The sequence below is a fragment of the Mesoplodon mirus genome (assembly GCF_964341445.2).
Source record: "Mesoplodon mirus genome assembly, chromosome: 19".
Classification (NCBI taxonomy): Eukaryota; Metazoa; Chordata; class Mammalia; order Artiodactyla; family Ziphiidae; genus Mesoplodon; species Mesoplodon mirus.
This window is the reverse complement of record NC_138995.1, coordinates 51025443-51169621: the sequence shown is the minus strand read 5'-3', so window position 1 is coordinate 51169621 and position 144179 is coordinate 51025443. Positions and strand designations below refer to the sequence as shown.

At 39.1% G+C, this 144179-nt stretch overlaps 5 protein-coding genes across 14 annotated transcripts; 3 read left to right on the top strand and 2 right to left on the bottom strand.

Moving 5' to 3' along the window:
• Positions 1–7662: 7662 nt before the first annotated feature.
• ZNF571 (zinc finger protein 571) lies at positions 7663–21084 on the top strand. 2 transcript variants are annotated; one of them, XM_082606899.1, is made up of 5 exons: positions 7663–7990; positions 11063–11151; positions 12881–13007; positions 13282–13377; positions 19086–21084. In XM_082606899.1, the coding sequence occupies exons 2-5, from the start codon at positions 11143–11145 to the stop codon at positions 20777–20779; spliced, it is 1926 nt and encodes a 641-aa protein (XP_082463025.1). In that variant the 5' UTR covers positions 7663–7990; positions 11063–11142; the 3' UTR covers positions 20780–21084. The 2 variants fall into 2 exon arrangements, with proteins under 2 accessions (XP_082463025.1, XP_082463026.1); XM_082606900.1 differs by lacking the exons at positions 7663–7990; positions 11063–11151; positions 12881–13007; positions 13282–13377 and adding an exon at positions 13464–13522.
• A 9814-nt stretch (positions 21085–30898) lies between these two features.
• LOC309794947 (small ribosomal subunit protein eS4-like) lies at positions 30899–31690 on the bottom strand (the record flags this gene model as incomplete). Its single annotated transcript, XM_082606898.1, has 1 exon — positions 30899–31690. The coding sequence occupies one exon, from the start codon at positions 31688–31690 to the stop codon at positions 30899–30901; it is 792 nt and encodes a 263-aa protein (XP_082463024.1).
• A 6642-nt stretch (positions 31691–38332) lies between these two features.
• LOC309795046 (uncharacterized protein) lies at positions 38333–69314 on the bottom strand. Of its 3 annotated transcripts, XM_082607060.1 has the most exons (6): positions 69176–69314; positions 66800–66932; positions 54590–54669; positions 53451–53577; positions 53098–53193; positions 38333–42625 (listed from the first exon to the last, which is right to left on the bottom strand). In XM_082607060.1, the coding sequence occupies exons 3-6, from the start codon at positions 54596–54598 to the stop codon at positions 40947–40949; spliced, it is 1911 nt and encodes a 636-aa protein (XP_082463186.1). In that variant the 5' UTR covers positions 54599–54669; positions 66800–66932; positions 69176–69314; the 3' UTR covers positions 38333–40946. The 3 variants fall into 3 exon arrangements, with proteins under 3 accessions (XP_082463186.1, XP_082463185.1, XP_082463187.1); XM_082607059.1 differs by lacking the exons at positions 66800–66932; positions 69176–69314 and adding an exon at positions 63354–63682; XM_082607061.1 differs by lacking the exons at positions 66800–66932; positions 69176–69314 and adding an exon at positions 63354–63682 and having other exon boundaries at positions 53451–53574.
• An 81-nt stretch (positions 69315–69395) lies between these two features.
• On the top strand, positions 69396–86138 carry ZNF345 (zinc finger protein 345). 3 transcript variants are annotated; one of them, XM_082607067.1, is made up of 3 exons: positions 69396–69483; positions 70782–70854; positions 84185–86138. In XM_082607067.1, exon 3 carries the CDS (start codon positions 84263–84265, stop codon positions 85712–85714), a length of 1452 nt encoding a protein of 483 aa, XP_082463193.1. In that variant the 5' UTR covers positions 69396–69483; positions 70782–70854; positions 84185–84262; the 3' UTR covers positions 85715–86138. The 3 variants fall into 3 exon arrangements, with proteins under 3 accessions (XP_082463193.1, XP_082463192.1, XP_082463194.1); XM_082607066.1 differs by lacking the exon at positions 69396–69483 and adding an exon at positions 69832–69936; XM_082607068.1 differs by lacking the exons at positions 69396–69483; positions 70782–70854 and adding an exon at positions 78349–78497.
• Positions 86139–114162: 28024 nt separating this feature from the next.
• LOC309794324 (uncharacterized protein) lies at positions 114163–129896 on the top strand. 5 transcript variants are annotated; one of them, XM_082605651.1, is made up of 9 exons: positions 114164–114244; positions 114351–114464; positions 114799–114874; positions 115046–115100; positions 119241–119566; positions 121506–121562; positions 122967–123093; positions 123374–123472; positions 126428–129896. In XM_082605651.1, the coding sequence occupies exons 6-9, from the start codon at positions 121554–121556 to the stop codon at positions 128173–128175; spliced, it is 1983 nt and encodes a 660-aa protein (XP_082461777.1). In that variant the 5' UTR covers positions 114164–114244; positions 114351–114464; positions 114799–114874; positions 115046–115100; positions 119241–119566; positions 121506–121553; the 3' UTR covers positions 128176–129896. The 5 variants fall into 5 exon arrangements, with proteins under 5 accessions (XP_082461776.1, XP_082461778.1, XP_082461777.1 ...); XM_082605650.1 differs by having other exon boundaries at positions 114163–114464; XM_082605654.1 differs by having other exon boundaries at positions 114164–114464; positions 123377–123472; positions 126428–129895.
• The last annotated feature ends 14283 nt before the right edge of the window (positions 129897–144179 follow it).

The following is a 144179-nucleotide window of genomic DNA, read 5'->3' as shown; positions in this document are numbered from 1 at the left end:
TTAAAAGCAGCAAGGGAAAAACAACAAATAACATACAAGGGAATCCCCATAAGCTTAACAGCTGATCTATCAGAAGAAACTCTGCAAGCCAGAAGGGAGTGGCATGACATATTTAAAGTGATGAAAGGGAAAAACCTACCACCAAGATTACTCTACCCAGCAAGGATCTCATTCAGATTTGATGGAGAAATTAAAAACTTTACAGACAAGCAAAAGTTAAGAGAATTCAGCAGCACGGAACCAGCTTTACAACAAATACTAAAGGAACTTCTCTAGGCAGCAAGGATCTCATTCAGATTTGATGGAGAAATTAAAAACTTTACAGACAAGCAAAAGTTAAGAGAATTCAGCAGCACGGAACCAGCTTTACAACAAATACTAAAGGAACTTCTCTAGGCAGGAAACACAAGAGAAGGAAAAGACCTACAATAACAAACCCAAAACAATTAAGAAAATGGTAATAGGAACATATATATAGATAATTACCTTAAATGTAAATGGATTAAATGCTCCAACCAAAAGACATAGACTGGCTGAATGCATACAAAAACAAGACCCATATATATGCTGTCTACAAGAGACCCATTTCAGACCTAGGGACACATATAGACTGAAAGTGAGGGGATGGAAAAAGATATTCCATGCAAATGGAAACCAAAAGAAAGCTGGAGTAACAATTCTCATATCAGACAAAATAGACTTTAAAATAAAGACTATTACAAGAGACAAAGAGGACACTACATAATGATCATGGGATCAATCCAAGAAGAAGATATAACAATTGTAAATATTTATGCACCCAACATAGGAGCACCTCAATACATAAGGCAAATACTAACAGCCATAAATGGGGAAATCGACAGGAACAAAATTATACTAGGGGACTTTAACTCCCCACTTTTACCAATGGACAAATCATCCAAAATGAAAATAAATAAGGAAACACAAGCTTTAAATGATACATTAAACAAGATGGGCTTAATTAATAGTTATAGGACATTCCATCCAAAAACAACAGAATACACTATCTTCTCAAGTGCTCATGGAACATTCTCCAGGATAGATCATATCTTGGGTCACAAATCAAGCCTTGGTAAATTTAAGAAAATTGAAATCATATCAAGTATCTTTTCTGACCACAACACTATGAGACTAGATATCAATTACAGGAAAAAATCATTAAAAAATAGAAACACATGGAGACTGAACAATACACTACTTAATAATCAAGAGATCACTGAAGAAATCAAAGAGGAAATCAAAAAATACCTAGAAACAATGACAATGAAAACACAATGACCCAAAACCTGTAGGATGCAGCAAAAGCAGTTCTAAGAGGGAAGTTTATAGCAATACAATCCTACCTCAAGAAACAAGAAACATCTCAAATAAACAACCAAAACTTACACCTAAAGCAATTAGAGAAAGAAGAACAAAAAACCTCCAAACTTAGCAGAAGGAAAGAAATCATAAAGATCAGATCAGAAATAAATGAAAAAGAAATGAAGGAAGCAATAGCAAAGATCAATAAAACTAAAAGTTGGTTCTTTGAGAAGATAAACTAAATTGATAAACCATTAGCCAGACTCATCCAGAAAAAAAGGGGGAAGACTCAGATCAATAGAATTAGAAATGAAAAATGAGAAGTAACAACTGACACTGCAGAAATACAAAGGATCATGAGAGATTACTACAAGCAATTATATGCCAATAAAATGGACAATGTGGAAGAAATGGACAAATTCTTAGAAAAGCACAACCTTCTGAGACTGAACAAGGAAGAAATAGAAAATATAAACAGACCAATCACAAGCACTGAAATTGAAACTCTGATTAAAAATCTTCCAACAAACAAAAGCTCAGGACCAGATGGCTTCACAGCCGAATTCTATCAAACATTTAGAGAAGAGCTAACACATATCCTTCTCAAACACTTCCAAAATATAGCAGAGGGAGGAACACTCCCAAACTCATTCTACGAGGCCAGCATCACCCTGATACCAAAACCAGACAAAGATGTCACAAAGAAAGAAAAATACAGGCCATTAAAATGGATGAACATAGATGCAAAAATCCTAAACAAAATACTAGCATACAGAATCCAACAGCATATTAAAAGGAGCATACACCATGATCAAGTGGGGTTTATCCCAGGAATGCAAGGATTCTTCAATATATGCAAATCAATCAGTGTGATAAACCATATTAACAAATTGAAGGAGAAAAACCATATGATCAGCTCAATAGATGCAGAGAAAGCTTTCGACAAAATTCAACACCATTTATGATAAAAACCCTCCAGAAAGTAGCCATAGAGGGAAGTTACCTCAACATAATAAATGCCATATATGACAAACCCACAGCCAACATCGTTCTCAATGGTGAAAAACTGAAACCATTTCCACTAATATCAGGAACAAGACAAGGTTGTCCACTCTCACCACTATTAGTCAACATAGTTTTGGAAGTTTTAGCCACAGCAATCAGAGAAGAAAAAGAAATAAAAGGAATCCAAATCAGAAAAGAAGAAATAAAGTTGTCACTGTTTGCAGATAACATGATACTATACATAGAGAATCCTAAAGATGCTACAAGAAAACTACTAGAGCTAATCAACGAACTTGGTAAAGTAGCAGAATACAAAATTAATGCACAGAAATCTCTTGCATTCCTATACACTAATGATGAAAAATCTGAGAAAGAAATTAAGGAAACACTCCCATTTACCACTGCAACAAAAAGAATAAAATACCTAGGAATAAACCTACCTAAGGAGACAAAAGACCTGTATGAAGCAAACTATAAGACAGTGATGAAAGAAATTAAAGATGATACAAACAGATGGAGAGAAATACCATGTTCTTGGATTGGAAGAATCAACACTGTGAAAATGACTATACTACCCGAAGCAATCTACAGATTCAATGCAATCCCTATCAAACTACCAATGGCATTTTTCACAGATCTAGAACAAAATATTTCACAATTTGTATGGAAACACAAAAGACCCCGAATGGCCAAAGCAATCTTGAGAAAGAAAAATGGAGCTGGAGGGATCAGGGTCCTGGACTTCAGACTATATTACAAAGCTACAGTAATCAAGACAGTATGGTACTGGCACAAAAACAAATATAAATCAATGGAACAGGATAGAAAGCCCAGAGATAAATGCACACACATATGGTCATCTTATTTTTGATAAATGAGGCAATAATATAACAATGGAGAAAAGACAGCCTCTTCAATAAGTGGTACTGGGAAAACTGGACAGCTACATGTAAAAGAATGAAATTAGAAAACTCCCTAACACCATACACAAAAGTAAACTCAAAATGGATTAAAGACCTAAATGTAAGGTCAGACACTATAAAACTCTTAGAGGAAAACATAGGCAGAACACTTTATGACATAAATCACAGCAAGATCCTTTTTGATCCACCTCCTAGAGAAATGGAAATAAAAACAAAAATAAACAACTGGGACCTAATGAAACTTAAAAGCTTTTGCACAACAAAGGCAACCATAAACAAGATGAAACACTCAGAATGGGAGAAAATATTTGCAAATGAAGCAACTGACAAAGGATCAACCTCCAAAATTTACAAGCAGCTCATGCAACTCAATATGAAAAAAAGAAACAACCCAATCCAAAAATGGGCAGAAGACCTAAATAGACATCTCTCCAAAGAAGGTATACAGATTACCAGCAAACACATGAAAGGATGCTCAACATCACTAATCACTAGAGAAACGCAAATCAAAACTACAATGAGGTATCCCCTCACACCAGTCAGAATGGCCATCATCAAAAAATCTAGAAACAATAAATGCTGGAGAGGGTGTGGAGAAAAGGGAACACTCTTGCCCTGCTGGTGGGAATGTGAATTGGTACAGCCACTATGGAGAACTGTATGGAGGTTCCTTAAAAAACTAATAATAGAACTACCATATGACCCAGCAATCCCACTACTGGACATACACCCTGAGCGAACCATAATTCAAAAAGAGTCATGTACCCCAATGTTCATTGCAGCACTATTTAAAATAGCCAGGACATGGAAGCAACCTAAGTGTCCACCAACAGATGAATGGATAAAGAAGATGTGGCACATATATGCAATGGAATATTAGTCATCCATAAAAAGAAACGAAATTGAGTTATTTGTAGTGAGGTGGATGGACCTAGAGTCTGTCATACAGATTGAAGTAAGTCAGAAAGAGAAAAACAAATACCATATGCTAACACATATATGTGGAATCTAAAAAAAAAAAAAAAGGTTCTCATGAACCTAGGGGCAGGACAGGAATAAAGGCACAGATGTAGAGAATGGACTTGAGGACACAGGGAGGGGGAAGGGTAAGCTGGGATGAAGTGAGAGAGTGGCATAGACTTATAAATACTACCAAATGTAAAATACATAGCTAGTGGGAAGCAGCCGCATAGCACAGGAAGATCAGCTCGGTGCTTTGTGACCACCTAGAGGGGTGGGATAGGTAGGGTGAGAGGGAGATGCAAGAGTGAGGACATATGGGGATATATGTATATGTATAGCTGATTTATTTTGTTATAAAGCAGAAACTAACACACCATTGTAAAGCAATTATACTCCAATAAAGATGTTAAAAAAAAAGACTTCACTATCAGAGTGAAAGGCAAGCCATATCCTGGGAAAGATATCTACAATAAATATATCCTACAAAAGGCCTCATATCCCAGCATATACAAATAGCTATAAATAAATAGGAAAAAAAACCCCACAAACTGACTTTAATGAAATGGTCAAGAGTTAAACAGGCAGTTCAACAGAGAGGTTATCCAAATGGTTGATATATGAAAGGATGACAAAGTGAGTATTAATCAGGGAAATGCAGATTAAAATCACACTGAGATACTACTACCCACTTACTAGTATTGTAAAAATTTTAAAAGACTAACAATACCAAGTGTTCAAGAGGATATGGAGCAACTGGAATCCTTTACATTGCTGACATATGTGTAGACTGACACAAAGACTTTGGGAAATGGTTTGACAGTACCTACACATATAAATGTAGACCTACTTTATGATCCAGCTATTCCACTCTTGGATTCCTAATAGAAATGATTGCTATGTCTACCAAAAAATATTTTAAGATTGATCATGGCAGATTTATTCATAGTAAGAAAAAACTGGAAATCACACAAATGTTTGTCAATACAGAATGAATGAATCATAGTAAGAATTGAAAAACTGCAGCCTACGGACAAAATATGGCCTTTCACCTATTTTTGTATGGCCAATGACCTAAGAAAGGTTTTACATTTTTAAATGATGTAAAAAAAAATAAAAATAAGAATAGCATTTTGCAACATGTAAGAATTATATGAAATTCAAATTTCAGTGTCTATAAAGTTTTACCAGAATATAGCCACACTCATTTGTTTACATGTTGTCTATGGTTGCTTTCATGCTACACTGGCAGAGTTGAGCAGTTGTGACAGAGAACATCTGGCACACAAAACCCAAAATATTTACTAGCTGGCTACAGGAATTATTCCTATACTCCATAACAAGGACTCATCTCAGAGCTGTAATGTTGATTAAAAACATGCCAGACACAGGACTTCCCTGGTGGTCCAGTGGGTAAGACTCTGAGCTCCCAATGCAGGGGGCCCGGGTTCATCCCCTGGTCAGGGAACTAGAGCCTGCATGCATGCTGCAACTAAGATTTGCATGCTGCAACTAAAGATTCCGCATGCTGCAACTAAGACCCGGCGCAGCATGCATAAATAAATATTTTTTTAAAAAAACATGCGAGACACATATCATTACACTGATTGTATTTAAATGAAGTTCAAGAATTCACAAAACTAATCTATAGTGCTGTAAGTCCAAAAAATGGTCACTTCTAGGTGGAGTCAGAGCTGACCAGGATGGGGCACAAGGGAACATTCTGGCATCCTTGAAATGTTCTTTACCTTTTATTTTATTTATTTCTTTTAATCAATTTATTTATTTATTTATTTTTGGCTGAGTTGGGTCTTTGTTGCTGCGCGCGGGCTTTCTCTAATTGCAGAGAGCCGCGGCTACTCTTTGTTGCAGTGTGCGGGCTTCTCGTTGCAGTCGCTTCTCTTTGTTGCGGAGCATGGGCTCTAGGCGCCCGGGCTTTAGTAGTTGCAGCACTGCGGGCTCAGTAGGTGTGGCACACGGGCTTAGTTGCTCCGTGGCATGTGGCATCATCCCCGTGTTCCCTGCATTGGCAGGCGGGTTCTTAACCGCTGCGCCACCAGGGAATTCCCGAAATGTTCTTTATCTTGATCTGTGTGTGGTATGTAAAAAAAAAATCATTGCGGTATATAGTAATATTTGTGGACTCTATGCAAATTATTCCCCCCCCAAATAAAGACTAAAGCTGAATTTGCATTTTTCATCTCTCTTCATTTCAATGTAAACTCATTTTTCAAATTATTTGCTAGATGAAATTACTTAAGTTTCTCCCCTCCAAATCTTGAAGGCAAATTGATACTTCAGACTGGGCTGTCAAATTTAGCTAGCCACATATAGCTATTTAAATATAAATTTATTAAAATTAAACAAAATAAAAAATTTAGTTCCTCTGTCAAACTAGTCTCATTTCAGGTGCTCAATAGCTAAATGTGGCCAGGGCTATGGTATTGGACAGCACAGACATCGGACATGGAATCCAGTTCTGCAGAAACATCTATTGGACAGCACTGCTCCAAATGTTACACGAATGTTAACCTCATTTTACAGGTGAGGAAACTGAAGCTTAAAGATACCACTATTATACAGAGCTGCATCATGAGACAATCATACCCACTCTCACAATACTATGCTCACACATTTCTTTTCCCACATTCACTACTACAGGTGAACTCTCAACGTATCTTTCACTTAACATTTCTATAATTCCATGGAATCTATTCTAAATTCACAACCATGCAAAGAAAAAGCATTTTCTTACAAGTTATAAAATACTTAATCATAGACTGTCTGATTAATCCCATACATCATCCTGAAAGCTATAGTTACAACCATCCCCAGACATTTAACACAATCCCGAATGGATCACATACCTATCCACTAACATTCCTCACAGTCTCAAGCACAATCTGACACACATCACGCACCCCACAGTCTTCCCTTTCCCTGTAGAGAACACTTGCCCTTGCGCGGGCGCGCGCGCGCGCGCGCGCGCACACACACACACACACACACACACACACACAAGACCATGAAGTAAGCATCACACCCCTGAACCCCTTTGAGCAGCAACCCGGTAGTCACCGTCACCTCGTCCGGGCCAGAGCTCTAAGAAATCTGGACCCTGCTTCCTAGACTTCTGCAGGTTTTTCAGCCCTGGACTACATTTTTCTGAAGGCATCACTGCAAGACTCAAGCTCTGGTAACCTCTTTGGGATTTTCTAGAACCTCTGGGAAGTCACTTGAGTAAAATGAAATAGTTCGGCTCACACCGCAGCAGCGTGAGTTCCCGGGTTCAAGCAAGGGAGCCCCGAGGCGCGCCCGATTCCGGACCACAGGACGTGGCCAACTGCCTCTGGAATCTGTTGGATCGGGCCGGGTTCATGTTTAAGACTACATTTCCCGGAGGCCACCGCGTCCCTGCGCCATTTCGTACACTTACTCCGTTACTCCTTGGTTTAAGGATCCAGTCTGCAGCGGTAGGTGAGTGCACTACCTCGCTGGGACCCGCACGCTGCCTTTGGGTTGGAGCATCCAGAAGGAAGTTCCTGTAAGGTGCTGGGAATACCGGTGTGCCGGCTGGGGCTCGGTGCTGACAGGAATCGAGACGATCCTGGCTCTGGACTACATATCTCCAACTTCGTAGCACTCAGGTTAATTCCTTACGGAAGTCGGCCTTGCCAGTGCGGAGTGGCTGTGCCCTTCTTCGCTGGTCGTCGGCCCCGTCACTTCGGTTCCTAGCGGCGGAGGCGTGGTGCTATCAGCTGTGGTCCTCTGCGCCGCAGGTATGAGTGTGCACTTGGCGTCGCTCTCCGCCGGCAAAAGCGGCGCTGTGACTTTGGTTCCCGGCCAACGGGAGCAGGGAGATGTTATCATGAACGTTCCACAGTGCTGGGTGTGTGAGTGTGCGCGCGCTTTTGTGGCCGCGTGACGGGCTCACCTGCCGCCTTCTGACGCACTTGGCTGCTGTGCCCCTTTAGTGACTGTGTACTCTCCCGCCGTGAGACAGGGACAGAGTCTCGCCAGTTAAGAATCGCGCGGTTCCAGGTGCCGCAGTTCCTTCACTTTACAGAGAACGAGGCTATTCTGAAGATGCCCCTACAATGAGAGTTTATGCCCCAGGAAGGCAGAAGACCACCCTAACAGGATGCCCCATTCTACTTTGAGAGCCCTATGGGGAAAAACTGATCCCTCTCTCAGCCTGAAGTTGTTGTGGGAATTGGTCCTAAACTGTTTGGTCGGCTCTGGGAAAGGCTTGATATCCTTTGATTCTTTTTTCTCTGTTCTACTTTTTCCAACAGAAGCATACAGAGGAAAGGAAAAAAATATTGCACAGCTAAAAGTCTCTTCTAAAATATGTTGCCATTTTCTTTCTTCTCTCGAGTTTCTTCTTTTCAAGATGCTGCTACCTCCTGCAACATCTTCCTAAGGAGAAACCTTAGGAGAAACCAGTGACTGTCCTTCGGCATTGCTATCCCTGTGAATCATGGCGCTCCAGGGATGGCCTCACCAGTCTACTACTCTACTCACCAACCACACCTGCACCTCTCCTTTTCCACCTGATGACAAATCAGCCCTTTCTGGTCTAAGATTTTTGATGAAAGATAACTATACTTTCTGGAGGAAATGTGGACTTTTGTTTTAACTTTGTACGGAAATTTTCAAGCAGGGTAGAAAATAATACGATCCCAGTGTGTCCAACGCTCAGCCGTAATTTAACACATTTGCAAAGATCCTTATACCTATCCATCCCCCTTTTTCCTTTAGTATCTCAAAGTGTTATTTTAATCACATGTATGCTTATGTAACCAAAAGGACATATTTTAAAATAATAACCATGATACTATCTCAACTTGAAAAACTAAGTCATTCCATAATATCATATACCCAGGATATATTCAAACTTCCCCAATTCTTTGGAAGATAGATTTTTTTACAATTGGTTTGTTCAAATCATGATTCAGATAGGTCCACACATTACATTTGGTTGTCAAATCTCTTTTCTTATTAATTTTTTTTTTTTTTAATTCTGGACGACCAGCATGTGGGATCTTAGTTCCCCAACCAGGGATCAAACCCTGGGCCCCCTGCACTGGAAGTGTGGAGTGTTAATCACTGGACCGCCAGGGAAGTCCCTGTCAAATCTCTTAAGTTTCTTTAATCCATAACAGTTTTCTCTATTTTCTGTTTTTACTTTAATTGTTGCCATTGATTTGTAGAAAAACTAGGTTATTTGTTTACAGAATATTGTGCATTCTCCTTCTGGCTAATTTCTTCCTTGTGGTGTCATATAATTAGTTCCCCTATGCTACATATTTCTGTTAAGGGGTAGTTAGATCTAGAGCCTTGATCAGATTCAGATCATATTTTGCCTAAATCACATTTTCAGGCAAAAATAATTCATAGGTTATGTTGTGTACTTCCTGTGACATCACATCCTGAGGTTTTTTAAAGTCTGGTGTCCCACTTCTGGTGATGCCATGTTGATTGGTGTTCAAGTGCTGTCCACTTAATTCTTCCTTTATAAAATGCCCTCTTCCTCTTTCACCTAAAGCATGCATTCTCAATGGCAGAAGGAGGGGTATTGCCCCCACGGGGGTGAAACTTGGTTCTTGGCAGGGAGGGGGACAAAACTCTTAGTAAATATTATAATGGTTTGTGGACACAGTACATAAACACATATACAGTATATCTGTGGTATTAAAATTTCATAGGTAAGTGGTATCAAGAGAAAAGTTGTCTTAAAAGGCTTTGGGGGAACTAATAATGAAAAAAAAAGGTAAGAAACACTGACGTAGAGGTTATAACATCCATTTATGATTGATGCTGAGATCTATTATTTTATTAAGTGTTACATATAGTGATTTTTAAAACTAATTCTCTCAATTCCTTCTGCATTTCTTAGCTGGAGTTCTACAAATAAGAACTTTTCTTCATCGACTATGTGGTTTTCCTAACTTAGCAAATTTCTGAGTGATAGGAGTGTGTTTTGTTATTCATAATGAACCCCTTTTGATCACACCCGAATTTATGCTAATGAGGTGGCTTGGAGTGTGACCCCTAGATAGCTTCAGGATGGAGCTAATCACCAGAAAGACCAAATGATTAGAGGGTTGGAACTTTCCAACCCACCCACTGACCTGACCTCCAGGAAAGGGGAGGGTGGGACTGGAGGTTAAGCCCTATAAAAACTCTCGAACTAGATTTGATGAGCTTCTGGATTAGTGAACACCTTGAGGTGCTTTGAAGGTGGCAATCCCAAAGAGAGCATTGGAAACTCCAAGCTCCCCCTCCGCCATACCTTGCCCTATGCATCTTTTCCATTTGGCTGCTCCTAAATTGTAACCATTATAATTAATTGGTAAACATAAGTGAAGTGTTTTCCTAAGTTCTGTGAGCCATCCTAGCAAAGTATAGAACCTTAGGAGGGGATTGTAGGAGCCCACAATTTATAGCTGGTTGGTCAGAAGTACAGTGGCGTGGGATTTGCGATTGGCTTCTGAAGTCAGGAGCAGTCTTGTGGGCCTGAGCCTTTAAGCATGGGAGCGAAGCATCTCATTTAGCATGTGGGCCCTGGGGAAGCGCTGCTCCCCAGGGCTCCCTGGGTACTCCCCTATCCTACAGATGTAAGATGCCCATGGAAACTGGCACCCTCTGGGGTCCTGTTCAGCATCATGGGGATTAAGGAAAAGTCTGGCCTGAATTCCCTCTGCTCTATCTGGATTCTACTGGATTTGTAAGAGGGCTGAGATTTTCCCAAACTTCCCTCAAAGAGGGGAAATAAAGGTAGTTCCAAGGTGCTCATTTTGTGGGCTCTGAGGCAAGCTTGTTCTCATGGCTTTGTTTTCCTTCTCCAGCCCTGCTCTCCTCTTAGGACTCTGCACATCTCCAGGAGAGGAGCCCAGAAAGTTGATCAGTTCTGACAGTTCTCAAAACCATGCCTCACGTGAGTTGCTGTTTCTTCTTTCCTCCCTGAAGTGCAATCATTTTGTTGGGTTATATGAACACCAGATATATTTTCTGCCTTGCTTAGTCCTGTAAAGGAACTGCTCCCAAATTTCTCCCATTCCAGTGAGTGATCGTAGCAAAGAGCTTCATTCTTCTCTAAATGTTTTTCCCTGCACCAGATGGTATTCTGCCAGGAGCCCTGAGGAAGCAGAAATAACTCCCCTTAAGAGTAGTATTAGCACAGTGGTTTAGTGAGGTAGTTAAATGAGACACATGACAGACTTTGATCTCTACAGACCTAGGTTTTCCACTTGGAAGTGACAGCATTTCTACTGGTTGTTCCCAATCTCAGTGTGTGGTGAGATTTTTTTGTGAGGCCTTTGAAATTGGTTGGGGAACTGAGTCCTGAGAAGAAAGAGATCTTGCCTCTTGTACAGTTTCATGTTGCTACTGTAACAAATTACTACAAACTTCGTGACTAAAACACAAACTTACTGTCATACTTCTGGAGGTTGGAATCTGAAATCAGTCCTATAGGGGCTAAAATCAAGGTGTTGGTAGGTCTGTGTTCCTTCTGGAGGTTCCAGAGGAAAATCTATTTTCTTGCATTTCCAGCTGCTAGAGGCTGCTCACGTTCCTTGGCTCAAGGGTCCCCTCCATTTTCAGAGCCAGCAATCATATCATTCTGATCTCTGCTTTCATTATCACATCTCCTTCTTTGATTCTTCTGCCTCCCTCTGTCACTTAAAGGACCCTTGTGATCCCATTGGGCCCAGTCAGAAAATCCAGGATAATGTCCCCAAGATTCTTAATTTAATCACATCTACAAAGTCCCATTTGCCATGTAAGGTAACATACTCACAGGTTCCAGGGGTTAAGACATGGACATCTTTGCGGGGTCATTAGTCTACCTACCACATCCCTCTTGCCAAGAAACCAATGAGAGGCAAGGCTTACCTTGGAGTTGGCCAGAATGTGTCAGAGTGATGCCTGTGTGCACCTAGACTGGCATCCATCAGCCTGCTGTAGCCTAGGAACACAGAAAGTAGGAGCAAATAAAATCTGCCAGATGTATAATCTTTTGAGAATTTTAGATTCCTAGAGCTAAAGACATTAAAGAATTTGTTTTAAATACTCCCAAATAAGCAGATCATTACATCCATAAAATGAAAATACTGTATGTCCATTATATTTGGTGACATAATATAGTGACTTAATGAACTTGAATCTTCAAAAAGATTCGAAGTTATATCCAAATTCTATGTTCCAGTCCAGAGATTTGTTAAAAAATTGTTTGGAAAGATTTCATCAATTTCATTTACCCTTTTCTTTAAAGAGAGAAGGTAATTTCAGAAAGAACCCATTAGTTGAGAATTTATTTATTATTTATTGAGAATTAGAAAGCTTAAAGTGCTGTGTGATTGCATACAATATTTCATTTAATTGGGAAACTGCAATCATCTGGCCTTTTGTATTCCCAGACCTTTCTGGATAATGGAATTGTCCTAGTATATGTAGGAAGTTTTGTCTGTGGCAATAGCAGTGATCAAGGATCATGTTGACACTACAGTTCAGGCACCCAATTTCCTTCAATGTTACAGGTGTTCAGCCATGGCATATTATTTATTATATCACCCCCTTCCTTCAATGCCCTCCTCCTTCTTATCTCATTTCACCTCAAAATCATCACCATATTTCACAAATAATAAATGGATTTGTTGTTTCAGTGGTTGGTAACCTTCAGGGATGTGGCCATCAACTTCTCTCAGGAGGAATGGGAATGCCTTGACCCCATTCAGCGCGATTTGTACAGGGAGGTCATGGTGGAGAACTACAGCCACCTGATCTCACTGGGTAAGATCATTTTACACAGTTTTCAGAATTTGTCTCCCATACTTTCTGCCTCCTTCATTGTGAATTTCTGATTTCTATTCCCTAAGGAAAGGTTTGAGTTTTTTAAAAGTAGAAGTAGACAGCCCCACTGTGTACCTTTTTATTTCTCACCCTTCAGACCTTCACATCTTCCTCCATCACTTCCTGTCAGTTTCTCTTCTTTGATGACCAATGGACTGGATTTGAATCTGGGACTCTTCATCCCATGACCATGTCTCATTTCTTTTCTTTTAAGCTGGATGTTCAATCCCTAAGCCAGATGTGTTTTCCTTATTGGAGCGAGGGAAGGAGCCCTGGATGGTGGTGAGAGCCATGACAAGATGGAGCTCAGGTGAATAAGAGCTGGCCACACAGGATCAGCTATTGCTGATAATAATACAGCTGCTTTATGAAGTGACAACACTTTGCGATGTTTGTGTGAAGCTCCCTTCAAAGGCCTGTGGAAAGAAGACCTGAGACCTAGGGAGAGCAGGAAGGTGATATCAACATGAGTTCCCAAAGGAACTTCCTTTCCAACTCCTATTTACCGCTCTTCCTCCTACATTCACCCCACCCTTTTAAAAAAATTAAGTTATTTATTTATCACTTTTGGCTATGTTGGGTGTTCGTTGCTGCACGCGGGCTTTCTCTAGTTGCGGTGAGCGGGGGCTACTCTTCATTGTGGTGTGCAGGCTTCTCATTGTGGCTTCTCTTGTTGCAGAGCACGTGCTCTAGGCGCCCAGGCTTCTGTAGTTGTGGCGTCCTGGCTTAGTTGCTCTGCGGCATGTGGGATCTTCCTGGACCAGGGCTCGAACCCGTGTACCCTACATTGGCAGGCTGATTCTTAACCACTGTGCCACCATGGATGTCCGCCCCCCCCCTTTTGCTTTAATGAGGAAACTACCTTTGGTTTCTTCCAAGACAATCCTTTTTTCTATTTCTTGATTGAGTTTTTTCCCAGTTGTTCTTTTTTATTTAGCTAGATATCTCCAACCAGCAAACGTTTGTTGAGAGCTTACTGTGTTCTTAGATTAGGATGGACAGGGATGATCTCTCAGAGGAGGTAACGTTTGAACTGAGACCGGAAAGAAGTTAGCTGTGTAAAAATAAGGCAAGTGTGTGTTCAGGCAGAGAGAACAGAAGTGCCAAGGCCCTGAGGAGAGGCTGAGCTTCCTTTATTTGAGGATCAGCAGGAAGGTCAGTGTGGCTAGAACAGAGTGAGTGAAAGTGGAAATTAGAGATGAGGTCAGAGAAATAGGCAGAGATCAGATCATATGAGGCCTTGTAGGCTATTTCAAGGAGTGAGGCTTTATCCTAGGTATAATAGGGAGCCCTTGGAGACTTTTGTGCAGATGAGTAGGGGATTATTGTTTAAAGATCACTCTGGGTGCTATGTGTAGGAAGACACATAGCTGTAGAAAGGCCCCCATAGCTTTTGGTGCTGGTAAGAATGGAAGCAAAAGACCAGTTAGAGGACTGGTTCAAGAGTCTATATTAAAGATAATAGTGGCTTGGAATGGGGTTTAATATGTGGTGATGAGAATGGGTTATATTCTGGTTGTATTTTGATGGTAGGATTAATAGGACTTGCTGAGGATTGGAAATAGAAAGAGGCATCAGCGTTTGGAAGCCTGCAGATGGAAGTCAAGAGTTACGCATTTGAGATGCCCATTAGATATCTCCATAGAGAAGTTAGACACACATTTGAAAGTCTGCAGGAGGGTAGTCAGGACTGAAGAGATAAATATAGGATTAATCTCTGTATGATGGGACGAGATGAGATTATGGAGGGATTGGTTTAGATGGAAAGCAAGGTAAATAAAGTCCAAGGGCTAAACCATGGGGCATTGCAACATTTAGTTGGGAAGAGGAAAATGATCCAGCAAAGGAAATTCAGGAGCTTCCTGATTAACCTGTGATCTAGGAAGTAATTGGGAATTCAGTGTACTGGAAGCCATGACAAACACAAGGAGAGAGTGGTTAACTGTGAAAGATACTGCTAAGAGCTCAAGTAAGATGAAGGCTAAGAATTGACTATTGGATTTGGCAAGATGAAGGATATTGGTGACCCTGACAAAGTAGGTTTGGAAATGAGAGGAGCAAAAACCTGATTTTAGAGGATTAAAAAGAGAATGAAGAAGAAAAAAGTCAACAGTAAAAACTACAGTGGGATAGTGAGTTAACTCACCAGGCAGTGTGGAAGGCCCATTTGAGGAGCTCTCAAAGGTACAAACAGAGTTTTTAAATGCTTTAGAAGTTTTAAATAACAGTATTATAATAGTGAGGAAAAAGAAGTATGATATAATAATGAGGAAAAAGAAGTTTGATTCAAGTTTGTATATGTAACTACATAAAAGTTCAGGGAAAAAACCTGGAAGTAAATACAGCAAAATGTTAGTTATGAGGGTGGGAGTAAAGGGGAATAAAAAGTATAGACAGGAAGTACAGACAACTCTTTTGAGAAGTTTTGCCAGGAAGGAGTACAGTAAATGGATAGGAGCTGCAAAATGAACCAAAGAATCAAAGGAGAGGTTGTTTTTTTTTCTTTTTTTTTTTTTTTTTGCGGTATGCGGGCCTCTCACTGTTGTGGCCTCTCCCGTTGCGGAGCACAGGCTCCGGATGCGCAGGCCCAGCGGCCATGGCTCATGGGCCCAGCCGCTCCGTGGCATATGGGATCCTCCCAGACCGGGGCACGAACCCGTATCCCCTGCATCGGCAGGCGGACTCTCAACCACTGCGCCACCAGGGAGGCCCGAGAGGTTGTTTTGTTTTGATTTCAAAGGAGAGTCTTTAAGATGGAGATAAATAATAGAGAGATGGTATAAGAGTAAATGAAATATGGGTGGTAGTGGTCAAAAAGATGATTGCTCAAAACTGAACTTTTAGAGGTGTTGTGATTATTGGTAACAACAAGGTCTATTATATCTACTGTGGGAGAGGGTAGGTGGAAAGAAGTGAAGGAAAACAGTGTTTCAGGGGAAGCAGTGTGCTCAAGGTTTCAATCAGAGCAAGAAGATGAAGAGAATAATCAGAAGGGAGGCTGAGGTTAGAGTACTTCTGGAAAGTACACTGTGAGTTCCAGAAGGTCTGTTGGTTAGCATGCAATAGAACATTGGGTCATAAAAGAGGATGTCCAGACCTGGATTGGGATGAGAGTCCTAGTGATGACCAAGGACCCAGGAAGCCAGAGCTTTTCAGAGGTAATTGGATACCCAGAGATGTCAAGCATTACAGGATTGGTCCTGAGTGGTCTCTTTGGGGAAGGTGGGTGCTTATTTCTGTTACAAACTAAGAGTGATGGGACTGTCACACTAAGAGTTTATGGAAATCAAGACCTCCCAGGAGAAACCAGCCTTAATAGCAGGATGTGGAGGTCTTACCAGCACCAAAAGCTATGGGGGCCTTTCTTTTAGGCTGCAGTGAGTGGAGTGGTTGTCTTAATAGAAGAAAGAATTGTAGGTGCAGTGTTGCTCGAAGTCTGGGTTTGGGGAAGGCTTTTCAGGAATTGCAAAGGTCTGTAAGATTTCAGATGAGCCCTGAAAGGATGGAAAGCCAGTAGGGAGGCTGAGGGTATAGGGAAGAGCATTCCTAGCAAAGGGAACAATGTACTAAAGGCTATAAGAGGATAGAGCCCGGTGTATATGAGATATTCAAAGAAGACCCTTGTAGTTGGAGCCTAGTAAGGGAGAGGTACCAGGTGTGAGTTTGGAGAAGCTGGCAGAAGCCAGGCCAGGCAGCACCTTCTAGGGGTTATGAAATGACCTGGTAGGCTGTGAGCAGCATTTGTTTTTTTGTTTGTTTGTTTTTTAGCATCTTTATTGAATGTGAGCAGCATTTGTTTTTATTTTTTGGTTTGGTTTTGTTTCATAAATAAAATAACACAGAAGAGAAAATAAAATAAAATATCAGAATGCATCACATGTAAAAAGGAAAATTTCATGACCTATTTGTCTTGTTTATGTTTGTGCATGTGTACTCACAATATAACATGCATAATAATGTAACATGCATTTCTTATTGTAAGGTTGCAGTCAAAAGCAGTTTGAAAGATGCTACTAACAAGTTTGAATTTTATCCCCAAAGCATTTGCAAGCTTATGAAGGATCTTATATAGGACAGTGACATAATGTGATTTACACATTTAATATATTACTCTGACTGCCAGATGGAAATTAGAAGGAAGGGTCTCATGACGTTACTGAGTAGGTTATTGTCGTGGCTCAAATGAGAGTTGCTTTGGGCATCCTCGGAGTGTTGGCAGTGGTGTTGGGGATAAGGAAGCAGATTCAAGAGCTATTTAGGAGATAGACTCAGTAGGACTCAAGGGGGTAAGAGTCAAAGGGGCCTTTCAATATGCCTTCTGCTTTTCAGACTCCATTTTGTTGTCTTCAGTCATCGCCCCTTTTGCCGTTTTCCCAGTTATTCTTGCATTGATTTAATGACAATAAAAAGAACTACTTATTTTAGTACATTTCATACATATTCCTCACCCTCAGCAAGGTTTTAAGACTTGGGTATTCTTATCTTTACTTTCTTTATCCCACTAGGTTGCCATTTAGCACCTTACCCTGTGTGGTCTCACAGTGCTTCCCACCCCAGAATCATTAGATTTATATTTCTTCCCATTTTTATTATCATGTTACTATAACATGGAGAGCAGTTTGGAATCTAAATTGGATTTATCTGGTCCCTTACACTGTTCCGTTAATCACCATATTCCAGTTGGTTTCTTTCCTACTGTCTTGTAAACCATATTGTGCTTCTCTGACAGAAAGTAGAAGCCAGATACTCTCATCCCAGTACATTTTGCTGACGAGTTGGTGTTAAATTGAGCCATGTGGGGGTTTTTGTTTACAGTTTGCAGTTTCATTGTACTTTACAGTTTACAGTTTCATTGTATTTTACAGTTTACAGTTTCATTGTACTTTTTAGCAAAAGCACGTTTTCCCAGATTTCTGACTCTTATTTCTAAAAGACCATTTGAAGTTGAATTTACCGATATATGTTTATTTTCTTTCCCACTACCATCCTCTGTTACACTCTACAGCCTATATACAGTGTTGCCAGAGTGTGCCTGGGGCTCCAGTCACAGTGGATAGTGTTCTTCTACATTTGAAAATTACATCCATCTCCCAACTTTGTTCAGAATAACATAAAAGTTTCTTTAGTGTATAAAGTTGTCAATATTTCTAGAACATTATAGAACCTTATGCTTTTCTGGAAAATATGAGAACATTTGGCCTTGAGTAGAAGGTACTGGAAAGAAGGACCTGAAAAAATACATGAAGGGAAAAGAAAACACTGTGTTTGCTTTCTATGTTCTGGGGAATAGCTATAAAGAGGCATATTTTTCCTATGCTTGTGAAGCTTGAGGAATAGGAGGATCAACATAAATAAAGAAAATGTAATTCTAGAATTGCAAAGATTGAAACAAGAATGAAGAAGAAGGTGCAGATATAGAGAATAAAGACATGGCATGGGCCCAATTAGAGTTTTCAGTGATAGTCTTTCTGAGCAGCTGGCATTTAAGTTAGTATGTTTTAGACGAAAAGGAACTGGCCTTGCAGAGATTATTCCTGGCAGATGGAACAGCATGTGAGGGAGTCTAAAATGCATAAGAATTTGATAAGAGGCTATTATAGTGAGAGATGGGTGGCTTGGCCTAATGTGGTTGTAGTGGATGTGGTCAGATATTTGATAAATTTTGACGGGAGAGCTAATAGGATTTGTTGATAGATTGGCTATCCACCCAGGCATTTGTTTGTTTATTTCCAGGGGTGTTTTGTTGTAATTTTATAAGCTTCCTTGGTGATTCTAATCCACTCCAAAGTTTGAGAACCACTGACTTAATCTGTTTTCTTAATTAATTTTCCCCTATAAATTCCCCTCATTCTATGTTCTCTCCTTGTGCCTTTTTTAAAATTGCACAAAACTTTTAGCAATGTTTAAGCCATTCTGTTCCTATGAGAATTATCATTTTATCTACCATTTTTACCTTAGACAGTTCATTTTTTCTTACAAACAAAAACAGCAGGAATTTGCTTTCTTGTTATTTTACAGACTTGGAATACAGCTGTGAGACCAAAAAGTCATGTCCAGAAAAGGGAACTTATGAAATGGAATCACTGCAATGGGAGAATATGAGGAAACCTATCAGCCATAACCTTGAGTGCAATGATCTTGGAGAAAATACAGAGTGCAAAGGCAAGTTTGAGGATCAACAGAGAAGTCAGGAAAGACCATACATGCGCATGAAAATTACCTGTAAAGAAGAGGCCACTCAAAGCCATTCCATGTCCCCTATTCTTCATCAGATAAATCCTACCAAGGAAAAATTGTACAAATGTAAGGAATGTAAACAAGCTTTCAGCTACTTGTCATGCCTTATTCAACATGAGAAAAGTCATAATAAAGAGAAACACTCTGACGTTAAGAAATGTAGGAAGATATTCAGCAAAAAGCCAAACTATATTCAACATCAGAGGATTCAGAATGGTGAGAAACCTTATGAGTGTATGGAATGTGGAAAGGCCTTTGGTCGTAGTTCTGATCTGATTCAACATCAGAAAATTCACACTAATGAAAAACCTTATCAATGTAAAGCATGTGGGAAGGCCTTTATTCGTGGTTCGCAACTCACTGAACATCAGAGAGTTCATACAGGAGAGAAACCATATGAATGTAAGAAATGTGGAAAAGCCTTTAGTTATTGTTCACAATATACACTCCATCAGAGAATTCATAGTGGTGAAAAACCTTATGAATGTAAGGAATGTGGGAAGGCCTTTATTCTTGGCTCTCAGCTTACTTACCATCAGAGAATTCATAGTGGTGAGAAACCCTATGAGTGTAAGGAATGTGGAAAGGCTTTTATTCTTGGTTCACACCTTACTTATCATCAAAGAGTTCATACTGGTGAAAAGCCTTACAGATGTAAAGAATGTGGGAAGGCCTTTTTATGTGCCTCCCAACTTAATGAACATCAGAGAATTCACACAGGTGAGAAACCCTATGAATGTAAAGAATGTGGAAAGGCCTTTTCTCGTGGCTCACAACTTACTTATCATCTGAGAGTTCATACAGGTGAGAGACCCTATATATGCAAAGAATGTGGGAAAGCCTTTATTTCTAATTCTAATCTTACTCAACATCAGAGAATTCATACAGGTGAGAAACCTTACAAATGTAAGGAATGTGGAAAGGCCTTTATTTGTGGCAAACAACTTAGTGAGCATCAGAGAATTCATACAGGTGAGAAACCCTTTGAATGTAAGGAATGTGGAAAGACCTTTATTTGTGGTGCATATCTTATGCAACATGAGAAAATTCATGGTGAGAAGCATTATGAATGTAAGGAATGTGGGAAGACCTTTTTTCGTAACACACAACTTACATATCATCAGAGAATTCATACAGGTGAAAAACCCTACAAATGTAAGGAATGTGACAAAGCTTTTATTTATGGCTCACAACTTAGTGAACACCAGAGAATTCATAGAGATGAAAAACCCTATGAATGTAAGCAATGTGGGAAGCCCTTTATTTGTGGCTCACACCTTACTGAACATCTAAGAACTCATAATGGTGAGAAACCCTATGAATGTAAGGAATATGGGAAGGCCTTCAGTCGTGGCTCAGAACTTACTCTACATCAAAGGATCCATACTGGTGAGCAACCCTATGCATGCATACAGTGTGGTAAAGACTTTAGACGTCATTCACAACTTACTCAACATATGAGGCTTCATAATTGAGAAAGCTTTATATATGATTTAATATAAGAAAGCCTTCACCCATCTTCAGCAGCTCTGGAATATTAGAGAACTCATATTATGTATGTAATGAAATAGGACATCCTTTTGATTGTGTTCAAAATCAACTCATTTTTAGAAAGCTTATATTAACTTCATGAATGCAGAAATAAATGACTTCTGGAACCCATTAAACATTTTTTAAAATCTCTATAACCCTGGAAAGTAATGCTGAATTATATCCTTTATTGAGCACCATCTCTATTTTAATATTTCCTAACTGTGAAATTGGATAGGTTAAGTAACTTCTCTGTGCCTCCATTTATTTATGTGTAAAATACTATAATGGTATAATAATGATCAAATTGTAAGTGATTAAACACATGTAACTCCCTTTGGACAGTATCTGATATCTGATACTCAGTGTTATTATCATTATTATTATCATCATCATTATCAATGCTATTAGAGAAGTCAAATGGTAGGAATATTTTATAAGTACCGTAGAAAGATGTAAACATTCTATTACCATCTATCCCCTTTTGAACCCAAATAATTTATTCTATGACAAGAGCTTTAGAACATAATAAGAGTATGAAGGCCTCTATTTTAGAGCTCATAAGTTTTGCTGCACCAGAAAATTCATACTGGCAAGAAACTCTATGGAAGAAATTTCTTTACCATTGTAGAGCTTTTTTATAAAATCAAGGAGAGGAGATTTTCCTACAACAAATTACAAAAGCAGAAGTCTTTATTCCACATTTTCTAATTACTACTTTAAGGATAAAAGAAGTTACCAACAAAATGATAGCCAAGTTAACGCCATTAAAAAAAACCCTACAAAATATTGTCTTAAATGAGAAATCAAAGCAAAATTTACCAACTACAGTTTTTCCTCATTATCTGAACCTAATCTATTCCTGATAACAGGTTGAACAGTACATTTTCAGATGCCCAAACTTCAGAGCCTACCTACATCCCATTACTTCAAATGGGAAAAATAATGTTTCCAACGCATTCAAGTACCCTAACCAATTTTCCCAAACATAATTTAAATTCAAGTTAAACCACTTACATGAATTCTCTCAGGGATTTCTGAATAATATAAAACATTAAAAACCCAGTTAACAAGTAATTAATTAGCAGACATGTTTGTGCATGCAATTATTTTGAACATTATAAAGTATGAATTATGTTTTTCTTCTACACTTCAAGGAAAAGATACTATGATGATATATAATGAAATGTATTAGTACATAATGGAAATAAATAATTAGTAAAATAAAAGCAAATAATAATAAAAGTAAGGGCTTCCCTGGTGGTGCAGTGGTTGGGAGTCTGCCTGCCAATGCAGGGGACACGGGTTTGAGCCCTGGTCTGGGAGGATCCCACATGCCGCGGAGCAACTAGGCCCGTGAGCCACAACTACTGAGCCTGTGCGTCTGGAGCTTGTGCTCCGCAACAAGAGAGGCCGCGATAGTGAGAGGCCCGCGCACCATGATGAAGAGTGGTCCCCGCTTGCCACAACTAGGGGAAGCCCTCACACAGAAACGAAAAAACCCAACACAGAAAAAATAAATTAATTAATTAATAAACTCCTACCCCCAACATCTAAAAAAAATAAATAAAATAATAATAATAATAAAAGTAAAATAAAAGACACTGATAGAAGAATTGATACAAAATTTCCCAAGACAATACTTTCCCGTATGCTGTTTTCTATTACATAGTCTGTAATGAACACTGCAGCCCACTTAGTTGCTTCACAACTTAATATTCACTATCCCCACTCTAAAAAACACTGGTTTTACCAATATATTACAAAATTATAATCTAAATGTTAATACACCATTTTTTAAACAACAATAACAAAAAAGATAAGTGTGATTGAGAACCATTAGAACACTCTGAATCATTAGTGTAACCACGGTGATGCCAATGCAATCATGCATTCTCCACTCAGATTAGACAAACTATGCCATCATTGGTCAGTTGTTTACAATTCAGGGACTACCATTATTGCCCAACTAAATTTAAAGAAAATGTAAATAATGGAATGTAAGTAGAATGTTATGTGCTACAATGATAATAGGTTATTGATAATACCTCTGACAAGTAATATATATGCATGTTAGCAGCCTTTTGCAGAAAATACCCAGAACCAGATTTTCCTAAGATACATTCAAGAAATAATAATCTCCAAAATACCTTTGGAGAAGAAGTGTTCTGCCTCATTGCATATAAGGCCATGCATAACCAAATTTTCTTATTGGTTTAATGAATTCCACTTTGAACAAGCCAAATTAAAAAACTGTAAGAAGTCCCGCAATAAAGAAAATATTACCTTTGTTTAACCCACTGTTTCCCATTCCTGACCATGAATCCCTTCTATTCCATAATACTTAATATTTTGTGTTGTGAACACACTTCGAGAAATCTATTCTTGACCAAAAGGAATAATTATAAGAGGAAATTTAAGGCATAATTGCAGTTATTTAAATTTAGTGGGTGGCATAATGCTTTTCTGTTCTACAATCAGTCACTAAACTATACAGGGACAATCCTTCTAGCTTAAATTTTCACAATCGTTTCCCTACTCTGTCATCTAGATCAATTTAGTAAGGTTTTTATTTATTTATTTATTTATTTTGCGGTACGCGGGCCTCTCACTGCTGTGGCCTCTCCCGTTGTGGAGCACAGGCTCCGGACGCACAGGCTCAGCGGCCATGGCTCACAGGCCCAGCCGCTCCGCGGCATGTGGGATCCTCCTGGACCGGGGCACGAACCCACGTCCCCTGCATCAGTAGGCGGACCCTCAACCACTGCGCCACCAGGGAAGCCCAGGTTTTTATTCTTGATGCTGTTGTTACAAGATTGTTTAACAGGAGAAACTTGAATGAATGCTAATTATCTCAGCACTGTTTATTTCATAAATCAAATTTTAAAACTTAGGGTTTACCTTTTAAGGTAGTGGGAGGGGATAGGAATGTACACTAATCAAAGGATTATTAAAGACAAACGGAAGTCATGGCTGCAATACTGGTTTAGTTGCTACTTTAAGATATATTGATACCATCATAACTGTTCAAAATTAAGCTTTATTTCCCTTACATGCATATAATTCTTTTCAAAAATCATTACATTCCTCTTACAACATTCCATATTAAAGTTTATGCCATACCAAAGAAATAGTGCAAAAAATTAAAAAATAAATCACCTTCACTATCTCCCAACCATCTACTGTTAAAACTTTGGTTTTTATTTTTTGTTGTTTCCTTCTGTTTTCAAATATGGCCCACACCTGAATGTAATAAGAGTATGTTTTAACGGGATAAGTACCCATTTATCTGTAACTTGCTTTATTTTGTTTAAACTTAAAAAAAATATTTATTTGGTTGCACCAGGTCTTAGTTGCAGCAGGCGGGCACCTTAGTTGCGGCTCACTGGCTCCTTAGTTGCGGCATGCAAACTCTTAGTTGTAGCATGCATGTGGGATCTAGTTCCCTGACCAGGGATTGAACCCGGGCCCCTGCATTAGGAGCGCAGAGTCTTATCCACTGCACCACCAGGGAAGTTCCTCTCTTAACTTTTTATTGTAGAAAATTTCAAATGTATACAAAAATAGAACAGTAAAATGAACAGCCATGAACTTACCACATATTTTTAATATGTGCCTTTTTTGCCTTTCTTGTTTCATCTTCCAAATACTTTTGGCTAGGATATTTTAAAGCCAAGCCAGTATATTATGTCATTTGCCCTCTACATATTTCAGTGTGTATCTTGAACAGCTGACTTATTTTACAAATTTTATTAATTATAGTTGGTTTATTTGAGTAGGATTTAAATGAGGTCTGCACATTGCATTTGATTGGTATGTCTGTTGTGCACCTTGCTTTTCTTATTTAAAATGCCTACAATAAAACAGGAACATTGTAACAGCAATGCCATGATATATCCTACCCATTCCCCCCAAGCTGGGTATTCAGGTTATTTCTTTCTTTTTCTTTTTTGTTTGTTTGTTTGCAGTGTACAACAAGGAGATTTTTAAATTCATGGTCATTTGTGGGGCTTTTTGTTTGTTTTTTGTTTTATGGTATGTGTGTGTGTGTGTGTGTGTGTGTGTTTATTGGAGTATAGTTGCTTTACACTGCTGTGTCAGTTTCTGCTATACAGCAAGGTGAATCAGCCATGCATATACATACATCCCCTCTTTTTTGGATTTCCTTCCCATTTCTAGGTCACCACAGAGCACCGGGTAGTATTCCCTGTGCTATACGGTAGGTTCTCATTAGTTATCTATTTTATACATAGTAGTGTATATATATCAATCCCAATCTCCCAATTCATCCCACCCGCACTTCCCCCTTGGTATCCATACATTTGTTCTCTAGGTCTGTGTCTCTGTTTCTGCTTTGCAAATAAGATAATCTTTACCATCTTTCTAGATTCCACATATATGCATTAATATACCAAATTTGTTTTTCTGACTTAACTTCACTCAGTATGACAGTCTCTAGGTCCATTCCCATCTCTGCAAATGACACAATTTTGTTCTTTGTTATGGCTGAGTAATATTCCACTGTATATATGTACCACATCTTCTTTATCCATTCCTTTCAGGTTATTACTTCGTTGCTGAAAAGCAGTGCAATAAATATCCTTATATGCTTATTTTTGCATGTTGGTTTTTTATTTCCATAGAATATATTCCTACAGATTAGACTGCTAAATCAAATTATGTGTACTTTTTTATATTAACAGCTTATGCCAAATTTTGAAAAAGTAAATTTACATTCTCATCATTAATGTATGACAGTATTCCTTCCCCATAACATCAGCAGGGGCAAAAAATATGGAATTCCTTTGGAGTCATGATGGAATAACAGGTTTGGACAGGACCTGATCCCTGACAGAGAGAAACAAATGAAGTCAGCAACATGATCACACCAACTTTCCACCTAGAGACACATTCTGGATAATGAGAAAGGTGGCCCCAAATAGAGAGAGCATCCTGCTGTTACGGTGTTGAGAAGATGAGGATCATGAGACTGACATGCCTGCAAGTTGCAGGGTAGTTATGTTGAGGAGGGAGCTATATAGAGAAGAGTTTCAGAAATGTACAAAAGAGTACTTTTTAATCTTTCCTAAAAGAAGTAGGGTGTGATCCTACAAGACCAGGCAAAGAGTAATTAAGGAGCCACTGGTTGGAAAATGCCCAGAGCTGATACAGAGCAAAGATATGTTCTAATTCTGACCCTGATGGGATGGTCACCCATACTATTTATTAGGTAGCCCAGAAGAGTTATGTATTAGCAGTAGAGCTAAACTATCTGTAAAGCAAACACTTCAGACCTATCCTAAACTGCTTTTTAAAAGCTTCAAAAGAATCAAGCCAACTTGCAAGTAATGTAACTGCCTGCAGAGCAAAGCTCAACACTTTAAAAGAATAACAATAAGCACCATTTAACAATGTAAATTTCACAATGTCCAGTGTCTATATGATGAAGTAGAAAAATGTAACAAAAGACCAGGAAAAATCAACACGTTGGCCCAGACTGAAATGGCAGGGAAAATGGTATTAGTATAACATTATTAAAGAAGCTGTTATACTCGATATACTGAAGACTTTTAAAACCATAAACATAACGAGAACAGAAATGGAAGATATATAAGAGAACAAGATGGAACTTCTAGAAAAGAAAACTATCCAAGAAGAAAATTTTATTGGAGATTAAACACAATAGAAGAAAAAAAAATCAGGGCCTCCCTGGTGGCGCAGTGGTTGAGAGTCTGCCTGCCGATGCAGGGGATACGGGTTCGTGCCCCGGTCTGGGAGGATCCCATGTGCCGCGGAGCGGCTGGGCCCGTGAGCCATGGCCGCTGAGCCTGCGCGTCCGGAGCCTGTGCTCCGCAACGGGAGAGGCCACAACAGTGAGAGGCCCGCGTACCGCAAAAAAAAAAAAAAAAAAAAAAAGAAAAAAATCAGTGAACTTAAAAACATGCCAGGAAAAATGAAGCACAGACAGAAAAAAACTGAAAGAAGAGATCCCCAGTGACCTTTGGGAAAATATAAAGAAGTTTAAGATACATAAAAATGGGGCTTCCCTGGTGGCGCAGTGGTTGAGAGTCTGCCTGCCAATGCAGGGGACATGGGTTCATGCCCCGGTCTGGGAAGATCCCACATGCTGCGAAGCGGCTGGGCCTGTGAGCCATGGCTGCTGAGCCTGTGCGTCCAGAGCCTGTGCTTCACAACAAGAGAGGCCACAACAGTGAGAGGCCCGCGTACCGCAAAAAAAAAAAAAAAAACCAAGATACATATAAATGGAATGTCAGCAATATGCTGGAACAGGATGTCCTGGACCCTTTTTTCCCCAACAAACCCAATGATTCTGCAATTCATGGAAAAATTCTCTTTGTGAGAAATATAGAAACTAATTGACAGGCTTCTGCACACCAAGAAAATGCAAAACCCGACTGACCAAAACTTGTAGGGAGATATGGGACACCCTCCTGCCAAAGTCTCAGTCCCTGGTGCAATACCAAATGATCAGTGAGAAACCCCCTAGCTACCAGCCTCACACAGGGGAGGAAAGCAGATAGTTCATACATCCTGCACTCTAGGGACCTCCCCCAAAATACTGGCTACTGTCTTGCCAGTCATGGAGCTCCGACAGTCCAGCAAAGTCTAGTCACCCAGTGGAAAATGGAGATGGTGGCTTTGGCTGGTAGACACCATAGATCCTTGCCTCTGTTCAGCAAAGTGAGCAGATGAGAAATCCCAGCCCTCAACTTCACTGTGGGGAAGGAAAGAGTTGATCCATGCATTCAATACTCCAACTTTGCTGGGGCTACCCAAAGAACTGACATTTTACATAACAGTCTTAGAGGTCTGACAGGTACGACACAATCTATCCAACTGGGGGAAAACAGACAATGGTTTGTTTTGGTAGACACCATAACTCCCCACCCTCAGCTCAAGAAGAGTGAGTGGGCAAAAATCACAGTTGTCTACTTCTTCCTTGGGAAGGAAAGAGTATGGAGAGCCTCCCCCAGAATATCTGGACAGGCTGATTGATAGGGGTCTTCTTTTCCAAAGGAGACATAAAAATGGCCACAGGCACATGAAAAGAGGTTCAACATCATTAATTATTAGGGAAATGCAAATCAAAACCACAATGAAAGTTTATCTTGCACCTGTTATTATGGTTATTATCAAAAACAAAAAGTAACGTGTTGGAAAGATGTGAAGAAAACGGAACTCTTGCACACTGCTGGTGGGACTGTAAATTGGTGCAGCTGCTATGGGAAACAGTATAGAGGTTCCTCAAAAAATTAAGAATAGAACTGTCGTATGATACAGGTATTCCACTTCTGGGTATTTATCTGAAGGATACAAAAGCATTAACTTGAAAATATATGTGCATGCTATGTTTACTGCAGCATTATATACAAGTCAAGATATAGAAATTACCTGTCTCCGTTGATGGATGAATGAATAAAGAAGATATGGGGTATATATATTTATAGGAATACTACTCAGTCATAAAAAAGAATGAAATTCTGCCATTTCTGACAACATGGATAGACCACGGTGGCTATTGTGCTAAGTGAAATAAGTCAGAAGGAAAAAGACAAATGCCATATAATTGTTACTCATATGTGGAAACTCAAAAACAAAAAGCAAAACAAAAAATGAACAAAACAAAATAAAAACACAGATACAGAGAATAGATTGGTGATTACCAGAGGAGAAGTGGGCTGGAGGGTGGGCCAATGGGTGAAGGCAGTCAATTGTAAGGTGATGGATTGCAGCTACATTTTTGGAAGTGACCACTTTTTAGTGTATGGAGATGTTGAATTATAATGTATACCTGAAACTTACATAATAATTTTAAAAAAGAAGATGATGCAAGAGAACAGGGCAGAAAGAGTATTTCAAGAAATAATGTTTGAAAATTCCCAAATTCAGTGAAAAACAAATCTACACATTCATTAAAGAGATCCACATTCAGAGACACCATAAACTGTCAAAAGCTAAGACATAAAGAGAGAATCATGAAAGCAGCAAGGAAGAAGAAATTCAACATGTACGAGGGATCCTCAGCAAGACTAACAGCTGTTTTCTTATCACAAACAATAACTGCCAGAAGGCAGTGTGACGATATATTAAAAGTGCCGAAGGAAAAATAGTGCCAACCAAGAATTCTATATCCAGTGAAAGGTAACTACATAGGCAAATATAAAAGACAATATAAACGTACATTTTGTTTGTAACTCTTTTTTCCCTCCTATTTCATGTAGAAGACAACTGCATAAAGCAAGAGTTACAAATACATTTTTGATCAGTGTGCTATATATAAAGATGTAATTTGTATGACAATAACAGCATGAGAGAAGAAAATGGAACTATAGAGAAGCAAGTTTTTAGATAAAATTGTAATTAAATTGCCATTAATTTGAAACAGACCATTATAAATAAAGATATTTATTGCAATCCCCACAAAAAATAGCTGAATAAAGTACTAAAAAATGACAATGGAATTACAATGACACGATAGAAAAATGTCTAACACAAAGGAAGGCTGTAATGGAGGAATAGAGGGATAAAAATGATGTAAGACATAGAAAACAAATAACAAAATGGAAGTTCTTTCTCATGACTATAGTAAAAGTAAATAGATTAAGCACTCCAATTAAAAGTAGAGGTTAGCAGAGAATTAAAAAATATGATTCAACTATATGCTGAATACAAGAGACATTTAAGATTCAAAGATAAAATTTCAGAACTGAAGGACAGAAAAGAAGATATACCATGCAAACAGCAGAAAAACAAAACTGGAGGGGCTATACTACTACCAGATAAAACATACATTAAGACAAAATTATCAGAGACAAAAAGGTACATTCTATAATTAAAAAGCATCAATCCAATCAAGAAAACATACAATTAGAAGCATATATGCAGGGACTTCCCTGGTGGTCCAATGGTAAAGAAACCACCTTCCAATGCAGGGGATGTGGGTTCGATCCCTAGTCAGGGAACTAAGATCCCACATGTCACAGGGCAATGGGGCAACTAAGCCCACGTGCCACGACTACTAAGCTCACGCACCTCAACTAGAGAGGCTGTGTGCTGCGAACTATAGAGCCCTTGGGCTCTGGAACCCGCGTGCCATAGTTACAGAGCCCACATGCCTTGGCGCCTGTGCTCCACAACTAGAAAGAAGCCCACATGCCAAAACAAAGAGCCCCCATGCCTCAATGAAGATCCTGCATGCTGCAACTAAGACCTGACACAGCCAAAAACAAAACAAAAAAAAACATATATGCACGTAACCCAGCAACCCAAGTGTCCAGCACTAGATGAATGAATAAACAAAATGTGGCAGATACATAGAATGTAATATTATTCCGACTTTAAAATGAAGGAAATTCTGACACCTGCAGCAATATGGATAAACTTAAAGACAAAATGTCAAAATATATGAAGCAAAATTAAAGGGAGAAATAGATAATTCAACAATAATACTTGGGGATATCAACAGTTCACTTTCAATAATGGATAAAACAACTGGGCAGAAGACCATCAAGGAAACAGAGGATTTAAACAACATAACCAACTAGACTTAACAGACATATATAGAATCTAAACTCCAACCAATAAGAGCAAAATACACATTTTCCTCAAGTATATATGCAATTTTTGCTAGGATAAACCATATTTTAGGCTAGAAAACGAGTCTCAATAAATTTAAAAGGATTTAAATCATACAAAGAATATTCTCGTCATAATGGAATTTAAGTTAGAAATGAGTAACAGAAGGAAATGTGGGGAATTGACAAATATGTGGAAATTAAACAATAGTCTTAAACAACCAATGGGTCAAAGAAGAAATCACAAGAAAAATGAGAAAATACTTTGAAATAAATGAAAATGTAAACCCAACACAACAAAACTGGGAAGCAGCTAAAGCACCATAAAGAAGGAAACTTACAGCTGGTAAATGCTCATGTAAAAAAAGAATAAAAACCATATGATCCAGCAATTTCACTTTTTTTAAAAAATGTGGTATCTTTAATTAAGTACGAAGACTTTTCCAATCATGTCACCTAGAGATCATTTTATCCACTGCTCTGTTTGGCCACCAGTCTCTTGTCTCTCTCCTCAGCAGTGATAAGGTGGATACCCTTTCCACGGGGAAGAGAGATCCATGGTTTGTTGCCTTTGCCAATAACGAAAACTTTGCAGAGCCGGGTGGCAAAGCTGTTGCCATTGGCGTCTTTCACATGAATTACATCAAAAGAACCAGGATGTCTCTCTTGGTTAGTGATCACACCAATTCTTCCCAGGTTAGCACCTCCAGTCACCATGCACAGGTTACCAGTGTCAAATTTGATGAAGTCAGTAATCTTGCCAGTCTCCAAATCAATTTGAATGGTGTCATTCACCTTGATGAAGGGATCAGTGTAGGACATGGTGCAAGTATCATGGGGCACCAGATGAGGGATTCCTTTTGTCCCCACAAAGATCTTTCTCACTTTGCACAACTTATACTTGGCCTCCTTAGGTGTAATATGATGAATAGCAAAGCGACCCTTGGTGTCATAGATCAGACGAAAATTCTCTCCAGTCTTGTCAATGCTGATGACATCCATAAAATCAGTGGGGTAGGTTATATCAGTGCGGACCTTGCCATCAATCTTAATAAAACACCGCATGCATATCTTCTTTACTTCATCTCCCATTAGGGCATACTTAAGTCTGTTCCTTAGGAAAATGATTAGGGGGAGACATTCCCTCAGCCTGTGGGGACTCGTAGATGGATGAGGAGCAAACACACCAGTCAGTTTATCCAGCATCCAATGCTTTGGAGCTGATATGCGCTTCAGGTGCTTCTTGGGACCATGAGCCATGGCTATGCTAGGCACGAAAAGAGCCAGCAATTTCACTTCTGAGTGAAATTATAAGTGATGGTTAGGCCATTTATTTATTTAGGAAATGTTTTCAACAAAGAACACTTTTTAAAAATTAATTTTATTATTATTTTTTTGGCTGCATTGCATCTTCATTGCTGTGCACAGGCTTCCTCTAGTTGCGGCGAGTGGGGCCTACTCTTTGTTGTGGTGTGTGGGCTTCTCATTGTGGTGGCTTCCCTTGTTGCAGAGCACAACAGGCTGTAGGTGCACAGGCTTCAGTAGTTGTGGCATGGGGGCTCAGTAGTCGTGGCTCGTGGGCTCTAGAGCACAGGCTCAGTAGTTGTGGCACACAGGCTTAGTTGCTCTGTGGCATGTGGGATCTTCCCAGACCAGGGCTCGAACCTGTGTCCCCTGCATTGGCAGGCGGGTTCTTAACCACTGCACCACCAGGGTAGCCCAGGTCATTTATATTTAATGTAACTAACTACATGTTAGGATTTAAAGTCTGACATTTTATCATTTGTTTTCTGTTTGTACCCTTTGTTTTCTGTGCCTCGGTTTCCCTGTGTTGTCTGCCTATGGATTATTTGAACATTTTCTTTGGACTTGTATCTTTTGAGTATATCCCTTCGTGTAATTTCTAATTATATATATATAGGATATTATATTATTAGTAATATTATACTACTAATATCAACTTTTACCAGTTCAAGTGGACTGTAGAAACATTACTGTTAGGTTACTTTATACTCTCCCCTTTATAATACAGTTGTCTTAAAACTCACCTTTACATATTTCAAGAACCATATGAGGCAATATTTTCAGACAAACATGATTTAAAAATGTTAAAAGAGGATAGTCTATTATGTGTGCCCATATATTTACCATTTTCTTGTTCTTTCTTCATTGTTAATGTTCCAAGTTTTCTTCTGTTATAATTTTCTTTTTGGATAAATTTCTTTATGCATTTTTTAGAGCAGATCTGGTGATATATTCTGATTTTCCTTCATCTGAGAATGTCAGATATATTACTTTCCTTCCTGAAGGATATTTTTACTGGATTTTTACTGGTTGTAGAATATTGGGTTGAAAGTTCCTTCCTTTTATCATTTTTCTTTTAGATCAAAAAATTTGGGCTACTTCCCTGGCCTTCATGATTTCTGATGAGAAACGCACTGGCATTTGAATGACTGTTGTTCTACAGCAATGGTTCTCAACTGAGAACAGTTTTTCACCCAAGGGAATATCTGGAAATGCCTGGAGACATTTTGGGCTGTCACAACTAAGAGTTGCGACTGGTTTCTAGTGGATGGAGGCTAGGGATGTTGCAAAATAGCCTACAATAATAATATAGTAGCCCCCCACAATAATAATTATTTGACAGAGTTGAGAAACCTTGTTATATAGGTTTCATTTCTCTCTGGGTGCTTTCAAGATCTTTTTTTTTGTCTTTAGCTTTCAGAAATTTGAATATGGTGTATCTAGATGTGAATTTCATTGGATTTAGTCATATAATATTTACTCATCTTCTTGAATCTGTAGGTTTATGTCTTTTGTCAATCTTGAGAAGTTTTTTTTAAAGTATTTTAAATTTATTTATTTTAATTTATTTTGACTGTGTTGCATCTTTGTTGCTGCATGCGGGCTTTCTCTAGTTGTGGTGAGTGAGGGATACTCTTCATTGTGGTGCCCAGGCTTCTCATTGCGGTGGCTTCTCTTGTGGAGCACAGGCTCTAGGTGTGCGGGCTTCAGAAGTTGTGGCACATGGGCTCAGTAGTTGTGGCTTGTGGGCTCTAAAGCACAGGCTCAGTAGTTGTGGTGCATGGGCTTAGTTGCTCCGCAGCATGTGGGATCTTCCCGGGCCAGGGCTCGAACCCGTGTCCCCTGCATTGGCAGGCAGATTCTTAACCGCTGTGCCACCAGGGAAGTCCCAAACTTGAGAAGTTTTTAAACCCTCTTTCTTCAAATGTATTTTCAGCTATGCTTTTTCTCCTCTCCTTCTGGGATTCTGATACGAATGTTAGATCTTTCATTGTTGTCCCTAAGGTCTAAGAGCTTCCACATTTTTTTTTCAATCATCTGTTTTCTCTCTGTTGTTCAGAATGGATAATTCCTTTTGGTATATCTTCAAGTTAATTGATTACTTTCTTTGTCATCTCCATTCTGCTACTGTGCCCATCCCAGTGATTTTTAAAATTTAGTTATTGTATTTTTCAGTTCTAATATTTATATTTGGTTATTTCTTGTATCTTTTCTTTCTTTCCTGATATTCCCTCTCAATCTTTCTCTCTCATTTGATTCAAGTGTTTTCAAATGCTTGTTGCATTTTTACGACAGCAGCTTTAACTCATTATCAGACAATTACATCTGTTGTTTGTTCCCACTCACATTTAGATTTTCCTGGTTCTCAGTATAAGAATTTTTAATTGTTTCCTTGACATTTGAAGTATTAGGTTATGAGACTCTGGTTCCTATTTTTGTGTGTTTAACTGTTTAATTAAAACTGTCAGGGCCTCCCTGGTGGCGCAGTGGTTGAGAGTCCGCCTGCCGATGCAGGGGATACGGGTTCGTGCCCCGGTCTGGGAGGATCCCATATGCCGCGGAGCGGCTGGGCCCGTGAGCCATGGCCGCTGGGCCTGCGCATCCGGAGCCTGTGCTCCGCAACGGGAGAGGCCACAACAGTGAGAGGCCCGCATACCGCAAAAAAAAAAAAAAAAAAAAAAAAAAAAACTGTCAAAATGCTTTCCAAAGTGTTTGTATTATTTAAATTCCCATTAGCAATGTATGAGATTCAGTGTTTCCTCATCCTTTGCAACATGTGGTATATTCAGCTTTTTAAATGCTAACTATTCTAATAGGTGGAATAATATTTACTTATGTTTTAATTTGCATTTCTCTAATAACTAATGACGTTGAATATCTTTAGATGCATTTATTTGACATCTATGTCATTTATGTTCTTTGGTTATATATTTGTTCAAATCTTTTGCTCATTTTTAAATTGGAGTATATTATTGGGTTTTGAAAATTCTTTTCATATTAAAATCCTTTATCAAGTATGACTGGAAAATATTTTTCCCAGTTGGTGGCTAACCTTTTCATTTTCTTAAGTGTCTGTTGAAGAACAGAAATTTTCAATTTTCATGAATTATCATATTGTTCTTTAAATTTCAGTATAATGCCCAAGAAATTTTTGCCTAACCCAAAGTTCTATAAGTTTTATGGTTTTAGGTTTTACATTTTATATCTATGATAAATTTTAGTTATTTTTAATATGGTGTGAGGTATAAACCAAAGCTTTTTTGCATATGCATATTCATTTCTTCTAGCACTATTTGTTGAAAAGACCTTTATCCATTAAGCCACCTTTGCACCTTTGCCACAAATCAGTTGTCCATATACATGTTTGAGTCTATTTCTGAACTCTTGTCTGTTCCATTGACCTATTTGTCTATCTTGATTACAATAACACACAATCTTGAATTAGTTTAGCTTTATAATAAGTCTCAAAGTCAGGTAGTCCATGCCCTTCAACTTTGTTATTATTTTTCAAAGTTGTTTTTCCTGTTTCATGTCCTTTGCATGTCCACGTGTATTTTAGAATCAGTTTCCACACACATACACAAAAAGCTAAAAGCTTCCTGATATTCTGGTTGGAATTCCATTTCATCTACAAGTCAATTTGGAAAGAACTGACACCTTAATAGTATGAAGTCTTCCAATCTCTTAACATAGTCTCTCTCCCCCCCCCCCACTTATTTAGGTCTTCTTTAAGTTCTCTTGGCAGTATTCTTTAATTTTCGTGGTATATACCTTGCACTTTTTCTAGATTTGTCACTAAGTATCTAAGGATCTTGAAGGTGTTCTAAGTGCTATTTTTAAAATTCAAGTTTTAGGTTGTTCATTGCTAGTACATAGAAAATAATTTATGTATACCAATCCTTATCCTGCAACCTCACTAAACTCACTTATTAGTTCTAGTAGCTTTTTTTGTAGATGCCATCGGATTTTTTTCATATATTCACATGTTAATGTAGTTTTATTTCTTCCCTTTCAATCTGGATACTTCCCCCTCCCCCTGCACTGGCCAGAGCCTCTAATACAATGCTTAGTATAAATGTTGAGACCAGACATCTTTCTGTTGTTCCTGGTAGTAGGTCTTTCACCATTAAGTATGATGTTAGCTGTTGGCTTTTCAGATACTCTTTATTGATTGAGGAAATTCCTTCTTTTCCTCTTAGCTGAGTTCTTCTCATTAATGGATGTTGGATGCCTAATACTTTTTTATTGGATACCAGACATAAATTTTTCCATTAGGTGCTGCATATTTTTGTATACCTATAAATATTTTTTCTTTGTTTGAGATGCCATTATTTGGAAAGTTTGATCCTTTTGAGGTACACTTTTAAGCTTTGTCAGGTGGCCTCAGAGTAGGGCTTAGTCTATGGCAAAATTTCCCCACAACTTAAGTAAAATCCTCTGAGTACTCTACTTGATCCTATGTGAAGTCTCAGGTTTTCCACTTTGGCTTTTGAGAGCAGGAATTATTTATTTATTTATTTATTTATTTTTATTATTATTTTTTTGCGGTATGTGGGCCTCTCACTGTTGTGGCCTCTCCCGTTGCGGAGCACAGGCTCCGGATGCACAGGCCCAGCGGCCATGGCTCACGGGCCCAGCCGCTCCGCGGCATGTGGGATCCTCCCAGACCAGGGCACGAACCCGCTTCCCCTGCATCGGCAGGTGGACTCTCAATCACTGCGCCACCAGGGAAGCCCTATTTATTTTTATAATAAGATCATGGACCAAAAAAGGGACGGGGGGAACATAATCTGCGATGCTGTTAGCAAAGGGAACATGAAATAAGTATCTGAAGGAAATATTAAACATCAATTATAGTCTCAAGACTTGAAAAAAGGAAAACTATAGTAGCTCTATATTCTTTCTTCACTGATTTGTAGTGTGCGTGTGTGTAAAAATTATAAATGTTTACCTTTGTTCCTTTACTTATCAAATTTTCAGAATAAGCTGGTACTCTGGAAAGCTCCATAAAAGGTTCTATCAAAAATTTTTTCATTTTGAATTTGGAAGCAAGCATAGATTTCTCTGTATTTCTCTGTCCTTGAGATATAGCTCTCCTACTACTATGTCAAAATATTTTAACATCGTTTGAAATTATTCTTCTTTACATTGTTATGTAATAAGCTGATGGTGAATCAAATTCACTGGTTTTGATATTAGGATTGCTATTTTCCCTTTGCCTTCTTTTTAAAAATAAAAGTCAACATGTGAAGTATCTCCATGGATCCAAAGTAAAAATATAAAACAAGGTTCAACTAAAGATAACTACCTTCCATCCTTGCTCTCTCCCAACTGTTGTTTCACTTTCTTTTTGAAATTATAGGTATATATAGTATTCCTCTCTTCCTTTCACAAATGTTAGCATAATATACATATTATTTTCCACTTACCTATTTTTTCATTTAACCTATCATGAAGATCACTCTATAGAAGTATACAGCTGCACAATATTCCAGTTACATAAATATGCTAATTAAACCAGTTTATGCTGGACATCTGGATTGTTTCCAGTCTGCTGCACTTATAGTATTTTAAAAATTTTTGTGCATACCACATTTTATAATTTTACCAATGTATCTTTAGGATAGAAGTAAGGGTCTGGGTCTTATGGGATATGCAGACATTACACATGGACATTGCTCAGTCCCCTCCTATAAGAGTTGTACTGTTTCACATTTTCAGCAGCAATGTGAGAGTCCTTGTTTTTCCAGTCTTGCCAATAGAATATTTTAATATCTTGTTGGATTTCTGTCCGATTGGTATGAAGTGGTATCTCAATGTAGTGTTACTTATATTCTCATCTCAACTTTTAGGCTCTTTATGGTTATTAGTTTGTGATATAGTTGCAAATATCTCCAGTTTGTAATTTTCCTGTATCTTTGTGAATACTACCTTAGTCCTACAGAAAATTGACTTCTTCCTCCTTATTTCTACTGAATTTTTGATTCAGTTATTGATATCTCAATTCCAAGGTTATAAAGGAATTCACTCATGTTTTCTCATAGTACTTGTTAAGTTTCTCTTTTTTCCCCCTTTTTGATATTTAGATCTCTTGATTTGCTGGGAGTTTACCCTGCTTTATACTGCCAGGAATTAATCTACTTCTACCCCCTACATTTTATCCAGATGCACTAAGACTAATTATAACAAGTTCTTTTCCAAAATGGTTGTAGTAAAATGGCTCCTGAGAAGAAAGGTGGTTAGGGAAAAACTAAGGGCTTTCTGTCATCTATAAGATAGGCTAGAGAAGACATTACCAATATTCACAAACATATCAGTGGAGTGGAGCTCAAGAAGCATGTACCTCAGGCATTCAAGGAGATCCAGAAATTCACCATGAAGGAGATCGGAGCAGTAGATAATACACTCAACAAGGCAGTCCAGGCCAAAGGAAAACAGAATGGCTCATACTTATCTTTATATGGATGTCCAGAAAGTTCTAAATGTTATTTTTCTCAGTGTACTGGTCACCTTAAAAAAAATTTAGTCAGCATGAATGAAATAGCTTGTTTATTAATAATAAAGCAATATAACAAAAAAATTTTCACTTTCCCCATGAGTTGTGAAATTCCATAGAAGACAATAATTCAGATGGAAGTACTGTTCCCTAATACTGTTTCTTTTTTAAAATAAATTTATTTATTTTATTTATTTACTTTTGGCTGTGTTGGGTCTTCGTTGCTGTGCACGGGCTTTCTCTAGTTGCATTGAGTGGGGGCTGCTCTTCATTCCAGTGCGTGGACTTCTCACTGCAGTGGCTTCTCTTGTTGCAGAGCACGGGCTCGAGGCTTGTAGGCTTCAGTAGTTGTGCCTCGCGGGCTCTAGAGCGCAGGCTCAGTAGTTGCAGTGCATGGGCTTAGTTGATTCGTGGCATGTGGGATCTTCCTGGACCAGGGCTCGAACCTGTGTCCCCTGCATTGGCAGGCAGATTCTTAACCACTGTGCCACCAGGGAAGTCCCCCTAATACTGTTTAAGTACTGTTAAATAACTGAATTATAAACATGCTAAATATATGTACATATACTCACTATTCCTTAATTCATGTAATACTAAAAGGTACGAAGAAAATGCACATAGAATAAACTTATTAAGTACTAAACTGAGAAGGTTACATTTTCATCATATTTTGCTGTTGTTTAAACTGTAGAATTACCACCCATCCAGATCAGAGGTTAAACATTCTGAGTAAATATCATTTGACTCTCATTTTTTTTCATGTATGTTCATGAATGAAATTATTCTGGAATATGTTGTTCAAGGGCTACATCTAATTTTATTATCAGAATTATGTTAGTCTTTTAGCATGAGTGAATAACTTTTCCATAGGATTTTCTGTTCCTTCAGGGTGTACCCTATACAATTATCTGATCCTCCATTAAAAAAAAAAAAGTTTTCTTCCAATTAGCCCTTTTTATTTACTCTCAAATTTTAATCATTTAAGATAATGTTTTCCTAGAAAATAAACTTTACTTTCTTTTTTTTTTTTTTTTTTTTTTTTCTGTACGCGGGCCTCTCACTGCTGTGGCCTCTCCCGTTGCGGAGCACAGGCTCCGGACACACAGGCTCCGCGGCCATGGCTCGCGGGCCCAGCCGCTCCGCGGCATGTGGGATCTTCCGGGATCGGGGCACGAACCCGTGTCCCCTGCATTGGCAGGCGGACTCTCAACCACTGCGCCACCAGGGAAGCCCAAAACTTTACTTTCTATATTTAAAAATTTGTGTCTAATAGTTTATATATATTTACGTGACCTTTAAAAATTCCTCTAAACATGTGGTTTTATCACATTTCTCCTTTCTTATAATGTGGAGGCATTGCCAAAGTCTAGTAAATAATAGTTTTCTTCAAAAAAACATTTTGATTTAAAATAAAAATCCTTCAGTATTGTTCTTTATTCCATGATTTTTGCATTATTTTCATTAAACCTTTCCAGCAGTTCACTTGGAGGCATTTGCTCTTATTCTAGCTTGTTTGAGTAATCATTATTTAACTTGATAAATATTTGGACCCCACAATATGACAGGCACTGTTCTAAAAGCTGGAGATACAGTGGTGACAAGAAATAAACTGCCTTCAGTCTTCTTGGTTTTATACACAGAGCAATTTCCATTGAGAAGTGCTATGGCCACATTCATAGGATTTGATTTATAGGCGTCCCATTATCATTCACATCCAAATTGCCTGTAATTTCACTTTTGATTTACTCATTAATCTGAGAATTGTTTATATATGTAGCACTAAACTTCCAAGAGGTCAGAATTCATTTGGCTATTTTCTAATTTCCAAAATTTAATTGTGGTGAAAAAATGGATTATGCCATTTGGCTTTAGAAATTTGTTAGAAACAAATCTCTTCCAAATGCCTTAAAAAATGCTGAGCACTCAACAACCCCACTTTCATGAAAACCATAAGGCTTTCTTTATGAGTTTTTTTATGTAGCAAATGAAATTAATACTGAATCAAAGCTTTCTTTGCTTCATTCGATTTTACCAGTTTTTCTTCAGAATTAACATTCTGCTGTTCAATAAGATATACATACAGATGGCATATTCGTCTATAATCTCTTAAGGTCTTCCTCTCATAGAAATGGTCTAATACTATTATTAATGATGGTCATTAAGTCATTTAAATCCTCAAATTAATTTAACCCTTACAATCTAATAAGTAAGCAAACACAGAATTAAGTTACTTTCCAAAAAATTAGGAGGTAAGAGGTACTGAAACTAAGACATACCAAATAAGTTGTATGACACAGCTTAAGGCTTTTCCAGATTAATTACAAAACACAAATTCACCTTCGGTGTGATTTTGTGGAAATGCAACAAGATTTAAGTAATGATGGAAAGTTTCCCTAGATGAGTTAGACTTCAGTTCAATGTGCATAATATCAATGACGTGGAGAATCTTTTCAGAATGATTCAGAAGAGATTCACACTATCATCTTACTTGTAGGACTTTACCCAATATTCTATAATTGATAAGCAATCAATAAAGCTTTCCTCCATTAATATAGATTGCATTAGGAATTCTTTGCTGTTGAGTGTGTTGCGTGCTCTGTCGAAAGGTCTTCCAATATTATTTACACTATGGGCTTTCTCAAAAGAAGGAATGAACTGAGATCAATTAACAAGTCATGAATAAAGACTTTTCCTACATTTTTATATCACAAGATTTCACAAGAGTGAAATAAAGTGAGAGTCTGGAGAAAATGCCCTCTCAAAATCTTTACGTTCATAGGATTTCTCAAAAGTGTAAATACTCTGGTGTTGAGCAAAGGATGAGTCATGACTAATGGTGTTCCCATAATATTTCCATTGATAAAGATTCTCACCACTGTGAATTTTCTGTTCAGCAAAATAAGAATGATGACTAAAGATCTGGCCACTTTCCTTACATTTATAGGGTTCTGCATCAGTATGAATTTTCCTATGTCGTGTTAGTTGTGAACCCCAGATAAAAGATTTCCCACATTCTTTACATACGTAAGGTTCCTCACCAGTATGTATTCTCTGATGTCGTGTAAGTTGTGAACCCCAGAGAAAGGCTTTTCCACACTCTTCACATTCATATGATCTCTTTCCAGTATGGATTTTCTGATGTCGATTAAGTTCTGAACCACGAAAAAAGGCCTTTCCACATTCCTTACATTCATAGTTTCTCTCACCAGTATGAATTTTCTGATGTCGATTAAACTCTGAACCATGAATAAAGGTCTTTCCACATACCTTACATTCATACGGTTTTCTCTCATTATGAATTTTCTCATGTTGAGCAAGGTATGAGGCCCATATAAATGTCTTCCCACATTGCTTACATTCAAAAGGTTTCTTACCAGTATGAATTCGCTGATGTCGAGCAAGGTGTGAACTCCAGACATAGGCTTTCCCACATTTCTCACATTCATAGGGTTTCTTACCAACATGAACATTCTGATGTCGAGCAAGATTTGAACCACGAATAAAGGCTTTTCCACATTCTTTACATTCATGAGATTTCTCACCAGTGTGAATTCTCTGATGTTGAGTTAGGTGTGAGCCACGAGTAAAAGTTTTCCCACACTCCTTACATTCATAAGGTTTTTCACCAGTGTGAATTCTCTGATGTTTAGTAAGATGTGATCGCTGACTAAAGGCCTTCCTACAGTCATTACATTCATAGGGTTTTTCACCAGTATGAATTCTCTGATGTCGAGTAAGGTCTGAGCCACAACTAAAGGCCTTGCCACATTCCTTACATTCATAAGATTTCTCACCAGTATGAATACGCTTATGGACACTAAGTTGTGAATGAAATCTAAAGGCCTTCCCACATTCCTTACATTTAAAAGGTTTTTCACCAGTATGAATTCTCCTATGACCAGTAAGACTTGAACGCAAACTAAAAGCCTTCCCACATTCTTTACATTCATATGTTTTCTTAGCAGTGTAAACTGTCTGATATTGAGTAAGTTCTGAATCAGGAAAAAAGGTCTTCTCACATTCCTTATCATCACAAAATTTTCCACCAGTGTGAATTAACTGATGTTGAATACAGTCTGTGTCAGAACAAAATGCTTTCCTACACCCTTTAAATTCATTCAGTTTCTTTACTGTATTAAGTCTCTGAAGTAGATTAAAAGTTGTTTGCTGGTTAAATGTGGGAATTTTTTCACAGGTGAGTATAATCTGCTTAAAACATTCTTCCTGGTTTTCCTGTTGTGTTTCAAACTGACCTTTGCTTTCCCAATCACCTTTAAAACATAAACATTCAAGGCTATGTTTTTTACAAATTTCCATTATTTCCCACTGAGGTAATCCTCTGTCAAAAATGCCATTTTTTGGTGATGTCTTGGTCTTACACCTGGATTGCATGTCTGAAAAATAAGAAAACAAATTCATACTGTTTTACTGTTCAAAAAGAACTAAAATTCCCAATGTAGATATAAGAAATAAATCCTGAAATAAATAGAGCAGGGACTTCTCTGGTGGCACGGTGGTTAAGAATCCACCTGCCAATGCAGGGGACATGGGTTTGATCCCTGGTCGGGGAAGATCCCACATGCTGAGGAGCAACTAAGCCCATGCACCACAACTAATCAGCCTGCGCTCTAGAGCCCACGAGCCACAACTACTGAGCCCACGCGCCATAACTACTGAAGCCCATGCGCTCTAGGGCCCGCATGCTGCAACTACTGAGCCCATGTGCTGCAACTACTGAAGCCCGTAAGCCTAAAGCCCGTGCTCCGCAACAAGAGAAGCCACCACAATAAGAAGCCATGCACCGCGATGAAGAGTAGCCCCCGCTCACCACAACTACAGAAAGCCCACGCACAGCAACAAAGCCCCAACGCAGCCACAAAACATAAATAAGATAAAATAAAATAAAATAAAATAAAATAAATAGGGCATATGAAATGTGAATGGTTTAACAAATTCTGGGCAATATGAAAAAAGGGAAAGAAATAAACAGAAATTTAAATGAACTAAAAAAGCTGAGGCAGGTGAGTAAATATATAAAGTTTTGCTCAGGGACTTCCCTCGTGGTGCAGTGGTTAAGAATCCACCTGCCAATGCAGGGGACATGGGTTTGAGCCCTGTTCCGGGAAGATCCCACATGCTGTGGTGCAATTAAGCCCATGCATCACAACTACTGAGCCCACATGCCATGACTACTGAAGCTCATGAGGCTAGAGCCCCTGCTCCACAACAAGAGAAACCAATGCAATGAGAAGCCCGTGCACCGCAACAAAGGGTAGCCCCCGCTCGCCACAACTAGAGAAAGCCCATGTGCAGCAACGAAGACCCAACACAGCCAAAAAATATATATATATATACATATATATATATAAAGTTTTGTTCAGGTCAATTTCATCTGAGGAGTTCAACAACAACAAAAAAATAAGTGCAGGTACTACCCCAATCATGGGATATCAATTTAAAGACTTAAGACTGTTTTACCCAGTATGGTAAATCAACACTTAGCACATGTTAGGTATTAAAAAAAATTTTTTTTTAATTCTGTAAAAAAACAATACACTACACGTCAAAAAAAAAAAGCCTTCCATCTCTACTGAAATGAGTACACATAATTCTACATTACTTTCTGTACAGATAAGAGGAAACAAAAGCATATCCATGGGGCTTCCCTGGTGGCGCAGTGGTTGAGAGTCCGCCTGCCGATGCAGGGGACACGGGTTCGTGCCCCGATCCCGGAAGATCCCACATGCCGTGGAGCGGCTGGGTCCGCGAGCCATGGCCGCGGAGCCTGTGTGTCCGGAGCCTGTGCTCCGCAACGGGAGAGGCCACAGCAGTGAGAGGCCCGCGTACAGCAAAAAAAAAAAAAAAAAAAAAAAAAAGCATATCCATGCTAGCTCAGAGAAATGGAATCATATCTACTTACTTATTCTTCCATTTGCTTATGCACATTTAAATACTTTGCCCTGCTCATTTTCTCCACTGTGCCTATTAGTCAAGTCATATTTTGTCAGATGATCCCAACCAAGGTGTTTTTGTTTTATTTCTTGAGTTTACAGTATTGCTCATCCATTCGATTTTATGCTTTCAAGCCCTTTCTCAAGTGACCTTTACCAAATCTCCATGGGATATCACATTTATTGGTAAAACATTTTAGAAGAACAAAGCAAGAAAATACTACAACTGCTACTATTTGAATATGCTGAAGGGCTTATCCAATTTCTACTACTGAAATTGTACTGGGGGGTTGGGAGGGAGGCTCAAGAGGGAGGGGATATATGTATACACATAGCTGATTCACTTTGTTCTACAGCAGAAACTAACAGAACATTGTAAAGCAATTATACTCCAATAAAATAAAAAAAGAGTTTGTACTGGTATTAGCATTTGGCTTAGAGACTGATAGAACATATGACATGTTCTCAAGGTTAAAGTAACAAGAGATTGGTATCTAGGGTCTGTCTACAGGGGGTGTCCTAAACATCTCTCATGTTGAGTTATAACTGAAGGACCATAACCTAGGAATGTGGGTAAAACAGAGGTAGACCTACACAGGAACTATAGCTCAGTTTCAATTTATCCCAGTGACCAAGGAGGGCAACGGATTGAGATAACAACAAAAATGCTTCAGAGGGCCTCCCTGGTGGCGCAGTGGTTGAGAGTCTGCCTGCCGATGCAGGGGATACGGGTTCGTGCCCCGGTCTGGGAGGATCCCATATGCCGCGGAGCGGCTGGGCCCGTGAGCCATGGCCGCTGGGCCTGCGCATCCGGAGCCTGTGCTCCACAACGGGAGAGGCCACAACAGTGAGAGGCCCGCATACCGCAAAAAGAAAAAAAAAAAAATGCTTCAGAACTTGGTAAAAGCGAACAGAAATTCTCTATAAAGGAAGATATCCTAGTGATTAGTTTCACATTTTGCAAACAGTGTCTGGCACGAAATTAAAGAAATAACCAGACAACATGAATATAGACACTATAGAAACAATAGATAGCAGAAATGCATCTATAAGGATTCTAGATATTGCAGTTACAAGACAGAGTTTAAAAATAACTATGCTCAAGTAGCTAAAACATAAAATTAATCATTTTATCAGAGAACAAGAAACCAATATAGGTCAAAAGAAAAATTCTATGAGAAAAAGACTGGAAAAGTCATAAGAGAAGCATTATGACATAGAAGATTCAGTTAGGAGATTAAACACAAGTGTAAATGGAAACTTACACAGAGAAGAATGGGAAGCAGCAATATTTGAAAAGATAATGGCTGAGAATCTTAAAAACAATGTCCATGAACAGGTGTATGAATAAATAAATTACAGCATACCCATGAATGGAATACTACAGAGAAATAAAAATAAACTATTGATAAACACAACAACATAGATGAATCTGAAAATTATGCTAGCAAAAGAAACAAGGCCAAAAAAGTATACACTGTATAAGTCAATTTATATAAAATTCTAGAACATATAAACTAATCTAGAGTTGCAGAGAGCAAGTTAGTGATTTCTTTGGGATGGAGGTGGAAGAAGGGATGGATAACAAAGGGACACAAGGAAATTTGGCAATGACTGAAGTGTTTGTTGTCTTGATTATAGTGATAATTTCATGGATACACACACATGTCAAAAAAGATCAAATTGTACCTTCAAATACATGGAGTTTATTATTCTACAATTATACTTCGATTAAGTTGTAAAATAAAAATTTTAGGAAACTAAATAAATAAATAAAAGAAAAGAAAACTAAAATCCTAAAGAAAACAAATATAATTTTAGTCACTCTAATTAGGTACTAGTGTATTAGTGTTTTCTTTATGTTAATGCCCATTCACACTAAAAATAAAAAGTATTAAGCCAACAAGTGATACGGATAAGTCAAGCACAGAGCAGACAGTTATCGAATAAATATGAGTAGCAAATCAGTAAACAACTCAGGGGAAATATTTGTCCCCACTAGAAATCAATAGCCTTTATCCTATTAAATTATTAAAGGTTTTAATTAAAAATGACCCATTTTTAGTGAGGTTACACTGAAACTTATTTTGTTCCTGACTTCCATATGAACCAACGTCCTCCAATCCTTAAGAAAACACAAGGATTAATGTCCACAATATACAAAAGCATTCAAGTAGTAGCTACCTCTAGGATGCCATGCACTTACCATGAATCAGCTGTTTGCTTCCAAACCTGTTTATACCAACTGTTCCTGATATTTTATTTATATTTTTTAATAACATTATGTAAAGAAATATGAGAGAAAGGTTGTCTGTTTTTATGAAAACTAAGCTGAATGCTCTACAAAAACTCATTCAAGAAGGCTACAAATTTTATGTTAGTAGTTTAGAGACTCAATCATAAAGACTGGAAAAAAATAGGCGGGAAGCTCAAAATGAAAACATAGGAAGATCCTGAACTCACCTCCTCCCACAGACACATCAAATCTAATTAAATACAGATACCCTCTGAAAAAGACCTGACACTTAACTGAAAAGCTCTTGCACAGCAAAGGATCAAAGGGCCACACTGAGACAGGCAGGAGAGGTAGAGAAGTAGTCTTTCCAAAAACCCCACCCCTGGTGTGGCAACTCACAATTGGGAGGGATCTCACAAATACAGAGTTCCCTAGGAGGAGCAAAGGGTTCAAGCCCCACATTAGACACCCCAAACCTTGGGACCTACACTAGAGAGATGAGCCTTCAAAATGCTTGGCTTTGAAAACCAATGGGCTTATGTCCAGGAAAACCAAAGGGCTATAGGAAATGGGGATTCTGCTTTTAAAGGGCTTGTGCACAGACTTACTCACCCCAAGACCCAGGAAAAAAGCAGAAGTTTGCAAAGTGCCTAGACCATATATGGAGATCCTTTTGCTAATATTAAAGTATCTGCTGGGACCTGTTGTAACTGTCTCCAGGGATGGAGGTGCTGGCGAGTGCCACTTTACACTCTTCCTCTACTTTGCTAGCACCAGTGGGATGTGCTCCCCACAGTTCCACCCAAGCTGGTGACTGGGCTTGCCCCAGCCTGGTGTGTCCCCACAGCCATACCCAACCCATTGGGCAGTCTTGCCCCAGCCTGGTGCCCTCTGCAGCCCCACCCAACACAAGTCGAGTCAACATGGGGGACGTCCACATACCCAAGCCCACATCCAAGGGGACATCCCTTGAATATCTGGCTCTGAGGGCCAGGGGTGGGTTGTGTTTCTGGGTTCCATGGGACTGAAACAATCAGAGAGCTCTTGGCAGGCTATTACCCCCAGGGTACTGCACAGACAGCAGACTGAAACACAGCCCCAGTCTTCCTATAACCACTCTTCAAGACTGGGAGAGGTAGCTGGTTCACCTAATACATAGAAACAAAAATAAAGAGTCAAGCAAAATGAGGGAAAAATAAATATGTTCCAAATAAAAAAGCAAAATAAAATCCCAGGAAAAATATCTGAATGAAATGAAGATAAGTAATTTATCTGATAAAGAGTTCAAAGTAATGGTCATAAAAATGCTGAGGAGCATCTGACCTTGGGAGAAGAATGAACACTGAGAGAACTTCAACAAAGATGGAAATATAAAAAGGTACCAAACAGAAGTAACAGAGTTGAAGAATACTGAACTAAAAAATACACTAGAGGTGTTCAACAGCAGACTAGATAAAATAGAAGAAAGGACTGGTGATTAGAAGACAGGGTAGTGAAACTCACCCCAACAGAGAGCAAAAAAAAAAGAAGTTTTTAAAACTGAAGATAGCTTGACAGAGCTATGGGACAACATCAAGCAGAACAACATTCACATTATAGGAGCCCCAGGAGAAGAGAGAGAGAGAAAGGAAACTTATTTTGAAAAATAAGGTTGAAAACTTCCATTACCTGGGGAAGGAAACAGTCATCTAGATCCAGGAATCCCAGAGAACTCCAAACAAGATAAACCAAAAGACATCCACACCAAGATGCAATATAATTGAAATGTCAAAAATTAAAGATAACAAGAGAACTTTAAAAGCAGCAAGAGAAAACAACTTGTTACACACAAGGGAACCCCATAAGACAATGAGCAGATTTTTCAGCAGAAACTTTGCAGGCCAGAAGGGAGTGGCATGATATATTCAAAGTGCTAAAAGCAAAAAACTTACAGTCAAGAATACTCTACCTGGCAATGTTATTATTCAGAATTGAAGGAGAGATAAAGAGTTTACCAGACAAGCAAAGGCTAAAGGAGATCACTACAACTACACCAGCCTTACGAGAAATATTAAAAGGGCTTTTTTAAGCTGGGAAAAGGGCACTAATTAGGACACTATAACATATGAAAAAAAACCTTACTGGTGAAGGTAATATCTAGTAAAGGTAGTAGACTAATCACTTATAAAGCTAACATAAAAGTTAAAAGACGAAAGTAATAAAAATAACTATAACTACAATAATTAGTAAAGGGATACACAAAATGAAAAGATGTAAAATATGAAATCAGAAACAAAATGTGGGAAGAGAGGAGTAAAAATGTAGAGTCTTAGAATGCATTCAATTTAACCTATCAACTTAAAGTAGAGTGTACATATACATATACACACACACACACGCACACACATATATGCTGATATTTGTGAGCCTCATGGTAACCACAAAGCAAAAATCTATAATACAGAAAAGATGATGAGAATGGAATCTGGAAAAAAAAAAACCCACTAAAGAAATTCATCAAATCACAAGGGAAGAGAGCAAGAGAAGAGGAACCACAAAACAGCCAGACAACAATTAACAAAATGGCAGTAAGTATATCCTATCTATAATTATTTTAAATGTAAATGAATTAAATTCATCATTCAAAAGACGTATAGTGGCTGAATGGATAAAAAAGAAGACCCATCTATATGCTGCCTACGAGAGACTCACTTCAGGTGTAAGAATACACACACACTAAAAGTGAGGGGATAGAAAGAGTGTTCATGCAAAAGGAAACAACAACAACAAAAAAGCTGGGGGAGCTATACTTATTTCAGACATGAAAGATTTTAAAACAAAGACTATAATATAACACAAAGATGGGCATTGCATAATGATAAAGAGGTCAATACAACAAGAAGATATAACACTTGCAGATATCTATGCAACCAACACTGGAGCACCAAAATATATAAAGCAAATATTATCAGACCTAAAGGGAGAAATTGACAGCAATACAATAATAGTAGGGGACTGTAATATTCCACTTTCATCAATGGATAAATCATCCAGACAGAAAATCAATACGGAAATATGTGCCTTAAATGACACATTAGACCATATTAACTTAATAGATATATACAGAACATTCCTTCCAAAAGCAGCAGAGTATCCATTTTTTTCAAGTGCACATGGAACATTCTCCAGGATAGATCATATAGTATGCCACAAGTCTCAATAAATTTAAGAAGACTGAAATCGTATCAGCCATCTTTTCTGACCACAACAGTATAAAATGGGAAACAAATCACAAAAAGAAAACTGGAAAAATCACAAATATTTGGAGATTAAATAACATGCTCCTGAACAAGCAATAGGTCAATGAAGAAATCAAAGGAGAAAACAAAAGATACCTTGAGACAAATGAAAATGGAAATACAACATACCAAAATCGATGTCTTGCAGCAAAAGCAGTTCTAAGAAGGAAGTTCAGAGTGATACAGGCCTACCTCAAGAAACAAAAATATCTCAAATGAACGATCTGACCTTACACCTAAAGGAACTAGAAAAAGAAGAACAACAAACTAAGCCCAAAGGTAGTAGAAGGAAGGAAATAAAAGATCACTAAAGAGACTAATAGAGACTAATAACTAATAGAGACTAAGAGACTAATAGTGAGATTAGTCTCACTAATAGAGACTAAAGAGATATTAGAGGGAGTTCCTTGGTGACCTAGTGGTTAGGATTCTGGGCTTTCACTGCTGTGGTCCAGGTTCAAATCCTGGTTGGGGAACTGAGATCCCGCAAGCCATGTAGTGCAGCCAAAAAAAAAAAAAAAAAAAAAAGATACTAGAAAAGATCAATGAAACTGAGAGCTGGTTCTTTAAAAAAATAAAATTGACAAACCTTTAGCTAGATTCACTAAGAAAAAAGGAGATAGGGCTCAAATAAATCAGAAATGAAAGAGAAGTTAAAACTGATGACAAAGAAATACAGACGACCATAAGGAACTATTATGAACAATTACTCACCAACAAATTGGACAACCTAGAAGAAATGGATAAATTCCTAGAAACATACAATCTTCCAAGACTGAATCATGAAGAAATACAAATCAGAATAGACTGCTTACTAGTAGTAAGGAAATTGAATCAGTAATCAAAAACCTACCAGCAAAACAAATCTCATAGACACAGAGAACACAATGGTGGTTGCCAAAGGGGTGGAGGGTTGGGCAAAATGGGTGAAGAGGGTCAAGAAGTACAAACCAGCAGTCATAACATAAAGTAGTCATGAGGATATAATGCAAAGCATGGTGGTTATAGTCAATAATATTATATGGCATATTTTGTAACTTTGTATGGGGATAGAGGATCTCTAGACTTATCGTAGTGGTCATTTCACAGCGTATACAAATATCAAATCATTATGTTGTATACCTGAAACCAATATAATGTTATATGTCAATTACAGCTCAATAAAAAAATTTTTTTAAAGATTGGGAAAAATAAAGCATCTACAGTTAGACTGCCTAAATTACCACTCCCTTTAATAAAACAGAACCAAGAAATTAGGAGAATGAATTATTGGAATGGTTGATATAAGAAAGAATAGGCAGAACTGCAATTAGGGAGAACATGTCATGGCCCTCTACGGAAACATGGATGAAACAGTTATGGGTTATAAATAAATAGCACAGGTTATATAAAGTATTCATATAATTTTGTATGATTTAAAATAACTTTTTTCAATGGGCTTCCCTGGTGGCGCAGTGGTTGGGAGTCCGCCTGCTGATGCAGGGGACACAGGTTCGTGCCCTGGTCCGGGAAGATCCCACATGCTGCAGAGTGGCTGGGCCCGTGAGCCATGGCTGCTGAGCCTGCGCGTCCGGAGCCTGTGCTCCACAACGGGAGAGGCCACAACAGCGAGAGGCCCGTGTACCACCAAAAAATAAATAAATAAATAAAATAAGATAAAATAAAATAACTTTTTTCAATGAAGTATCTTAAATTAGTTGGGCATATGATTTTCTAACTTTGAACCCTTTGGCTAAGGAATCTCATATCTGAAATGTAAGTATCATCTAATGCAGAAAAATCCCAGGAATAACTGACGTGTACCAAGAGTGGTAACTTCAGTAACAAGAAATGCAGAACAACCTTAATATATAATAGTATAATCATAATATGTGAAAATAAACTAAAATTAAAAACATACGTGGTAGTGTTCAGGGAATAAAAATATGAGAGAAAACTGTATATACCTTATAGAACAAAGTAAGTTTTAAAAGCATTTATTTTGAAATAATTATACATTCACAAGAATTTGCAAAGATACTCCAGAGAGTCTTGTGTACCCTCTGCCCAGTTTTGCCCAATGAATACATCTTACATAATTATACTACGATATAAAAATCATGAAATAAACATTGGCACAATATATGTGTACAGTTTTATGTCATTTCATCACATATGTGGATTCCTGTAATCACCACAAGAATCAAGATACAGAAATAGTCCATCACCACAAAGATGTTCTCTCTCATGCTATCTCTTTATAGTCATAACCACCACCACCACTGCTCCCTGCCCATGCCTAACACCTGGCAACCACTAATATGTTCTCAATCTCTAACTTTGTGATTTCCAGAATTTTGTATAAATGAATTCATATAGTATGTGAATGTTATATGTCAATTACACTTTTGAGATTGGTATTTTTCATTCAGCATAACATCCTTGAGATTCATTCAAGTTTTTCCATGTATCAATAGCTCGGAAAAAGAACAATTTTAAAACATCAATATAGGTTCTGGAATTTAGAAACATGATTTCAATAAGGAAATAAAATTTATTTTCTTTCCTTGACATTTCCAATAAAAAAGAAGCTCCCAGAGTAAGTTATTTCAACCTGACTCCTGCCCATAACAGAAAATTCATCAATTACCATCTAGTTGCCAAATGTACCCCTCGCTTCCTTTTGACAGCCAGGACTTGTCTTTTATGACACTGTACTCTCTCCTCATTGTCTTCCAATAGCCCTAACCACTCTCCTGCCACTTCCTCTTCACTGTAGCAAGAAACCATAAAAAAGCAGCCTATTAGGCCTACTCTTAACGTAAAGCCTACTCTGCAGAAATTTATGAAAATGTTCCAGTCATAGGAAAGAATACCAAATTTCTTAATTGATTACAGACTCTTTGTTAACCCTTCTTAACCTAAAATGAAATTATAAAATCAATAAATGTTGCTTAAAAGAGTTAATTAATGAAGAAAATGCAGAAGCAAGGAGAAACTAGGCAAAACAAGAAAAATTTAAGAAATAGCAGGTAAAATGAAAAACAGGGTCAAAAAAATTTTTTTAGAGAGTGATGAAATTTACAAATATAGAAATGGAAAAAAAGAAATGGGAAGAAACTTAACCCAAACCATAGATAAACTGACCACTGGAGAAAAAAAACGGCATTTACATTTTCGTAACATGAAGGAAAAATGAGAGCACTGAAATGGAGTAGTATTTGGAGTTGAAGAGAAGGTTCAGTTGGAAATTCATGTTGAAAAGGTTACTTTTATTTCTAGGTCTCAGGCCTTTATCCACAGGCTTTTGGCCTCTGAGGAGGAAATTCTAGACCAATATTACAGAGATGTTACTGACTCACTAAACAGCTGGGTGTTACCTGCAATGATGGCCTCCTTGTGCCTGCTCAGCCCTCACTCACCTGGGCAAGGTCCTCTTGTCTCATCCTTCAAAACCATCCAGGGCTCTTTCCCCTTCTCCAGTAAAGAGAACACATCTGGCTGATAAAGGCAAAGTCCTGATCAGAAAATAAGAAATAGGAAATTACCACGTGGTAAGGATTCCGTAAGTCCCTTAGTTATTAGAAAGGGCAAGAAAAATGCATAAAGGATGGGGAAGATGGAGTTCCCCAATGATGATAATTATTGCCAAATTTATAAAGCACAAACCATTTTCCCAGAAATAGGTCAGAAATCCCCCTAGACACTTGAAAGGCAATCCAAAAGTTCACAATGTAGGAATCAGGAATTTCTGGGGTCAAATTCTGTATCTTACCCAGTGAGACCACGTTGCTGTAGTTCTCCAACATCACGTCTCGGTACAGAGCTCTCTGTTCCAAGTCCAGGCACTCCCACTCCTCTTGAGAGAAGTCTACAGCTACATCCCTGAACATCATCAACTGCTGAATGACAAACCCAAACATCAACAGTGAAGTTAAAAGAAATCTTTTAGATGGATGATGGGGAAAAGATGGAAAAGGGAACTGCAGGAAGAGGTCCATACATTCAGCAAAAAACTGGAGTTGGCTGCCTGTTGTGTGGGGGGAAATGATATGGAAATTAGTGTCCCTGAAGCCAAGCGCTTATATGCTCTTAAAATCTCCTGTTGCTCAGTCACAACATTGTTATGGCCTTCCTGTAACAAACATCAAGACAACAGGATGGCAGCCCAGAAGAACAGATATCATATGAGTTCTTTGTTGATACCACCAAGAGGCTATAACAGCCTGGAATAATCAACTCCAGATTTACTATGTGAGAATAGTTTTCTTTTTTTCTTTCAGCTTCTTTTACTTGAATTTTCTATTAGTTGAAGTTGAAAGGATTCTTAAGAGATACACTCTCTAACTGAATACCATTTTCTGTGGAGAACGTATAAAATCTCTAGGCTGTCAGCTGACTATCAGCGCATGTCTTGTTAATGATATTATTCTCTCATTGATTTCCTGGCAAAATCCCAGATCTCTCTGAACTCAACCTCCTCTTATATTCTCTATCTAAAAGCATGACAAAGTGCCACTACTAAAATGAATACCAACTAACACCAACTCCCATCTTTCTTAATTGAAACACCCCATTATATAGAGTAAATAAAAGCTTTCATGCAGTGGGTCCCTTTTAGTCACACAATTCCACCTTGTTGAGCCACAGTTTTGATTTTTAAAAGTTTCTACTATTTCCTTTAAACAATATCTTTTCCTTCAGTGCTCTGTCAAAGTATTAGGTCACAGGAGGTATTGAACGCCATGTTGGAGAGAAGAGGGACATCTAGGGAAGGCACCGGACTGTTTCACAACTATCACTTACCACGCTGAATAGTGGACTCAGGTAAGGAGTTTAAGGATAAGGAATAAAAATATTGACATGATGTGATATAAATGGTTATATTTTTGGAGAGAAGAAATTCCAACTCACATGGGCCATAACTTAAAATTCCAAGAGTCGCTCAGTCTTCTAGATTCCTCTCCCGGTGAAGCAGTCTTGAGAAAGCAGAGCTAGAGGGAAGGAATAATGAGAGGTCAGGCTTTCCTCAGAGCTTTCAAATGGAGTAAGAATACCACTTTATTCCTTGAAGGAAGGTCAGCGGGAATCTGCATAAATCCTGGCCCTATCCAAAACCCAAGAGACTCAAATACATCAGGATGAAGTTTCAGTCCAATCAGTAATGCTAAATCATGACACGGATCAGGATATTCGGGATATGAGATAAGGCCATTCTAACTTGCTCTGAATAACCCCCTTTTTTTTAATTTTTGCGGTACGCGGGCCTCTCACCGTTGTGGCCTCTCCCGCTGCAGAGCACAGGCTCCGGACGCGCAGGCTCAGCGGCCACGGCTCACGGGCCCAGCCGCTCCGCGGCATGTGAGATCCTCCCAGACTGGGGCATGAACCCGCGTCCCCTGCATCGGCAGGCAGACTCCCAACCACTGCGCCACCAGGGAAGCCCCTGAATAACCCCTTTAACAATAAGGACCCAAAGTTAGACATCCCCAGGGAAACTCTCCAATCTGGGAGCCCAGTGCATTTGCCCAGGGCCCTCTTGTGTACTGCCCTGTACGACAGTGGCCTTTCATCTATCTCCTCTATGTCCCACAAAGTGTATAATACTTACTGACTCATTTTTATCTAAAGCACTCATACCACAAAACTAAGGGCAACCATAAACAAAATGAAAAGATAACCTACAGAATGGGAAAAAATATTTGCAAACAATGCAACCGACAAGAGATTAATCTCCAAAATACACGAACAACTCATACAGCTCAATATAAAAAAAACAAACAACCCAATCAAAAAATGGGCAGAAGCTCTAAATAGACACTTCTCCAAAGACATAAGAAACATTCATTCCTATGAGGTGCAGACTACACCCTCAATGAGTGTATGTGAGCAGGAATGCTATGAAAAGGTTATTGATGGTGGAGGTGGTAAAAGGAGGCATAGAGATGTCAGGGGGATTTAAGGTGGCAAACACATAGGCTGTATTCTTTTTTATTTTTTAAGCAGTTTTACTGATATATAATTCATATACTCTACAATTAATGCATTTAAAGTAAGCAATTTTTTTAGCAAATTAACATGTGCAACCACCACAAGTTAATTTTAGAATATTTTCATCACCTCAAAAAGAAATCCTGTATCCTTTAGCTATTACTCCTTGTCGCCTCAATACCCTACACTCTCCCTCCACCTCTCTCTCAACCCTAAGTAACCACTAATCTACTTTCTGTCTCTACAGATTTCCTGTTCTGGATTTTCATAGGAATGGAATAATATAGTATGTGAACTTATTGTGACTGGTTGTCAAAATTGTGAAAACATTTAGTATAAAGTTTTCAAGGTTCATCCAAATTGTAGCATGTATCAGTATTTCACTCCTGAAATACTGGCTGAATAATATTCCACTGTTTGGACAGACAACATTTTGTTTACCCATTCATCTGTTAATGGACATTTGGATTGTTTCCACTTTTTGGCTATTATAAATAACGCTACTATGATTATTTATGTACAAGTGTTTGCTTAATACCTGTTTTGTCATTTTCAGAGTATAAGTTTCACCTTCAGTTGTTAAATTTATTCCTAAACATTTAATTTGTTCTGGTGCTGTCAATGGAAATGTTTTCTTAATTTCATTTTTGGATTGTTCATTCCAAGTGTATAATATACAATTGATTTTATTTATTTATCTGGTATCCTAAAACTTTGTTAAACTTATTAGTTCTAACAGTGTTTTGTGATATGTATTCCTTAGGATTTTCTATATAAAAGAGCATGTTATGGGCCTCCCTGGTGGCGCAGTGGTTGAGAGTCCGCCTGCCGATGCAGGGGATACGGGTTCGTGCCCCGGTCCGGGAGGATCCCATATGCCGCGGAGCGGCTGGGCCCGTGAGCCATGGCCGCTGAGCCTGCGCATCCGGAGCCTGTGCTCCGCAACGGGAGAGGCCACAACAGTGAGAGGCCCGCATACCACAAAAAAATAAATAAATAAATAAATAAATAAATAAAAGAGCATGTTATCTGCAGATAGAGATGGTTTTCCTTCTTTTCCAACCCAGATGCTTTTTCTTTTTCTTGTCTAATTGCCCTGGCTAAAAGTTCCAGTACAATATTGAATAAAAGTGGCAAAGGCAGACCTTCTTGTCTTATTACTGATCTTAGGGGAAAAGCATTCAGACATTCACCATTAATAGTTGTAGGATTTTTATAGATAACCTATATGAGATTGAGGAAATTCCCTTTTATTTCTAGTTTATAGTGTTTTTATAATGAAAGGGTATTGGCTTTTGTCAAATACTTTTTTGGTGTCTATTAAAATGATCATGTAATTTTTGTTTTTCATTCTATTGATATGATGCATTACATTAATTAATTAATTTTTTTTTTTTTTTGCGGTACGTGGGCCTCTCACTGTTGTGGCCTCTCCCGTTGCAGAGCACAGGCTCCGGACGCACAGGCTCAGTGGCCATGGCTCACGGGACCAGCCGCTCCGCGGCATGTGGGATCTTCCCGGACTGGGGCACGAACCGGTGTCCCCTGCATCGGCAGGCGGATTCTCAACCACTGCGCCACCAGGGAAGCCCTGTTGAGGATTTTTGTATCATATTTTTATGAGATAAGCTTTGTTTGGTTTTGGTATCAGGGTAATACTAGCCTCATTGAATAAATTGGGAGCTTGACTGTATTCTTTAATTGCAGAAAAGAAGACACTGTGGCTCTCAGAGCTGATAGTAGGGGTCTTCCTGAACCAGGTTAGGTTCTGAACAACAAAGAAGGCCTGGATATTCAGAGTGGTTATCTTTAAAAGAGACTGTCTTCTATTGTAGTAACAGAGGAAGGAACTCTTGAGCAGAAGAACCTAAAAAACTAACTTTGCCCGGTTCACCTTTTCATAGGAAAGTGCCAGTGACAGGTATACCAAAAAAAAAAAAAAAAATCACACTCCAAAAACAAAATTAGAAACACCGTGTCCAAAGATAATGTTAGATAAAAGTTTGAAAAGAGTGTCCAAATTCCCCATGTATAATGAAAACTCACTAAAAATTTCAGAGAAGATTAAAATTATTACCCAACATTCCAATATGAATTTTTAAAAGTTATGATACAATCACAGCTCAGAAGCAAGACTACATGCACAAATCGTACAATGATCTCAGGAAAGGGGAGGAAGTGACAGGCAGACCACATATGAAAGCTAGTGCAATTCAAGAATGAAAGAGAACCACTTCATAGGCAAAACCACTTTAGAAATGAAGAATAATTACAAACAGCACAACATACGAGAAATACTACAGAAAGTATAGCATGGAACAAAAAATATAAAAGTTAGAAAATGGGGCTTCCCTGGTGGCGCAGTGGTTAAGAATCCGCCTTCTAATGCAGGGGACACGGATTCGAGCCCTGGTCCGGGAAGATCCCACGTGCCGTGGAGCAACTAAGCCCGTGTGCCACAACTACTGAGCCTGCGCTCTAGAGCCCATAAACCACGACTACTGAGTCCATGTGCCACAACTACTGAGCTTGCACTCTAGAGCCCGTGCTTTACAACAAGAGAAGCCACCGCAATGAGAAGCCCACACACTGCAACAAAGCGTAGCCCCGCTCTCCGCAACTAGGGAAAGCCTGCGCACAGCAACGAGGACCCAATGCAGCCAAAAATAAATAAATAAAATAAATAAAATTTTCAAAAAAAGTTAGCAAATGGAACAAAATGAAACAAAAAGATGATAATTATTATAAGAAAAAAATGAAAGTCAGAAGTGGTCCAACTTGCTGGACAGCCACATGTAAATCAATGAAGTTAGAACACACCATCACGTCATACACAAAAGTAAATCCAAAATGGCTTAAAGACTTAAATATAAGACAAGACACCATAAAACTCCTAGAAGAGAACATAGGAAAAACATTCTGTGACATAAATCATACCAGTGTTTTCTTAGGTCAGTCTCCCAAGTCAGTAGAAATAAAAGCAAAAATAAACAAACAGGACCCAATCAAACTTATAAGCTTTTGCACAGCAAAGGAAACCATACACAAAATGAAAAGACAACCTACAGATTGGAAGAAAATATTTGCAAATGATGCAACCAACAACGGCTTAATTTCCAAAATATACAAACTGCTCATACAATTCAATAACAACAACCAACCCAATCAAAAAATGGGCAGAAGACCTAAATAGACATTTCTCCAGAGAAGACATACAGATGGCCAATAGGCACATGAAAAGATGCTCATCATTGCTAATTATTAGAGAAATGCAAATCAAAACTACAATGAGGTATCACCTCACACCAGTCAGAATGGCCATCATTAAAATCCATAAATCATAAATGCTGGAGAGGGTGTGGAGAAAAGGGAACCCTCTTACACTGTTGGTGGGAACATAACTTGGTGCAGCCACTAAGGAAAATAGAATGGAGGTTCCTCAAAAAACTAAAAATAGAGTTGCCATATGATCCTGCAACCCCCACTCCTGGGCATATGCCCAGACAAAACTATAATTTGAAAAGATACATGCACCCCTATGTTCACAGCAACACTATTTACAATAGCCAAGACATGAAAACAACCTAAATGTCCATCAACAGATGAATGGATAAAGAAGATGTGGTAAATATATACAATGGAATACTACTCAGCCATTAAAAAGAATGAAATAATGCCATTTGCAGCAACATGGATGGACCTAGAGATTATCACACCAAGTGAAGTAAGTCAGAAAGAGAAAGACAAATACCACATGATATCACTTATATGTGAGATCTAAAATACGACACAAATGAACATATCTACAAAACAGAAACAGACTCACAGACATAGAGAGCAGACTTGTGGTTGCCAATGGGGGGCGGTGAGAGAAGATAGAATTGGGAGTTTGAGATTAGCAGATGCAAACTATTATATATCGGATGGATAAACAAGGACCTACTGCATCACACAGGGAACTACATTCAATATCCCTTGATACTACCAAATGTAAAATAGATAGCTAGTGGGAAGCAGCTGCATAGCACAGGGAGATCAGCTCAGTGCTCTGTGACCACCTAGAGGGGTGGGATAGGGAGGATGGGTGGGAGATGCAAGAAGGAGGGGATATGGGGATATATGTATACTTACAGCTGATTCACTTTGTTATACAGCAGAAACTAACACAACATTGTAAAACAATTATACTCAATAAAGATGTTAAAAAATATCCTGTGATAAACCATAATGGAAAAGAATAAGTATATATATATTATAACTGAGTCACTTTGCTGTACAGCAGAAATTAACACAACATTGTAAATCAACTATACTTCAATAAAATTAATTAAAAAAAAAGAAGTGATCCAACTTGCAACTAAGCAGAGCCTCTATAGATGAAATCCAAATCAAGAGAGAATATTAAAAACTACATTTTTAACATTCAAGAATAATTTTCTGAAACAATGCATGAATATGCATAATGAAAATACACACTATACTGCTAGAGAAAATGCCTCAAATTGTCTGTACCAAAACATTTCCTAATAAAATTATTAGACTAAAATCCATGGGGAATCAAGATAAAAACATCAAGTCACCTATAAGAAAAAGGAAATTCAGTTGTCATTAGACTGCTAAATTCAGTGCCCCAAATAGTGAGGTAGCTCCTACAATATACTTGTGGAAAAACAAATGAGAGAGTCAAAGATTTGACATGCAGCCAAGCTGTCCTTCAGGTACAAGGGACATAAAGAGTTCTCAATGTATATCAACTGTATGACAACTGTTGAATGGACAAATATAGTTGGTATATTCATGCACTGGAATACTAGTGCATTTAGCAATGCAAACAGTAAGCTATATTTACATACAATACGGATGAATCTCACATAATGTTGCACAAAAGAAGCCAAAAGGTTATATACTATATGACTCCACTTACACATAAGTTCAAAAACAGATGAAACTGATGTATGGTGGTTACTTTGGGGAAGCTACTGACTGAACAGGAGCACAAGAGGGACTTCTGGAATGCAGGCAATGGTTTATTTCTTGATCTGGGTGCTTATTACATGGGTGTTCCCTTTGTGGTAACTCAAGGTGTACAATTTTGATTGTATTGGTTGTTTGTATCATCATGTATACACTTGTCTGTATATATGATAAACTTCAAAAAAGGTTTATTTTATGGGCTTCCCTGGTGGCGCAGTGGTTGAGAGTCCGCCTGCCGATGCAGGGGACGCAGGTTCGTGCCCCGGTCCGGGAAGATCCCACATGCCGCTCAGAGCGGCTGGGCCCGTGAGCCATGGCCGCTGAGCCTGCGCGTCCAGAGCCTGTGCTCCGCGACGGGAGAGGCCACAACAGTGAGGGCCCGCGTACCACAAACCACCCCCCGACAAAAAGGTTTATTTTACAAATTATGGAGAAATCATGGAGAAATATATACAAGGCAAAATGCAAACATACAAATAAGCAAGGGCCATGATCTTGAGGATGCTAAAATACTAAAGTCTACCATTCACAATAAACATATAACAATTATGAATAGCAGGACGTTTCATGAAGCAGAAATTACAGGTTGTACAAGATAAAATTTCATTAATAATAGAGAATTTTAACACATTTCTCTCAATCCAAGATAAACCAAGTGCAAAACAAATAACTATAGACTGACCATATGTTAGATCACAAAGAAAAATTCATTAAATTCCAATGTTAAAAAATATCACAATGCAGCAAAACTGTAAATTACAAGAGGGGGCCTATGTGCTTTACCTAAAGTTCTAAATTTTATCAATAGGGATTGAGTTCCCCTCATGTCACACGGTTCAAAACCCTTCCACAGAGCTGAGGCTAAGAAACTATACCACTATATTAGTTTTCTACTACTGAGTAACAAATTATAAATGCAGCGGCTTAAAACAATACAACTTTATTATCTTACTGTTAGGTAAAAGTCTGACATGGTTCTCACTGGGCTAAGAGCAAGGTGTCGGCAGGGCTGTGTTCCTTTCTGCAGGCTCTAGGGGAGAATTAATTTCCTTACATTAACCAGTTCCTAGAGGTCACCAACACTCCTTGGCTCAAGGCTACCTTCCTTTATCTAACCAGCAACTTTGTATCTCTCTGACCACTGTTCTGTGATCACATCTCCCTCAGACTCTAAACTCAGCTGGAAAAGATTTACTGACTTTAAGGACCCAGGTGATTAGTTTGGGCCCAACTGGATAATCCAGGATAATCTCCTCACTTCGAGGTCCTTAATCCCATTTGCAAAGTTCCTTTTGCCTTGTAAGGTAACACATTCACAGGTGTCCAGACATCCTTGCAGGGGCATTATTCTGCCTACCCCAACCACTCTTAAAGGTTCCATCCTCAGCTTCCCTCTTTTGGAGGGAATTCTTAAAAGTCCACCTTTCTAGCCCACCACTACCTCTCCAACACTGCCGTGAATCCAACCAGAATAAGCATCAGTATCCCCTGCATCCATGTTTATGTGCATCATAAAAAGCCCTAGGCTCCTTGATTATCTCTCGTTTCAGACATTCTACTCCCCATCAGTTGGATGTCCCATTTTCTCACCCCTCCTCAACTCCTGACACTTTCCAGTATGCCCTCTGGAATGCAGAGTCATAAACCCCTCTTTTATCCTCAACCACCTCCCTGAACACTCCCTTCACCTTTGGATCTAACAGAAACCTGGCTCTCTCCAGAGGACTCTTGCAGCCCTCTCTACGTTTCCGCCTCCCCCCCGCCCCAGCCTCTTGCCACTGGGTCTGGAAGTGGGGCAGGTGTCCTCCCTGCTCTTATTACTCTCAGACCTTTCTCCCTTCGTCCTCCACAAAAGCTCTACCTTTGAATTTCATGCCAAGAGATCATATATATCTCACCACACCTCACTGTTGCTGACATCTACCAAACACTGTATATTTCCTTCCCCTTGTTTTTTCAAAACTTGAGCTCCTGGCTCACTCGCTGCAACGCTACTACCCTTCTTTTATTCTTGCAGTTTCAGTACACACCACACAGATGAGCCTGGCTTACTCACACTTACCTGAACTTCTTTCCCTTCTCTCATGGCTCATTCCCACCAGCATACCGATAGGTTACTTCTCCCACACCAGCTGCTGTTCCATTTTCATATTTACAGAAAAACTCTTCGAATATGTGGTCTACACTGTCTCCCATTCCTCTCCCCTCATTCTACGTTACCCTACTCCAATCCAAGTAATAGCCCCACAGAAACTGCTCTCCACACATTCACGAATGACTGTGAATGTTACTAAACGTAACGCTCAATTCTTTGTCTCTGGCCCCACAGTTGCTGCTACCATATTTACACACACGGTCACGCACATGGTGACGCAGTCACAATCATATACATGCACAGTCACACCTAAATTACAATCACATACTGCTCCCGTCACCATCGCACCGTCCACACACACACACCTCTACGGTTCCCGTGCGATCACTCCTACACCTTGCTTCTGTATCAATTTCACACAAGCACCCAAGGTTCCCTGTCGCGATCGCTAGCGCGCGCGGACACGCATACTCAACTCCCCACCGTCTTCCTTCTCACACCTGCTGGCTGGTAAAGCCTCAGACTCCGAAAATGTTAGCCCCTCACTGCCCTCCCCCGCGGCCGCGGCCTCGGCCTCGGCCTCTCAGGGGTCATTCCCCTTCCGGGTCTTAGACTCACTCGACTTTGCGGTTCTCTCAAGCTGTGGATGTTCCTCAGGGACTCGCGCACGACCCCTGCTATGGTCCTGAAAGGGCCGGTGTGCGGACAGAACTTTGCCTCGGATACGGCGGACACTGGGAAATGTAGTCTGGAGCCGGGACAACCTTTAAGAGCCGAGAGCCCAGTGGTCTCAATTCACAGGCCTCGGTCTTGGACCCTATCACTTCGCTCGGCAAAGACCATTGTCCTCACACCGCTCTATCTTTGGCAAGCGTCAACGAATTCCAGGCCGCGTTTAGAACGCAAGTCTCAATGGAGGAGTCCACGCTGCTCTTCCTCCGCAAACAAATGGCCCTCTCTGGGAACTTGGACCAGAAGCCAACTCGGTCTTTCGACGGGAAGTAGCCGTGAACGCGATGGCCCCTGGGAAATGTAGTCCAGAGACGTGGAAACTACCTCTGGAAGGAGCGTGTAATTCTTTTCTTTGCAAGCTCGCCGCCTGGGCATGTGGCACATATGATGTGGCAGAAAGGTCTTGAGCCTCGGCCTGGCCGGGTGGATACCTCTTATCCCATAAGCCCTGGCTTGAGGGTAGGATAAAGGGGAGGATCTATGGGGCACCCCTCGGGAGAGGGAGAGGGGTGTCCCCTGTCTGTGAAGCCATTGGAGCTCCTCCTTGAACCCAGGTGTAATATCCTTCACATCAGCAGACAAATACCTTATTCCAATTACCCTTAAAGTGGTTTAAATTAATGTTCATGGTTACATTAGTATTGTGTAAATGTTATTCATGTCTGAGCCATTCTTTTTTCTGAAGCTAATACTTGCCAGCTTTTCTCATTTGCGTCCTTTCCTATGTGCTTGTCATTTAGACATATATCTAAGCTTTCTGATGGAGGAGTAATTTTTTCAATATTTTCAAAATCATCAGGTAACCTTTAAATATTTTTTCTTTAAAATTTTTTTATTGTGAAATAGAAAACACCTGAAGAAAACTGCATAGAATGTGTAAGTTCCGTGTAACGCCATACAAGTGAAGAAACAGTACATTGTTGTGGTGCTCCAAGGACAAAGAACAAGATAAACTCAAAGGGCCAACATTGCCGGAACAAAGAGTTACAGGACTCTTATCACTCTGTCACACTGCGACCATTACAATGTCCCAGAGCCCTCCCAAGCAGCAGGCCCTGTCCCTTTCCCGTCCCATATAAGGAAAGATATTTGTCCCATTCTTCTCATGCTCTGCACACTGAAAGTATACATACCCTGCCCAATCAGCAGATGACTCGCAGGTTCCTTTGTTCCCTGGCTATAAAAACAGACCAGTAACCCTTGCTCAGGGTCTCCCTGGCTATCAGGAAGTCGGCCCGCTGTTCTGGCAGACCCTTCCCTCTAATAAATTCTATCTTCTTTTCATTCTGCCTTATGTCTGGAAATTCTTTTCCAACCCGCATTCGTACCATGACAATTGTGGGTACCTTAAGAAGAAATGCCCACCCCATATGATCATTTCTGACCCCTCAGACCCCAGCTGATGACTATCCTGATTGTTAATGTAATAATATCTTGGTTTGTCACTTATCTATCTTTGAAATTTACATAAATGCAATCAAATTGTATGACTCTCTTACCTTGCTGAGTTGTTAAAACTCCTAACTGGATTAACTCAAAACTCCACACTAAAGGCTTTGCAGAAGTAAATGTATGCCCCCATTCAGGCATAAAAACTGTTTTCCTCAGTTATTATGGTGTTGCAGGACCCCAAGATCAACCCTCCCTCCAAGGTTCAATGATTCACTGGGAGAACTCACAGCAAAACATACAAAGCAAAATCAGCAAAAAAGAAAAGGTACATTGGGCAAAGTCCAGGAAAAACCAGCCACATGCTTCCAAGGATCCTTTCCCAGTAGAGTTACCCAGGCCATTAATTCCCCCAGCAACGAGTTGTGACAATACATGTGAAATAGTACCAACCAGGGAAGCTCATTAGAAATTCAGTACCTAGGGTTTTTATTGGGGCCTGGTCACATAGGCAGTCTCTGCCTGGCACATACCAGAATTTCAGACTCTCAGAAGGAAAGCAGGTATTTGGTATAAATTATATTGTTTGCCCAAACACTTTAGGCACAATAAGCCATTCTTATCAGTGAGGATAATGGGAATCTTCTCAAAATCCAAGTTCTAGTTGCAAGCCAAGGGCCAAACTTCAAGCAGGCCTTTCTAAGGATAAGAAGTCTCAGGTCTGCTATGTTAATCCTTTTCTGCACACTACTGTCCTAAACAAAATGTCTGGCTTTCAACAACAACAAAAAATTTCAAGGCATATGAAAAGTCAAGAAAAATCAAGACACTCCCAAAACACAAAGCAACAATCAGAACTAGACTCAGGTGTTCTCAGCTTGTTGCTGCATAACTTCAATCTCTGCCTCTGCCCTCACACAGCCTTCTTCTATATCTTCTCATCTTCTGTCTATTGTAAGTGGATTTAGGTCACATCCAGATAATTGTGATAATCTCAGCTAGTGATCCTTAACTTACTTACATCTGTAAAGACCCTTTTTTCCAAATAAGGTCACATTCACAGGTCCTGGGGGTTAGGATGTGGACATATCTCTATGGTGTCACCATTCAACCTAAAACAACCTGTTACTATATTTAGTTTTATCTGAATAGATTTCCTTAGAATTCTCCTCTTATGTCACTGATCTCAGTGGTTTAGCAGAGCAAAGACCAAACTCTTGATCTACCCACTAAAACTTGCTCATTCTATAGTTTTATCTTAGTAAATGACAATTCTGGTCTTCTAGTTTCTTGGGCTGCAGTATTTGGGTTGGCCTAGGTTCCTCTCTTTCTCTCATATCCCACATCAAATTCATTTAGCTCTATCTTCAAAATATATCTAGAATCCAACTATTTCTCCTAACTACCACTGCTATCACCCTAGACCGAGTCACCATTATCTCTTACCTGGATTATTCCAACAGCCCATTGGCTAGTTTCCCTGCTTCCTTTTTTGTCCCCCTACACCCTACTCTCTACTCAGCACCCCAAATGATGTCTTTTAAATATAAGATCATGTCACTCTTCTGTTCAAAACACACTATTGCTTTTACATCTTGCTAAGACTAACCAAACTTCTTAAAATATTCTCCAAGGCCTTACATAATTTGTCCTCTCATTAGCTCTTTCACCTCATCTACTACTCTCTACTTTGTCAGGCTGGCCTACTTGCTGCTCCTTGGATACACCAGGCTTGTATCTAACATGGCATTTATGTTCAGCTGTTTTCTCTGCTTATAATGCTCTTTATCCAAATATCTTCAAATGTCACTGCTTCTTCCTTTTGTTTTTGCTCAAATATTTTCTTCTTAGGAAGGCTTTTCCTAACCATTCTATTTAAAATCATAACTCCCTTGTCACTCACTATCTTATTTCCAAGCTTAATTTTTCTCTACAGATCTTACCTTTATCTGGAACACTATATACTTCATTTACACGTTCACTGGTCACTTTCCCAGACTAGAATGTAAACTCCTCGAGAACAGGAAATTTGGACCGTTTTTTTCACTGATGCTTTCCTAGGGCTTAGAACAGCACCTGGCACAGATAAAGGGCTCCATAAATATCTGCTGGATGAAGAAATACATTTTGACAGCAACAGGAAATAGGCACTTTCATAAATTTTTTGGTGGAAATGGAAAGTGATTCATCTTTTGTGGACTGCAAATACTTATACATAACCTCTGACCCAGCACTTCTTAGAAGAAATCGAAAGATGCACATGCACATCTGTGCAAAGCTGAATACATAAGAATTTCATTCCAAAATTGCATAAACCTGAAAACATCCTAATAATTCACTAACATGGTATTAGTTAAAGTATGACATTTCCCCAACCATAAAGCATTATACCACCATAAGAAAGAATAAGGAATATATATTAATATGGAGTGTCTTCTAAGAAATAATAGTGAGTAAAAAACAAGGTGCTTTATACTATACTAACATTTGTGAAAAATAAAGATGTTATATATACAGATAGGTTGGTATAATCATAGAATAACTCAAAGTAGTTAACATAAGAAACTAGTCACTGTAGATACATGTGGAGAAGAGAAATACTGAAAGGGAGACTTCTTTTTTCACTATAACCTTATTTAAATTTTTAAAATCGATGAGATGATTCCTTTAAAAACAATCATGAAATAAAAAACTTGGCAGAGAGGGGAGCTAAGAGGAAAGTAGCAATGATTTCTAAGCTAGCCGCTTCTCATGGTAATGGAGATTGCTGAAATATGAGTGTGGGAAGTCAATGACAATGGTAAACTATAACCCTGACGCTTTTAGCAATGGAAAGATAGAAAATGGAATGTAATAAGAAGAAACAGCAGCGTGAAACAATAAGAGTTTTAAAAGACTGCAGATGTATGAAGGACTGACTGCATATGTAGGCTATGAAAATGAAGAGAATATGGTCCTCTAGGATCTGCTTAAATAAAGAGGGCACTGATAGAGGAAGAATGATGAGTGAAGGATTCACATCAACTAAAACTCAAGAAGAGTAGGGTCTATATAGCAAAACCTGGAAAACATTTTATGGTGTAAATTGCCTCACTGAACATCTGTCTGTGCTCTCCCTAGTCCCAGGCACATCTGCCTGGCTCCCATTCACTCACTTGTACAGAAAAGGCTCCCACTCCTTTTCATTTCTTCTACTCACCACCCATGGCCTATTTTCTTGTCCTAACTTGAAGATTTCATGCAGTTTGGTGATGTGAGAGCCTGTATATAGGAAAATCACAAAAGGCTTGAATTCAAGCACCATCTCCAAACTCAGACTGACCTTGGGCCTTTAAGGAAGTTACCATATAAAGAGGAACAAAGTAAATAACCTTTTGCCTTAAAGGTTGAGCATATACAATCATGTCACAGAGGGCTTGAGAATATCTGAAGCCTACATCTCAAAGCTGAAATCATTATGCCATGTAAAGATTCTAAATATATCAGAGATGTCACTTTACTTTCAAAAGTTGGATTATACGGAGAAGTTAGCCATACCTCATGTGGCTATGTTGCTCTAGTTCTCCAGCATCATATACCTATACAACTTCCTCTAAACATATTTTAATTGTGGCTGAGCCTCCTGGTTGAACTGAACAATCACATCTCTGGATATTTACCTCATCAATGTCTCCCAAGGAACAGAGAAGAGAAAAACGTCTGGGGATAAGTTTGTGGACGTAACCCAAAATAGGCACCCCCATAATAAAATACACCCTGTTTAAAAAGCCATACTGATTCAGTATTCTATTCCAGAACAAAATGTTTGGAATCTTAAGTGTAAGTTATTTATTAAATATAAGTTATTTATTATATCAACAGGGAGCTTTTTCTCCTTAAAATTGAATCTACGGGAAGACATATCCTATTATCTCAGTTTGAAGAGGAAATGAGGCTGAGAGGATTCAGATTCCTCTACTATCTCAGCCACCCAGGCAGTGGCCCACAATCACGTGATGACACACATACTTTCATACACACACAATCTTGCCCTACCACGCGCACACACACACAATTACTCCCAACCACACAAGCCCACAATATGACCCTCCATCCTCACAAAGCCACTTATAATCTTGATCCCACCTCTCTCTCACACTCATCAATTTTACCTGCATGCAGTCTCTCTTCCATTCAGCTAACCCCTAAATGTAGTCACACACGCAATCTCATCACGGTCTCACACTCGGGCCCTCCTTCACCCACTCTCGCATACGTGACTGGGCTTGTGGATTTCTCCCCTTCAAACTCCCTAGGCTGCTTTGGTCCCAGACACTCACGTCCCGCATTCGGGTTCGCTCTTCTGGCTCCCCAACACTTTCCTCAGCAGCTTGCCTCTAGGCATCTGCGCGCTCCCAGGGCAAAGCGTAATTCTTAGCAGCCTCCTGGGCATTTAACTGCGGCCACGGCCCGCCTCAGCGCCTAGGGAACGCAGTCTATCTTGGCCGGGTCCGCTCCGCCGCCGGCAAAGTCTTGGACTACATTTCCCAGGAGGCCGTGAGGCCCAGGATGTTGCAGGGTGAGCGCCAAAACCTGAAAGAACCGCAACTTGAGGCTGGGATGTGTCAAAGAAGTTGCACCAGACAAGGTAAACAGATAAGGAAGGCTTATTATAAAGACTATCGCAATAGGGAAGAAAGATTGAACTCAGCTGGGTATGTAACAGTAGCTGGGGATTTATAGCCACTGGGCAGGGTGATGGAGTCAGTGCAGTCGATTTGACTAAAGTTTGGTCGAGGGAGTTCTTGTCAGCTGAGACTCGCGGAAGCCTCAGGTGCGCTGCGGAATCCAGGCTTCCGCGGCCAGGGGGAATCAGGATGAAGAGGAGACAGCTTTTAGCAGCCTGTCGCTTTCTGGACTACAACTCCCAGAGGCCTCTAGGCCTAGTGCTCCTTCCCGCGAGAACTAGGCCTTCTCCTGAGGAGTGGACGGGATTTTCTGAAGAGTTGGGGCAAACGGTCTCAGGGTGCTGTGCGAGGTGCTGGGCTCTATTTGTTTCAAGTAGAGTGGAGCGGTGCTGACCACACCGGAGGAGTCGTAGGTGAGATGGCCTGGAGCCCGGGGTTGGAGCCGGGAGTGTCTAGAACCTTCGGCCTCTACGGGACCCAGCTGGGAAGGGGAGATCGTGAGGAGTGTGTGTCTGATTGTGGTTGTGTCTCTGTGTCTGTGTGACCTTGTACCAAACTGTGAGGGCGGGAGACGGGCTTGATTGTGGATTTGATTGTGCAAGTGTGATGGGGGTTTAATTATGTGACCGGGTGTGGCACTGTTTGCGAGTGTGAGGTTCCTTGACCGCGGTTGTAAAACTGTGTATACACTTGGGATGTGTGTGTGTGTATTTATGATCATTTGCTGAGCCGTGGGTGTGGGATGGCTTAACTGAGATTTGTGACTGTTTCTCCTTGGTGTGTGTGTGTGTGGGGGGTGATATTGTTGGTGGTAGGGTGCGTGTGAATTTGTCATTGTGTCCCCATGATGTATGTCACTGGGAATGTGAGTACGTGGGGGTACCTATGACTGCGATTGTGACTGACTGTCCCCGGGGTGTGTATGATTGCGTGGCCGTCTGCAGCCCATTTTGTTGAGGTTTGGGGTGCCTGTGTGCCCGTGGTGTGAGTTCCTATGATTATGTATCCATATAGCACTGTAGATGTGGGGCGCCTTTGTCTGTGCCTTTGTGACTCCAGCGCTCTGTTACCAGGAGACCTCTGTGAGCTCAGGGACACATTCTGCCCAGAACTGCAGATGACCGTGCTTGTCTGTAATGCTGGTATTGAGCAGGACGCCCAAGACTTGTCTGACCTAATATCTGTAGGTGGTGGGTGGTAGGTTGACTTGGGATCCCAGAAGAGCCTGGTTTTTCCTGACTCCTTTCTCTCTCTCCAGCTCTTCTCTGCTTGCAGAGTCTTCCAGAGTGGAGTAAAAAATGGCTCTTGAACATCCACAAGGCACCTGCAAGGTAGCTTGTCGTTTCCCCTTGTTTCCTGAAATCCTCTTTTCTGTGTCAGGATATGACTTACTTTCCTTCTCTTGAAAATTCTTGCCTGTCAGGTGACCTGATCTATGGAATTTTTCCTTTGAGAAATGTGATTTGCTCCAAAACCCAACCCACACATGTGACTTTCTCTTCCTAATTTGACAAATGGTTTAATTTTTCTTTATGCTCTCTTAAAAATATATATTTCTTTTTTATTATAAAATGAAATTATCTTAAATAATTTCAAAAATGCAATTCCCAATGAAGAAAATTTAAATTCCCAGTTAAAACCAACGCTAAATTTTTGATAATTTCTTCCCAGTATGTTTTATGTACATATATAAAGTGTGATATTTAAAAATTGATTTTATTCAGCATTTACCATTTTACAGACAACATTTTCACATAAAATTATATTTAACTATTTCCCCACATAATTTAATATTGGAAACATTTTTAGAGGTGCGTATTTATTTGAATGCCTGTCTTTTTTTTTCTTTCAAATTAGATAAAGAAATGGCATTTAACACCCATTTGTGCAAATAATTATAAAGACCGATGTAAGGAATACCCAGGTCAAGAAAAAGAATACAGCCATCTCTAAAGCAGCCTCTGATGTACCCCTCCACAATCACAAACAATTATGCTCTTCTGGTGATAACCACTGTGATCATTTCTTTGTCTTTCATTAGAGCTTTGATATGAATTCCAAAACCACATAGATTTAGTTTTTGTTATCTATCTTTGTATGAATAGACATTGTTTTGTGTCTTTTTTCATGAAAAACGTTTGTGAACTTCATTCATATTTCCTATAACTACAGTTTATTTTTTCCATTGCTCTCTATATACTATCTTGTATAATAGTATCAGTTTACTACTTATCTATTCTACTTTTCATGGACATTTGACTTGCTTCTAGTTTTTGGCTGCTATAAGCAATGTGACTACAAATGTTTTGTGCACATATTTTGGTACACATGTGCTTGTATTTCTTTAATACATATACTAAAATTGTAATTAAATTGTTGAGGGATAGGGTTTGCACATCTTCAATTTTACTAGACAGTGCTGGACTGTTCTCTAAATATACTATGCAAGTTTTTTACTTGAATCAGCAGTTTAAAAAGGCTCCTTTTGTTTCACAGTCATGCCAGCTCTTGGCATTGTCACACTTTAAAATTTTTGCCAATTTTGTAGATATCTAGTATTATCACATTTAATTGATATGCCTGTATTATCAATGAAATTGAAAACTAATTCTTGCCAGCCTGGATATCCTCTTTTGTGAAATGCTTGTTCAAATATTTTGCCAATTTTTAACTGGGTTGTTTTTCTCGAACTGATTTATAGCAGTTGAATATATATATAAAATATATATACATAATATGTATCTTCTATATTTTAGTTTACTGTCAGTTGCACATGTGACAAATATTATCTTCTACTCTGACTTGGTTTTTCACTCTGGTGTCTTTGGGTGAATAGAGGTTTTGGATTTCAATGTGATGAAATCTTTTTCAATAGTTAGTGCTTGTTTAAGAAATTTTCTGCTACCTCAAGGTAATGAAGATTTTCTTGTGTTCTCTTCTAAAAGCTTCCAAGTTTTTAGCTTTAACATGTATGTTTTTACACTACCTGGAATTGATTTGTGTAGGGTAGGGATTCAATTTCATTTTATCCCCCGTGTGAGTGAGTATCCAGTTGCTCCAGTATCATTTATTGAAAAGTTCATCTTTTCTACACTGAGCTGCAGTGCCATTGTAGCCAAAAATCAAGTGACCATTATGGCTACATCTGTTTCTGGACTTTATGTTTTGTTCCATTGTTCTGTTTGTCTCCCCTTGCAGCAATACTCTGCTATCATATTCACTGTGACTTTATAATATTTGGAACAAGTCCTCTTACCTTCTTGTTCCTCAAGAATGTCTTGGCTGTTTGTGTTTCTTTGCATTCCATATACATTTTTGAAATAGTTTGGTTCCACTCAAACATCTTTTGGGATTTTGATCGAATTGCATTGTGTCTATAATTATGTGAGTAGAAATTTGGGGAATCTTCTAATAACATGAATCTCTCAATTGATATTACATTTTCTGCATGTTTCTCATCAAGGTCTTGATTATCTCCTGTAAATAGTCTTTGGCAGGGACTTCCCTGGCGGTCCAGTGGTTAAGACTCCGAGCTCCCGATGCAGGGGACACAGGTTCGATCCCTGGTCAGGGAAGTAAGATCCCACATACCGCAAGGCGCTGCCAGAAAAAAAAAATAGTCCTTGGCAAATAGGAATAATTTAATCCATCGTATATAGTATTTCCCTTCTGCGTTGACTGCCAGGAATTTGAGCTCTTCAGAAATGATCAGTTGTAGTAATAATCTTAGCCTGGGTTTTTGACATTGAATACCTATGATGTATGACCTTTGTGTATGATTTAAAATTTTTAATTTATTCTTAGCCTCCTCAAATACATTTTTGGAAGTGGGGGATATAAAAATGAGATATAGACTTAGATACAGATGTAGATATTTATTGTCTAATATTTTTATTTTAATAACATTCTTGTCTAATCAAGTCAGTTTTGTATGGTACCTTTTGCTGTCCTCCCTATATTATATTTCTTTTTTAACTAGTCTTTCCACTTCTCTTCCCCAGCCCCCTCAACCCCCTCCCCCACACTATCCTCCATCAGGCAGTTTCTGCCTCTGCCTCTTTGCCATCTATTCTCACTAACACTTTAGTTTAAATATTGGCTCCCTCAGAAAAAAAGGAAACAAATCATCCCTCGGGTTATTTTACCTACACTACTAGTCTCTGTAACATTGTATAAAAATTAGGGATTCTAGTATCAAATGTGACATCTGATCTCAGCTACACCACCTACGAGCTGTTTAACCTGTAAACAAGAGGTTCTCATTCTCAATGTTGTTGAGAATGAAATAAGATATGTAGAACACTTGGTACACATCAGAAATTCAATAAATGTTAGCTCCCCTCTCCTTTATTTCCCATTCTTGGGACCTCTAAATCAATTATGGTATAAAGTGGTTGCCTAAAAGTCTTTTGGTGGGTCCCAAAGTCTTTTGGTGCGTCCCAAAAGATCTTTTTTTTTTAATTCCTGAGGTATAATTGACATATAACATTATATTTGTTTCAGGTGTACAATGTAATGATTCAGTATTTGTACATACAGTTGACCCTTAGTGTGGAGGTTAGGAGCGCTGACTTTGCACAATCAAAAATCTTCATATCACTTATAGTCGGTCCTCCACATCCATAGTTCCTTTGTATCTGCATTCTCGGATTTAACCAACCACAGATCCTGTAGTACTATAGTATTTACTACTGAAATAAATCTGCTTATAAGTAAAACTACTCAGTTCAAACCTATGTTGTTCAAGGGTCAACTGTATTGCAAAATGATCACCACAGTAAGTCTAGTTAACATCCATCACCATACATAGTTACAATTTTTTTCTTATGAATTTTAAGATTTACTCTCTTAGCAACTTTCAAATGCAATACAGTATTATTAACTCTACACTATGCTGTACATTATATCCCCAAGCTTTATTTATTTTATAACTGGAAGTTTGTACCTTTTGACCCCCTTTACCCATTTCACCCAACCCCACCCCCTCACCCCCTGTCTCTGGCAACCAACAATCTGTTCTCTGTGTCTGTGAGTTTGTTTTTTGTTTGCTTATTTGTTTAAATTCCACATATAAGTGAGATCATAGGGTATTTTTCTTTCTCTGTCTTACTTCACTTAGCATAATACCCTCATGGTCTATCCACACAGTTGCAAATGGCAAGATTTCATTATTTTTCATGGCTGACTAGTATTCCATTGTGCATTGCCTACCTGTTGTTGTATTTGAATAGTTTGTATTATGTATTTGAATTTTTAAATTTTATGTCTCTGTGCTTGTACCTGTGCCATGTTTAGATCATTTAGATCATTTCTTTTTTAAAATCTTTGAATACTTGGTCAAATATGTCACTTTTCTGAAGATAGCTGTATTCTCTCTTTCATTACAAAAAAAATATTTATTACAACAAATTTGTAAAACACAGAGAAGCACAAATAAGTAACAAAAGTTATCTGTAATCCTGTCAGTTAAAGACAGCTGCTGTCGGGCTTCCCTGGTGGCGCAGTGGTTGAGAGTCCGCCTGCCGATGCAGGGGACGCGGGTTTGTGCCCCGGTCCGGGAAGATCCCACATGCCACGGAGCGGCTGGGCCTGTGAGCCATGGCCGCTGAGCCTGCGCGTCCGGAGCCTGCGCTCCGCGGCGGGAGAGGCCCGCGCACCACAAAAAAAAAGACAACTGCTGTCAATACTGAGAATTTGTTTCTAAATATGATCATACTGTGGCTACTGACCTGTAACCCGCCTTTATCATGCCAAAATATCAATACATTGTGAACAACTGTCCATGTCTTTACACATTTATCTTTACCATGAGTTGTAATGGCCTTATCATGTTACCATTTTACCAAGCCCCCTTTTTTGAACATGGTTTGCTTACAAATTATTGCCATTATAAACAATGAGCATCTCCTTAGGCCAAATGCTAGTGCTTTCCTTTTTAAATTTTATTTTATTTTATTTTATTATTATTATTATTTTTTGCAGTACGTGGGCCTCTCACTGCCGTGGCCTCTCCTGTTGCGGAGCACAGGCTCCGGACGCGCAGGCTCAGCGGCCATGGCTCACGGGCCCAGCCGCTCCGCAGCATGTGGGATCCTCCCGGACCGGGGCACGAACCCGTGTCCCCTGCATCGGCAGGCGGACTCTCAACCACTGCGCCACCAGGGAAGCCCCTAAATTTTATTTTTAGTTAAATTATATTTAGTTAATAATTATAATTTTGTTATAAAAATAATTTGTATGTTATGAAGGGGTTCAGGTCTGATGTAACTACAATCTCCAATCCAAGGTATCTACCCAAAGTACCCAAAGGTAGCCACTGTTATCAGTTAATTATTTATCCTTTTTAAATATCCTTTTACGTGCATACACATGTAAATGTGTATGTGGTACTGTTTTGTCACTTAAAAATATTTCTATATAAAAAGGATTATAATTGTATCCTGCAAAATGTGGAAAGTAACTGAATTATAGAGTGGGTCCAAGGATTGAGTTGGTTCACATAAAACACTTAAAAGAGGACCTGCCCATTTACTTAGTGTCAGTTAGTAGTCACTCTGTAGTTATTGTTACTGTTTTTGCTTTTTATTCTGTGTGGAGAATTGTTCACTTAAGTATAGAGCTCATTTTAATTGCTTCATGTAAGGCCATATTTTATAATATGAAATCATGGAGATAATAGAGTATACATATTCTAAACTTCAGTAAACACTTCCAGTACACCCAGCTCTCTCTGCTAGAACCTGTGTTTCCACTGCCATTAGGTTACTTTTGGCTGCATAAGGCAGAAAAACACAACTGGAACAAATAGAACAGAGTTAATTATCTCATTTAATTTAAGCTGGTTATTCTTAACCTTGGTTACTGATGTCTGGGTCCCACTCCCAGCGATTCTGATTTAATTGGTCTGGGATACAACCCGGACATCATCATGTTTAAAAGATCACCAGGTAATTCTAGTGTGCTGCCACATTTGAGAATTAATGACTTAAAGTCATACAAGATGACAAGAAAAACATTAAGAGTTAATTGGTCTGGAGTGGGATTCAAGCTTTAGAATTTTTTAAAAAGCTACCCAATTGATTCTGATAGCAATCAATTCAGAACCACTGGCCTAGGCAAATCATGGTTCATTTTCTGGAGCTGATGAAAAAAAACTATGGAAAAAAATTCTTGTAGCAAGGAAGTAGGGGAGGGATGATTTTGAGGGGGGCAGTCAGTAGTATCTGTCATACCTGTGCCCTTACCAGCAATTAACAATAGGAAAATATCACCGTTTGGTCATTTTAGTGGTGTTTTGGGATAAAACCTAAAGGCGATGGTATACATACATGTTTAATCAGCAGTCTTCATTTTTTTTCAAAAGCAAAGTTTGACTTTTGTGAATCTTACATATTTTAAATCTTCATTAATTTTTTTCTGCTTTTTTTGAGATTCTTTTGTTGCAGTATTGAATTCAAATCAGTTTTATTTTTTAAAAGGAGTTTAATGTTATTAAATTTTCTTTTGGGGGGGGGTAATTTTCTTACCTGTGTCCAGGTGTTTTTTACATGTATTGTATAATAGAATAGTACCAAGTATTCTTGGGTACTCTTTGCTCAGATTCACCAATTGTTTACATTTTGCTCCATTTGTATTATCATTCCTGTGTGCACTTGCAATTGTTCTGCATCTCTATATATGCATGTGAGGACACACACATACACAATACACACATTTTATCTGAACCATTTAAGAATAAGTTGCAGACATTTGCGTCTTTACCCTTAAACACTTCAGTGTGTTATTTCCTAAGAGCAAGAGTATTCTCTTACATAACCACAGTACAGTCACTAAAATAAGAAATTTAAACAACAGTGCAATACTGTTATGTAACAGTCCATATACAAAAGTTTTTGCTAGTCTCAATAATATTCTTTGTAGCAATTCATCCTACTTACATCACACCCTCTCTCCCTGACTTGCTATCCAGGATACAGTCTAGGATCACACATTGAATTTAGTTATCATGTCTCTTTTTAGTCTTCTTTTTTTTTAAGATTTAACTTTATTTATTTTTGGTTACCTTGGGTCTTCGTTGCTGCAGGCTCAGTAGTTGTGGCGCGTGTGCTTAATTGCACCGCAGCATATGGGATCTTCCCGGACCAGGGCTCGAACCCGTGTCCCGTGCATTGACAGGTGGATTCTTAACCACTGCACCACCAGGGAAGCCCCTTGGATTCTTTTTTTTTTTTTTTTTTTTGCGGTACGCGGGCCTGTCACTGCTGTGGCCTCTCCCGCCACGGAGCACAGGCCCTGGACGCGCAGGCTCAGTGGCCATGGCTCACGGGCCCAGCCGCTCCACAGCACGTGGGATCCCCTGGAGCAGGGCACGAACCCGTGTCCCCTGCATCGACAGGCAGACTCTCAACCACTGCACCACCAGGGAAGCCCTGGATTCATTTTTTAATCTGCTCCTTCATTGTGGTTATGTTATTCATTTCAAATACTTTTAGGTTCATTTATTCCCTTTGTATTGTTTGATTTTTTAATTAATATTAATCCATTCTTGTTTATTTGATTGTATGAACATGGTTCCAAACATTAAAACTATACAAAAAGATACAGTTAGAGTAGTGTCACTGTGCTCCCATAACCTTCGTTTTAGTGAATATTGTGCACTGAATTGTGTCCCCCCACCAAATTCATATGTTGAAGCTCTAAACCCCCAGTACTTTACAATGTGCCTAAATTTGGAGACAGGGTTTTAAAAGAGATGATTAAAACGAGGCTGTTAGGGTGGATCCTAAACCAATCTGACTGGTATCCTTATATGAGAGGAAATTTAGACACACAAAGAGACACCAGGGATGCCACACAGAGGAAAGACCATGTGAGAACACAGTGAGAAAGTAACCATCTGCAAGCCAAGGAGAGAGGCCTCAAAAGAAACCAAACCTGCTGACACCTTGATCTTGGACTTCTAATCTCCAGAACTGTGAGCAAATAAGTTTCTGTTGTTTATATCACCCAGTCTGTGGTATTTTGGTTTGGCAGCCCTTGCAAACTAATAGTAAGTTATTTCCTCCTGGCTCATAGTATCTACTTGTTCCTCTGGAACATGATGAGGTTGGACCCTTGTTACAGGTCTAGTGGCAACAGAATGGTTCTGGTGGGTCATGAGGAGAATTAGCATGCCTTTTCAGGTACTGCTCCAGGTGATGTTATTATAGGGTTTTCAGTCAGAGGAAAGCTAGTCTCCCAGACACTGGATTGCAAGCTTCTTCCACTGGTAAGAGAGGCCCAAAGCAAGTTGGAGGTTCAAGATTGTCAGTTTCATCTGGGTCCCAACCAGATGTCCCAGTTCCATATTTAAGTATCTCATTCTTTCCCAATCAAGTCTCTACCTTTCACATGGAAATCATGGCAAGACTATGAATTCCTATTTATTTCCTTCCTGTTTCTTGGTTTACTCCAAGAAAACTCCAGATATCAAAATGGGTTTTCGACGTAGATAGCATGTAAGAAGAGATAAATGTGTTAAATTTGTTGTGAGTTCTAGCATATCTGAAAGGGCTGTTTCAACCAGTGCACTGGTTCTTTGGCAGGGCATGGGATTCTAATTATTATTTTCTCTCAGAAATTTGAACTTAGGACTTCTGGCTTAGAATATTTTTGGGAACTCCAAAGCTATTTTCTTTCCTGGGCTTTTATTTATGCGCTGTGTTTTTACCGTTTGGATTCTTTTAGGGTATTTTCTTTGTTCCTACTGTCCTGGAACCTAATGAAATTATATCTTAGTGTGAATAATTTTTATTCTTTATACTAGGTATCAAGCGAGCCCATTTAATGTGGAGATTTGTGTCCTTCAGTTCTGGAAAATCTTCTTAAATGCTACTTTTAAAAACAATCTGGGGCCTCCCTGGTGGCGCAGTGGTTGAGAGTCCGCCTGCCGATGCAGGGGATACGGGTTCGTGCCCCGGTCTGGGAGGATCCCATATGCCGCGGAGCGGCTGGGCCCGTGAGCCATGGCCGCTGAGCCTGCGCGTCCGGAGCCTGTGCTCCGCAACGGGAGAGGCCACAACAGTGAGAGGCCCGCGTACAGCAAAAAAAAAAAAAAAGCCATCAGCTAAAATCACCAATTGTTAACATCTTAACACATTTGCTTTATTTTTCTAAATACACACACACGCGTGTGTGTGCATGCGTGTGCATTTTTTTCCCCTGAATCATTTGAAAATAAGTTGGGGACATCCTGACATTTTACCCTTAATACTTTTAGTGTGCATCTCCTAAGTATAAGGACATTTTCCAAACAATAACAATGACATATCAAATCTATGAAAATTAATATAAACTCACTAGTACCACCTCAAACATTTTATGTTCAAATCTCTCCAGTGGTTCCCCCAAATGTCTTTTTTTAGCTGATGTTGTGTTTTTGTTTATTTACGTGGTTGTTTGTTTGCTTGATCTCAGATCCAATCAGGATTCATGTATTATTTTGGTTGTTGGGCTTCATTGTTCTCTTTTAATCTAGAACAGCCTCTCATTTTTTTTTTTTTTTTTTTTTTTTTTTTTGCCATATGCAGGCCTCTCACTGCTGTGGCCTCTCCCATTGTGGAGTGCAGGCTCAGCGGCCATGGCTCACGGGCCCAGCCACTCCGCGGCATGTGGGATCCTCCCAGACCGGGGCACGAACCCGTGTCCCCTGCATCGGCAGGCGGACTCTCAACCACTGTGCCACCAGGGAAGCCCTCTCATTTTTGTTTGTTTTATATGACACTGAATTCAAGACAGTTGCCTTATAGAATGTCTCACAACCTCCATTTGTCTGATGGTTTTCTTATGGAAATAGGAGGCTTAGATTCAGCTTACCTATTTTGACAAAGGTGGTAAGGTGTATTCTATTGCATTACATCAGAAGGCAGAGTGTCAGGTTGTTCCACTGTTGATGATACCAAGTTTCATCATTTAAGGTTAAAGGTACTGAGTACCAAACCTTTCCAGTATAAAGGTACATGTTTCCCTTTTTAATTAGTAAATCATATGTGGATTGATGCTAAGAGACTAAGTGAATATCCGTTATCTTGACCATTCACTTTCTGATTTTAGAACCCATTGAGGATTCTTGCCTGAATCAATTATTAGATTGGTGATTTCAAAATGGCAATTTTCAGATTCCTTCATTCCTTCTAACATCCTGCCTGATACTTGGCAGATGCTTAGCACAGTTTCAAGAATGGTCTCCTCCCATTAGATGTTGACCTGGCTTGCATGACCTTCCAATGTCTTTCCTATTTTCTGTTCTTTTTTTAATTGAAGTATAGATGATTTACAATATTGTGATAGTTTCAGGTGTACAGCAAAGTAATTCAGTTATATATATATATATATATATATATATATATATATATATATATATATATACACATATGTATATATTTCAGATTATTTTCCATTATAGGTTATTACAGGATATTGAATATAGTTCCCTGTGTTATACATTTCCTATTTTCTACTTTCATATTTTTGTACTTTTTAAAGAGATTTTTCACTTATCCTTTAACTCTTCTAACGATATGTTTTTATTCCCACTTTATATTTTCATTTTCTAAGTATTCTTTTTTGCCTCTTATTCCTTTTATGTTATCCTATTCTTCTATCATGTGAAATGGCTTCTCATATCCCTCTGAAGATATTAGTGGTGGCTTCTGGAATTTTGTTTTCCTATGTGGTTTCTCTTCTAAGTTCCTTTGGTGTTAGTTTAATCTCTTTTATGTTACAGGATTTCCTCAAATGATGGTATTTGTATCAGTATTATAGAGTATCAGTATTATAGAGTGGACACTGAGAAGCTGATTTAACTTATTGTATGCCAGTTAGTAGACTTTCTTAAGTATGTAATGCTCCCATTTCTTAAGCCTTTCTGGGGTTTGCAGCATAAATCATCCCCTTCTGTGTTTTCCTTACTTTTGGGTTAGGTTTCATCTTTCTTTGTTAAGTTGTTTGTCATTTCTCTTCACGCTTTCCAGCTTCAAAAGTTGTGTTGCTGCTACTTCCTCTTCAATTTTCTTTGACTTTGTGGGTTCCTTTTGTTAAAAAACCAGTTCATTCCTTTTAGTGAGATTTTTTTAAAGGACAGGAATAACCACATGTGATTCACTTTCACTGTTTGAGAGAAAGTATATCCTTTTCTAGAGAAATATTGTTTTTAGAAGTTTATTTTTAAGAATAATGAATTTTGAGACTAATTTATTATATTAGCCATTCAGTAAATGTATTTTGATCTTTTTGTGTGTGCCAGGGTTCAAGCTGACTAAAGTAACAGACATTACCCTTGCCTTCCTCAATCTTGGCTCTATGGCAGCAGACAGACATTAAGCAAACATTCAAAAAAAAAAGAAATTTGCTGGGGACTTCCTGGCGGTCCAGTGGTTAAGACTTTGCCTTCCCATGCAGGGGTTGCGGGTTTGATCCCTGGTCAGGGAGTTAAGATCCCACGTGCCTTGGGGCCAAAAAACCAAAACTAAAACAGAAGCAATATTGTAACAAATTCAATAAAGCCTTTAAAAAATATAGGAAATTTGCGGGCCTCCCTGGTGGCGCAGTGGTTGAGAGTCCGCCTGCCGATGCAGGGGATACGGGTTCGTGCCCCGGTCTGGGAGGATCCCATATGCCGCGGAGCGGCTGGGCCCGTGAGCCATGGCCGCTGGGCCTGCGCATCCGGAGCCTGTGCTCCGCAACGGGAGAGGCCACAACAGTGAGAGGCCCGCATACCGCAAAAAGAAAAAAAATATATATATATATATAGGAAATTTGCAATTGTAGGGGATAAATGTGTAATCATTCATTACCAAACACTAAACACAAAGAAAGGAAGAAAAAAAGAAAAGTAAAAAAGTGCTTTGAGAAATAATGGCGAGATGTGCAAAAATTAAGACTGAGTATTCAGAAAAGATCTTTATTAGGGTATGCCAGTTAGCAGAGATCTGAACAATGACCAGGAACTTGCAGGTGAAGAGTGGGGGCAGTGGGAAGGGAGGTATGGAAGAATTATTTCAAGCAGATTAAATTGTTGAGGAGGGGCATGTTACAGTTTAGTGCATTTGAAGAACGAAGTAAGGCCAGTGTAACTATGGCTTATTGCTGACAGGAGAGAGGTATCATCTTGAAGAGGCAGGCAGTAGGCAGGTCTCTGAGGAATTTTAAAGACCAAGCTAAGGAGTGAGGGTCTTATCCGAGGGACAGTGGGAAACCATTGAAGCATTCTGAGCAGAACAGTGCCAGACTGAATATCACTCTGGCTGTTAAGGGTGCAAAACTGGAAATGCAAGCAGCTAGATAAAATACTGCTTTCATATCCAAGTAAAAGATAATTTTGGCTAGAATTATCTACTGACAGTGGGAATGGAAAGAACAATTTCAAGACATTTTTAGGCCGAGCCTAAACAAGCTTGCTGTTTGAGTATTGTAGGAAGAGAATGGAGCTGAAATGTTTTCACCTTTTGTGGCTTGAGTTATTTACTTGTTCAGGGTCTTAATTGATGTCTCTGAATCCTCTTATTTTCCTGGTCACTTTTATGGCATATAAGTCTTCCAAAATAATAGCTACCAAACACTGTGGCATTACTTTATACAACTGTGTAAATATCAATACATTAATGTGATTTCAGAATTATTTCAATAATCATCAGAGCTGGGGTTCAGAGTACTCATCTATCTGCATCCTCCTTGTAATTTTCCAGAAGTATCACATTACCTCCTATCTTCTTGTCCCCTTTCTCTGATTTTAAAACTACATTCTCAATTACTCCGCTTTTGGCCTTTGCTAAGTCCCCTTTTTTGTTCTCCCAAGTTTAGCCTCAAGACTTCGGATTTTACCAAATGGCATAAACAAACTATATTCTAACCACAACAGAATCTTCACTCTCTATTGCTCATTCCAGACTTACTCAGTTCAATAATCTTTTTTTTTTTTTTTTTTTTTTGCGGTACGCGGGCTTCTTACTGTTGTGGCCTCTCCCGTTGCGGAGCACAGGCTCCGGATGCGCAGGCTCAGCAGCCATGGCTCACGGGCCCATCTGCTCCGCGGCATGTGGGATCTTCCCAGACTGGGGCACAAACCCATGTCCGCTGCATCGGCAGGCGGACTCTCAACCACTGCGCCACCAGGGAAGCCCCTCATTAATCTTTCATAAAGATACTACTACATCTGAAGTAACTTTCTCTTCTATCTCCATCAGATTATATGCAATTTATGACCATCTAGCCTAGATTTTTCCTTCCTGGTGTAGTTACTTAAAGCTCCAAACAACCCCAAGAAATGGGTTAAATGATAATAATACTCATTTTTAAATGTATATGACACTAGTTAACAAAATTGAGTTGGGGCCTGGACATCTTTATATTTATTGAGCTCCCCATATCTTTAGGGTATTTTTATCTAAATCACTATCTAGGAACAATTGACTTAATCTATTTTCCTAAATAACTCCTTCACCTTCTAGTGCTTCTTCTCATTCTGTTTCCTTATCTGTTTGTCAAAATGCCCAATCATATATGAGAACTGTATAAGCCACTCTATATGAAAATGAGTTTCAGTTAAGTCTTTTCCTATCTATTATAAAAGTTTCATTTCTCCCAGAACACAAAAAAAGTGAATGTTTTTATATTTTCTTTCAGACTGTGAATCAAGGTTGAGACCAAGAATTATTTCTGAAAAAGGATATTTATGGAATAGAATCATCCTGATGGGAGATAATGGAAAGACTTATAAAAAACAGCATTGAGTGTTCAAGTTTCAGAGGTGATTGGGAATGTAAAAGCCAGTTTGAGAGAAAACAGGAATCTCAGGAAGGACATTTCAGTCAAATGATATTTACTCCTGAAGACATACCCACTTTCAATATCCAGCATCAGAGAATTCATACTGATGAGAAACTCCTTGAATGTAAGGAATGTGGGAAGGATTTTAGTTTTGTATCAGTCCTTATTCGACATCAGCGAATTCATACTGGTGAGAAACCTTATGAATGTAAAGAATGTGGCAAGGCCTTTGGTAGTGGTGCAAACCTTGCTTACCATCAAAGAATTCATACTGGTGAAAAACCTTATGAATGTAATGAATGTGGGAAGGCCTTTGGTAGTGGCTCAAACCTTACTCACCATCAGCGAATTCACACTGGTGAGAAACCATATGAATGTAAGGAGTGCGGGAAAGCCTTTAGTTTTGGATCAGGCCTTATTCGACATCAGATAATTCACAGTGGTGAAAAGCCTTATGAGTGTAAGGAATGTGGGAAGTCCTTTAGTTTTGAATCAGCCCTTACTCGGCATCACAGAATTCACACAGGTGAGAAACCTTATGAATGTAAGGATTGTGGGAAAGCCTTTGGCAGTGGTTCAAACCTTACTCAGCATCGAAGAATTCATACTGGTGAGAAACCTTATGAATGTAAAGCATGTGGAATGGCCTTTAGTAGTGGTTCAGCTCTTACGCGGCATCAAAGAATTCATACTGGTGAGAAACCATATATATGTAACGAATGTGGGAAGGCTTTTAGTTTTGGATCAGCCCTTACTCGACATCAAAGAATTCACACCGGTGAGAAACCTTATGTATGTAAGGAATGTGGGAAGGCTTTCAATAGTGGCTCGGATCTCACTCAACATCAGAGAATTCACACTGGTGAGAAACCCTATGAGTGTAAGGAATGTGAGAAAGCCTTTAGAAGTGGTTCAAAACTTATTCAGCATCAAAGAATGCACACTGGTGAGAAACCCTATGAGTGTAAGGAATGTGGGAAGGCCTTTAGTAGTGGTTCAGACCTCACTCAACATCAGAGAATTCATACTGGTGAGAAACCCTATGAATGTAAGGAATGTGGGAAGGCTTTTGGTAGTGGCTCAAAACTCATTCAACACCAGCTAATTCACACAGGTGAAAAACCCTATGAATGTAAAGAATGTAGAAAGTCCTTTAGTAGTGGTTCAGCCCTTAATCGGCACCAGAGGATACACACTGGTCAGAAACCCTATGAATGTAAGGAATGTGGGAAGACTTTTGGTACTGGCTTGAGCCATACTCAACATCAGAGAATACATACTGGTGAGAAACTTTATGAATGTAAGGGCTGTGGGAAGGCTTTGGAGAGGGGTTCAGAAATTCAGCAACATAAGAAAAGTCATGCTGGTAAGAAGCTCTGTGAATGAGAAACTCTATAAATTGGAATTAGGTAGTTAAGGAACCATACAATAAGGAGAATTCATACTAGTGAGAGTCCCTACAAATGTAATTAAGGTACATATACTTACACTTTACCAGTTAGTCAGTCTGAGAAAATTCATACAGAAAATAAACACTCTGAATAAAATATTTGAATATTTTAATCTAAATTCATTCCTTCATTACTTTCAGAAAATTCATACTTGTAAATATTATAAGTTGAAAAACCTTTTTATTGTATATTGTGCTTATTTTAAGCATCGAAATTTATTTGGGGGCTAACCCTGCTACTTTCTTTTTAATGTTCTTAATTTTTTGTGAAGTATACAGAATTACTGATGCATTTTAAAATTATTTTAAATTATTGAGGGTCTAATTTACCCTTTTTCTCCCTCCCCCATTTCTCATACTAACACCATTTATTTAATAACCATATCTATTTTTATATATTTTTATTGCATGTTTGATGGTAAGTTTATTTTTATACATATAAAGATTTGATATCAGGTCAGTCTTTGTTTTTAAAATTTGCATATCTGTCTATGTATCTGTGTGTCACCCTGTTTGTGTTAAGTTACTGTTACTTTTACATATCCTTTAGTATCTTGTGGATATGTACCTTTTGGAAGGTTGTTTTATTTTCCTTTTAGAAACTTATACTATTCTTTTTGCAGAACAATTTTCCTCCATAAAAATGTAGATATGAGTAAAAAAAAATAGCTACAGTTATCTGTAATCTTACCAGTCATAGACAATCACTGTCAGATTTTTGGAGCAAATCCTGTAAGATTACATCTGGCATTGCTTTTGAGAGAAAGTGTGATTATGCTATAACCAGCCTTTAATATTCTTTGTCTGTGAATAACCAGCCTTTAATATTCTTTGTCTGTGAATATATTGTTACTATTCCATTGGCTTAAAAGTATTTACCTGTTTTTATCAAACCCCCATTTTGTCAAATAATGAAAATTTTGCCATTATAAAGAGTTACCTTGTTGGCCCCTTTTGAATGTGTCTGCTTTATTTATTTGTTGTTCATTTTAGAGATAATATGTGGCTCTCTTCTGCTTTTACTGATTTATACATTATAGGTAAAATTGTACTTCCCTTTGACTAACATCCCGACCTTAGTTACTTCCCCAACATAACCAACTTACTTATTCCTCCAGATCCTTTTGTATGCATGTATGTTGTGTTTATGGCAATGTGGGCCTAATTAGTGTACTTCAGAGGCTGGTTATGGGGATTCTACAGCTGTGCCCATCACATAATAAATACTTGGTTAGTTTAGCCATCATCATTGTTATCTCCTCAGTCTTTGTTATTTATGGAAAAACTTTTAACTGTGATCTCTACCTTACTCAACATCAAAGACATTATCATGGAAAAAAGACATCTATGTAAGTGAATATAGGAAAAGTTTGATTAACATTTATTCCTTATTGAACAAGGAATAATTCTTCTTAAAGAAAAATAAAGACTGTAAAGTGTAAGAAGGAAAAATACCTCATGAAACTTATGCTTCTAAAACTTAAAAAATGGGATAGATCCTTCATAAAAATCTGAACACTGAAGAATAACATCAGCCTCATGGTGGCATAAGATGCCCATCAATTTTGTACACACATCCCCTTTTAACAACTAAAACTTGGCATACATCCACAACTTGCCTCTGTGGGTGTTGTGGGATCCAACACTGTATACCAACGGACCTGGGAGGAGTCTCAACCACCTGTGTATCAAGTAATAGGTGGACAGTCCTTGGTATGGGCTGTTGAACCAGCAGGAGTCTGTGAACCAGCCCTAGTCCCTCTTGGCTGCAATTAAGGTAAACTTGGAGACTGCTGATTTGAGCAGACACCCACAGATGGGAGAGCCTTTTAGAAGTCCAGGTTTCCTGAGGAGAGATTCCAGCACTCGGTTGAAGCAGTAGAAAAAAAAGAAAGTTTGAATGCATTGGAAAGAGTAAGATAAACTTTGCCAGCACTCAGGGCTGCATCTGAACAGAGCAAGGGAAGCAACTGCTGGTGTCTGCCTGGGCAGCACATTGGAGACAGCTCAGACCTCTGTCTATAGCTGACACGGGCTGAGCGCCCATGCAGGCCCCCCACTCTTGCTTCAGCGCCCCCGACCTGGGGCAAGGGGCCTGGTGCTGGGAGAGGGGAAAGCACACACCTAAAGAAAACAGAGCCAGCTTGGGCCTGACCCTCAGGATTTCTGCTCTAACAACTTGGAATCAGACCCTGCCCCCAATAGGGCAGTGACAGCTACTGAGCAGAGAAGTCCCACCTCTCCTAGCTCCAGCTCTAGCCCCTCCATCTCCAGCCCCACCTCCTACCAAAGTGATAGCTGCCAGCAGACCCTGAGGAAGAATGTGATTGTGTCCACAACAAATCCAACTCTCCCACCAAAGGCACTGGGCACCTGCAGTCTGTATAGGGACACTCCCACATAAGAACATCCCTTCAGGACTGCAATAGGTAACTTTTATCTAAGTTTATAGAGGCAGAGAAAGTTAAGCAAAATGAAAAGTCAGACTTCCCTGGCAGTCCAGTGGTTAAGACTCCATGCTTCCACTGCAGGGGTCATGGGTTAGATCCCTGGTCAGGGAACTAAGATCCCACATGCCATGTGGCGCAGCCAAAAAAAGAAAAAGAAAAAGAGGGATTGGTCTCAACTGAAAGAGCAAAAGAAAGCTCCTGAAAAAATAATGAAACAAATAATTAACCAGATAAAGAATTCAAAGCACTGGAAATAAGAATGTTAACTGAATTAGGGAAAAGAATAGATGAACACAGTGAGAATTTTAACAAGGAACTGAAAATATTTTAAAAAACAGAATTGAAGAATTAAGTAGCTGAAATAAACACACTAGAAGGAAGAAATAGCGACTAAATGACAAAGAAGAATGCATAAGGGATCTGGAAGATAGACTAATGAAAATCACCCAATCAGAACAGCAAAAGTGTCTACAGCTATACCACCCTGAATGTGCCTGATCTCGGAAGCTAAGCAGGGCCAGGCCTGGTTAGTACTTGGATGAGAGACTGCCTGGAAATACTGGGTGCTGTAGGCTTAAAAAAATACACACACAGCAAAAGAAAAAGAAAAATTTAAAAATGATAACCTTTATGTGATCTTTTAAAAAATATATTTATTTATTTATTTATGGCTGCATTGTGTCTTCGTTGCTGGGCACAGGCTTTCTCTAGTTGCAGCAAGAGGGGGCTACTCTTCATTATGGTGTGCAGGCTTCTCATCGCAGTGGCTTCTCCTGTGGAGCACGGGCTCTAGGCACGCGGGCTTCAGTAGTTGTGGCATGCAGGCTTCAGTAGTTGTGGCACACAGGCTCTAGAGCGCAGGCTCAGTAGTTGTGGCGCACGGGCTTAGTTGCTCCGTGGCATATGGGACCTTCCCGGACCAGGGCTCAAACCCGTGTCCCCTGCATTGGCATGCGGATTCTTAACCACCGCGCCACCAGGGAAGTCCCCATTTATGTGATTTTTGGGATAACATTAAGCATACCAACATTTGAATTATACATGTCCCAGAAGAAGGGAGAGAGATGGGGATTTAACATGGTGGTGCTTCCCTGCACCATCAGGGAAGCCCTATGATCATTACTGAAAAATAAATTAATTAAAAATTTCCAGAGCAAATAGAAGATGAAAAAATGAAAGGGTGTAACATGTTCTGTGATTGCAGTACTAACATCATTAAGATCTCACAAATCCTTAGGTTATAAATGTGATGCACTCAATTAAAAACACCCAAGAGTTCTTCTTAAACATACAAGCTAATTCTAAAGTCTATATAGAAAAATAAAGAGACCAGAATAACCAGTAAAATTCAGAAAAATAATAATAAAAATTGGATAATTAGAACTATCAGATATTAAGATATATTACAACTCTACACTAATTAAGAGTGTGGCTCGTCACTAGAACTAAAACTCCAGCTATAGATCCAAACACATAGGAAAGGTAGTATGTGATAATGGAGGCATTTTGGATCATTTAATACCCTTTTGAACTGTTATAAATCTTGAGGATTTGGATGTATTATTTCATATGTATATCATATGTTAGATATAGATTTTTCAACAAATGTTTTAAGTAGCCATATGACAAAGATAAGACAAATTTGTATCCATGTTTATTCAGAAGGTCTGAAAACATCACCCCATAGTTTATGCAATAATAAAAAGGGGAAAAGATAGCTTTACAGTGGATAGGGCTGTTGACCACAAGCTTAAGGCACTAAATTAACATAAGAAATAGGAGAAAGTGACATTATGTGGCTCCTGATGTGACACATTAAGGACACTATCACCCATGGAGTATTCTGGTCAAAAATATTTAGCCTGAAGTTAGACATGGGGACATTTAAAAAAAATGCTTAGAAGGACATTTCGAGAGAGAAAAGCAGTCTGGACACCAAAAATATGATTCTGAAGTACAAGAAAGCTGTGAACTATTCTAAATCAAAGAAGACTAATGAGATATGACAACTAAAATAGTTCATGATCTTTGTATCTTGGATTAAAAATCTTTAAAATTGTTGGGATCATTGGGAGAAATTTGAATATGTACTATATATTAGATCATAACATTGTGTGATTGTTAAATTTTCTGAGTATTTATTGTGGTTATATTAGAGAATATCAGTTCATAGGACCTGTGTAAAATATGGGCATGTCTGTAAAATAAAGGGCATTCGCTAAATGGCCTTATGTAATTGGGCAGGCATATGGGACAGATTTTAAAACAAATAGGGGGACTTCCCTGGTGGTGCAGTGGTTAAGAATCTGCCTGCCAATGCAGGAGACACGGGTTCAAGCCCTGGTCTGGGAAGATCCCACATGCCCCGGAGCAACTAACCCCCTGCCCCACAACTACTGAGACCGCATTCTGGAGCTTGCGAGCAGCCACAACTACTGACCTGCATGCCAAGAGCCCGTGCTCCGCTTCAAGAGAATCCACCGCAATGAGAAGCCGACGCACCAGAGCGAAGAGTAGCCCCCGCTCGCTGCAACTAGAGAAAGCCCAAGTGCAACATGGAAGACCCAATGCAGCCATAAAAAAATAAATATATAAATAAATTTATTTTAAAAAATGGATCCCTAATGCACAGCTCAAAACAAATTTAAATGCAAATGGATCAAAAATGTAGATTAAGAATTGTAAGATTAAAGGTTAAACCGTAAAATCTTAGAGAAAAACATGGAAGAAAATAATAATGTAAAATTAACACAAAACCATGAAGCCATTGTAGGAAAAAATACATTTGTTTACTTTTACATGAAAAAGTATTTGAAACTATTGAAAGTCAAAATGTAAATCCCAAACTGGAAGTTTTTTAAACAGAAAACATTCTTAATAACAAAACAAGGCAATACAAATCATTAAGAGAAAATATAAGCAATGACCTAACAAAAAATGGGTGAGTATGAAAAAATATATCAGGGAAACTGCAAAGAAATGTTTACTCCTTTGGAAAGTTTTTCTCCTATCTCAATAAGATATGTGAAACTTATAAATGCAATTTCCACTCATCAGATTGACAGAATAAGGAAATTACATATCTAATTTATACATGTTGGTGGTGGACAGCTGAACTGATATAACCTAAAGAAGGGCAGTAGCAAAATACTTATCAAAACTTGAAATGCAGGTCCCATGTCTCCAGAATTTGTGGAGGAATTTGTGTAACAGATGTTACTAGACATATCCACAGAATATAACTTATGGCTCCAATATAATAGCAAAAGACTGGAGGAGTAGGGCGGTCAATTACAGTAACAAATTGGTTAAATTATCATATATCTATTTAATGGAAATATATAGCAAATTAAATGAGATATCTATACATTAATATGAAAACTCAGAATAATATTTAAGTGTGTATAACAATCTAATATTTAAAATGTATCATATGTACCTGTATAAATGGACTCAGGCACACGCATATAAACAAACTGACACGCACATAAACAAACTGACGCACACATGTTGTCGTGGTAAGAAAGTGGTGAATGCATTGGTTGCTTGGAGAATACTGGGTGTCTGGAGACTAGGATGCAAGGTGCTCATTTTTTCTCCTTGTATAGCTTTTCATTTTTTATTTTATTTAGCATAGGCAAAAATTAGTCAACCAATACCCTGGACAAAAATTTAAAATCAATAAAAAATCAATCTTGGGTTGTAATCCATTTCTAGTTTTGGCTGTCACTAAACTTTTCTGAGCCTGGGTTCCAAAGTCTTTTGAATAGAGGAATGACTTCCCAGATGGGATGGAGTGAGCCAAGGGCATTGGCTGACTTCTACCACACAGGCACTAAATAATATTAGCTCTTGAGTAGCAACAGGGGAGTCTGGATATCCACCCACCACTCAGTGCCGGTCCACCAAAGAGGTCAAGTGTGACTTCGGCACAGGCGGTACAGGCAGGACTGTGCGGCTGGTGATGAATGGGCTCAAAGGGTTCTGGGGATTGTAGTTCCTGCATCGCAAAAAACCTTCAAGTGCGCAGGCGCAGATGCAATTTTGTCGGCTCTGCTTTGTAGATGGCCAAGTTAGCATAGCTCCTGAGGCGTCGGCCGGTTCCAGTGGCTACTTCGCACCGACGAGCGGCTCTTAGGGCTGCAAGGCTCACAGTGCGGGAGTGCCTTCCAGCCAAGCCCGAATGGGCGTAAGCACTGCCTTGTGACTGGGAGACCTTATACCCGGTAAACTTTCTGTGTATTTGTCGCCGCGGCCTTAGCGAGTGGGGCTCGGTTATCAGCGAGCCGCGCCTTTAACATCTGGAGGGTGATTTACATGTGGCGACGTCCAGGGTTGACTGATCAGTTGTGCTCCGAGGAGAGATGGCTTCCTTGAGGACAGCGGCGCCCCGTAGACTTTGATCTGGGGCCGGAATTTGGGCGCATCTCCGGCTCAGGGTCTTGACTGAGGCGTCTTTCTGCTGTAGGTCTAGTCTCGCCGGAGTCCTGCTCCCCAGGTGTAGCGAAGACACTGGTTTGCTCAGAAATAGGGTGGCGCTGGGAAGAGGACGTTGCGTCCGTGTCTCCAGACACGGCCAGCTGTCCAGAGATTATTTTGTTGCAGCTGGAGCCTGGAGCCCCCGGGTTAGGGAAGGGGCAGGATTTGTCCAGTCTCCCTCCCATTCCTATCAATGTGTCTGTGAAGTGGAGAGAGTGGACAGTGGGACAACAAGGTAAAGGACTGCCTTTTGAACTGGGTTTTTCTGGGAACTGGGAGGCTGGCGTGGCCCTGCCAGCCCTGCAGTCTCCCAGGACTCTGCCCTTTTTCAGAAGAGGAGCCCTGAGGTCTGCACATTTCCTGAAAGACTGAAAGCCATGACCCAGGTGAGGTGCTGCTTCCTCTCTGCTTCCTGAAACACACGGGCATTTGCCTTCTTTATCCCGACCTTTCCTGGGCAGGAGCATCTTTTCCAGGGCCTACTAACCATTTCCTTTCATTCCATCCATTCAGCTCTGTTGCCTAGATGCCCCTGATTGTCACGTATTCACGCTTTTTTCTGTGAATCATTACCTTTTGCCCTTTGGGGTCAGGAATGTTGGTGGGGCAGAAGTGCACAGGGAGGAAAATGTGGACATTCTCTGCTAAATAGACCTGTTTTACACAGACAGTGATGTGATGAGGTCAAGCTGAGCACTTGAGTGGAAGCTCACATCTGGTCATGATCATTTCCACAGACTGGGGCTTCCTAGTAAAGCGAAATGGGTGGTGTTGATGGTCCAATCTTCATTTGACCTAAGTCTTTTTGTGAATCTTCATCCTCCAGGAGATTCTGGCAACTCAGGAACCAGGAACATTTATTACAGTTTAGTGATGGCTGGCTACAGGTTGGATCATCCCAGAACATAAGTTGATTGAGAACCTTACTGTTAGAGCCCATACAGACAGACAGATCTTAAAGGTCTTATTAATGCCAAAGATCAAAATGAGAAGAAAGATTAAGTCAGTTGATTCCATATGCTGGATAATAATGCTTCCAATAAAAATGGTATTTATTAAAGAATTTTCACAAAAAGAATAAATCCCTTTATGTTACCACGTGGTATAAGAATGAACCTGCATCTTGAAAAAATTCTTAACTTATATGCAGAGTCTATTTATTTAAAAAGGGATTTTTGAACTCATACCAAAATTTAAGTATGAATGATTCAAATAGAAATATGATGCTTCTAATTAAAGTAGCATGGTCTTGCCATATCACCTAGTTCCTGTCCAAAGACTTGGCTAACTGCCTTTGGTATTTATCCCTGTAGTGTTTCCAGTTATTCTTATTTTACTCTTTGTGGAATAATCAAGTTTAGTAGTCATCCCTTGGCTTCCCTGTGTGTTAGAATTGACACACAGGGAGAGGGGAGTAACACTGGCATCTAGTAGAGGTCAGAGTTGGTGCTGTATATCAACAAACAATGCATAGAACAGCCCCAACCCTACAACAAGGAATTATCCAGCCCCAAATGTCGACATTGCCAAGGTTGAGAAACTCCCCTCTAGACATATCTTTATGTTTTCTTGATTCCAACAGTGATGTTTAGAAGTCCATTGCATTTCTGCTTCCTGATACTTTATATATGACCTGTTTTTTCTGTCTTAACTTTTTTTAAGGATCTTCTCTTTATCACTTTTATTCTCAAATTTTATTCTTAGATATTTTGTAGAGTTGGTCACTTTTTCTCCTTAGAGCTAAATGAGTAAAGAGTAGGTGGAGGGAACTACTGTTTATTGACAATTGATTATATACCAGGCATTACTAGACTAGATGATAACTTTACTATTTCACATAATAGAGAAACTCCACTTAGCTAGACTTTGTACGTCCCAAACGTGGTTGGATACTGGAAACATCCTACTGTGAACAGATAGTTTGATCTATCTTCAGGAAATGGGATTTTTTGAGGACATAAATTAAATCATACTGACTTCCAGGCCTCCAGACCCAGCCTATTTGTTCTATGTGTCACTTCCTATAAACACTTTCTTTATCACCTGTATTTTACCTTTTACTTCTCTCCTCCCATCTTAAAAGCATTTGCTTTTATTATATCCTTCATACATGGATCTATTGTTTCAGGGATTGGTGTTATTCAAGGATGTGTCTATAGACTTTTCTCAGGAGTGGGAATGCCTGGATTCTGATCAGAGGGATTTGTACAGAAATGTGATTTTGGAAAACTATAACAACCTGGTCTCAGTTGGTAAGCATACCTGTATCTAAAAATTCAGTCTTCCCTCTGGAATATTTCCTTCTCCAATTGAGAATTTCTCTGCTCCTTTCAAGTATCCTGTACATTTCGTTTCCCTGTTCCCAAGGAAAAGGCTTGAGCTTTGTAGAGTTGAAAATGTGTAGCTCCGTTGGGGTTGAGGCTCCATCTTCTCTAAATAGTGACCTCTCTTCTTTGATTTTGAATTCTAAGCCTCCCATAGCAAAACTGTGTACCATTTCTTTTGGGAGCAGGACTCTCCATTCCTAAGCCAGATGTGGTATCCTTATTGGAGCAAGGGGAAGAGCCCTGGATGGTTGGCAGAGAGGTGGCAAGGGACTTGCTTCCAGGGAAGTGAGGGATGGTCAGGCAAGGAGAGGGCATTGAAGGATGTAACCTAGCTGCTCATGGAGGAAACAACTCTGAGATGTTTTCTGGGAAGTTTCCATTAATAGTCCAAACCTGTAGAGAAAAGTAAGACCTCTACACCAAACTGTCAAACTTCCTTACCTCTACCTCTACCTCTCACTGTCCATACTTCTCTTCTCTTGCTTCCTTCCCATTTCAAAGTGGGAAGTACAACCCTTGTTCCTCTTCAGTAACAAATTTCTACCTTTACTTTGAAGACCATTCTTACACAGTTACTTTTCTTGTGCATTTAGATTTGTGTAAGTGTCACTTTCTTAAAATTTCTGAGATGTTTCTTCCCTGAACCGGTTTTCCTGTTCATTATTTTACTCATTTATTCATTTATTCTTCCAATCATTACTGATTTTATAATTGGTGAAAGATATTTACTAGATGATGAAAAGATGATAAGATTTTTAAGCTATTAAGAAACTTATAGGACTTCCCTGTTGGCACAGTGGTTAGGAATCCACCTGCCAACGCAGGATACATGGGTTCAAGCCCTGGTCTGGGAAGATCCCACATGCCACGGAGCAACTAAGCCCATGCACCACAACTACTGAGCCCGAATGCCACAACTACTGAAGCCCACGTGCCTAGAGCCCACGCTCCACAACAAAGAGAAGCCACTGTAATGAGAAGCCCACGCACCGCAACGAAGAGTAGCCCCCGCTCGCCGCAACTAGAGAAAGCCCACAAGCAGCAACGAAGACCTGGTGCAGCCAAAAATAAATAAATTTATATGTGTATATATATATATATATATATATATATATATATATATATACATATAAATTTATATGGAATAAGAGGTACAAACTAGTGGGTATAAAATATATATATATATATATACATATATATATATATAAAGAAATTTATATGGAATGAGAGGTACAAACTAGTAGGTATAAAATAAGCTACAAGGATATATTGTACAGCATGGGGAATATAGCCAATATATTATAATAAATATAAATGGAGTATAACCTTTAAAAATTATGGGGCTTCCCTGGTGGTGCAGTGGTTAAGAATCCACCTGCCAATGCAAGGGACACAGGTTCGAGCCCTGGTCTGGGAAGATCCCACATGCCGCAGAGCAACAAAGCCCATGTGCCACAACTACTGAGCCTGCGCTCTAGAGCCCATGAGCCACAACTACTGAGCCTGTGCACCACAACTACTGAAGCCTGCATGCCTAGAGCCTGTGCTCCGCAACAAGAGAAGCCACTGCAATGAGAAGTGCACGCACCGCAACAAGAAATAGCCCCCGCTCGCCGCAATTAGAGAAAGCCTGCATGCAGCAACGAAGACCCAACGCAGCCAAGAGTAAATAAAATTTAAAAAAATTATGAGTCATCATATTGTACACCTGTAACTTATATAATTTTGTACAGCAACTATACATCAATAAAAAAAACCCTTAAAAATTAAAATAAAAAAAGAAATTTATAGACTAGGGAACCTAGGAACAAGTCCATAAATATATTTTTTTTAAGTAGAATCAACTACAGGAGGAGTTCAGTAGGGTACCCAAAAGAAAGAGCTAAAGATGGAAGAGTGGAAAGCCCCTGTCTTAATCCATCTGGGTGGCTGTAACAAAATACCAGAGACTTGGTGGCTTATAAACAACAAAAATTGATTTCTCTTAGTTCTGGAGGCTGGGAAGTTCAAGATCAAAGCACCAGAAGGTTCAGTATCTGATGGACTTCCTCACATTCTATCATATCCTCATTGTAATCTCACATGGAAGAAGGGGGAATCTCTCTGGGGTCTTTTATATAAGGGCACTAATCTCATTCATGAAGGCTCTGCCCTCATGACCTGATCACCTCCTGAAAGCCACACCTCCTAATACTATCACCTTAGGGGTTAGAATTTCAAAATATATATTTTGGAGGGACACAAAAGTTCAGTCCATTGTAGCCCACAGAAATGTAATGGTTGGAGCATTGGGATGATTATAGTCACCTCTGTATAGAGAACTGGGGTTAAAGGGCATGTGTAGGCAGGGGGAGATTGGAGTGAAGGAGGAGAACCAGACAGGTATGTTCGTTCATTCAACTAACATGTATTACATAGTGCAATCCATGTGGTTATCTGGGAAGAGGGAATTTCAGGCAAAAAAGGCATAGTAGGTACAAACGTCATGAAGCAGGAACAGAATTACTATGTTTGAGGAACAGCAAGGTGGCCAGTATGGCTCAGAGAGGGAAGGGAAAAAATATATGAAATGTGATCAGAGCTGTGGATTTTGGAATGGGTCAGATTATGTAATGGCTTTTGAATCATGATGATGTTCTTACTGTGACTAAAATGTGACACATATAAAAGGTCTTAATTACTGACTCATACTTTAAAAGGCTTACCCTAGCTGCTGGGTAACGAAAATATTGGAGATGCAAGGTGGAAGCAGGGAGGCCAAAGAATCAGCGTCCAGGTGAGCAGTGTATTAACAATTTAAGTGATGAAAAGTGGTTGGATAGTGGAGACAGAAATTTGCTGATTTTGCTGATACTTTGGTTGTTGGTTGTAAGAGAAAGAGAAGAGTTGAGAATGACTCCAAGTTTTCTGGCTTGACTAGTTGAAGAATTGAGTTAACTTAAAGATACGGTTAAATTAAGAGTTTGGTTTTGGACATGCTAGGTTTGAGGTGATTGTTAGACACACAAATATAAAAGTTAATGAGTTGTTTGGATTTATGTTTCTGGTTTTTCAAACGAGTACAGGCTGGAGAGAAAATATGAAAGGCATGGATGTATGGATAGTATTTAAAGCTGTATGATAGAATGGAATCATAAACAGTGAATACAATTAGCATAAATAAGAGAGCAATTTTACTACATCCTCATGAGGAATGTGTACTCTTACTTAAAAAACATCTTTTGATCTATATTTGGATAAAAGTATACTTTTATGGTTTGTTTTCCAAGTTTTATCTTTTGAATATTTCAAACCTCCAGAAAAGTTCAAAAAATGGTAAAATGACAAGTATACATATTTTTTTAAAAACAGCTTTATATTTAAAAATAGCTTTATTAGAGCTATAATTTATATATAATAAAGTATACCCTTTTAAGGTATACAGTTAGATGGCTATTAATTGTATGTACAGAGTTGTGCTACCATCACCATAATCTAATTTTAGAACATTTTCTTCCTCCCCCAAAGAAACCTTGTACCCATTAGTAGTCACTCCCCTTTTTTCACCCTCTCTCCCCAACCCTGGGCAGCCAGTAGTCTACTTTCTGTATCTATAGGCTGCCAATGTAAATGGCATAATGCAATATGTGGTCTTTGTAACTGGCTCTTTCACATAATGTCTTGAGGTTCACATACTGTAGCATGTATCACTACTTCCTTTTTATGGCTAAATAAATTCCATCATGGTTTATCCATTCATCAGTTGACAGACACTGGATTATTTCCACACTTGGGCTATTACAAATAATGATGCTGTGAACATTCATGAACAAGTTTCTGTATGATTACAGTTGCCCCCTGAACAAAGTGGGGGTTAATCCACGTATAATTTATAGTCAGCCATCCCTACCCTCAGTTCCTCAGCATCCATGGGTTCAACCAACCACGGACTGTGTACTACTGTAGTAATTTACTATTGGAAAAAACTGACATATAAGTGGACCTGTGCAATTCAAACATATGTTGAAGGGTCAATTGTACATGTTTTCAATTCCCTTGAGTATATACCTAGGAGTGAAATTGCTGAGTCATATGGTAACTCAATGTTTAACTTTTTGAGGAACTGCCAAAATATTCTCAGGTCCTTTGCACATTTTAAAGTTGAGCTGTTTGGGCTTTTGTTGTGGAGTTGTAAGAGTGCTTTATATTCTCTGGATATTAATCCCTTATCAGATATACATGACTCGCAAATATTTTCTTCCATTCTATGTGTTACCCTTTCACTTTATTGATATATCAGATTAAATTCCAGATGAGTCTTAGATTTGAATGTGAAAAAACAAATGCAGATCCACAAAAGCACATAAGGAGATGTTCAGCCTTGCTCATTACAGAAAAAAAGCTAATTAAAACCACACAGAGAGACCTATCAAACTGGCAAATATCCCAGAGTTTGCTGATGTACTGTAGTGGAGAAGCTGTGGGGAAATAGGCACTAAAATTAAAATGTTACTTGAGTGAATGTACAACTTTATATGAGAGGAATTTGGCCATATCTAGGAAATGACAAATGAATTTTACTCATTAATCAGTTATCTCACACCTAGTCGTTCATTCCAAAAATAAGCAGGCAAACTTTCAAAAGATAAATGCAATTAAAACTTCTTTTCTCTTTTATATGTCTGTCGATTTTTGATCTTATTAACTTTTAGAAAACTTCCATAATTTGTTTCCCTGCAGATAACTGTCTTGTCAGTTTTTTCTTGCTTTTAAATGGTTAGACCTTTTGCTTCTTTTTCTTTTTCTTTTAGTTTTTGTCACAGTCTCACTTCAGTGTCTATAATTTCCAGTAAACGTTAAAGAAAACTGGGGATAGTAGGTCCATCTTTTTTTGTTGGTTTCTTTACAGCATCATTTTAACATTTCATAGTTATGCGTTTTTGTCATATGTATCTGGAGATCTCATTAAAATTTCCTAATCACCTCATCATCCAGTATGACTTCCCATCAATATATGTACTTTGTCAATTTATCAGATTCTACAAGTATATTTGATCACCATATAAGTCATTCACATTTATATACGTTAACTGAAATAATTTTAAACATCTTTATTGGAGTATAATTGCTTTACAGTGTTGTGTTAGTTTCTGCTGTATAACAAAGTGAATTGGCTATATGCATACATATATTCCCACATCCCCTCCCTCTTGTGTCTCCCTCCCACCCTACATATCCCTCCCCTCTAGGTGGTCGCAAAGCACAGAGCTGATCTCCCTGTGCTATGAAGCTGCTTCCCACTAGCTATCTATTTTACATTAGGTAGTGTATATATGTCAGTGCTACTCTCTTCCTTCATCCCAGCTTACCCTTCCCCCTCCCCTGGTCCTCAAGTCCATTCTCTACATCTGTGGCTTTATTCCTGTCCTGCCCCTAGGTTCATCAAAACCATTTGTTTTAGATGCCATATATATGTGTTAGCATATGGTATTTGTTTTTATATTTCTGACTTACTTCACTCTGTGTGACAGACTCTAGGTCCATCCACCTCACTACAAATAACTCAATTTCGTTTCTTTTTATGGATGACTAATATTCCATTATATATATGTGCCACATCTTCTTTATCCATTCATCTGTCGATGGACACTTAGGTTGCTTCCATGTCCTGGCTATTGTAAATAGTGCTGCAGTGAACACTGTGGTACATGTCCCTTTTTGAATTATGGTTTTCTCAGGTTATATGCCCAGTAGTGGGATTGCTGGGTCATATGGTCGTTCTATTTTTAGTTTTTTAAGGAACCTCCATACTGTTCTCCATAGTGGCTGTACCAGTTTACATTCCCACCAACAGTGCAAGAGGGTTCCCTTATCTCCAGCCCTCTCCAGCATTTATTGTTTGCAGATTTTTTGATGATGGCCATTCTGACCGGTGTGAGGTGATATCTCATAGTTTTGATTTGCATTTCTCTAATGATTAGTGACATTGAGCATCTTTTCATGTGTTTGTTGGCAATCTGTATATCTTCTTTGGAGAAATGTCTATTTATGTCTTCTGCCCATTTTTGGATTGGGTTGTTTCTTTTTTTGATATTGAGCTACATGAGCTGCTTATATATTTTGGAGATTAATCCTTTGTCAGTTGCTTCGTTTGCAAGTATTTTCTCCCATTCTGAGTGTTGTCATTTTGTTTTGATTATGGTTTCCTTTGCTATGCAAAAGCTTTGAAGTTTCATTAGGTCCCATTTGTTTATTTTTGTTTTTATTTCCATTCCTCTAGGAGGCGGGTCAAAAAGGATCTTGCTGTGATTTATGTCATAGAGTGTTCTGCCTATGTTTTCCTCTAAGAGTTTTATAGTGTCTGCCCTTACATTTAGGTCTTTAACCCATTTTGAGTTTATTTTTGTGTATGGTGTTAGGAAGTGTTCTAATTTCATTCTTTTACATGTAGCTGTCCAGTTTTACCAGCACCACTTATTGAAGAGGCTGTCTTTTCTCCATGTATACTCTTGCCTCCTTTATCAAAGATACGGTGACCATATGTGTGTGGGTTTATCTCTGGGCTTTCTAGCCTGTTCCATTGATCTACATTTCTATTTTTGTGCCAGTACCATACTGTCTTGATTACTGTAGCTTTGTAGTATAGTCTGAAGTCCAGGAACCTGATTCCTCCAGCTCTGTTTTTCTTTCTCAAGATTGTTTTGGCTATTCGGGGTCTTTTGTGTTTCCATACAAATTGTGCAATTTTTTGTTCTAGTTCTGTGAAAAACGCTATTGGTAGTTTGACAGGGATTGCATTGAATCTGTAGATTGCTTTGGGTAGTATAGTCATTTTCACAATACTGATTCTTCCAATCCAAGAACATGGTATATCTCTCCATCTGTTTGTGTCATCTTTAATTTCTTTCATCAATGTCTTATAATTTTCTGCATACAGGTCTTTTGTCTCCTTAGGTAGGTTTATTCCTAGATATTTTATTCTTTTTGTTGCAATGGTAAATGGGAGTGTTTTCTTGATTTCATTTTCAGATTTTTCATCATTAGTGTACAGGAATACCAGAGATTTCTGTGCATTAATTTTGTATCCTGCTACTTTACCAAATTCATTGATTAGCTCTAGTAGTTTTCTGGTAGCATCTTTAGGAGTCTCTATGTATAGTATCATGTCATCTGCAAACAGTGACAGCTTTACTTCTTCTTTTCCAATTTGGATTCCTTTTATTTCCTTTTCTTCTCTGATTGCTGTGGCTAAAACTTCCAAAACTATGTTGAATAATAGTGGTGAGAGTGGACAACCTTGTCTTGTTCCTGATCTTAGTGGAAATGGTTTCAGTTTTTCACCATTGAGGACAATGTTGGCTGTGGGTTTGTCATATATGGCCTTTATTATGTTGAGGAAAGTTCCCTCTATGCCTACTTTCTGCAGGGTTTTTATCATAAATGGGTGTTGAATTTTGTCAAAAGCTTTCTCTGCATCTATTGAGATGATCATATGGTTTTTCTCCTTCAATTTGTTAATATGGTGTATCACATTGATTGATTTGTGTATATTGAAGAATCCTTGCATTCCTGGGATAAACCCCACTTGATCATGGTGTATGATCCTTTTAATGTGCTGTTGGATTCTCTATGCTAGTACTTCGTTGAGGATTTTTGCATCTATGTTCATCACAGATATTGGCCTGTAGTTTTCTTTTTTTTCCTGACATGTTTGTCTGGTTTTGGTATCAGGGTGATGGTGGCCTCGTAGAATGAGTTTGAGAAGGATAGGTGTTAGCTCTTCACTAAATGTTTGATAGAATTGAACTGTGAAGGCATTTGGTTCTGGGCTTTTGTTTGTTGGAAGATTTTTAATCACAGTTTCAATTTCAGCGCTTGTGATTGGTCTGTTTATATTTTCTCTTTTTTCCTGGTTCAGTCGCAGATGGTTGTGCCTTTCTAAGAATTAGTCCATTTCTTCCAGGTTGTCCATTTTATTGGCATATAGTTGCTTGTAGTAATCTCTCATGATCCTTTGTATTTCTGCAGTGTCAGTTGTTACTTCTCCTTTTCCGTTTCTAATTCTGTGGATTTGAGTCTTCTCCCTTTTTTCTTCATGAGTCTGGCTAAGGGTTTATCAATGTTGTTTATCTTCTCAAAGAACTAGCTTTTAGTTTTATTGATCTTTGCTATTGTTTCCTTCATTTCTTTTTCATTTATTTCTGATCTGCTCTTTATGATTTCTTTCCTTCTGCTAACTTTGGGGGTTTTTTGTTCTTCTTTCTCTAATTGCTTTAGGTGTAAGGTTAGGGTGTTTATTTGAGATTTTTCTTAATTCTTGAGGTAGGATTGTATTGCTATAAACTTCCCTCTTAGAACTGCTTTTGCTGCATTCCATAGGTTTTGGGTCATTTTGTTTTCATTGTCATTTGTTTCTAGGTATTTTTTGATTTCCTCTTTGATTTCTTCAGTGATCTCTTGGTTATTTAGTAGCATATTGTTTAGCCTCCATGTGTTTGTATTTTTTACAGCTTTTTTCCTATAATTGATATCTAGTCTCATAGCGTGTGGTCAGAAAAGATACTTGATACAATTTCAATTTTCTTAAATTTACCAAGGCTTGATTTGTGACCCAAGATATGATCTATCCTGGAGAATATTCCATGAGCATTTGAGAAGTGTATTCTGTTGTTTTTGGATGGAATGTCCTATAAATATCACTTAAGTACATCTTGTTTAATGTGTCATTTAAAGCTGTGTTTCCTTATTTATTTTCATTTTGGATGATCTGTCCATTGGTGAAAGTGGGGTGTTAGGGTCCCCTACTATGATTGTTTTACTGTCGATTTCCCCTTTTATGGCTGTTAGCATTTGCCTGATGTATTGAGGTGCTCCTATGTTGCATGCATAAATATTTACAATTGTTATATCTTCTTCTTGGATTGAACCCTTGATCATCATGTAGTGTCCTTCTTTGTCTCTTGTAATAGTCTTTATTTTAAAGTCTATTTTGTCTGATACGAGAATTGCTACTCCAGCTTTCTTTTGATTTCCATTTGCATGGAATATCTTTTCCCATCACTTCACTTTCAGTCTGTATGTGTCCCTAGGTCTGAAGTGTGCCTCTTGTAGACAGCATATGTTCAGGTCTTCTTTTTGTATCCATTCAGCCAGTCTATGTCTTTTGGTTGGAGCATTTAATCCATTTACATTTAAGGTAGTTATCGACATGTATATTCCTATTACCATATTCTTAATTGTTTTGGGTTTGTTATTGTAGGTCTTTTTCTTCTCTTGTGTGTCCTGCCTAGAGGAGTTCCTTTAGCATTTGTTGTAAAGCTGGTTTGATGGTGCTGAATTCTCTTAACTTTTGCTTATCTGTAAAGGTTTTAATTTCTCCTTCGAATCTGAATGAGACCTTTGCTGGTAGAGTATTCTTGATTGTACGTTTTTCCCTTTCATCACTTTAATTATGTCCTGCCACTGCCTTCTGGCTTGTAGAGTCTGCTGAAAAATTTGCTGTTAACCTATGGGGATTCCCTTGTATGTTATTTGTTGCTTTTCCCTTGCTGCTTTCAATATTTTTTCTTTGTATTTAATTTTTAATAGTTTGATTAATATGTGTCTCAGTGTGTTTCTCTTTGGGTTTATCCTGTATGGTATTCTCTGTGCTTCCTGGACTTGATTGAGTATTTCCATTCCCATGTTAGGGAATTTTTCTACTATAATCTCTTCAAATATTTTCACAGACCCTTTCTTTTTCTCTTCTTCTTCTGGGACCCCTATACTTCGAATGTTGGTGCATTTAATGTTGTCCCTGAGACTGTCTCTGAGACTGTCCTCAATTCTTTTCATTCTTTTTTCTTTATTCTGCTCCCTGGCAGCTATTTCCACCATTTTATCTTCCAGCTCACTTATCCATTCTCTGCCTCAGTTATTCTGTTATTGATTCCTTCTAGAGTATTTTTAATTTCAGTAAATGTGTTGTTCATCACTGTTTGCTCTTTAGTTCTTCTATATCCTTGTTAAATGTTTCTTGTATTTTCTCCATTCTGTTTCTGAGATTTTGGATCATCTTTCTATCATTATTCTGAATTGTTTTTCAGGTAGGTTGTCTATTTTGTCTTCATTTATTTGGTCTTGTAGGTTTTTACCTTACTCCTTCGTCTGTAACAAATTTTTTTGTCGTTTCATTTTTTTTTTTTTGATGTGTGGTGCTGTGTTCCTGTCTTACTTGTTGTTTGGCCTGACACGTCCAGCACTGGAGTTTGCAGGCAGTTGGATGGAGCTGGGTCTTGGTGCTCAGGGGAGGACCTCCAGGAGGCCTCACTCTGACTGATATTCCCTGAGGTCTGAGGTTGTCTGTTAGTCCAGTGGTTTGGACTTGGAGCTTCCACCACAGGAGCCAGGCCTGAGCTCTGGCCTGGGAACCAAGATCCCGCAAGGTTCGTGGCACGGTAAAAAAAAAAAAAAAAAAAAAAAAGGAAGAAAGAAGGAAAAAAGAAGGAAGAAGGAAAAAAAGCAGTACAATATCAAAGAATGAAAAACAATAAAATTAGAAAGATAAAAAATATATTAGGAAAAATAAAACTATAATTGAAAGAACTGCAGCTAGGTAAAATAAATCCACAACAGAAAAAAGAATAAAAAACAGTGGGGTGGAACAAGCCAAAATGAGAGATCACTAACAAAGTATAAAGAATAAAATAAAAGTAGAAAAATAAAAGATTAGGAAAAATCAAAATATAAAGGAATCAACAACAATGAATCAACAAGGTAAAACAGAACCCCAATCTAAAAGAGGAAAAAAGAAAAGAAAAAAGCCTTGACTATGGGGCGGAGTTTAAGCTGGGGTGGAACTTAGGCAGAGGAGGGGTTTAGGGTAGGGTGGGACCTAAGTGGGTGGGCTGGTGATGTTTGAGCATGGGGCTGGACCTAGGCAGGGTGACGTTCAAGCGTGGGGCGGGGCCTATGCTTAGGACCTGTACAGAGGGGGACAGGCAGCACATGGAAAGGAGGGCCTCTGGAGTGTGGCGTTCCAGAGTTTGGAGGTGGGGTCCTGAGTGAGGGTGTGTGGGTGGTGTTTAGGCCCAGCACATCGAAGGGTGTCTCCAAGTGTAGAGGTGGGGCCCTGGGTGGGGGTGTAGGGGCAGAGCTTGAGCTCGGCATGGCAGGAGGGAGGCTCCAAGGGCAGAGGATTAGGCCTGGGAGCCCAACAGGCTCCCCGGTGCCTATGTGGACGGGGAAAGCACTGGCCCCGTTCCCTTCAGTTCCTTCACACCCCTCCCCCACCATCTCCCCCAGGGTCTCCCCCATCCCTGCTGGACCCCTAACCAATGGGTGGGTCCCGCAGGGTGCAGAAACTCCTTCCCTCCCCCAGCCACCCCTTAGGGGTGCTGGTCCCGGAGGTCTGGCCTTTACTTTTGCTCCCCTTTCCCTCCCTCCCACTCCCTCAGGACCCACACAGCTGGAGGGGGCCTAGGTGGGCAGAGGATTGGGCCTGATGTCTCAACAGGTTCCTGGGGGCCCAAGTTGGCAGGGATTACCTGGCCATGCTCCCTTTTTATCCTCTGCCCTCCCAATGGTTCCCCAATTTCCCCCTTTGGGCATGGGATTCCTTCCCCTCCCCCAGCCACCCCTCAGGGGTGCCAGTCCCATCCCGCCTCCACTTCTCCTCCCCCCAAGCCCCACGTCCTACCTAGTCACTGGGGGTTCCTCCCATCCCCTTAGGTGTCTGTGGTCCCCCACCGGTGCCTGGTAGGTGCCCTAGTTGTGAGGAGACGCGAATTCTGCGTCCTCCTAGTACACCATCTTGACTCCTAATTACAGTTTAATTCCCCTTTTATACCATAAAAGTTTCATTTCTTCCAGGAAAAAAAACCAGTGAATGAAAAACAAAAAGTGAATGTTTTCTATTGTGCTTTCTTTCAGACTGTGGATCTAGGCCTGAAACCAAGAAAAAGGAAATTTATGAAATAGAATAACCCCAGTGGTTTATACTGGGACATCTTACAAAACATGGACTTGAGTGTTCCAGTTACAGAGATGATTGGGAATGTGAAAGAAAGACTGAGAAAAAACAAAGATCTCATGAAAAAAAATTTAATCAAGTTATTTTCAACTATGAAAATGTACACACTTTCAGTCAGCACACATCTTTTACTCTATATCAAAAACTTTATATTGAAGAGAAAGCCTGTGAATGCAGGGACTATGAGAAAGGTTTGGTGCATGACTTTCAACTAACTGCACATCAGAGAATTGATATTGGCAAGAAATTCAGTAACTATAAGGAATATGGGAAGGCCATTAGTAGAGGTTCAGAACATACTCAGCATCAGAGCATACTTCCTGGTGAAACCTATGAATATAAGGAATGTGGTAGGGCCTTAGACAGTGTACAACATCAGAGCATCCATACTGAGGAGAAAATCTATGAGTGTAAAGAATGTGGAAAAGCCTTTAGTACTGGTTCAATATTTAAATCGCATCAGAGAATTCACACGTGAGAAACCCTGTCTAGCTAAAGAAGGTGGGAAGGTTTTTCATCATTCCTCAGACCCGTATATTCACCAGAGACTTCACAGCAGTGAGAAACCTTATCAATGTAAGTTATGTGGAAAAGCCTTTAGTAGTAAATCAGCCATTATTCTACATCAGAGAATTCACACTGGTGAGAAACCTTATCTATGTAAAGAATGTGGTAAAGCTCTTCATTATTCCTCAGATCTTAAAAGACATCAAAGAATCCATACTGGTGAAAAACCCTATGAATGTAAGGAGTGTGGCAAGGCCTTTAAGAGTGCATCATATTTTTTAATACATCATAGAATTCAAACTGATGAGAAGCCCTATGAATGTAAAAATTGTCCTAAGGCATTTAGAAGTAGTTCAGCCCTTAATCGACATCAGAAAGTTCATACTGGTGAAAAACCCTGGGTATGTAAGGATTGTGGAAAAGCCTTTTGTAGCAGTTCAAAACTTATAGAACATCAGAGAATTCTCACAGGTGAGAAGCCCTATGTTTGTATGGCATGCGGAAAGACCTTTTGTAACATTTCTATACTTACAGAACAGAGAATTCACACTGGTGAGAAACCATGTGTGTGTAAAGAATGTGGAAAGGCTTTTTATCACCCTTCAGGCCTTAGCCAACATTGGGGAATTCATATAGATGAGAAACCCTATGAATGCAAGGAATGTGGGAAAGCCTTTAGCAGTAGCTCAGCCGTTATCCGGCATCAGAGAATTCATACCGGTGAGAAACCCTTTGAATGTAAGGAACGTAGAAAGGCCTTTCATCGTTCCTCAGATCTTTCTCAACAGAGAATTCATATGGTGAGAAACTCTATGAATGCAATGAATGTGGAAAGGTTTTTGTACGTAGTTCAAATCTTAATCAACATCAGAAAGGTCATGCTGGTAAGAAACTGAAAGGTATCTGTGGGGAAAGGCATTCAAGTATGGATATTTACCTAATTTGAGATAGGACTTCATGCTGATGAGATATCCCATAATTAATACAAAGAGACTTTTATTTGCTTTTCACAACCTAAATGCATAAGAATACAGTAAATGTCAGAAGACCATCAACAGTTCATTCCTTACTTAATATCAGAATTTATAACTGTGAATGAGAAAAATAAAAACTTATTTTGTGCCAGATCAACCCTAAACAACAGAGAACTTATTAAGGAATAACCGTGGGATTTCATTTTATTTTTCCTAATTTAATTCTAAGGTATTTTGTCCTATGTATATTTACTGATCATTAAAATTAATTATTTACCAGCCAATATTAATTAAGTTAATTTTTAGTTGTGCATTACAGTTCTGAGTTGACTTCTTTTTCTCCAAGATTCTGAACCCATCACTACTTATTCTTTCTAGCTGCTTTCTTACTGGTTTGGTGGTTTATTCTTATTTATATAAACTTAAGTTTCAGGGCAACAATTTAAGTACTCATATGTATATATGTGTGTATGTATATGTATATACATATATATATATCTGTAATTGTACCTGTACCTTTTTGTCTTATTTTTACTTTTTATATATCTTAATATAAATAGAACTATACCACTATTTTTGAAGAGAGTTCCTTTTAATATTAATATTTTATTGTAATTTTTTCAGAGGAATTCAGAAGGTACAAAAGAAACCTTTAATCCTATCAACCATTATAATAACCACTCTCAAATTGTCAAAACAAGTCTTTTCAGAAAATTTTTAAAGAAAATATATTTCATTAACTACGTTTTCTATGACAGAATACATCATGAACAGTTTTCCAAGTCAGTAAATATCATATCATTATCCTTACTTGAATGGAGTTAGTGTTTATCTGTGTGGCTCTACTATTATTTTACTAATCTGTTGATAAAATATATTTACCTTCTAAATTTTGCCTTTATAAACAATTCTTTAAATATCCTGTTTGCACATTTTGTATACTTGTCTGCTTTATTTTTTATTTCTGAAATTATCCATGGGTGCCTTGTACCTAAAAAAAATTTTAAACATTACAGATAAGCTAAACTCCCTTTTGTCTAGTTCCCTTACTCTGGTTTCTTCCCTAAATTTACCACTGTTGGCAGTTTCATTCAAGATCCTTTTTATTTTACTTTATTTTCAAGAGCCTTTTTACGCAACGGCACACACACATATATAAGTATATATGTACGTTGGTGTGTGTGTGTATATATATATATATACACATAATGTTTATAATCTGTAGAAATGTAATATTGCTTTCAATCTTATGTATTATACTTCAAGTATGGAAAAATGGAGGTGACTATAATAACTGTCAAAGAGTGTAATGAGGATTACATGAGTTAATGAACCCATGTATGTAACTGGTGGCTTGTTCAGTAAATGTTAGCAACTATAATCTTCATCTCTTTCAATTATGGAATGGTGTTTCACCACAATATATACCTTATGCAATAACAAGACACTTCATATCAGAAAAAAACTTAAAACCAAAATTAAATAAAGATGTTAAAATGTAGTAAAGCCTTCCTGTAGAACTCAGTCTTTATGCTGAATCATGACATACCAGAGTAAAAATGTCCATAAATGTGTATGGGGTGGTTGAGACCACAGCTATCAGAATAATGAGAAGTGTACAAAAAAATAGTAATATTATAGAACACATTATCTAACTTAGAACACATTGGGTAGCCAAAATATCCAAATACTAATTCAATTCTCATCTAAATTGCCCTTTGATTAAGGATGAAATCAACACAAATTACAATTTCACTAGGAATAAATAATAGTGGGTATTCTACATAGAAAATGGTGCCTGACGAAACTACATGGAAGAAAATTTACAGCTCTACATTCATGGATGTATTAGAATAATAGAAAAAATTTTAAATAAGTATATAGTTTTGAGAAACTAAGAAAAATCGCAGAAATATCTAAAGACAATGGAATGCATTTGTAAAAATGAAGGTAAAAATAACTGAAATAGAAAAATGAAAAGTCTAAATGGATGAAAAGCACAAATGGTGTTTCTTTTTTTTTTTTTTTTTTTTCTTGCAGTACGCAGGCCTCTCACTGTTGTGGCCTCTCCCGCTGCGGAGCACAGGCTCCGGACGCGCAGGCTCAGCGGCCATGGCTCACGGGCCCAGCCGCTCCGCAGCATGTGGGATCTTCCCGGACCAGGGCACGAACCCGTGTCCCCTGCATCGGCAGGCGTACTCTCAACCACTGCACCACCAGGGAAGCCCCAAATGGTGCTTCTTGAAGAAAACAATTGTAGAAGTACTGGTGAAAAAAAGGGAGATAAGCATTATGACTAAGAAACTGACATTACTACAAATTAGAGATTTTATGGGTAGCATATATACCCCTTTTGCCAGTAATTTTGAAAAAGTAAAATGCTTATTTTTCAAAAATAGAAATCTCCAGAATTGAGTCAAGAGAGATAGGAACACTCAGTCCAATAAAAACTGAATAAACATCTAGCCATTTCTAAAGAAATTGCCTGATCCTTTTTATAGGCAAAATTCCCAAAACTTTAAGGATCTCCTCATAGAGTATTTGAACATGAAAGTTTGATATTTAATTCTATGACTCTTGCATAACCTTAATTTTAAACTAAAACGGGAAAACAACACTTATGGTACCAATTATGAATATTTGTGTAACATCCCAAATAAATCAGTAATTTAAATTCCCAAGTGTATTCAGTTAAATCTAGAGTATTGTTCACTCCAAAAAAGCTGAGCAATATTTCTATAGTTTACACAAAGTCCAAAGATTTCTTTGAAAAAATGTTGATCCATCTGGCATAATTTTCCTTCTACATCAAAAATTTCCTTTAGCATTTATTTTAGTGCAGGTACACTGCCATTAAATATCTCAGCTTTTGTTTGTCAGAATATGTATATTATTTTAATTTTTCTGGATATATTTAGAATTCCAGGTTGACACAATATATATATGTTCTGTTTTCCTGGAGAACCCTAATATATCCAGACTATGAATATCATTGGGGGACCTTATCCTGCCAACTACCTGCTGCCAGTTTTGCAAAAGTGGCTATGCCATTTTGCATTCCCAGTAGCAATGTATGAGATTTCTATTTGGTCCACATCCTCATCAACAACTGATATGGTGAGTCTTTTCAATTTTAACTATTTTACTGAGCATGTAGCAGAATTACATTGTGGTTTTAATTTGCATTTCTCTGAGAAGTACTGACTTCTGGCATCTTTTCCTACGTCATTTGTTAGCCATTTAAATGTACTCTTTTGTGAAGTGTCTGTTCAAGCCTATTGCCTATTTTTATTGGGTTGTCTGTCACTTTTTCTCACCAAATGAGAACTCAGGCCAGTTAACACCTTGTTTAAGCCTTATGAAACCCTGAGCAGAAAACCAGTCATGTCATACAGGACTTCTGACCTACAGAACTGTGAGCTAATAAATGGGTGTGTTTTTTTTATAACAAAAATATTGAATTTATTACCAAATGCCATGTACAAAAAACAGTGGCGTGATGTCTAATTTAATCATGATTTACATCAAGAGAAAAAAAGGCCAAAAATACTCAAATGCAAATGATCAAAAAACACCAGCTATTAAAACTTAGAGAATGGGACTTCCCTGGTGGCGCAGTGGTTAAGAATCCACCTGCCGGGGCTTCCCTGGTGGCGCAGTGGTTGAGAGTCCGCCTGCCGATGCAGGGGACATGGGTTCGTGCCCTGGTCCGGGAAGATCCCACATGCCGCGGAGTGGCTGGGCCCGTGAGCCATGGCCGCTGAGCCTGCACGTCTGGAGCCTGTGCTCCACAACGGGAGAGGTCCGCGTACCACAAAAAAAAAAGGAAACACATAAAGTGTGTGTTAGGATACAGAGCAACTGGAACTATAATACATAGCTGCAATCGGAAAACCACTTTGGAAAACCGTTTGGCAATGTATTACTATAGTTAAACATATGCATAACCTATGACCCAGCAATTCCCCTCAAAGATGCACACATATACACAGCAAAATACACAAGTGAGACTGTTCAAAAGCACTATTCCTAGTAGCCCCAAGCTAAAAACAAACCAAATACCATCAACAATGAGAGTAAGCGAACTTTATCAATTAATCTCACAAACTGAATATTTGGCAAAAGAAGTCAGACCAAAGGGGTTAGAAAGTGTGCATACAATATGATTGCATTTATGTTAAGTTCAAAATCAGGCAAAACTAATCTGTATTGTTGTAAGTCATGTGATGGATATCTTTACAGGAGACCAGTAGGGGACTTCTGGGGTGCTAGTTATGAAACTGATCAGAACCCTGTGGGGGCCTCCTGGGCACAAAAACCTTTCTGTGTCCCCAGTTTCGTATTTGCAGGATAAAGGCTTCAGCCTCCTAGACCTTCCTGAATACCGAACAGCAGATTCAAACAGTTACTAATCAAGGAAGTAAGGGAATGCAGAAACCAAGAATGAGCAGTCAAGAAACTATAGTGCATGGGACTTCCCTGGTGGTCCAGTGGTTAAGGCTCCATGCTCCCAATGCAGGGGGCATGGGTTCAATCCCTGGTCCGGGAACTAAGATCCCACATGCCGAGTGGCATGGCCAAAAAAAAAAAAAAAAAAGAAAGAAACCATAATGTAACCATTAAAGCAAAATCCTGGTTCCTCCTCAAGGGATATACATAATCATATCTTTGCGTTCTTCTGCAGGAACTAAGGCTCCCACCTAGGTGGAGGATGGTAACTTCAGGCTGAGCACAAGAGTCCTGGAACACTGCCCTAGTACCTCACCACCAGTCAGAAGAAAGTCACACACCCTGCAGCCCTCACCCCAAATTTTGCCTGTTAAAACCAGCAGGGAGTTTGGGGGTTTTGAGCACAACCCACCTGTTCTCCTTACTTGGACCTGCAATAAACCTTTCTCTGCTCCAAACTCCAACACCTCAGTTTGTGCCTGTGCTTCAGGCACACGAACTTGTATTCAGTAACAGTTACTCTAAGTTCGAGCAATTTATGAAAAGTCACCCATCTTTAACGATTTGGGCACTTTTTGGCATGTTACATTCAGAAAGTGGACTTTAGACACTTTATTATTATATTTTTTAATCATAAAAACGGTATCAGGGGGCTTCCCTGGTGGCGCAGTGGTTGAGAGTCCGCCTGCTGATGCAGGGGACACGGGTTCGTGCCCCGGTCCGGGAAGATCCCACATGCCGCGGAGCGGCTGGGCCCGTGAGCCATGGCCGCTGAGCCTGCGCGTCCGGAGCCTGTGCTCCGCAACGAGAGAGGCCACAACAGTGAGAGGCCCGCGTACCGCAAGGAAAAAAAAAACAAAAACTGTATCAGGAACAGCTGCACAACCATACCCCCAAGGTCACATACTGAAGCAAATGCACTCACCAGCAGTAAAGGGTCACTCTCCTTACGTCCTCCTCCACAGGCGAGGCTGCGGTAACGGCCTGGAGATTCATCTCCTTTAGCCTCCTCGGAAACCGCTCTATCTTCCCCTCCACCTGCCAGAGCCTTCGGACTCTGGCGGCATCCAGCGCCAACCCGTGGTAAGCTGAGGCTGAGAGAACAGGACTACCCCTTTTGGCTCTTTGGGGCTCCTAGTCCACACTACACGTCCCAGAAGTCCCCGCGGCCGGAAATAAGCTTCCCGCCAGAGCGACCGGAGGTGCCACATCACAGCTGGGACGGTAGAAGCGCGGAGTGATTCGCGGAGTCGGCGGAGGACCCGCTGCTTGTACTCTTGGGAGGAGTACGGTACTGAGAGGAGCTCGGAAGGCTTGGGTTGCTGGCTCTCTCGGATCTTTTGGGTACTGGACTACATTTTCCAGAAGCCTGCGGGTGTAACGTCACTTTCTACCAGGTTGTCAGCGCTGTTAATGCTGGAATGAGCTGAGCCGCGCAGCGGCTTAGGGAGCGCGGACTGTTGATGTGGACCGGACCGCTGGGACCCGGCAGGACGCCGGAGAAGCAGAAGGTGAGGCGTTGTCTGAGCCCCGGGACAAAGACCGGCCGTGTCTAGAGCCTCAGAGCTTAGCACGCCACTGTGTGTTTGTGTGTGTGTGTGTAACGTGATGTGCCTGTGGGACTGCGTGATTTTGTGTGTGACCACTTGAGAGAGTGGTAATTGTGTCTTCAGACGTGAGAGCGGTTGTGTTAAGCTGCGAGAATGACCAGATAAAGAAGCTTGTCTCTAAGTCACAGACCTGATCTCAGAATGAGAATTTTAGAGCCAGAAACAGCCTCAGGTTCGGGGGGCTGAGAAAAGAGGAGGCAAAAATCGAGGTAGTAAGATTCCAATTTCCCCTCAGGAATCCACCTGGGGAGCCCTATGCGGATTCTCGACTTCCACTCTGGTTCCCAAAGAGGGAGGGCATCATTGCTCAGGTCAGTCGCTGAGCTTCGGCTGAGTGTCTACTTTAACTTAACTCGTGGGGTGGGGGGCGTGGGGTGGAGCAGGGGGAGTAGAAGATATTTGTTTCTAACAAATCAGTCTGGGCTCAAAGAAAGGCTTGGTGTCTCAAGATTATTTAACTCTTACCAACTTCTCTGACACAGGTGACCAGAGAACAAGGGAAGAGTAGCTGTTGGACAACTAAGATTTTTATCCAAGGTAAGTTGTTTTTCTCTTTTTTGTCTCTGGATTGCTTTCTGGATTTTCAAGATATATCCTTCTGCCCTCGAAAATCTATAGCAAGGATCCTTTTAGTGATCTGGTTCTTGGAAGATGCTATTCCAAAGAATAATGGGGATTGGGGGGAGGTTAGAGGAATGAACCCAAAGAAGATGTTCTACTCCACTTCTCTCCTTTTAACCTGAGGTACACATATTCATGTGCCAAATATTTTAATGCCGCCTGTATACTGAGTCCTTTTCTAAGATTTTTGAAGGAATAGAATAAATCCAAGAGTGAAATTTGAAGCCTTTTAGTATTTTCTTCTCAATTTTATTGTTTAAGAGATGATATTGTAAGTATTTAAAAGGTTCAAAAGAGCATTCAGCAAATTCTCCCTCCCAGCTCTGCCCTTAGTCACGGAGTTTTCCCACTTCAGAGGGCAACCAGTGTGACTAGTTCCTTGAGTACTTCCAGGGGGATTCTATGCATATATTAGTACATGACGGGCTTATTCATTTTTTATAGCTGAACTGTATTCCATACTTCTTCCATGTTTAAAAACTGACCCTTACTAACTTTCAGATGGCTATCAGTCTTTTACTATTGTAAACGGTGGTGGGATAAATATAGATGCTCATTTGATGAGTTTATTAGTAGGATGAATGCTACTTTCTGGGCCAACTTATGTGTGGACTTTAAATTTTAATACTTCTTGCTATATTTTCCCTCAGAGAGGCTGTATCATTACTTTACTAATCACTATTTTTTGATTTTATGTTTTATTCAAGGTATTTTGCTAGTTGTTGGAAAGCTTAAGAAAATTATTAATATGCTATTGTAGAGCTTTCAAACTATGGTGTTGTTACCTTATTTTGTGTGTATGTGGTAAAATCAATTCGCTGAGCCACGATCAGCATTTTTTAAAACTTTTTATTATGAAAAATTCAAACTGTACAAAAATAGACAAAATAGTAATGAACCTCTATGTACCATCCTTTGTTCAGCTTCAGTAATGATTGACTCATAGCTAGTCTTGTTTGATCTATACCCCTGCCCACCCCAGATTTTGTAGCAAATGCCAGATGTTGTTGTATTACTTCATCCATAAACATTTCAGTGTGTATGTGAATGATGAGTCTTTTAAAAAACTTAATCACAGGGGCTTCCCTGGGGGCGCAGTGGTTGAGAGTCCGCCTGCCGATGCAGGGGACACGGGTTCGTGCCCTGGTCCGGGAAGATCCCACATGCCGCGGAGTGGCTGGGCCCGTGAGCCATGGCCGCTGAGCCTGCGCGTCCGGAGCCTGTGCTCCGCAACGGGAGAGGCCACAACAGTGAGAGGCCCGCGTACTGCCAAAAAAAACCAAACCAAAACAAAAAACTTAATCACAGTACCATTATTTTCTCTCAAACAATATTTCTTTAACATCAGATATCCAGTTAGAGTTTAGACTGCCTCTCAGGGTATATCTCTTTAAATTTTAAAAGTTCTTTGAATCTGGGTCCAAATAAGACCTATGTGTTGCGATTGGTTTATAATGTATTTGTTGAAGAAACTGGGCAATTTGTTCTGTATAGTTTCCCACAGTCTGGTATCATTAACATGTTTTTCTGTATTTCCTGTAGATTAAGAGCCTTAGCCTACATGCACCAATTTGAATTTCCTGGATGGGATCAGAAGGAGATCCCAGATTAATTTTCAACACCTTATAATCCAAATATTGGGGAAGGTTTCCTGGGTAGGGAAAGTTCAGGCTCAAATGGATCACATACCAGGTGGATAGTTGCTTCTCCCATGGGACAGTCTATGGATAATGGGTCTGAGGAGCATATATGCCCTCAGTCTGACCTACAGCCCTTATGAAATGGCAGCAGGATTGAAAATCCATAAAATTAGAGGGAGACATTATTATTAAAAGACGTCATATGTGATGAGTCTTCATGTGCATGGAGGGTGAGACATGCTCCCTCTAAATGTAGGAAATAGTGATAAGGAGGTTTCCTAAAGTTTCTTTGAGATGTGAGTCAGACAGGGGACCTTAAATTAAGAGAGATTCAGGCTTGAGGCAAGAGAGAGACACATGTAGGTGTCCTTTTGCCACACTGCCATTTATTTATTTATTTTTCACATCTTTATTGGAGTATAAATGCTTTATAATGTTGTGTTAGTTTCTGGTGTACAACAAAGTGAATCAGCTATACGTATACATATATCCCCATACACACTGCCACTTAAAAGGGAGCTGTTTAAAGAGACCATTGTGTCTCTTAATTAAGCCAGCTGCCTGGGACCTATTGGGAGATGAAAGTTCCATTGGATGCCTTTCCCAAGAACCCAGCATTGTGTGTTTTGAGAGTGAAATGTATGCCTTGGTCACTACTAGTAATGTCTTGAACTCTGAAAGGAATAAGGATTGTCCTGGTGAGTCCTTGTATATGTAGAGATGAGTGACTTTGATTTATATTTGAGTATCTGTAAAGCAAGAGATTCCCAGATTTCTTTACCCTTAAAGGGACAACTCTTAGGCAGTGGCCCAAGAGTTTGTAAAAATATGCAGATGGGACCATTTGTTTGTCAGGACATTTGTGCAAAGATGACTTCCTAAAGTTTGACCACTTGTTCTGATCCTTGGATCCTGTCCTTTATGGGGGACATCCTAGTTAAGGAATGGAAAGCAGCAACATTCCACTTAGCTCCATCACCTACGATGTTGGCAGTGCTATCCATAAAGTCTGTGGGCTCACATTGCTGTTTACTTAGTTAACCCCAGGGGGATTCCTAGTCGAGGGCTCTGAGGGAGGGGTGACCTCCTCTAGCACCATGGCATCTGGCAAGGGACTAAGGACAGGGAAGACCACTCCCTCCTGTAGGTGGAACATTCCAGAGGGCTCAGGCTTGGCCGAGCCTATGGGATGTACCTGTGCTGAGTTTGTGGGGGTGCTCCCTCCATGATCCAAGGCATAGTAGGCATATGGGTTCAGAGAGTCCCAGGCTTAGGGTCTTTGAAAGCCTTTATCTCCAAGAGATCTTAGTATATAGCCAGCAGTTGTCACTCTAATGGTGTATAGTATAGGGCCAAAAGGGGCACCTTCTTGCATCATAAGCCTGTAGGCACCTGGTGGCCGTCAGAGGGGGTTCAGAGGCATGAGAGGAGGTTGCTGCGGCCTCTGCAGAGAAGGAGTCTCTGAGGGCACTAACAGGAGTGACTACTGATTTTAATTTGAACAGATTCTGGAGCCTTTTGTTGGAAGGGTTCCTTTCCAAGGTGGGATGATTTGTAAGTAACAGCATCAGTGAGATTAACTAAAATTTGTAAGTAAGGAATATGTTGCTTCCAGACCCAAATAAGACTGAAAGACATTATGGGTGCTGAGAGATTTTACTGTAGTTTCTTGACAGTGTCAGGCATAGAGTTGCCCAGTTTTACCAATACTTTTCAGGAATTTAACCAAGGTGTCAGGGCTTTGCATTATGTGTGAGGCAGTGGCCTATGTCTTTTTTTGTGAGCTCTTTTGTGAGTATTTTTATGTCCTTAATGAGCATGTTAAATGAATCTCCTCAGAGGAGGATGTCGTTCATATAATGTCATACCTGTGCTCCTGGAAAAAGGTGGATGCAGTTAAGGTTGTGTACAGTGGCAAGGCTACTGAGGTATCCGTGGGTAGCCTGGCAAAGGTACATTGTGTTAGACCTTGATAAGAGAAGTATTTAGGGTGTGGGTTTAGCAAACTTCCTGTGAAGAGGAATTGAGAGTTTTTAGCCATGACATCAACGTTGGGTCAAGACAGCACTTGTGAAATATTTTATCACAGACTTGTACCTCATGCCACACACAAAAATTTACTCAAAATGCACCATCGACCTAAATGTAAGAGTACAAGCAGCCAAAGGGGAAAAAATACATAAATTGGATTTCCTCAAAATTAAAAACTTTCAAGCTTCAAGGGACACCACCAAGAAAGTGAAGATACAGCCCACAAAGTGGGACCCGAAATTTGAAAATCACAAGTTCAGGTAGGGAATTGTATTTTGGAATATATGAGGAATTATTACAACTGAACAATAAAAAGACAACCAAAATTTTTTTCCTTTTTCTTCCTTTTTCCTTTTGGCCACGCCACGATGCATTCCCCAACCAGGGATCGAACCCATGTCCTCTGCAGTGGAAGCATGGAGTCTGAATCACTTGGACCTCCAGGGAAGTACCACCAAACTTTTTAAATGAGCAAAGAGTTGGAATACACATTTCTCCAAAGAAAATACACAAATGACAAATAAGCACATAAAGATGTTCAACATCATTGGGGAAATGCAAATCAAAATCATGACATACCACTTCAAACCCACTAGAATGAATTTAATCCAAAAGATGGCGAAGATGTGGAAAAAATGGAACTTTGATATATTGGTGGAACTGTAAGATGATGCAGCTGCTTTGAAAAAGAGTTGGCAGTTCCTCAAAAAGGTAAACATGGAGTTACCATATGATCCAGCAATTCTGTTCCTAGGTGTATATATCTAAGAGAAATGAAACATGTCCACACAAAAACATGTACATGAATGTTCTTAGTAGCATTATTCTTAGTAACAATAAGTGAAGACAATGCAAATGTCCATCAACTGATGAATGGGAAAAATGTGGTGTATCCATACAATGGAACATTATTTAGCAATATGTATAAAGGCAAAGGTACTAATCTATGCTGCAACATATGCTAACCTTGAAACATTATGCTCTGTGAGAGAAGCCCATCACAAAGACCACATATTGTATGATTCCATTTATATGAAATGACTAGAATAAGCATATGTGTAGATATAAAGAGTGGATTAGCAGTTGCCAGGGTCTGAGGGAACAAGAGTGGGAAGTGACTGCTAAGGGGTATGGGGTTTTGGATAATGAGAATATTCTAAAATTAGATGGTTGTGCATCTCTGTGAGTATACTAAAAACCACTCAGTTGTATTTTTAAAAGGATGAATTTATGGAATGCGAGTTATACGTCAGTGAAGCTGTTACGAAAAGAAACAAGTATAAGGAAGATTCTTTAGCCAGTGGGGGCAGAGAGTGGTTAAATTCACAGACCTGTTTGCTGATCACATAAGTGTTAATTGTATAAAGAATCTAGCGCATACAGTGGTTGAGAGTCCGCCTGCCGATGCAGGGGACACGGGTTCGTGCCTCGGTCCGGGAAGATCCCACATGCCGCGGAGCGGCTAGGCCCGTGAGCCATGGCCACTGAGCCTGCGCGTCCGGAGCCTGTGCTCCGCAACGGGAGAGGCCACAACGGTGAGAGGCCCACATACCACAGAAAAAAAAAAAAAAAAAAAGAATCTAGGCATAGTATGTGCTCTGTGGAAATTATTTGTTGTACAGCCACTTTCGCAAGTCATCCCCAGCCTTACATTTAGAGGCAGAATGATTTTCAGCAGGATAACAAGGGAGTGCTGCCTCCAGAATTCCTGAGTTCAGCTGAGGCCATGATTGGCTGCAACAGGCAGCCTTCTTCTTTTTTTGTTTTTAATTTTTTGGCAGCACCACGTGGCATGCAGGATCTTAGTTCCCCAACCAGGGATTGAACCTGCACCCCCTGCAGTGGAAGCGAGGAGTCTTAACCACTGGACCGCCAGGGAAGTCCCCAGGCAGTTTTCTGTTAAAGGATGTTTTGGGGAATTCCCTGGCAGTCCAGTGGTTAGGACTCTGTGCTTTCACTGCTGAGGGCCCAGGTTCAGTCCCTGGTTGGGGAACTAAGATACTACAAGCCATGCAGCCAAAAAATAAATTAATTAAATAAAATTTTAAAAAATTAATTAAAAACAAAAAGAATGCTTTGGATTTGTTCCTTGGTTACTTGATGAGTCTAGTGTGACTTTGCGTGGCCTGGATGAAGCCTACAGTTTGGACTCAAGTTGCTTCTTGCACCTTGGAATGTGAGAACGAGCCAGAGAGGCACCCTGAGCTATTTAGTGTGTTGGGCCTGGGGGGAAAAGGCAGATCTTAGTTGTGGGAAGTGTTTGTTCCAGGATTCGGCCTACATAGATACAGAGCACTTCTAGGCCTGAGGGCCCCATCAGTGTCCTTGAAGCAGGTATGACTTGGATACATTTTGGATCAGAGGCCCCTAGTCTGAAAATATTAACCACTCAGGACAGGTCAGAGAACCCTAAGAACATCATAGGAATTGGGTACTGCTTTAGCATAAATTAATCCTTCTGTATCTATGTTTTTTGGGATTGGGGAAGGGATTTGATTGTTTATATTTCTGCAAATCTCAGTATATATATTGGGGCATAGAAGGGACCAGGTGCCATGAAAAGGGAAGGAAATATTTATCTTAACTTAGTCATTTAGAAGGAAGCCTATTTTCACAGTTTCCTTTTTCTTTCCTGACTCTGTATTCTCAGGACTCAGCACTTCTCCAGAGGAGGACTAATAATTTGCCCTTCTAAGCCATGCCCCATGTGAGTTGGTGTTTTTTCTTCCCCTCATCAAATAGTCATTGTTTTCTAGGATATGAATGGTCAATATTCTTATCTCCAGATTTTCTGTCTCACTAAGCCCCACCCCTCTCTTCTCTAGCCATATTTAGGGATCCATTCTGCAAATCAGGAAATGTATTAAGGAAAGAGTAGAACCTCTTGTGTCAGAATGTGGTTTGATGAGATGGGACTCACATGCAAAATTCATTCTTTCTCATTGACCTCCATTTTCTGGTTGATGAGGATAGAAAATTGCTGTTTATCTCAGAATGTGGTGAAATCTTTGGTCTGTGAGGCTTTTAAGATTGGAAATGTGATCAAATGTAGGATTGAGAACAGAGAGAGAGCGTGTCATGTCAGTGAATACCTCAGAGGTGAATACCAGTGACAAGATCCATTTCAAATTTGAATAGAATGTGTAAGTCAGGGACCACATCTATGTGAGTTTAGCTCATCTTTCATTGGTTTTCTTTAGCTCAGAATAAGCAAAGTGTACAGTGAGCAATGATGAGTGGTAAAATGATCAGCCAGAGGGTTAGATATTTGCAAATTTTAGAAACAGAGCTGATGTTAGAGAAGGAAAACAAACTAAATACTGGAAAATAAGAAAATGATTACAGGGAATTCCCTGGTGGTCCGGTGGTTAGGACTCTGTGCTTTCACTGCCGAGGGCTGGGGTTCAATCCCTGGTGGGGGCACTAAGATCCCACAAGCTGCGCTGTGCAGCAAAAAAAAAAAAAAAAAAGAAAAAAAATGATTACAATTATAATATGGAATATTATATACCTTATAAAAATGATGCCTATGAAAGGATTTGCCAGGACAAGGAAGAATATTATTGCTAAGTTATTCTAAGACTTGAGTTGGAAATAAATTCTTAAATTATATAGAAATCTTATTTTCTAAGATAAACATTTTAAAAGACATTTGTAATGGGCCCATCAGTTTTGTTTTTTTCTCTTTTTTCTCCCTCCCTTCCTCCTTCCATCCTCTCTTTCTTCTCTCCCTTCCTTCCTTCCTTTTTCTTATTTTCAATTCTTTAAAGGGAAGAGGGGAGGAAGGAATTCGCAACTTATTTGAGAATTTGCACGTGTTATGTGCTTGCACCCAGTATTTCATTTAATCAGAGAACTCCACTTACCTGGCTTTTGTTCATTCTTGTAACTGTTCACAAGAAGCTATGACAGAGTAATAGGAATGTTTAGGAACTATTTAGGTGCTCTGCATTTATCACACTCCCTTCCTTTCCATTACTTAGCCATATTGCAAGCTTCCAGCTTCAACGTATTTCTGTTTGGGCCACTTTATGTAATACTTTTCTTCTCCTCTCATTACTTCTAAAAAATATTTCTTTATTTTACCATTAACCCTGAGTTGTCATTTCAGAGTTTGGTGTCGTTCAAGGATGTGGCCATAGACTTCTCACAGGAAGAGTGGGAGTGCCTGGACTTGGAACAGAAGGATTTGTACAGAGATGTGATGTTGGAGAACTACAGCAACCTGGTCTCACTGGGTAATTTTGTCTGTTCTCAATAATTCAGCTTCAGTCTTTGTGAAATTTAGAAAAGTTTCCAAGTGCCTAGCTGAATTTCAGACCCCTAGTCCCAAATAAATTTTTTGTGCCTTATAGACTTTGAAATGGACAGCTCCATTGGGCACTTTTATCTACTCTTTTCTTCAGATATCCTTTCTCTGAATCTTTCTGTAATTGACCTTCTTACTTGATGAACAGTGGACTCAATTTTAATTCTGGACAAGCAGAGTGTAACCATATCCATTTCCATTCTTATAAGCAGGATTTTCCATTTCTAAGCCAGATGTGCTCTCCTCATTGGAGCAAGGCAAGGACCCTTGGAAGGTTGTACGGGATGTGACAAGAGGTCTGAGCCCAGGTGAGTAAGAGATGATCAGGCAAAGGGAGGCCATTGTTAAATTCCTTAATAAGTTGGTCACACCTTTGAGTTATTAGCTCCAAAGTTCTCCTCACAGACCCAACCAAGGCCTTTTACTCCTAGGCCTGTGGAGTAAAATCCTGAGCCCTGGAGGACAAAACTGTTTTAGCATCAGTTACCTAAGGAATCCCCTTCTTTGCTCCATTTACCACTTCCCTTGTTTTCTTTCATGTTCCCCTGTATTTTCAAACAGGGAATAGCCCTCCTTTTTCAATGATAACCATTTTAACATTTTATATTTTTGATCCAGTGAAACCTGTATGAGTCTTTATCCAACAAATATTTTTAAATACCCTCTATATTCTAAGTATTGAGAATATAACAGTAAACAAGAAAAATTCCCTATCCCCATTGATCTTTCCTAGCAGAAAGAATAGTAACAAATAAAAATATACAAAGAGTGATGAGTGTTATGAAGCAAAATAAGAAGCATAGAGAATCACCAAGTAATGGGGGGAGGGCTTCCCTGGTGGCGCAGTGGTTGAGAGTCCACCTGCCAATGCAGGGGACACGGGTTCATGCCCCAGTCAGGGAGGATCCCACATGCCGTGGAGCGGCTGGGCCCGTGAGCCATGGCCGCTGAGCCTGCGCGTCCGGAGCCTGTACTCCGCGACGGGAGAGGCCACAACAGTGAGAGGCCCGCGTACCGCAAAAAAAAAATAAAATAAAATAAGATAAACTATAGCATGGGCTCATACCAATTCAATTCAGATTCTGAATTATAGGCTTTTTATTTAACCCTTTATAAGATCTTACAGCTGCATCTATTTTCTCCCATGCCAGGAGTCCTAGTTATCAAGGACACTAAGAATGATGCAATTAGAATATCACATAATTACATATTTTATCCCACATTATACAAGAAGCCTCTAAAATAAGAAGATCAACACTACCACTAACAATATTATTACTCAAAACAGTTTGAGATAATTGTTTTGGCAGTTTTTTGTTCCCTTCATAGGGTATATCACAGTCAAATTACTATGTTTGAAAGTTATTTGAAGTAGTTTCCTTGTATGGTTATGCCACCAATTGTAAATACTGGTTCTTTTTTTTTTTCTCTTTCAATTTTTAAGCTGTGCTTTCTTGTAATTTAATTTTGTTTTATAATTATTTAATATATTTCTATATCACCAAAGTCAAATCTACAAAACAAGTTACATTCAAAGAAATCTGACTTCTATTCCTGGCTCCTCCACCTGTTCCTTCCCTACCCTGTAACTATGGGGTTTATTCCTCCCCCTTTTTAAAATAAAAGCAAATGTGTATTATACTTTTATACTTTTTCTACCTCTTCCCCTTCCTAACATAAAAAGAGCATAACTATACATACTTTTGTTGACATTTCTTTTTTTTTCTTAATTAATTTATTTATTTTTGGGTGCATTGGGTCTTCGCTGCTGTGTGTGGGCTTCCTCTAGTTGCAGTGAGCGGGGGCTACTCTTCATTGTGGTGTGCGGGCCTCTTATTGCGGTGGCCTCTCTTACTGCGGAGCATGGGCTCTAGGTGCATGGGCTTCAGTACTTGTGGCACCCGGGCCTAGTTGCTCCATGGCATGTGGGATCCTCCCGGACCAGGGCTTGAACCCATGTCCCCTGCATTGGCAGGTGGATTCTTAACCACTGCGCCACCAGGGAAGCTCGACATGTCTTTTACAATTAACAGTGTATTTCAATCAGCACTTCATATTAATATAAAGAGATATTCCTTTTTAACTGCTTCGTAGTACACCATGATGTGGATATACCATGGATTATTTCGACCAGCCACCTACTGATGGACAGTTGGGTTATTGTTAATCTTTTTCTGTAACAAATTATGCTTCAGTGAAAACTTTCTGCATCAGAATTTTTGAAATTTGCTGGTGCAATTAAAAAAACGTTTTTTATTGCTTTATTTTATTGTTTGTTTGTTTTTTGGCCATGCCACACAGCATGTGGGATCTTGGTTCCCTGACCAGGGATCGAACCTGTGCCCCCTGCAGTGGAAGCGCGGAGTCTTAACCACTGGACCACCAGGGAAGTCCCGCTAGTGCAATTTTGAGATAGAGTTCACATAAGTATAGATATCTATACATATCTATTTTTTCCCAGCTTGTCCTTTTACTTTCCTTAATGTGTTTTTGACATGCTAACCTTTTCTTTTGTTTTTGTTTTTTACTGTAACATGGTCATTTTTTTAAATTTTACTTTTTCTACATAATTAATCCAACATCATTTTTTTTTGGCCCCACCGCATGGCATGTGGGATCTTAGTTCCCCGACCAGGGATTGAACCCATGCCCCCTGCAGTGGAAGCATGGAGTCTTAACCACTGGATGTGGGAAGTCCCAATGTGGTCATTTTTATCAAGTTGAGATCTGGAAATATTTCCCCATTCCTAAGTTATAGAAGAAGTCACCCAAGTTTTATTCTAGTTACTTCTGTGTTTTCATTTCTCTAAGTAAGGGTATCTGATCCATTTGGAATTTATCCTACTGTAAGCTCTAAGGTACTAATGCAATTTCATCTTTTTTCTGTATGTTTATCCTTATGTTGTATTGTTTTTTTGTTTTTGTTCTTTTAAGGGAGAAGGAAGGTTTCATTATTTGCAGCAAGTAAGGAGAGCACTGGGGATCTTTCCCAAAACAGTGTCTCCTATGTTTATCCTTATGTTTATCACTTTAATTTATTAAAAAAGAGTCCATCTTTTCCCTACTTGTTTTAGCTGCTACCTTTATTGTATGCTAAATTTGCACTTATAATTGTGTCTATTTATGGATTTTTCTTTTCTGTTCCATTGGTTGCACTGACATCTTATGAGTATGATACTCAGTTTGAGTCCACCATTTCTACCTTAGAAGTTTCATTTTTCCAGGAATATGAAAATAGCATTTGTTTACTTGTTATCTTACAGACTGGGAATCCAGGTGTGAAACCAAGAAGCTATCATCAAAAAGAGAAATTTATGAACTAGAAGCATCTCAATGGGAGATAGTAGAACAACTTACAAGCCGTAAGTGTGAGTGCAACAGTTTTCAAGATGATAAGGAATGCAGAGACCAGTTTGAAAGCCATTTAGGAAATAAAGAGGGACTTTTTAGGCAACTAGTAGTCTATGAAGAAAAGCCTAATTTTAATCAAACCACATCCCTTACGTTACAACAGAGAATTCATTCTACTGAGAAATTCTGTGAGTGTAAAGTGTGCAGAAAATATTTTATCCTTGGCTTTCAACAGACTGAACATCAGAAAAATCATTCTGATGAAAAATTCTATGAATGTAAAGAATGTGGAAAGGCCTTTATTTGGGACTCACAACTTACTTACCATCAGAGAGTTCATGTTGCTAAGAAACCCTATGAATGTAAGGAATGTAGAAAAGCTTTTATCTGTGCCTCGCAACTTATTTATCATCAAAGAATTCATACTGGAGAGAAACCTTATGAATGTAAAGAGTGTGGGAAGGCCTTTATTCGTAGCTCTCATCTTACTCAGCATCAAAGAATTCATACTGGTGAAAGACCCTATGAATGTAATGCATGTGGGAAGGCCTTTTTTCGTGGCTCACAACTTACTTACCATCAGAGAGTTCATACTGCAGAGAAACCCTATCAATGTAAGGAATGTGGAAAGGCCTTTATTCGTGGCTCTCAACTTACTGAACATCAGAGAATTCATACTGGTGAGAAACCCTATGAATGTAAGAAATGTGGGAAAGCCTTTAGTTATGGTTCACAGCTTACTCTACATTATAGACTCCATACTGGTGAAAAGCCTTATAAATGTAAAGATTGTGAGATGTCCTTTATTCGTGGCTCACAACTTACTGAACATCAGAGGATCCATACAGGTAAGAAACCACACGAATGTAAGCAGTGTGGAAAGGCCTTTAACTATGGCTCACAGCTTATTCGACATCAGAGGATTCATACTGGCGAGAAACCATATGAATGTCAAGAATGTGGGAAATCATTTATTCGTGGCTCACAACTTACTGAACATCAAAAAATTCACACTGGTGAAAAACCCTTTGAATGTAAGGAATGTGGGAAAGCCTTTATTCGTGGCTCACATCTTACTCAGCATCAGAGAATTCATACTGGTGAAAAACCTTATGAATGTAAAGAATGTGGAAAGGCCTTTATTTATGGCTCACAACTGTCTCAACATCAGAAAATTCATACAGGTGAGAATCCCTATGAATGTAAGCAGTGTGGGAAGATCTTCATTTGTGCCTCACAACTTAATCTACATCAGATTTTTCATACTGGTAGGAAAACATATGAATGTAAGGAATGTGGTAAGACTTTTATTCGTAGTTCACAGCTAACTTATCATCAGAGAGTTCATACTGGTGAGAAGCCCTATGAATGTAATGAATGTGGGAAGGCCTTTATTCGTGGTTCACATCTGACTCAGCATCAGAGAATTCATACTGGTGAGAAACCATACAAATGTAACGAATGTGGAAAGGCCTTTAATCGTGGATCACAACTTACTCAACATCAGAGAATTCATTCTGGCGAGAAGCCTTATAAATGTAATGCATGTGGTAAGGACTTTAGACGTCATTCACACCTTACTCAACATAAGAAACTTCATAATGGAGAAAAACTGTATGAAAAAATTAATTTAGTAAATCCTTTACCTGTTTGCCCATGACATTCACCTTTGGGATATCAGAAAATTCAGATTATGAATGTGAGAATCCTTTTTTACTTAAACTCATAGGTAACTCACCTTCAGAGAATTCACATTTAAGAAAGGCTAGATTAATATAAGTGCAGAATTATTTTCCATCATATTTCAATCCTAGTTAGACATAAGTGAATTCATATGAGAGCTCAACCCTAAAATGAAGGGTTCTCTTGTACAGTATCACCTGAGCTCCACCGTTTACTATGTGGGTGTTCCTTTGCAAAAGTTACTTAACCCCTGTTTGTTTTAGTTTCCATTAATATCATATATTTCATCATAGCGTTCTGCAATTTAAAGAAGTAAATACATATACCATAAAGCCTTAAAGCAATGTGTACTGCATAGTTAATGCTTAATAAATGTTAGCTATTATTGTAAACATTACTTTTATTAGTGTTTTAATCATTACTATTACAGAATTCAAATGAGAAGGAAACTTTACAAATACAGTACCATACGGTAAATCTTTCATCACTCTTACTAAGCATCAGGTAAATCATTTTGGAACAAAACATTCTAGTAGTATTAATGTGAGGTTATACCTGGTTCTGAATCAAAATTCTTACTAAAAGGAAACCCTAAGGGGAAAAAAGTGTTTTGCCCTTACAAATAAAGTTGCTTGTGAACATTTTTGTATAAATTTTTGCGTAAACATAAACTTGCATTTCTCGATCTAAATGTTTAAGAGCGTACTTTCTGGGTTATATAGTAAATGAGCGTTTCTCTTATAAGAAATGGACAAATCATTTTCCAAAGTGGCTTTTCCATTTTACATTCACACCAGGAACATGACTGACCCAGTTTCTCTGTATCTCTACCAGCATTTGGTTTTTTCACCATTTTTTATCTTAGCCATCTGATAGGTGTATAATGATATCTCTTTGTGGTTATAATTTCCATTTCCCTAGGGGCTAATGATGGTGTGCTTATTTGCTATCCCTGTATCCACTGGTGAAATGACTGTGTCTTTTACTCCTTTATTTTTGAATTGTATCTTTTTTTTTTAACTGTTGGATTGCGAGAGAGCGCTTTCTTTATTCTAGACAATACTAGTCCTTTGTTTGATATGTAGTTTGCAAAAATTTTCCCTGGTGTGTAGCTTTTCATCCTTTTAGCAGGGTCTTTTGAAAAGCAAAACTTTTTAATTTTGATAAGGTTTAGCTTATTACTTTTTCCTTTTACGGATCTAGCTTTTGGTGTCAAATCTAAGGACTCGGGCTTCCCTGGTGGCGCAGTGGTTGAGGGTCCGTCCGCCTGCCGATGCAGGGGACACGGGTTCGTGCCCTGGTCTGGGAAGATCCTACATGCTGTGGAGTGGCTGGGCCCATGAGCCATGGCCACTGAGCCTGTGCGTCTGGAGCCTGTGCTCCACAATGGGAGAGGCCACAACAGTGAGAGGCCCGCATACCGCAAAAGAAAAAAAAAATATATATATATATATAAGGACTCCTTTTCTAGCTCCAGATCCCAAAGATATTCTTCTACATTTTTGCCTGCAGTTTTCATGGTTTTATGTTTTGCATTTAAGTCTGTGATCCATTTGAGTTAATATTTGCATAATTATAAACTTTAGCTTCATGTTATTTCTTTGTTTGTGTTGCCTTATGGGTGTCCAGTTGTTCTAGTACCATTTGTTGAAAAGGCTACCTTCAATAAATTGATTTTGTGCCTTTATATTTGTGTATGTCTATTTCTGGATTTTCTGTTCTGTTGATCTATGTGCCTATTCCTCTGCTAATACCACCCTATCTTAGTTACTGTCACTCTGTAGGATGTCTTAATATTGGGTAGAGTGATTCCTCCCACTTTACCTTTTTAAAATTGATAACTATTCTTGGTCTTTTGCCATTTCATATAAATTCTAGAATAAACTAACCTATATCTACAAAAAAAAAGAGTTTGCTGAGTTGTAATAGAATTTCAATTTGGGGATAATTGACATCTTTACTTTCTGAGTCTTCCAATCCATGAACATGATATGTCTCTCCATTTTTAGGTCTTTATTGTGGGTTTAATTGTGTTTCCCAAAATACTCAAGTCCTAACTCTCAGTACCTGTGAATGTGACCTTATTTGGAAATAGAGACTTTGCAGATGTAATCAAATTAAGGTGAGGTCATATTGGATTAGAGTAAGCACTACTCTAATGACTAGTATCCTTAAAAGAAGAGGGAAATATGGACACAGACCCATAAGGAAAGCCATGTGAAATCAGAGGCAAGGTTGGAATGATGCATCTACAAGCCAAGGAACACCAAGGCTTACTAATAACTACCAGAAACTGGAAAGGGCAAGAAAGAATCATCCCCTAGCTCCTTTAGAGAAAGCATGGCCCTGCCAATACCTTGATTTTGGACTTCTAGCCCCCAGAACTGTGAGAAAATAAAGTTGTCTTAAACTAAGTTTGTGGTAATTTGTTATGGCAGCCCTAGAAAACTAATATAGTCTTTGATTTCTCTTATTAGGATTTGTAATTTTTGGCATACAGATGGCATACATGATTTATAAGTGTATATCTAAGTGTTTCATTTTCTTTGGAAAAGTAAATGGTGTGTTTTTTCTTTTACCTATTAATCACTAGTATACACAAATTATATATGTACATATACATATATACAAATCAATATACAAATTATATAATTGGTGAATTCTACAGCAAAGTCATAGCCTGTAATATCAATGTAATTTGTATATGGGTTACAAATAACTTGTATATTGATCTTGTAATCTATTATCTTGCTGCAGAACTCACTAATTAGTTCTGGAAGTTTTTGTTTTGTACATTCCTTGGGATTTTCTACATAGATAATCATGTCAGCTATAAACAGGGACAGTTTTTTTCTTGTCTGTCTTTTGTTTTTCTTCCCTTATTATGATGACTATTACTTCCAGTGTTATGTTGAGTAAGAGTGGCACAAGCATATATCCTTGCCTTGTTTCTGATCTTAGGGGGGAACTCTCAGTCTTTCACTGTTAAGTATTATGTTAGCTATAGGTTTTGTGTAGGTGCTCTTTTTTATTTTTATTTTTTTATCTTTATTTTTTAACATCTTTATTGGAGTGTAATTGCTTTACAATGTTGTGTTAGTTTCTGCTGTATAACAAAGTGAATCAGCTATATGCCTATGTATATCCCCATATCCCCTCCCACTTGCGTCTCCCTCCCACCCTCCTTATCCCACCCCTCTAGGTGGTCACAAAGCACCGAGCAGATCTCCCTGTGCCATGCGGCTGCTTCCCACTACCTATTTTATGTTTGGTAGTGTATATATGTCAATGCTATTCTCTCACCTCGTCCCAGCTTACCCTTCCCCCTCCCTGTGTCCTCAAGTCCATTCTCTACATCTGTGCCTTTATTCCTGTCCTGCCCCTAGGTTCATGAGAACCTTTTTTTTCTTGTTTTTAGATTCCATATATATGTGTCAGCATACAGTATTTGTTTTTCTTTTTCTGACTTACTTCACTCTGTATGACAGACTCTAGGTCCATCCACCTCACTACAAATAACTCAATTTCATTTCTTTTTATGGATGACTAATATTCCATTGTATATATGTGCCACATCTTCTTTATCCATTCATCTGTCGATGGACACTTAGGTTGCTTCCATGTCCTGGCTATTGTAAATAGTGCTACAATGAACATTGTGGTACATTGTCTGTTTTTTTTGGGTTTTTTTTTTTTGCGGTATGCAGGCCTCTCACTGTTGTGGCCTCTCCCGTTGCTCAGCGACCATGGCTCACGGGCCCAGCCGCTCCGCGGCATGTGGGGTCTTCCCAGACCGGGGCACAAACCTGTGTCCCCTGCGTCGGCAGGTGGACTCTCAACCACTGCGCCACCAGGGAAGCCCCATTGTCTCTTTTTGAATTATGGTTTTCTCAGGGTATATGCCCAGTAGTGGGATTGCTGGGTCATATGGTCATTCTATTTTTAGTTTTTTAAGGAACCTCCATACTGTTCTCCATAGTGGCTGTATCAATTTACATTCCCACCAACAGTGCAAGAGGATTCCTTTTCTCCACACCCTCTCCGGCACTTATTATTTGTAGATTTTGTGATGATGGCCATTCTGACCAGTGTGAGGTGACACCTCATTGTAGTTTCGACTTGCTCTTCTCTAATAATTAATGATGTTGAGCATTTTTTCATGTGTTTGTCAGCAATCTGTATATCTTCTTTGGAGAAATGTCTATTTAGGTCTTCTGCCCATTTTTGGATTGCGTTGTTTTTTTCATACTGAGCTGCATGACCTGCTTGTATATTTTGGAGGTTAATCCTTTGTCAGTTGCTTCGTTTGCAAATAGTTTTTGCCATTCTGAGGGTTGTCTTTTCATCTTGTTTATGGTTTCCGTTGCTGTGCAAAAGCTTTTGAGTTTAATTATGTCCCATTTGTTTATTTTTGTTTTTATTTTCATTACTCTAGGAGGTAGGTCAAAAAAGATCTTGCTGCGATTTATGTCATAGAATGATCTGCCAATGTTTTCCTCTAAGAGTTTAATAGCGTCTGGCCTTACATTTAGGCCTTTAATCTATTTTGTGTTTATTTTCGTGTATGGTGTTAGGGAGTGTTCTAATTTCATTCTTTTACATGTAGCTGTCCAGTTTTACCAGCCCCACTTATTGAAGAGGATGTCTTTGCTCCATTGTATATTCTGGCCTCCTTTGTCATAGATTAGGTGACCATAGATGTGTGGGTTTATCTCTGGGCTTTCTATCCTGTTCCATTGATCTATATTTCTGTTTTTGTGCCAGTAACATACTGACTTGACTACTGTAGCTATGTAGTATAGTCTGAAGTCCGGGAACCTGATTCCTCCAGCTCCATTATTTTTCCAAGATTGTTTTGGCTATTCGGGGTCTTTTGTGTTTCCATACAAATTGAGCAATTTTTTGTTCTAGTTCTGTGAAAAATGCCATTGGTAGTTTGATAGGGATTGCATTGAATCTGTAGATTGCTTTGGGTAGTATAGTCACTTTCACACTGTTGATTCTTCCAATCCAAGAACATAGTATATCTCTCCATATGTTTGTATCATCTTTAATTTCTTTCATCAGTGTCTTATAGTTTTCTGCATATAGGTCTTTTGTCTCCTTAGGTAGGTTTATTCCTAGGTATTTTATTCTTTTTGTTGCAGTGGTAAATGGGACTGTTTCCTTTATTTCTCTTTCAGATATTTCATCATTAGTGTATAGGAATGCAAGAGATTTCTGTGCATTAATTTTGTATCCTGCTACTCTACCAAATTCATTGATTAGCTCTAGTAGTTTTCTAGTAGCAACTTTAGGATTCTCTATGTATAGTATCATGTCCTCTGCAAACAGTGACAGTTTTACTTCCTTTCCAATTTGCATTCCTTTTATTTATTTTTCTTCTCTGAGTGCTGTGGCTAAAACTTCCAGAGCTATGTTGAGTGATAGTGGTGAGAGTGGGCAACCTTGTCTTGTTTCTGATCTTAAAGGAAATGGTTTCAGTTTTTCACCATTGAGAATGATGTTGGCTGTGGGTTTGTCATCTATGGCCTTTATTATGTTGAGGTAGGTTCCCTCTATGCCTACTTTCTGGAGAGTTTTTTTATCATAAATGGGTGTTGAATTTTGTCAAAAGCTTTTTCTGCATCTATTGAGATGATCATATGGTTTTTCTCCTTCAATTTGTTAATATGTTTTATCACATTGATTGATTTGTGTATATTGAAGAATCCTTGCATTCCTGGGATAAACCCCACTTGATCATGGTGTATGATCCTTTTAATGTGCTGTTGGATTCTGTTTGCTAGTATTTTGTCGAGGATATTTTCATCTATGTTCATCAGAGATATTGGCCTGTAGTTTTCTTTTTTTGTGACATCTGTCTGGTTTTGGTATCAGGGTGATGGTGGCCCCATAGAAGGAGTTTGGGAGTGTTCCTCTCTCTGCTATATTTTGGAAGAGTTTGAGAAGGATAGGTGTTAGCTCTCCTCTAAATGTTTGATAGAATTCGCCTTTGAAGCCATCTGATCCTGGGCTTTTGTTTGTTGGAAGATTTTTAATCACAGTTTCAATTTCAGCGCTTGTGATTGGTCTGTTTATATTTTCTCTTTCTTCCTGGTTCAGTCTCAGAAGGTTGTGCTTTTCTAAGATTTTGTCCATTTCTTCCAGTTTATCCATTTTACTGGCATACAGTTGCTTGTAGTAATCTCTCATGATCCTTTGTATTTCTGCAGTGTCAGTTGTTACTTCTCCTTTTTCATTTCTAATTCTGTTGATTTGAGTTTTCTCCCTTTTTTTCTTGATGAGTCTGGCTAATGGTTTATCAATTTTGTTTATCTTCTCAAAGAAACAGCATTTAGGTTTATTGATCTTTGCTATTGTTTCCTTCATTTCTTTTTCATTTATTTCTGATCTGATCTTTATGATTTCTTTCCTCTGCTAACTTTGGGGGTTTTTTTGTTGTTGTTCTTTCTCTAATTGCTTCAGGTGTAAGGTTAGGTTGTTTGAGATTTTTCTTGTTTCTTTAGGTAGGGTTGTATTGCTATAAACTTCCCTCTTAGAACTGCTTTTGCTGCATCCCATAGGTTTTGGGTTGTCGTGTTTTCGTTGTCATTTGTTTCTAGGTATTTTTTGATTTCCTCTTTGATTTCTTCAGTGATCTCTTGGTTATTTAGTAGCATATTGTTTAGCCTCCATGTGTTTGTATTTTTTACAGTATTTTTCCTATAATTGATATCTAGTCTCATAGCGTGTGGTCAGAAAAGATACTTGATATGATTTCAATTTTTTAAAATTTACCAAGGCTTGATTTGTGACCCAGGATATGGTCTATCCTGGAGAATGTTCCATGAGCACTTGAGAAGAAAGTGTATTCTGTTGTTTTTGGATGGAATGCCTTATAAATATCACTTAAGTATATTTTGTTTAATGTGTCATTTACCTTTTATTTTATTTTTTTTATTAGTTTCTGCCTTATAACAAAGTGAATCAGTCATACATATACATCTGTTCCCACATCCCTTCCCTCATACATCTCCCTCCCTCTCACCCTCCCCATCCCACCCCTCCCGGCGGTCACAAAGCACCGAGCTGATCTCCCTGTGCTCTGCGGCTGCTTCCCACTATCTATCTACCTTACGTTTGGTAGTGTATATATGTCCATGCCTCTCTTTCGCTTTGTCACAGCTTACCCTTCCCCCTCCCCATATCCTCACGTCCATTCTCAAGTAGGTCTGTGTCTTTATTCCCGTTTTACCCCTAGGTTCTTCATGACATTTTTTTTTTAATTCCGTATATATGTGTTAGCATACAGTATTTGTCTTTCTCTTTCTGACTTACTTCACTCTGTATGACAGACTCTAGGTCTATCCACCTCATTACAAATAGCTCAGTTTCGTTTCTTTTTATGGCTGAGTAATATTCCATTGTATATATGTGCCACATCTTCTTTATCCATTCATCCGATGATGGACACTTAGGTTGTTTCCAGCTCCAGGCTATTGTGAATAGAGCTGCAATGAACATTTTGGTACATGTCTCTTTTTGAATTATGGTTTTCTCAGGGTATATGCCTAGTAGTGGGATTGCTGGGTCATATGGTAGTTCTAGTTTTAGTTTTTTAAGGAACCTCCATACTGTTCTCCATAGTGGCTGTACCAATTCACATTCCCACCAGCAGTGCAAGAGTGTTCCCTTTTCTCCACACCCTCTCCAGCATTTATTGTTTCTAGATTTCTTGATGATGGCCATTCTGACTGGTGTGAGATGATATCTCATTGTAGTTTTGATTTGCATTTCTCTAATGATTAATGATGTTGAGCATTCTTTCATGTGTTTGTTGGCAGTCTGTATATCTTCTTTGGAGAAATGCCTATTTAAGTCTTCTGCCCATTTTTGGATTGGGTTGTTTGTTTTTTTGCTATTGAGCTGCATGAGCTTCTTATAAATTTTGGAGATTAATCCTTTGTCAGTTGCTTCATTTGCAAATATTTTCTCCCATTCTGAGGGTTGTCTTTTGGTCTTGTTTATGGTTTCCTTTGCTGTGCAAAAGCTTTGAAGTTTCATTAGGTCCCATTTGTTTATCTGTGTTTTTATTTCCATTTCTCTAGGAGGTGGGTCCAAAAGGATCTTGCTGTGATTTATGTCATAGAGTGTTCTACCTATGTTTTCCTCTAAGAGTTTGATAGTTTCTGGCCTTACATTTAAGTCTTTAATCCATTTTGAGCTTATTTTTGTGTATGGTGTTAGAGAATGATCTAATCTCAAACTTTTACATGTCCCTGTCCAGTTTTCCCAGCACCACTTATTGAAGAGGCTGTCCTTTCTCCACTGTACATTCCTGCCTCCTTTATCAAAGATAAGTTGGCCATATGTGCGTGGGTTTATCTCTGGGCTTTCTATCCTGATCCACTGATCTATCTTTAATGTGTCATTTAAAGCTTGTGTTTCCTTATTTTCATTTTGGATGATATGTCCATTGGTGAAAGTGGGGTGTTAAAGTCCCATACTGTCATTGTGTTACTGTTGATTTCTCCTTTTATGGCTGTTAGCATTTGCGTTATGTATTGCGATGCTCCTATGTTGCATGCATAAATATTTACAATTGTTATACCTTCTTCTTTCTTTTTTTTTTTTTCTCTTTGCGGTACGTGGGCCTCTCACCGCTGTGGCGGCCATGGCCCACGGGCCCAGCCGCTCCACGGCACGTGGGATCCTCCCGGACCGGGGCACGAACCCATTTCCTCTGCATCGGCAGGCGGACTCTCAACCACTGCGCCACCAGGGAAGCCCCATTATACCTTCTTCTTGGTTGATCCCTTGATCATTATATAGTGTCCTTCTTTGTCTCTTGTAATAGTCTTTATTTTGAAGTCTATTTTGTCTGATACGAGAATTGCTACTCCAGCTTTCTTTGATTTCCATTTGTGTGGAATATCTTTTTCCACCTCCCCTCTTTCAGTCTGTATGTGTCCCTAGGTCCGAAGTGGGTCTCTTGTAGACAGCATACATATGGGTCTTGTTTTTGCATCCATTCAGCCAGTCTATGTCTTTTGGTTGGAGCATTTAATCCATTTTACATTTAAGGTAGTTGTCAGTATTTGTTTCTATTACCATTTTCTTAATTTTTTTGTTTGTTATTGTAGGTCTTTTCCTTCTCTTGTGTTTCCTGCCTAGAGGAGTTCCTTTAGCATTTGTTGTAAAGCTGGTTTGGCGGTGTTGAATTCTCTTAACTTTTGCTTATCTTTAAAGAAAATCCTTGCTGGGTAGAGTAATCTTGGTTGTAGGTTTTTCCCTTTCATCACTTTAAATATGTCCTCCCACTCCCTTCTGGCTTGCAGAGATTTGCTGAAAAATCAGCTGTTAACCTTATGGGGATTCCCTTGTATGTTGTTTCCCTTGCTGCTTTTAATATTTTTTCTTTGTATTTCATGTCTGATAGTTTGATTAATATGTGCCTTGATGTGTTTCTCTTTGGGTTTATCCTGTATGGTACTCTGTGCTTCCTGGACTTCACTGAGTATTTCCTTTCCCATGTTAGGGAAGTTTTCTACTATAATCTCTTCAAATATTTTCTCAGACCCTTTCTTTTTCTCTTCTTCTTCTGGGACTCCTATACTTCGAAGGTTGGTGCGTTTAATGGGCGGAGTTCAGGAAGGGGTGGAACTTAGGCAAGGGCGGAGTTTAGGGTGGGGGGACCTAGGCGGGTGGGGGCGTGACGTTTGAGTGCGAGGCAGGGAGTGGTAGGGCAGAGTTCAAGTGTGGGGCATGGCCTCTGCTTAAGACCTGCACGGAAGGGGAGAGGCAGCACATTTAAAGGAGGGTCTCTGCAGTGTGGGGTTTTGGAGTTTGGAGGTAGAGCCCTGAGTGATGGAGTGTGCGTGGGGTTTAGGCCCAGCTCGTTGGAGGGGGTCTCCGAGTGTAGAGGTAGGGTGCTGGGTTGGGGTGTAAGGACAGGGCTTTGGTTCTGCATGGCAGGAGAGGCTCCAAGGGCAGAGGATTAGGCCTGGGAGCCCACAGTCTCCCTGGTGCCTAAGTGGACAGGGAAAGTACTGGCCCTGTTCCCTTCTGTTCCTTTGCACCCCTCCCCAGTGTCTCCCACAGGGTCTCCCCTGCCGCCACTGGACCCCTAACTGTGAGTGGGTCCCGCTGGGTGTAGGAACTCCGTGCCTCTCCTAGCCACCCCTCAGGGGTGCTGATCCCAGAGGTCCGGCCTTTACTTTTGCTCCCCCATCCCTCCCTCCCACTCCCTCAGGACCCACGTGGCTGGAGGGGGCCTAGGTGGGCAGAGGATCAGGCCCTGGATCTCAGCAGGTTCTGGGGGGCCCAAGTGGGCAGGGGAAAGCTGGCCATGCTCCCTTTTGATCCTCTGCCCTCCCAGTGGTTCCCCAATTTCCCCCTTCGGGCATGGGATCCCTTCCCCTCACCCAGCCATCCCTCAGGGGCTCCAGTCCCATCCCACCTCCACTTCTCCTCCCGCTTCTCTCCCCTTGTGCCCCACGTCCTACCCAGTTGTTGGGGGTTTCTCCCATACCTTTAGGTGCCATGGTCCCCCACTGGTGCCTGGTAGGTGCCCTAGTTGTGAGGAAGCGTGAATTCCGTGTCCTAGTAGCCATTTTGACTCCACCCTCCCGGTGCTCTTTTTTAAATTGAAGTTGTTTCCCTCTGTTCCTAACTTCTTGAGGTTTTTTTTTTTTAAATCATGAATGGATGTTGGATATTATCAAATGCTCTTTCTGCAGCAATTGAAATTTTTCTGAAGCAGTTGATCATAGGATTTTTCTTCTTCAACATGTTGATATGGTGGATTACATTGATTTTTTTAAATGTCAAATCTGTCTTGTATACCTGTAATAAATCCCACTCAGTATGTTGTATAATTTCCTTGTTGGATTTGATTTGCTAACATTTTGTTGAGGATTTTTGTGTCTAAAATTATGAGGTTTTTTTTTTCCCCCACATCTTTGTCTCACTTGGGGATCAGTGTAGTGCTGGTCTCATAAAATGAGTTGGGAAGTGTTTCTTCTGTTTTCTGGAAGAAGTTGTGTAAAATCTGTGTTCATTCTTCAAATGTTTGTAATAAACTGCCAGTGGAGACACCTGGGCCCCAGCATTTCTTTTTGGGGAGGTTTACAGTATAAATTCAATTTCTTTATGGTTATCTGGTTATTTGGGATATCTGCTTTATCTTAGTTGAGATTTAGTAGTTTGTAGGGTTTTGTTTTTATTTTTATTTTTAGCCATGTTGCGTGGCTTGCGGGATCTCAGTTCCCCAACCAGGAATTGAACCCAGGCCATGGCAGTGAAAGCGCTGAATCCTAACCACTAGACCACCTCCCTAGTAGTTTGTGTTTTATGAGAAATCTAGAACAATTAGTATACACTTGAAATTTTTCAAAACCCCTCCCCTAATAAAATTTTTGAAGCTCATTCTGTGAGGCTAGTACCATAGCCCTAGTTTCAAAATCAAACAAGAGCAGATAATAATATATAATTGCTGTAAATGATAATAGATATAAATACTCTAAGTAAAATATAAATAACATCTAACATACAATTAAAAGAATGCAAAGGAATACCACTTATCCAGAATGTCTGATTTACCTTTTCTAGGTTAATTATGATTCCAGAGCTTAGAAATTATATTTCTAAGACTTGTTTATGATGGAAGAATGACTTGAAGTAGAGTTACCATATGATACAGCAATCCCACTCCTTGGTGTATATCCCGAGAAAACTCTAATTCATGCACCCCAGTGTTCGTAGCAGCACTATTTACAATAGCCAAGACATGGAAGCAACCTAAATGTCCATCAGCAGCCAAATGGATAAAGAAGATGTGGTACATATGGAATACTACTCAGCCATAAAAAGAGATGACATAATGCCATTTTCAGCAACATGGATGGACCTAGAGATTATCATACTAACTGAAGTAAGTCAGAAAGAGAAAGACAAGATATCATGCCATATGATATCACTTATATGTGGAATCTAAAATATGACACAAATGAGATATGAAACAGAAACAGACTCACAGATACAGAGAACAGACTTGTGGTTGCCAACATGGAGGAGGGGTGGAGGAGCAATGGAGTGGGAGTTTGGGATTAGCAGATGCAAACCATTATATATAAAACGGATAAACAACGTGGTCCTACTGTATAGCAAAGGGAACTATATTCAATATCCTGTAATAGGGAATTTCCTGGTGGTCCAGTGGTTAGGACTCTGCTTCCACCGCAGGGGGCATAGGTTCGATCCCTGGTCAGGGAACTAACATCCCACAAGCCACACAGCATAGCCAAAAAACAAACAAAAATATCCTTTAATAAACCTTAATAGAAAAGAATATGAAAAAGTATAAATATAACTGAATCACTACTGTACAGCAGAAGTAACACAACAGTAAATCAACTAAAAAAAATTTTTTTAAAAGAAAAAAGCATAAAAGTTAATCCTGTAATTATCCAACTGAAAATGTGAGAAAAAATGGCAGAATAAACCAAAAGAATGTAAAAGCAAGGAAATAATAAAGAATAAAAAATAAAGGAAATAGAAAAAGCAATATACTGGAGAAGATTAATAAGGTCCCAAATAGGTCTTTGTGTTATCATATACCAAGAATTATTTAAAAACTATGTTAATCAAGAGCATGTATACATTACAGGGAATAATAACTTGATCAACAGATTGAATAAAGATATACATACATATAACGTAATTTATGACCGTCAATAATAGGGGAAAAGATAGCTTTTTCATATTCTGGGACATTTGCTGCACATGCACACATAAATTGCACTCCTTTATTTTACAGAAAGAGATTGATTCCAAAAGATTTTTTTTAAGCATTATTTATTTATTTTTGGCTGCATTGGTCTTCATCGCTGCGCACGGGCTTTCTCTAGTTGCGGCCAGCGGGGGCTACTCTTCATTGCGGTGCGTGGGCTTCTCATAGTGGTGGCTTGTCTTTGTTGCGGAGCACAGGCTCTAGGCATGCGGGCTTCAATAGTTGTGGCACGTGGGGCTCAGTAGTTGTCACTCATGAGCTCTAGAGCACAGGGCTTAGTTGCTCCGTGGCATGTGGGATCTTCCCAGACCAGGGTTTGAACCCATGTCGCCTGCATTGGCAGGCTGATTCTTAACCACTGTGCCATGAGGAAAATCCCCCAAAAGATTTTATAACAACCAAAAATGTGGAAGGCAAAACTATAAACCCTTACGAAGATAATGTAGGAGACTAAATTTATGACCTTAGTGTAAGATAATGATTTCTTAAAACACAAAAATGAACAAGTCTTTAAAAAAATTTAATCTGACATTGAACAGAGAACTTCTATTTATTAAAAGATTCCCTAGAGAATGAAAAGACAAGCTATAAACTGGGAGAAGATATTTTCAACACATATGACTAACACAAAAACATCCAAAATATTTTTTATAAAGTTCTATAATTAATAATGACAACCCAAGAAAAAAATGAGCACAGAAGCATTTCATGTTAGACAAATGGCCAATAAACATAGGTTTCAAAACAAAAAAAACTTAACCTTAATCAGGGAAATGCAAATTAAAACCAAAATGAGATTTCATTTCATATCCATATACCAGATCGGCCTAAACTTAAAATTTTCAGAATTTCAAATGTTAGTAAAGAATAAAAATTGAAAAATCTCCTTTGGAAAATATTGCACATTGTCTAGTAAAGCTAAAGATATTTGCATGCTCCAAATACCCTATGTTTAGTGATACCACACTCATAATATATATCCTAGAATAGAGGCTGGCAAACTATGGCCCACTGGCTAAATCCTGCCACTGCCTGTTTTTGTAAATAAAGTTTTATCGGAACACAGCCACACTCATTCTTTTACATATTGTCCATGGCTGCTGTCATGCTACAATGGCAGATCTGATGAGTTGTAACAGAGGCCATTGGACCTGCAAAGTCTAAAGTATTTCCTATATGTCTTTATATGGAAAAAGTTTGCAAACCTCTGCGCTAGAGCAACCTCTGTATATCCATCAGTAAACATGTACAAGAATGTTTATAGCAGCACTGTAATATCAAATTTTGAAACAATCTACATTGCTATTTATAGAAAATGGATTTAAAAACATGATATACTCATGCAATAGAATACTATACAGTAGTGAAAATGAATTATAGCTATATGGCTAAATCTCACACTAATATGTTGACTAAAAAAGCAAGTCATAGGGACTTCCCTGGTGGTCCAATGGGTAAGACTCCATGCTCCCAATGCAGGGGGCCCAGTTTCAATCCCTGGTCGGGGAACTAGATCCCACATGCCGCAACTAAGAGTCCACATGCCGCAACTACGAGTTCACATGCTGCAACTAAGAGCCTGCATGCCACAACTAAGAAGTCCCCCTGCCACAAATAAGAAGCCCGCATGCTGCAACTAAGAGCCTGCATGCCCCAACTAAAGATCCTGCATACCGCAATGAAGATCCAGTGTGCCGCAACTAAGACACCTAGCAGCCAAAATAAATAAGTATTTTTAAAAAGCAAATCATAGAATATTAAATATTTATATAAAACTAGAATATATGCATAGATAAACAACAGTTTTGGAGTACGTGGTTCAAACTATAAAGAAAAGCAACAGAATTATGAAAACAAAATTCAGGATAACTATTATGGTTGTGGGGAGAGGAAAGGGAGTAGATATGTAGGAGTCTTCAAAGTTAGTAGTAATATCCTCTTTCTTAAAATAGGTAGTTGGTACACAGGTTTTGCTGTATTGTGAGTCATTACACCTTAAATATGTTTAATAAATATTCTTTTATATATACCCAAATTTAATAGAAACTATCTTTGAAAGCTACCAGTTAACAGAGGGAATGAAAATTAAATTCTTTTGCTAGGTCATACTGAAGTGGACTTAATTTTAATTTCCCCCATTGTACTGTAGCTTCTAAGGCAACTTTTCAAATAACATTGTAATAATTCCTGTTAACTGAAAAACTGAACTTTATTAGGCAATGATTTCACCTTGTGCGATTTCTCCTCACTCACCTAGACTCTTGTCGCTTGTCCTTCAACTACGTTTATCTCATGATTCAATAAGGACATTATAATGAGATTAGAATCTAACCATCTTACATATAGCAGAAGATAAGGAACAGGCCAGGCTCTGGCTGTTCAATAACTGAGCCCCATTTCCATGGTTGTCAGGAAAGCAAGGCCATCCTAGGAAGACCTAGAGAAAAGTGTGAACGATGGGAAAATACAGCTATGGGCAGAGTTGTCTTTGCACAACTCTGCAAAACTCTATTTTCTGAGAACATGGACCAAAAATTCAGGCAAGCACTTGGAAAAAACAAAAAGGGACAAACAAGCTCCAGATGGTAGATTTAAAATTTTGGTAAGAAGATGTCCTTCTCTAGCCAGATGAGATCCCTCTAGTTTTCCAGCATAGAGTTCAATGATCTCTACTCCTCTTAGGAGAAGTCTAGAAGGTCACTAGCTCCTGCCATGACAAATTCCTAATCACCCAAAGCCAGGATCAAGATCCAGGAGATGGCCATCATGAATGAGGAACTATTCAGATATGTTCCAGCATTCTGACAAGTGTAGAATGATTAAAAGAAATTACGATGCTCAACAGATTCCATGTAATCTTTAATATACATGTCACAATAAAACATATACCATATTAACAACTCAGTCATAAATACTCAGAATGTATTCCATCATTACTTCAAAACACTAATGGTCTGTTTTTAAATATTATGAACATTTGAAAGTTATATGAATTTCAATGCAATATTTTATGTTTCAAAACACGGAAAAGGCAGATTATTAAACAGTATATAGTATATGACATCATTTTCTGTGACTATTTAAATATATAAATGGCATTTGGTAAGATAAACCTAGAATGTGGTTATCTCTTGGCTATGAGATTATCAGTGATTAAGTTTTTTTCTTAAGTTTATTTCTAAAGTTTTCAATAATGACCATTTATTATG

Excerpts from the sequence above, each read along its gene's own strand:
- ZNF571 (XM_082606899.1), top strand. Across the intron at positions 13,008-13,281 it reads CAGCCACCTGATCTCACTGG|CTGGATGTTCAATCCCTAAG; the intron begins GTAAGATCATTT and ends TTTTCTTTTAAG. Across the intron at positions 13,378-19,085 it reads CATGACAAGATGGAGCTCAG|ACTTGGAATACAGCTGTGAG; the intron begins GTGAATAAGAGC and ends GTTATTTTACAG.
- LOC309794324 (XM_082605652.1), top strand. Across the intron at positions 123,094-123,373 it reads CAGCAACCTGGTCTCACTGG|CAGGATTTTCCATTTCTAAG; the intron begins GTAATTTTGTCT and ends CATTCTTATAAG. Across the intron at positions 123,473-126,427 it reads GACAAGAGGTCTGAGCCCAG|ACTGGGAATCCAGGTGTGAA; the intron begins GTGAGTAAGAGA and ends GTTATCTTACAG.
- LOC309795046 (XM_082607060.1), bottom strand. Across the intron at positions 53,194-53,450 it reads CAGCAACGTGGTCTCACTGG|GACTTTGCCTTTATCAGCCA; the intron begins GTAAGATACAGA and ends TTTTCTGATCAG. Across the intron at positions 42,626-53,097 it reads GACAAGAGGACCTTGCCCAG|ACATGCAATCCAGGTGTAAG; the intron begins GTGAGTGAGGGC and ends CTTATTTTTCAG.
- ZNF345 (XM_082607067.1), top strand. The coding sequence starts at position 84,263 with ATGGAAAGACTTATAAAAAACAGCATTGAGTGTTCAAGTTTCAGAGGT.